At 69.1% G+C, this 105,457-nt stretch overlaps 8 protein-coding genes and 1 pseudogene across 16 annotated transcripts; 7 read left to right on the plus strand and 2 right to left on the minus strand.

Moving 5' to 3' along the window:
• Window positions 1-479: 479 nt before the first annotated feature.
• On the plus strand, window positions 480-15,089 carry EPPK1 (epiplakin 1). The gene is made up of 2 exons (XM_062187899.1): window positions 480-509; window positions 4,463-15,089. The coding sequence occupies exon 2, from the start codon at window positions 4,508-4,510 to the stop codon at window positions 14,852-14,854; it is 10,347 nt and encodes a 3,448-aa protein (XP_062043883.1). The 5' UTR covers window positions 480-509; window positions 4,463-4,507; the 3' UTR covers window positions 14,855-15,089.
• A 2,877-nt stretch (window positions 15,090-17,966) lies between these two features.
• On the plus strand, window positions 17,967-23,416 carry NRBP2 (nuclear receptor binding protein 2). Its single transcript, XM_062187900.1, has 18 exons — window positions 17,967-18,156; window positions 18,395-18,517; window positions 18,588-18,689; window positions 18,768-18,857; window positions 18,962-19,002; window positions 19,088-19,182; window positions 19,273-19,296; window positions 19,367-19,450; window positions 19,533-19,588; window positions 19,660-19,755; window positions 20,424-20,556; window positions 20,650-20,752; window positions 20,830-20,880; window positions 20,956-21,091; window positions 21,533-21,586; window positions 21,951-22,014; window positions 22,104-22,159; window positions 22,243-23,416. Exons 1-18 carry the CDS (start codon window positions 18,034-18,036, stop codon window positions 22,303-22,305), a joined length of 1,494 nt encoding a protein of 497 aa, XP_062043884.1. The 5' UTR covers window positions 17,967-18,033; the 3' UTR covers window positions 22,306-23,416.
• A 6,930-nt stretch (window positions 23,417-30,346) lies between these two features.
• PUF60 (poly(U) binding splicing factor 60) lies at window positions 30,347-41,124 on the plus strand. Of its 4 annotated transcripts, none has more exons than XM_062187902.1 (12): window positions 30,347-30,433; window positions 34,695-34,778; window positions 36,304-36,399; window positions 36,499-36,588; window positions 37,275-37,325; window positions 39,127-39,288; window positions 39,362-39,454; window positions 39,536-39,749; window positions 39,827-40,017; window positions 40,141-40,276; window positions 40,373-40,608; window positions 40,696-41,124. In XM_062187902.1, the coding sequence occupies exons 1-12, from the start codon at window positions 30,410-30,412 to the stop codon at window positions 40,993-40,995; spliced, it is 1,677 nt and encodes a 558-aa protein (XP_062043886.1). In that variant the 5' UTR covers window positions 30,347-30,409; the 3' UTR covers window positions 40,996-41,124. The 4 variants fall into 4 exon arrangements, with proteins under 4 accessions (XP_062043886.1, XP_062043888.1, XP_062043887.1 ...); XM_062187903.1 differs by having other exon boundaries at window positions 30,371-30,433; window positions 34,698-34,778; XM_062187904.1 differs by lacking the exon at window positions 37,275-37,325.
• Window positions 41,125-41,797: 673 nt separating this feature from the next.
• SCRIB (scribble planar cell polarity protein) lies at window positions 41,798-57,584 on the plus strand. 4 transcript variants are annotated; one of them, XM_062187906.1, is made up of 35 exons: window positions 41,798-41,987; window positions 42,614-42,731; window positions 42,814-42,892; window positions 42,975-43,064; window positions 43,139-43,195; window positions 43,267-43,330; window positions 43,428-43,502; window positions 43,568-43,712; window positions 44,024-44,142; window positions 45,045-45,244; window positions 45,314-45,480; window positions 45,563-45,693; window positions 45,784-45,891; window positions 46,337-46,477; window positions 46,587-47,027; window positions 47,364-47,426; window positions 47,544-47,633; window positions 47,818-47,895; window positions 48,265-48,570; window positions 48,654-48,734; window positions 48,830-49,024; window positions 49,137-49,247; window positions 49,335-49,628; window positions 49,807-49,995; window positions 54,346-54,450; window positions 54,525-54,581; window positions 55,293-55,355; window positions 55,586-55,666; window positions 55,808-55,906; window positions 56,007-56,166; window positions 56,238-56,397; window positions 56,484-56,824; window positions 56,905-56,942; window positions 57,075-57,149; window positions 57,289-57,584. In XM_062187906.1, exons 1-35 carry the CDS (start codon window positions 41,829-41,831, stop codon window positions 57,484-57,486), a joined length of 4,878 nt encoding a protein of 1,625 aa, XP_062043890.1. In that variant the 5' UTR covers window positions 41,798-41,828; the 3' UTR covers window positions 57,487-57,584. The 4 variants fall into 4 exon arrangements, with proteins under 4 accessions (XP_062043890.1, XP_062043891.1, XP_062043892.1 ...); XM_062187907.1 differs by having other exon boundaries at window positions 48,654-48,713; XM_062187908.1 differs by lacking the exon at window positions 57,075-57,149.
• IQANK1 (IQ motif and ankyrin repeat containing 1) lies at window positions 57,575-66,428 on the minus strand. The gene is made up of 13 exons (XM_062189399.1): window positions 65,779-66,428; window positions 65,514-65,663; window positions 63,107-63,386; window positions 62,537-62,701; window positions 61,832-62,023; window positions 61,643-61,768; window positions 58,900-59,039; window positions 58,774-58,828; window positions 58,611-58,703; window positions 58,409-58,517; window positions 58,225-58,318; window positions 58,020-58,154; window positions 57,575-57,941 (listed from the first exon to the last, which is right to left on the minus strand). Exons 1-13 carry the CDS (start codon window positions 66,426-66,428, stop codon window positions 57,575-57,577), a joined length of 2,556 nt encoding a protein of 851 aa, XP_062045383.1.
• Window positions 66,429-77,802: 11,374 nt separating this feature from the next.
• Window positions 77,803-85,558, plus strand: FAM83H (family with sequence similarity 83 member H). 3 transcript variants are annotated; one of them, XM_062187910.1, is made up of 6 exons: window positions 78,044-78,169; window positions 79,655-79,875; window positions 80,899-81,360; window positions 81,686-81,850; window positions 81,961-82,085; window positions 82,188-85,558. In XM_062187910.1, the coding sequence occupies exons 2-6, from the start codon at window positions 79,840-79,842 to the stop codon at window positions 85,027-85,029; spliced, it is 3,630 nt and encodes a 1,209-aa protein (XP_062043894.1). In that variant the 5' UTR covers window positions 78,044-78,169; window positions 79,655-79,839; the 3' UTR covers window positions 85,030-85,558. The 3 variants fall into 3 exon arrangements, with proteins under 3 accessions (XP_062043896.1, XP_062043894.1, XP_062043895.1); XM_062187912.1 differs by lacking the exons at window positions 78,044-78,169; window positions 79,655-79,875 and adding an exon at window positions 77,803-77,844; XM_062187911.1 differs by lacking the exon at window positions 79,655-79,875.
• Window positions 85,559-86,102: 544 nt separating this feature from the next.
• On the plus strand, window positions 86,103-86,175 carry LOC133758906 (U4 spliceosomal RNA; annotated as a pseudogene).
• Window positions 86,176-87,721: 1,546 nt separating this feature from the next.
• MAPK15 (mitogen-activated protein kinase 15) lies at window positions 87,722-91,602 on the minus strand. Its single transcript, XM_062189428.1, has 14 exons — window positions 91,534-91,602; window positions 91,214-91,312; window positions 91,032-91,061; window positions 90,832-90,922; window positions 90,346-90,476; window positions 90,105-90,268; window positions 89,882-90,021; window positions 89,302-89,359; window positions 88,874-89,011; window positions 88,670-88,775; window positions 88,450-88,567; window positions 88,232-88,371; window positions 88,054-88,171; window positions 87,722-87,987 (listed from the first exon to the last, which is right to left on the minus strand). The coding sequence occupies exons 1-14, from the start codon at window positions 91,600-91,602 to the stop codon at window positions 87,737-87,739; spliced, it is 1,653 nt and encodes a 550-aa protein (XP_062045412.1). The 3' UTR covers window positions 87,722-87,736.
• A 5,200-nt stretch (window positions 91,603-96,802) lies between these two features.
• On the plus strand, window positions 96,803-98,316 carry CCDC166 (coiled-coil domain containing 166). Its single transcript, XM_062189400.1, has 2 exons — window positions 96,803-97,240; window positions 97,330-98,316. Exons 1-2 carry the CDS (start codon window positions 96,803-96,805, stop codon window positions 98,314-98,316), a joined length of 1,425 nt encoding a protein of 474 aa, XP_062045384.1.
• The last annotated feature ends 7,141 nt before the right edge of the window (window positions 98,317-105,457 follow it).

Below are 105,457 nucleotides of genomic sequence, written 5' to 3' on the forward strand. Positions count from 1 at the left end.
CTGAACAGGGTGGGGTGGGGGCCAGGAACCTTCTGTGGCCGGCCATTAGCCCACCCCCCACTTGCCAGCTGCTGGCTTTTGGAAGGCCAAGCTGCCAGGACACCGGCCCCAGGGACCCTGCAGGCAGCAGAGAGCAGGGGCCACGCACAGGGATCTGCGAGCCAGCCCACAGGCGGGAAGTCCCTGCTCCACGGCCCTTCACAGCAGGTGACCGCCCCCGCCCCCACCCCAGCGCCTGCCGCGTTCCTTCGCGGTGACTCTGCGGGTGGGGGGCGAGGGGAGGGGCCCTGGCGCTCGGCAGCCCCTCCTAGCCCGGGGGTGCTCACGGTCGCCGGCCCGCCCGAGTTCCCGGTACCTGCCCGCCACACCCCGCGGGCGGCCTCGACCTGGCGGCCCCAGACGGAAGGCGGAGCCGCCGGGGAGGGGCCTGCTCGGAGTTAAAGGCGGGCGGCGCGGGCGCGGAGCCACTGCGGACTGAGGAGCGTTCGGGCAGGTGCGCAAAGGTGCAGGTGCGGACGCGGGCCGGGGGCGGGGCGGCCACCGGGCGAAACCGAAACACCTGCGCGCCGGCGGGTGCGGGGCGCAGCCGGCCCCGAGCTCGGGCCCCCGCGCGGAGCCCCTGCGCCCGGCGCGAGAGAGGAGGCTGAGGCCCGGCGGGGATCTCGCTGACCCAGCTTTCCGGGTGGGATGAGTGAGGGGGGCAGGGCAGGGTGGGGGCGCTGCAGGAAGGGGGCGGGGCGGACCCATCCGGAGCACTGGCGCGGCCCGCGGCGCCACGCCACGCAGGGTGCGCTCCAGGCCTTCTGAGGCAGAGGCGGGGGCGCCCTGTTTCTGGTCCCTACCTGCCGTCCTGCCTCACGCTCTGGTCTGCCTGCAGGGCCAGGGAGCAGGTGGGTGGGGTTCTGGGCCCGCTGCCCAGCCTCCTGGTTCCCTTTGGACCTGGCCACGTGGGCCCGCACAAATGCCTGCTCCTTGTCCCAGACCGTGCAGCCCACGCCCCCTCCCCAGCCCCCTGCGGCACTTGCTCCCCCAACCCTGCCCTGAGTGCTGGCCTTCTCCAGAGCCCTGGACCCCTTCCTGGCCACCGCGGCCCTGCATGGCTGCAGTGCCTGTGCTGGGCGGGAGACTCTCGCCCTCTCCCCCACCGCATCCTGGCCAGAGATCAAGGGGCAGCCCTGTCCCCGGCTCATGCCTCAGCCCTGCACAGTGTCCGGTGTGAGTCACACAGGCTCGCCGGGAGGGGCAGGCCCTGTGCAGTGGGCAGCCACGCGCCCAGGCTGGGTTCTCGGAGCAGAGTGTGAGACCGTGGCCCCCACCGCGGGGAGGGAGGAGGTGCGGTGGGCAAGGCGGGTGCTGGCCCGTCGTGCCCCCTGGTCCCTGAGGGCTGGTCTGGGCCTGTGCCCACCAGCGCCACAGCCACAGCCCTGCACCAGCCTCCGGGGGCTGCTGCAGGCACCCACTGTCCCTGCTGTCACCAGTCCACCATAGTCCCCCTCTGCACACCTGGGGGCGGCTCCCCGGGACCTGTCCTGGCCCTCCTCCCTGAAGGTCCCTCCCAGGCCAGTGGAGCTACAGGCACTGGGAGGTCAGGTACTGCTCGTCCACCGGGGCCCACGCCCACCCCGAACATGGCGTCCATGCCTTCCCCTAGCGGTCAGCTTGGACCCCCACAGTGACCCTGTCTGCCTCTCGTCCCTGGTGAAAGTGGCCAGAGGCCCTTGGCTCCATGGGGCTGGCCGTGTCCCTGGCACAGCGCTGCGGATCGCCGGGGGTGTTGGGCGGTCACTGCTGGTCACCCCAGACCCCCATTCCTGCACCCATGTGGCCCTTCTGGGAAAAGCCGTGGCCTCTAGGGTGCCCCCTGGGAGCTGGGCCTTGTGGGTCACCCGTGAGGCCAGCAGCCTCTGGGCGGCACACGCGCTGTGGCCAGTGGCCCGCGGGGAGCTGCACGGCTCAGCTCCTGGCTTTCCTCACCGGGCCGCGCTTCTGCTAAGGCCAGGGAACTCTCAAGGACACCGCCCACCCCACATAGACACTTAAGGTCCAGGGAGGAGGCTACAGAGTGGTCCCACGGCCCCACTGTGAGCCGGCCTGGCCCAGGGCCCCGGGGGGCCTCCAGGCGCTCCGCCACGCGGTCCCTGCTCCTGTGGCCACACTCCATGGCAGCGGGGGAGAGGGTCCTTCTTGGTGTCTGCTCTGGACTGGGGGCCAGGCTGGGGGACCTTGGCCTGAGAACCGTGTCCGTGCCTCTTGCTCAGGTCGGGTCATCCTCACGGCCACCCCTGCTTCGTCTGGCAGCTGTTCCCAGAACCCTCTGTGGCGGCTGGGGGTCCCTGCCACAGCTGCCGGTCACCTCGCATCTGCTGGGTCCCTCCCGTGGTGGCCGTCCCAAACCCTGGGCTTCAGGCTCCCGGTGCTGGGCTCCCACAGCCCTTCCGGGTTGGGGGTCCCAGGCTGGGTTCTGGCAGCAGACCCCTCAGGGCAGGTGCTGTAGAGGGGGGGCTGGCCCGAGGTGGGGAACTCCAACAGGGGCAGGGATTTGGGGGTACATGGAGCCAGGTGTCGGGGTGCCCCCAGTGCCACTGGGGGCCCTGCCTTTGGTGAGGCCCCCACCCTGGCCTACTCCTGCATCTCTCTAGCCAGCCAGGGTTTGCATCCCGAGTATGCCCCCCTTGGGAGAGCAGAACCACAGGGCCACGCCCTCCAGGTGACCACGGACCCCGGCCACGCTGAGGAGGCTGCTGGGTCCTAGCACCAACGTCCAGGACTCTGAGCAGCAGGGCAGGACGCCTGGGGAGGGCTCAGGACCAGATCTGTGCTAGGGAGGGGGCGAGATCTTGCCGGGAAGGGGTGGGCTGCAGGTGTGGCCATTGGCTGCCCAGGAGGGGGGTGTCCTGGGGCTGCAGGGCGGCACTGGCCATGGCTCTCCTGAGCTGGGGCTGAGACCTGCAGCCCCAGAGGACGTCTGGCAGGCTGTCCACCCCCGGGTCCAGGTGACATCAGGCCCTGGCTTGTCCCTGTGCCACCAAACCCCCTGCCCTGGCCATCACCCTGAGCACATTCCAGACTGGTGTGTTGCTGGGAGGGCAGAGGGCAGTGGGGTGGCTGGGTAGGAGCCGGCCCAGGCACGCAGGAGCAAGAAGGCAGGAGTGGGTCGCCTGGCGTGGAGCTGCGGTGGCCCTCGTGGGGCCAGGGAGGGAGGCCAGGCTGGCCCCTGTGTCAGTCTGCGAGGGTGTGGGACCCCTGAGATCGCCCAGAGGGCGCCTGTGTCCAGCTAGATGCCTGGTTCTGAGCTCAAGCTGCAGATTCTGGGGGCTGAAAGCTGGTGGGGGGGTCTCTCTGCTTTGACAGACTGCCTGCTGAGCTGGAGGCAGGAGTTGGGGTGCTGTGGGGAGGCGGGGTCCGCGTCGCCCGAGACCCTGGGAGCTGAGGGGCAAGGCCCCTGGGTGGGTGCAGGCAGGCTCCCGGGTGGACGGAAGCTTCCAGCAGGACTGGATGTGGGCCGAGAGGGGTCCAGATGGGGTTCCGAGGGGCGGAGGCAGGCGCAAAGAGCCAGCGAGCCCAGGAAGGGGGCCGCAGAGACGCGGAATGGGCGTGAAGGCCCCGGGAACGGATGCCAGGCCACACGTCTGAAACACAGGTGCGGGTGGGGCCGGGGCAGGATCCTGCCTGCCGCGCGGCTGCCCCTGGCCCTGGGCGTCCCTGGTGCCTGCGTCAGCCGCCCACTCTGCCTGCATCCTCCCAGGGCCGTGTTACAGGCTGTGACCTCACCTCGCTTAGGTCAGCAGGGATCCTGTTTCCAAATAAGGCTGCGTTCGCAGGAGCTGTCTCGTGTAGCCCGCTGGAAAGGGGCAGGTGGGGAGGCTGACGGAGCAGCCTCCGCTAGGACCAGGGCCCTCCAGGGCACGCGTGGGTGAGGGCAGGCGGAGGAGGGGCCCAGGGGCGGGGCTGTCAGGGAGATGGGTCCCAGGCAGAGGCCTCCTACAGAGTGGCGGCCACGTGGGGAAGGTGGAAGGAGGCAGGCGCTGCTGACCCGTGAGACCACCTAGGGGAGGGCAGGAGGCGGGCGCTGAGGCTGAGGGGCAGGGCAAGGCGCTCAGCAGGGCGGGGGCAGAGGGGGACCCAGGACGGCGTGGGCACACAGGCCCCTGCTTCCCCCGGGACAGAGACAGCCCCTGACCCGGCCCCTGTGCTCACGTCCTCTGGGCCCCCTGAGGACCCCTCGCTGCCCGCACAGGGGTCTGTAGGGCTGGGGAGCACCCACTGAGTGGGGGCTCGTGCCCCAGGAGGGGAGCTGTTCCCGTGAGCAGACGTAGCCGCCCAGGACCCCTCCACCCTGGGCATTTGGAGGTGGTCCCAGGGCTCATCCTGCACGGAGGGGCGGGGATTAACCCTGGGACAGTGTCCCCTCCCAGCCATCCCGGCCACCCAGGGTCTCTGACCGAGGCTTCTGTCCCCGCAGGACACGAGTGCGGCTCGGTGAGCTCTGCAGGACCAGGCACCGGCAATGAACGGCCTCGCCTCTCCTCTTGACATCCCTGCCAGTGGAGGCATCGAGCTGGCCGGCGTCCCCAGGACCATGAAGCCCGGGCCAGAGCCCGGCACCGGCTCTGCAGAGGCCAGGAGCATCGCCGGGGTGTATGTGGAGGCCTCGGGCCAGGTGCAGAGCGTCTACGCTGCCATGAAGCAGGGCCTGCTGGCTGCTGGGCTTGGGCTAGCTCTGCTGGAGGCACAGGCGGCCACAGGGGGCCTGGTGGACCCCAGCAGGGGCCAGCTGCTCCCCGTGTCCGAAGCCCTCCGGCAGGGCCTGGTGGGGCTGGAGCTGAAGGAGAGGCTGCTGGCCGCGGAGCGCGCGGTCACCGGCTATCCTGACCCCTACGGGGGCGGGAAGCTGGCCCTCTTCCAGGCCATTGGGAAGGAGGTTGTAGACAGGGCCCTGGGGTGGAGCTGGCTGGATGCCCAGCTGGCCACAGGGGGCCTCGTAGACCCTGCTCGGGGCGTCCGAGTGGCCCCAGACCTAGCCTGCCAGCAGGGCCTCCTGGACCAGGAGACGTGGCGGGGCCTGGTGGAGCCAGAGCCGGAGCCGGAGCCGGGCACCGGCGCCCCAGGCTTCCTGGACCCCAACACCCTGGAGCGGCTGCCATACGGCACACTGCTGAGCAGGTGTGTGCAGGCCGCTGGCTCGGGGCTGGCGCTGCTGCCCCTGAAGATCACCTTCCACACGCTGGGCAGGGCAGTGAGTGCCAGCGAGCTGCTGGAGGCGGGGATCCTGGACCAGGAGGCGGTCCAGGGCCTGCAGGAGGGCAGGCTGGCCGTGGGGGAGGTGGGCGCCCGGCCCGAGGTGAGGCGATACCTGGAGGGCACCGGCGGTGTGGCGGGGGTCGTCCTGCTGCCCGCAGGCCACAAGAAGGGCTTCTTCCAGGCTGCCTCCGAGCACCTGCTCCCACTGGGCGCTGTGCTCCCACTCCTGGAGGCGCAGGCCGCCACCCGCACCCTGGTGGACCCCGCCACGGGCCGCCAGCTGTGGGTGGAGGAGGCGGTCAGGGCAGGCCTGGTCGGCCCGGAGCTCCACCACCGGCTCCTGGCAGCAGAGCAGGCGGTGACCGGCTACCACGACCCCTTCAGCGGCTCCCGAGTCTCTCTCTTCCAGGCCATGCAGAAGGGGCTGGTGGACAGGCCGCTGGCTCTGCGCCTGCTGGACGCCCAGCTGGCCACGGGTGGGCTGGTGTGTCCGGCCCGCAGACTCCGGCTGCCCCTGGAGGCCGCCCTGCGCTGCGGCTGCCTGGACGAGGAGACGCGGTGGCGCCTCCCGCAGGCCGCTGGCTTCTCAGACCCCTGCACACACGACAGCCTGAGCTACGGGCAGCTGCTGGCCCGCTGCGTCACTGACCCCGAGACGGGACTGGCCTTCCTGCCCCTCTCGGGGGAGCCCCGTGGAGAAGAGCCCCCCGCCCGCCCGTTTCTCGAGCACCGCACGCGGCAGGCCCTGAGCACGGCCAGCACCGAGGTGTCCGCGGGGAAGCTCCGGGGCCGGCCCGTGTCCCTCTGGGAGCTGCTCTTCTCCGAGGCCGTCTCCACAGAGCAGAGGCTGTCGCTGGCCCAGCAGTACCAAGCAGGGGCCCTCTCCACGGAGGAGCTGGCGGCTGAGCTGAAGGCGGGTGCCGAGCAGGCCGCCGCCAGGGTCACCTTCGCCGGGCTGCGGGACGCCGTGACCCCGGGGGACCTGCTGACGGCCGAGATCATCAGCCGGGACCTGTATGAGCAGCTGCAGCGAGGGCAGACCACGGCCCAGGCGGTGGGCAGCCTGGACTCGGTGCGGAGGTACCTGCAGGGCACCGGCTGCATCGCTGGCCTGCTGCTGCCCGGCACCCAGGAGCGGCTCAGCATCTACGAGGCCCGCGGCAGGGGGCTCCTCAGGCCGGGCACCGCCCTCGTCCTCCTGGAGGCACAGGCGGCCACCGGCTTCGTCATCGAGCCGAAAGAAAACAAGAGGTACTCCGTGGAGGAGGCGCTGAGGGCCGGCGTCATCGGGCCCGACGTGTTTGCCAAGCTGCTGTCGGCTGAGCGCGCCGTCACCGGCTACACCGACCCCTACACGGGCGAGCAGATCTCGCTCTTCCAGGCCATGCAGAAGGACCTGATCGTGCGCGACCACGGCATCCGGCTGCTGGAGGCGCAGATCGCCACGGGCGGCGTCATCGACCCGGTGCACAGCCACCGCCTGCCGGTGGGCGTGGCCTACGAGCGCGGCTACTTCGACGAGGAGATGAACTCTGTCCTGCTGGACCCCGACGACGACACCAAGGGCTTCTTCGACCCCAACACGCACGAGAACCTCACCTACCTGCAGCTGCTGGAGCGCTGCGTGGAGGACCCCGAGACGGGCCTGCGCCTGCTGCCGCTGAGCGGCCGGCAGCCCCAGCTGGTGGACGGGGCCACCCGGCAGGCCCTCCAGAGCCTGCTGCTGCCCATGAAGTACGGGCGCTTCCGGGGGCAGGCAGTGTCTGCCTGGGAGCTCGTCAACTCGGAGCTCTTCAGTGAGGCCCGGCGGCGGCAGCTGCTGCGGCAGTACCGGCTGCGCAGGCTCACGCTGGAGCAGGTGGCACGGCTGCTGGAGACCGAGGCGCGGCGCTGGGCGGGCGTCACTCTGCCTGCACTGCGGGGCCGGGTCCCCGCCCACCAGCTGCTGGAGGCCGGCGTCATCGACCAGGAGCTCCTGGACCAGGTGCTGGAGGGGGCGGTCAGCCCCGAGGCCCTGCTCCGTGTGGACAGTGTGCGCAGGTGCCTGCAGGGCTCGGGCGTCGTGGGGGGCGTGCTGCTGCAGCCCTCTGGCCGGCACCTCAGCCTGTACCAGGCCATGGAGCAGAAGCTCCTGGCGCCCAGTGTGGCCCTGCCCTTGCTGGAGGCCCAGGCGGCCATCGGGGCCGTCAGGGACCCCTGCAGCCGGGAGAGCCTGTCGGTGGACGAGGCTGTGCGCAGGGGGGTGGTGGGGCCTGAGCTGTACGGCAGGCTGAGGTGGGCCGAGGACGCCGTCGCCGGCTTCAGGGACCCCTTCTCTGGCAAGCGGGTGTCCCTGTTCCAGGCCATGAAGAAGGGCCTCGTCCCCGTGGAGCAGGCCACCCGCCTCCTGGAGGCCCAGGTGGCCACGGGGGGCGTCGTGGACCCCAGAGGCCACCACCACCTACCCCTGCCCGTGGCCGTCCAGCGCGGCTGCATCGATGAGGAGACCGGCACGGCCCTGTCTGGCTCTCCCGAGACCTTCCCCACCGCAGACGGCCAGGGCCGGACCAGCTACGCCCAGCTGCTGGGACAGTGCCTGCCGGACGAGGCCTCCGGCCTGCACCTGCTGCCGCTGCTGGAAGGTGCACCCGCCCTCCCCAGTGACGCGCAGCTGCAGGAGACCCTGCGGGCCACGCCAGGGACAGAGGACGGCCGCTCCCTCTGGGACCTCCTGAGCTCGTGCCACTTCACCGAGGAGCAGCGCAGGGCCCTGCTGGAGGACGTGCGGGTGGGGCGGACCCCCGTGCCGCAGCTGCAGGCCACCGTGCGCAGCTGGGTGCAGGGGGCAGAGCTCCTGGCCCACACCCACGTCGCGCTGCCTGGCCCACGGGGTGAGGTCCCTGCCGCCTGGCTGCGGGACGCCGAGGTCATCACCCAGGAGACCCTGGAGGCGCTGGCACAGGGCACACAGTCACCCTCGGAGGTGGCCGAGCAGCCTGCCGTGCGGGCCTGCCTGTGGGGCACAGGCTGTGTGGCCGGCGTGCGGCTGCAGCCCTCAGGGGCCAAGTCCAGCATCGCCCAGGCCGTGAGGGACGGGCTCCTGCCCCCGGGCCTGGGCCAGAGGCTGCTGGAGGCCCAGGTGGCATCCGGCTCCCTCGTGGACCCCGGGACTAACCAGAGACTGTCGGTGGACAATGCAGTGAGGGCCGGCCTCGTGGACAGGGAGATGAGCGAGCGGCTCAGGCAGGCCGAGCAGGCTGTGGCTGGGTACGCGGACCCCTACTCCGGGGGCACCCTGTCCCTGTGGCAGGCCATGGAGAAGGGGCTCGTGCCCCAGAGCGAGGGCCTCCCACTCCTGCAGGTGCAGCTGGCCACGGGGGGCGTGATGGACACCGTCCACGGGGTGCACCTGCCCCTGGCAGGGGCCTGCAAACTGGGCCTCCTGGATGAGCAGACGAACCGAGAACTGACTGCCACGGACGAGGGCAGCAAGTTCTTCTTTGACCCCAACACCCGGGCCGAGGTGACATACCAGCAGCTCAAGGAGCGGTGCGAGCTGGATGCTGACACCGGCCTGTGGCTGCTGCCACTCCCCCAGGCCACCACCCTGGAGGTGGACGAGCACACCGCTGTGGCACTGAGGGCCATGAAGGTAGCCGTCAGCCTGGGGAGGTTCCAGGGGCACAGCGTCTCGCTCTGGGACCTGCTGCACTCTGAGTACGTGGGCCCCGACAGGCGGCGGGAGCTGGCCGCCCTCTGTCGGTCCGGACGGGCGGCAGCCCTGCGGCAGGTGGTCAGTGCTGTCACGGCCCTGGTGGAGGCCGCGGAGAAGCAGCCCCAGGAGGCCGCCTTCAGGGGGCTCCGGAAGCAGGTGTCGGCCAGGGACCTGTTCAGGTCCCAGCTGATCGATAAGAAGACCCTGGACGAGCTGAAGGAGGGGAAGAAGACGGTGCAGGAGGTGACCCAGATGCGCAGTGTGCGGCAGTCCCTGGAAGGCGGCAACTTCATTGCCGGGGTCCTCATCCAGAGCACCCGGGAGAAGCTGAGCATCCCCGAGGCCCTGAGGCGGCACATCCTGCGGCCCGGCACGGCCCTGGTGCTGCTGGAGGCGCAGGCGGCCACCGGCTTCATCATCGACCCCGTGGAGAACCGAAAGCTGACCGTGGAGCAGGCCTTCGAGGCGGGGATGTTCGGCAGGGAAACCTACATGAAGCTGCTGTCGGCCGAGCGCGCCGTCACCGGCTACACCGACCCCTACACGGGCGAGCAGATCTCGCTCTTCCAGGCCATGCAGAAGGACCTGATCGTGCGCGACCACGGCATCCGGCTGCTGGAGGCGCAGATCGCCACGGGCGGCATCATCGACCCGGTGCACAGCCACCGCCTGCCCGTGGGCGTGGCCTACGAGCGCGGCTACTTCGACGAGGAGATGAACCGCGTGCTGCAGGACCCGAGCGACGACACCAAGGGCTTCTTCGACCCCAACACGCACGAGAACCTCACCTACCTGCAGCTGCTGGAGCGCTGCGTGCCCGACCCCGAGACCGGGCTGCACCTGCTACAGATCGTGAAGAAGGGAGAAACCTACTCCTACATCGACGAGGCCACCAGGCGGGCTCTGCTGTCCCGAACCCTGCCGGTGCGCGTGGGCAGGTTTGCCGGCCAGACGCTGTCCTTCTGGGACCTGCTGTCCTCTGTGTACTTCTCCGAGGAGAGGAAGCAGGAGCTTGTGCAGCAGTACAAGGCCCAGAGCCTGAGCCTGGAGCAGTTGCTGGAGATCATCACCGCCGTCATAGAGGAGACGGAGACACAGAGCCAAGGCATCACGGTGACAGCCCCGGGCGGGGAGGTGACGGCGGCAGAATTATTCAACGCCGGCATCATCGACAAAAAGACCCTGGACACACTTCGCAGTGGGGAGAGCGGCGAGCAGGCCGTCAGCAGCCTGGAGGGGGTGAAGAGCTTTCTGGAGGGCCGCGGCTGCATTGCCGGGGTCACCGTCCCCAGCACCCAGGCCGTCCTGAGCTTCCATGACGCCAGCAGGAAAGAGCTCATCCCTGCAGGCATCGCGGCTCAGCTGCTGGAGGCCCAGGTCGCCACCGGGTTCCTGCTGGACCCCTGCACCCACCAGAGGCTCTCCGTGGACGAGGCCCTGGCTGCCGGCCTGGTAGCACAAGAATTGCGGGCGAGTCTCCTGAACGCCGAGCAGGCCGCCAAAGGCTACGTGGACCCGGACACCGGGGACACCATCCCGCTGTTCCAGGCCATGAAGAAGCAGCTGGTGCAGAAGGAGGAGGCCCTGAGGCTGCTGGAGGTGCAACTGGCCACAGGGGGTGTCCTGGACCCTCTGCACCACCACCGGCTCCCGCTGGACACAGCCTACAGGCGCGGCTGCCTGCAAGAGGACGTGTACCCGCTGGTGGCCGACCAGAAGCGCATGAAGAAGAGGTTTGTGGACCCCAACACGCAGGAGAAAGTCACATACCAGGAGCTGCAGGAGCGGTGCCGGACCCAGCAGGAGACGGGCTGGGCGCTGTTCCCTCTGGTCCAGGGCCCAGAGCACGCTGAGTACGTGGACGAGGCAACCAGGAGGGCTCTGCAGGAGGAGCAGCTGGACATCACGGTGGGAAGGTACAGAGGCCAGAGGCGCTCCGTGTGGGAGCTGCTGAACTCCGAGTACGTGACCGAGGAGAGGAAGCAGGAGCTGGTGCGGCTGTACAGGACGCACACCGCGGAGGCGCTGGGCAGGGTCAGGGACGCCGTGCTGCAGCTGATCCACGAGCAGGAGGCGGCCGGCCAGCAGCTGTGGTTCACAGGCATCAGGAGGCAGGTCACCGCCGCGGAGCTGCTGGAGGCAGCCGTCATCACCCAGGAGACGCTGCGGGAGCTGCAGGCCGGCACACGCACCGTGCAGCAGCTGCAGGACAGCGAGGCCCTGCGGCGCTACCTGCAGGGCACCGGCTGCATCGCGGGCGTCCTGCTGCCGCCGTCCGGGGCCCGGCCCGGCGCCCCGCAGAAGATGAGCATCTACCAGGCCATGCGCCAGGGCGTGCTGCGGCCCGGCACGGCCCTGGTGCTGCTGGAGGCGCAGGCGGCCACCGGCTTCGTCGTGGACCCGGCGCGCGGCCGCAGGCTGTCGGTGGAGGAGGCGGTGGCCGAGGGCGTGGTGGGCGGCGAGCTGCGGGAGAAGCTGCTGTCGGCCGAGCGCGCCGTCACCGGCTACACCGACCCCTACACGGGCGAGCAGATCTCGCTCTTCCAGGCCATGCAGAAGGACCTGATCGTGCGCGACCACGGCATCCGGCTGCTGGAGGCGCAGATCGCCACCGGCGGCATCATCGACCCGGTGCACAGCCACCGCCTGCCCGTGGGCGTGGCCTACGAGCGCGGCTACTTCGACGAGGAGCTGAGCCGCGTGCTGGGGGACCCGGACGACGACACCAAGGGCTTCTTCGACCCCAACACGCACGAGAACCTCACCTACCTGCAGCTGCTGCGCCGCTGCGTGCCCGACCCCGACACCGGGCTGTACATGCTGCAGCTGGCCGCCCGGGGCTCGGCCGTGCACCAGCTGAGCGAGGAGCTGCGCGGCGCCCTGCGCGACGCGCGCGTGACGCCCGCCGGGGGCGCCCTGCGCGGCCAGAGCCTGTCCGTGTGGGAGCTCCTGTTCTACCGCGAGGTGCCCGAGAGCCTGCGGCAGGACCTGCTGCGCAGGTACCAGGCGGGCGCGCTCACGGCGCAGGAGGTGGGCTCGGCGCTCAGCTCTCTGCCGGCCGGGCCCGACGCCGGGGGCCCCGGCTCGGACCCTCGTGGCGCCCTGCGAGCGGCCACCATGGAGGTGAAGGTGGGCCGCCTGCGGGGGCCCGCGGTGCCCGTGCTGGACGTGTTGGAGTCCAGCTACGTGAGCGCGGCCGTGCGTGAGCACCTGATGGCCCAGTTCGGCTCGGGGGCGCTGGCCTTGCCCGCGCTGACCCGCAGGCTGACCACCATCATCGAGGAGGCCGAGGAGGAGCCGGTGGGCGGCGGCGAGGGCGGCGAGCGCGGCGAGGGCGGCGAGCGCGGCGAGGGCGGCGAGCGCGGCTCGGGGCCTCCGGCCTCGCCCCCCAGCCGCAGCGACCAGGAACAGACCCTGCGCGCCGCCACCATGGAGCTGCAGCGCGGGCAGTTCCGGGGCCGGCAGGTGTCCGTGTGGGAGGTGCTGTTCTCCGCCTACGTGAGCGAGGCCCGGCGGCGGGAGCTGCTGGCGCAGCACGCGGCCGGCACCCTGGGCCTGCCCGACCTGGTGGCCGCGCTGGTGCGGGCGGTGGAGGAGGCGGAGGAGCGGCTCAGCAAGGTGTCCTTCCGCGGGCTGCGGCGCCAGGTGTCCGCCGCCGAGCTGCGCGCCTCCGGCATCCTGGGCCCCGACACGCTGCGGGAGCTGGCGCAGGGCACCAAGACCCCGCAGGAGGTGACGCAGATGGACTCGGTCAGGCGCTACCTGCAGGGCACCGGCTGCATCGCGGGCGTCCTGCTGCCGCCGTCCGGGGCCCGGCCCGGCGCCCCGCAGAAGATGAGCATCTACCAGGCCATGCGCCAGGGCGTGCTGCGGCCCGGCACGGCCCTGGTGCTGCTGGAGGCGCAGGCGGCCACCGGCTTCGTCGTGGACCCGGCGCGCGGCCGCAGGCTGTCGGTGGAGGAGGCGGTGGCCGAGGGCGTGGTGGGCGGCGAGCTGCGGGAGAAGCTGCTGTCGGCCGAGCGCGCCGTCACCGGCTACACCGACCCCTACACGGGCGAGCAGATCTCGCTCTTCCAGGCCATGCAGAAGGACCTGATCGTGCGCGACCACGGCATCCGGCTGCTGGAGGCGCAGATCGCCACCGGCGGCATCATCGACCCGGTGCACAGCCACCGCCTGCCCGTGGGCGTGGCCTACGAGCGCGGCTACTTCGACGAGGAGCTGAGCCGCGTGCTGGGGGACCCGGACGACGACACCAAGGGCTTCTTCGACCCCAACACGCACGAGAACCTCACCTACCTGCAGCTGCTGCGCCGCTGCGTGCCCGACCCCGACACCGGGCTGTACATGCTGCAGCTGGCCGCCCGGGGCTCGGCCGTGCACCAGCTGAGCGAGGAGCTGCGCGGCGCCCTGCGCGACGCGCGCGTGACGCCCGCCGGGGGCGCCCTGCGCGGCCAGAGCCTGTCCGTGTGGGAGCTCCTGTTCTACCGCGAGGTGCCCGAGAGCCTGCGGCAGGACCTGCTGCGCAGGTACCAGGCGGGCGCGCTCACGGCGCAGGAGGTGGGCTCGGCGCTCAGCTCTCTGCCGGCCGGGCCCGACGCCGGGGGCCCCGGCTCGGACCCTCGTGGCGCCCTGCGAGCGGCCACCATGGAGGTGAAGGTGGGCCGCCTGCGGGGGCCCGCGGTGCCCGTGCTGGACGTGTTGGAGTCCAGCTACGTGAGCGCGGCCGTGCGTGAGCACCTGATGGCCCAGTTCGGCTCGGGGGCGCTGGCCTTGCCCGCGCTGACCCGCAGGCTGACCACCATCATCGAGGAGGCCGAGGAGGAGCCGGTGGGCGGCGGCGAGGGCGGCGAGCGCGGCGAGGGCGGCGAGCGCGGCGAGGGCGGCGAGCGCGGCGAGGGCGGCGAGCGCGGCTCGGGGCCTCCGGCCTCGCCCCCCAGCCGCAGCGACCAGGAACAGACCCTGCGCGCCGCCACCATGGAGCTGCAGCGCGGGCAGTTCCGGGGCCGGCAGGTGTCCGTGTGGGAGGTGCTGTTCTCCGCCTACGTGAGCGAGGCCCGGCGGCGGGAGCTGCTGGCGCAGCACGCGGCCGGCACCCTGGGCCTGCCCGACCTGGTGGCCGCGCTGGTGCGGGCGGTGGAGGAGGCGGAGGAGCGGCTCAGCAAGGTGTCCTTCCGCGGGCTGCGGCGCCAGGTGTCCGCCGCCGAGCTGCGCGCCTCCGGCATCCTGGGCCCCGACACGCTGCGGGAGCTGGCGCAGGGCACCAAGACCCCGCAGGAGGTGACGCAGATGGACTCGGTCAGGCGCTACCTGCAGGGCACCGGCTGCATCGCGGGCGTCCTGCTGCCGCCGTCCGGGGCCCGGCCCGGCGCCCCGCAGAAGATGAGCATCTACCAGGCCATGCGCCAGGGCGTGCTGCGGCCCGGCACGGCCCTGGTGCTGCTGGAGGCGCAGGCGGCCACCGGCTTCGTCGTGGACCCGGCGCGCGGCCGCAGGCTGTCGGTGGAGGAGGCGGTGGCCGAGGGCGTGGTGGGCGGCGAGCTGCGGGAGAAGCTGCTGTCGGCCGAGCGCGCCGTCACCGGCTACACCGACCCCTACACGGGCGAGCAGATCTCGCTCTTCCAGGCCATGCAGAAGGACCTGATCGTGCGCGACCACGGCATCCGGCTGCTGGAGGCGCAGATCGCCACGGGCGGCGTCATCGACCCGGTGCACAGCCACCGCCTGCCGGTGGGCGTGGCCTACGAGCGCGGCTACTTCGACGAGGAGATGAACCGCGTGCTGCAGGACCCGAGCGACGACACCAAGGGCTTCTTCGACCCCAACACGCACGAGAACCTCACCTACCTGCAGCTGCTGGAGCGCTGCGTGCCCGACCCCGACACCGGGCTGCTGTTTCTGGCCCTGGCCCTGGCGTGAGTGCGCGTGGGTTCCCTCACCACCTGCTTCGGCTTTCTCCTCATTTTGCCTCGGTGTCCCTGCCGTCTTGTGTGTCTTTTTTTCCCTTGTACCTTTTCCGTAGTTTGCCTGTTTTCATTTCTCCTATAGTGTCCTGGCTCCCTTGGCCTGTTTGGAGCTCTGTTTTGTCCTGGCTGGCCTCATCTTCATTTGGAGCATTTTGCAAAACGACGTTCGTGCATACAATAAAGTTTGTTTTCAGGGGTTTGAAAGCTCATCCCCCAAACCTTTACATCCTTAATGTAGAGATTAAAGCTGGAAAGTTAGCATCATGGCATCCCGTCCTGAGAGCCTGCCCGTGGTGGGGTGACACGCACTCTGCTCTCCCTACCAGGTTTCGAGCCTCCGGGCCCTGGCCGGGCGGACAGGCGGTGCAGGCTCGGGTCTGTGTGGTCCGCTCCCGGCACTCAGCGCGCGGCTGCCGCCGTTGGCGTGGGCTCCGTCCTGTTGGTAGGATGGAGCGCTCGCGCCCAGATGTGAGCACGTTTTCAGGTGACTGTCTAAGGCCCTGCCTGCTGTGCTGAGCCCTGGCGCCCCCGCAGGCAGGAGCCCTGCTGGCTGGTGTTTGAGTCCGGCTGGGAACCCCGAGCCTGCCTCCACGGCCCTCACTCTCCTGCCAGCTGAGCCATCTCTCTGGGTCGCTTTTCCCCTCCCCGACGCCCCTGGGGCCCCCACTTTGCTGCTGAGACAGTGGGTTTTATTATTTCAAGCACTGTGTTTTCCTGGCATTTCATGTGGCTCTGAGAATGTCTGTCTGCCCATGGTGTTAGGCCACGCTCTCTAACTGCCACCAGTCGCCTTTGGTAAAGAAAACAGGTTTACTGTGCAGCTCAAAGTCCGGGCTGCGTCCCCTCGTGGCCAGTGGTCCCTCTGCAGGGAGCCACCTCCTCCAGATCCCAGCACAGGCAGGCTCATGGAGGGCCCCCCCACCGTCCTTGACCCCACCGCCGCCCGCTCTGATGTCCTCCTGCTCGCACTGCCCCGGCTGCTCCCCTCAGACCTGGGCAGACTTCCAGTCCTGGATGCTGAGTCATTTGGGGTTTACCTTGGATGTTACAAACAACAGAATGTCCGACTCTGGGTCCTGCTAACCCCCTGCTGAGAGGAGGGGCCCTGGGTTGTGGCCAGCACCTGCCTTGGCCAGGTCCAGGCCTGGAGCTGTGCCGGGCCCTCTGGGGGCAGTGGTCTCACGGTCAGTTCCATTTGCACAGCTTTTGCTGGTCCGTGTGGTTTCCTAGCCTGCTGCTGGGCGCCAGGTCAGCCTGCCGCTCGAGAGGCCCTCACACGGCATGGGCAGCCCTTTGTCCAGCGCTGCCCCTCCGGGATCTCCCCCACAAGGCCCTTCTCCCGGTCCTCCCCTCTGAGAGCGGCGAGTCTCACGCAACCTGGCAATCCCACACCCCCGGCCAGAGAAGTCGGGAGAGGGCACCCGGGACCCCACGCACATACCACAGTGCCCACTCCTCTGTCTGCAAGGGTGGGGTGCCAGCGGCACTGCCGGCACAGGACAGGCCTGGGTCTGGGCTGGCACGGGAGCTTGCCAAGGGCAGGGCGGATCTCCTCCGGGGCTCCGTTCTCTGTTTAGGGTGAGCACCACTCTCCGCAGGGAAAGCCCCAGACACAGCTGCACACCGACACCCTCCCCCCAACCTCGGGGTGGGGGGGAGGTACCTCTGCTCTCCAGGACATGGCTCCTGGCGAGATGGGTGGGCCAGGTCTCCGGTGACAAGCACCCAACTCCGGAGTGCACCCTCAGCCACCAGGCCTGTGCCAGCCACACAGTGCCCTGGCTGGACCTGCCAGCCTCCTCGGGTCTGGCTGAGCCTGCAATGGGCAGAGCAGTCCAGCAGGGGCTCAGCTGCTGAGGCCCAGGGAGGCTGGTGTGGGCTCTCCGAGAGCAGGCAGGAGCAGTGGGGGTGGGGGTGGCAGGACTGACGGCCCGGCCCTCCCGGTTGGGAGAGAGGAGACCAGCAGGAGGCCCCAGACCACCCTGGCCTTCCACGAGTCAGCCGACTCTCAGAACTCAGAGCCGTTACACTCCAAGGGGTACCTCACCGTGGCCGGGGACACAGGGCAGAGTGAGCAGGAGAGCCCCCACAGGTGCCATCCGGCACGGCCGTGCGGACAGATGAGGCTTGGTCCCCTGAGGCCTGGGCTGCGGCCAGCCGGGCAGGCTCCACGGGCCTCGTGTCCAGGGCTTCTACGGGGACAGGTTCTCAATGCAGGGCCCCAGGCCCGGGGGAAACGCAGACACGCCGAGAGGTATCCCTGGGAGCCGGTCAGGGCCGGTTCTTTGGGAGGTGCGGGGCACAGGCTGGTCAGAACGGTGACAGCAGTGGACGTGGGAAAGGGTCAGACGCCAGGGTTCGGGGAGCCCAGCAGCTCAGCTGGTTTCAGCCGGAGAGGAAGCAGGCACCTCAGCCCCCAGGGAGGGAGTCGGCAGGTGCGGGGTGGGAGCCATGTTGAGACGAGTTTTTCTTTTTTTTAAAGACATTTTATCTGAAAGGCAGAGTGACACACAGGGACACACACACACACACACACTTCCATCCTCTGGTTCACAACCCAAATGGCCACAACTGCCAGGTCTGGGTCAGGCAGAGACCAGGAGCCAGGAGCTCCATCCGGGTCTCCCATGTGGTGCAGGCCTGGGGACCACCGGGCCTCGCCACCGCAGCGGAGTGTGCTCCCACTGGACATGGCCGTGGCGGCGTAGGGAAGCAGAGCTGTAAGGCAGGCGTGGGCGGTTCCCGACGCGCTGCGCCCCAGGGAAGCCCCGGCCTCGGAGGCTCAAGCTGGCGCTGGGGTCTCTCCTGCCCACAGCCGGAGCGCCCGGGGGCCCAGGGCAGCCGAACGAGGCCTCGGGCGGTTAGGGGCCAGGCTCTGACGGAGCGGCCAGCGATGGGGCAGCCTTGGGTGGGGCGGAGCCGCAGAGTGGGCCGGGCGCGGGCGCTGCCCTCCGGCTCCTCCCCCCGGCCCGCCGCGCGCCCGTGTCTCCGGATTCCCGAGCGCGGGTGGGGGCTTCAGGCGGCGGCGGCGGCTCGGCTCGGCTCGGCTGGGGCGGGCGCGGGGCTGGGCGGGGGCCGGGGCGCGGGACGCGGGGCCGGGGCGTGAGAAGGGCCGTGTCTGCCCGCCCAGCCATGGCGGCCCCGGAGCCGACGCCGAGGAGGGGCCGTGAGAGGGAGCGAGAGGACGAGAGCGAGGACGAGAGCGAGATCCTGGAGGAGAGCCCGTGCGGCCGCTGGCAGAAGCGGCGGGAGCAGGTGGGCGCAGGCGGGCGACGCTGGCGGCCTCGGACGCCGCGGGCCCGACGCGCGCGCCCTGGAGAGAAGCCCCGGGCCTCCGAGGACCGGTCTTCTCCCTGGACCACCGTGCGTCCCCGGAACCCGGCCCTGGCATGCGGCCCACCGCTCCTGGGGGACCCACCCATGAGCGCGCAGGGCTGCGGGACGGGCGCGCGCAGGGCCCGGTCCCACCCGCGGCGCGCGCTGCCCCGCCCAGGTGAACCAGGGGAACATGCCCGGGATCCAGAGCACGTTCCTGGCCATGGACGCGGAGGAGGGGGTGGAGGTGGTGTGGAACGAGCTGCACTTCGGCGACAGGAAGGCCTTCGCGGCCCACGAGGTGAGACCCGGCCCCGCCGCGCCGCGCCCCGGGCCGCGCCTCGCTGCTCCTGACCGCGCCCCCTGCCCAGGAGAAGATCCTGACCATGTTCGAGCAGCTGGCGCTCGTCGACCACCCTAACATCGTGAAGCTGCACCGCTACTGGCTGGACGCCTCGGAGACCCGCGCGCGGGTGAGCCGCGGTGGGGTGCAGTGGGGTGCGGGCGAGGCGCGGGCCGTGGAACCCGCCGCGAGCCGGCCCGCCACGCAGGTGGTCTTCATCACCGAGTACGTGTCGTCGGGCAGCCTCAAGCAGTTCCTGAAAAAGACCAAGAAGAATCACAAGGCCATGAACGCCCGGGTATGGGGGAGGGGCGGGCCAGGGGTCAGGGGGGGAGGGGGGGGCGGGCTGCGCAGGCCCGGCCGCCCCCCAGCCCACCCGATGGCGTCGTGCGTCGCCGCTAGGCCTGGAAGCGCTGGTGCACGCAGATCCTGTCGGCGCTCAGGTGAGCCTGCGCCTGCGCGCGCGTGCCCCACGCCGGCCGGGCCGCACGCCTGACCACGCGGCCTCTCCCTGCCCCGCGCCCGCAGCTTCCTGCACGCCTGCAGCCCCCCGATCATCCACGGCAACCTGACCAGCGACACCATCTTCATCCAACACAACGGCCTGGTCAAGATCGGCTCCGGTGCGGGGGCGGCGGGGGCAGGGCCGGGCGGGGCCGTGGACACCGCGGCCTCGCGCTGACGCCTCTCTCTCCCCGCCGGTGCCGGTGCAGTGTGGTACCGCATCTTCTCCAACGGTGCGTGGGGCTCGGGGTAGCCTTGGCTGCGGCCAGGTTGGGTCCGCTCAGCGCCCGCCCTCCCCCGCAGCCCTCCCGGACGATCTCCGCAGCCCGGTCCTGGCGGAGCGCGAGGAGCTTCGGAACCTGCACTTCTTCCCTCCGGAGTACGGAGGTGGGTCCTGGGGGCTCGGTGGCGCGCCTCGCGGGCCCTGCCCGGCCCTGCCCGGCTGCCCAGCCTCGCGTCTCCCTTCCAGAGGTGGCCGAAGGCACCGCCGTGGACATCTTCTCCTTCGGGATGTGCGCGCTGGAGGTACTGGCCCTGGGCTCCCCGCCCCTCCGCGCCGGGCCGCCTCCACCTCACCGCTGTCCTCTCCACGCCAGATGGCTGTGCTGGAGATCCAAGCCAACGGGGACGCCCGGGTCACCGAGGAAGCGGTGGCTCGGGCCCGGCATTCCCTGAGCGACCCCAACATGCGGGTGAGCAGCCTGCCCGGGCTCTGGGCCTGCGGCTGCCACCGAGGGGTGTGCCCAGCCACTTGCACAAAGCCCACCAGCAAGGAGGACCTTGCTAGGGCCCCAGGCGGGGTTCGGGGCCGAGGACCCTAGGGGATCAGCGCTGCGAAGCCAAGGGCACTAGAGACAGCCTCGGCACGCGGCGCACTGGACCCACCCCGCCCCCCAGACCCGAGGCTGGCCCAGAGAGGGAGCGGCAGCGTTCACGCCGTCTGCCCAGCCCCGAGACCTCCCAGCTTCTGGACCCGGGGCTCCAGGGTGATGGGGGCAGAGTGGGCAAAGCAAGTGTAGGTAGGGTGCATGCCTTCGGGTCGGAGGCCAAGGGTTAGCTCTGCGGCCCCGGGGGCTCCTGGGGAGCTGGGGTGGCTGTGGGGGGCGCTGGGGCCCAGTCCGTGCAGCCCCTGAGGCTGACCCCGAGCAGGGCCAGGCTGTGGGTAGGGCCCGCCTATGTGCCCGGAGAACAGCAGTCACTGCCCACGGTGTCCTCCGGTTCAGAGTCAGAGGCTGGCCTGGCTGCCCTCGGGGTGCCGCACCCTGGGGTATTCCCGCCCAGGGCTCCCGCTGGGACTCTGAGGCGAGAGGGGCTGCACCCTGGGGTGTGGGTTTCAGGAGGCCTCCTCCCGCGCCCTCAGGAGTTCATCCTGTCCTGCCTGGCCCGGGACCCCGCCCGCCGGCCCTCGGCCCACAGCCTGCTGTTCCACCGGGTGCTGTTTGAGGTGCACTCACTGAAGCTCCTGGCGGCCCACTGCTTCATCCAGCACCAGTGTGAGTGGCCGGCCAGCCGGGCCTGGCGTCCCGGTGCGGCAGCGTCCCCCAGGACCGGGGGCTCAGCGTGCCCGTGTATCCTGCGGCCCGCAGACCTCATGCCGGAGAACGTGGTGGAGGACAAGACCAAGGCGCTGGATCTGCACGCCGTCTTGGCGGAGGTCCCCCGGCCCCCCCGGCCCCCCGTGCAGTGGCGGTGAGCGGCGGCGGCCAGGGAGGCTCTCTGGAGAGCCCTGGACGGTCACCGCTTACGCACCTCCCTCCGCGTGCCAGGTACTCAGAGGTGTCCTTCTTGGAGCTGGACAAATTCCTGGAAGATGTCAGGTGAGGGCGCTGGCTTGAGGCCGGGAGCAGGTGGCCGTCGGGCCCGAGCCCCAGCTACCACCCGCTGTACCCCAGGAACGGGATCTACCCGCTGATGAACTTCGCGGCCGCTCGGCCCCTGGGGCTGCCCCGGGCGCTGGCCCCACAGCCCGAGGAGGCCCAGAAGGCCAAGACCCCAACGCCAGAACCCTTCGACTCAGAGACCAGAAAGGTGAGTCCCGCTGCTGCAGTGACCCCGTTTTCCCTGGGGCCCCCGCAGCCCAGTCCCCAGGCTGCCACAGGCCAGGGCCAGCCCCCGTGGAGGCGGAGCCTTGGAGGCACCCCTGAAGACCCTTCCCCCACCTTGCTCCAAGCAGCCTCCTCTGTCCCCCCTTCACCGCCACGCCCGCAGGGCTGCAGAGGCCCGGCCACCTCCCTTTCCCTCCGCCCAGCTTTCGGACCAGCCAGGGCCGCTGGCATCTGCTGACAGCACCACTGTCCACCCGCCCCGCCCCCACGCCGCCAGCACCGGCATCGGCTCCGGCAGAGAGCAGGGGCAAGGGCGCCCCGTTCCCCTGGCAAACAGCCCCGTTTCCGGTCTCTGCCGCCCCTCTGGGCCCTCGGCAGCGTCAGCCCGTCCTGCTGGCCTCTGAGTTCGGCCTCCCGCCTGCAGGTGATCCAGATGCAGTGTAACCTGGAGAGGAGCGAGGACAAGGCGCGCTGGCATGTGAGCGGGGGCGGGGCCTGGGCGGGGCCTGGGCGGGGCTGGCGCTTGACGGGAGGAGCCCCGATGGTAGGGGCGGGGCGGGGGGCGAGGGGCGGGGCCCGGGGGAGGAGCCCGATGGTAAGGGAGAGGCCTGGGAGGGGTGGGCCGGCGAGGGGCGGGGCCTGGGTGGTGAGGGGTCAGGCCCGATGGTAGGGAAGGGGCAGAGGCGAGGCCTGGGAGGAGGGGGGGCCTGGGGAAGGGCTGGAGCTTGATGGGAAGAGCGGAGCCTGGGAGGGGAGGGACTGACGAGGGGCGGGGCCTGACGGTAGGGGCCGGCGGGGGCGGGGCCCCAGTCCGCCGCGCTGACCGCAGCTCCCGCCCGCAGCTCACGCTGCTCCTGGTGCTGGAGGACCGGCTGCACCGGCAGCTGACCTATGACCTGCTCCCAAGTAGGCTGCGCGGAGACTCCGGGGCGTCGGGCGGGCGGGCGGGCGGGCGCGGCCGCGACCTCACGCCGGGGTCCCTGCCTGTCCCGCAGCCGACAAAGCCCAGGACCTGGCCGCCGAGCTCGTGCACTACGGCTTCGTCCGCGAGGTGCGCAGGGCGGGCGGCGGGCGCAGGGCGGGCGGCGCAGGGCGGGCCTGCCGGGGTGCCCGCCAAGCCTCCCTCCCTCGCAGGATGACCGGGCGAAGCTGGCCGCCTTCCTGGAGAGCACGCTCCGCAAGCATCGCGGAGCCTAGGGCCGAGCCCCTGGCCTGGGCGCGCGCCCCGTGGGCACTGCCGAAGGCAGCCCTGTGGGCCCCGGGTGGGGTGGGGGTGGCGGGGCCCCTCGCGCCTCCACGGTCACCCTGCTATGTCCGCGGGTCTTCTGGCCGGGAGGCCCTCGGGAGGACACCCGGCCCGTGACTGGGCACTGGGCCTGCACAGCGGAAGGCGGGACACGCACACCCCTCCCCCCTCCCAACCCTGCAGGTGTCAGGCAGGGCGCTGGGCAGTGGGCAGGGCCGGACCTGGAGGGAGAAGCAGCGGGGAGAGCCCAGAGTCCAAGCTTCAGTGCCCGAAGCCTAGGTCCCCTCCAGCCCACACCCACCCAGAGTCCACCACCTGCTGCCCCGGCAGCCCCGCCATCGGGCGGAGCTCATGCCCTCCTCCCTGGGCAGCCGGGAGCCGCCAGGAAAGGGTGCCTGGCTCCGGTCTATGTCACCCAAGTGCTGGGTCAGCCTCGCACAGTCCGGTGCTGGCCCGGAGACGCCTCCCCAACGCCTGCCTGGATCGCTTCCCAGGCCTGTCCACTGCACGAGGAAGGCTGACCACTGTGCCTGTCGGTGCCGCCGTGAGGCCGCATGTACTGGCCCGAGACGGCAGCCTTTGCTACTGACCCGTAGGTGGGCGGGCTGACCCGGGCTGACCACCACAGCCGGGGTGGGTTGAGCTCACGGCCCTGCCGTGGTGGGCGCTTCCTGCTGGCTACAAGCGGGGCGGCCCTCCCCCCGCCCTCGAGGCCAGCGCCAGGAGCTTGAGTCTGCCCCCAGCCCCCCCTCCTGTGCCGCGGGGAGGTGCTCCTGCCTCCCACGGCGGCTGTGCCGGGCCCAGGACAACGGCCCTCTCGGTCCTCGCTGTCGGTCACCTTGTGCCCAGTCAGCCGAGGGCTAGGGGCTGACCCCAGATGAAGGCCAGCCCTGAGAACAAAGACGTCTCGAGTCTCCGTGCCTTACGGTGCCCGCGGTGTACACATTCCAGTACTGCTCACGACACGGCCGCCAGGTCTCACAGCACGCACACGGCCCAGGTCCCGGCTGAGCGAGCCCGCGACAGCGCACTGTGATTAAACGGAATTTTCCCAGCGTCCGAGCCATCGCCTCTGCTGAGCGTTGCATTTTCAGTTTTGTCTGCTCAGGGTGACACACGTGCCGTGTTGGAAGCGGAACCGGTTCTTGAGGCAAATAGCCGTTTACCGCGCAGCCCCCCACAGCCATTTACCGCGCAGCCCCCCACAGCCGTGTACCGCGCAGCCCCCCACAGCCATTTACCGCGCAGCCCCCCACAGCCGTGTACCGCGCAGCCCCCCACAGCCATTTACCGCGCAGCCCCCTGCATTTATCATGTGCCCCCCCCCCAGCTCAGCTTCTTACCGTTTCTTCAGGCACTTGCAACCCGCCTTCCTCAAAACCACAGCGCACTGGTAGTCTGCTGCCTGGCTGCTTTCTCTTAAAAAGATTGACTTATTTTTTGAAAGGCAGAGGGAGAGGTCTTCCATCCACTGGTTCACTCCCCAAATGGCTACAATGACCAGAGCTGGGCCAGGTGGAAGCCAGGAGCTTCCTCGGGTCTCCCACGGGTGCAGGGGCCCAGGGACCTGGGCCATCTTGCACTGCTTTCCCAGGCCATGAGCAGGGAGCAGCATCGAAGTGGGGCAGCTGGGACGCGAACCGGTGCTCAGATGGGGTGCGGGCGCTGCAGGTGGTGGCCTTCCCTGTGGCACCACACCGGCCTGGTTTTTCTGTATCCTGTGTCCCCAGGCGGCGTCCTCTGCAGGGGGTGGCGGGCCCTGTCCCAGCTGCTCCGGCGGTGGCTCCTCCACCACAGGTCCCTCCAGGGAACTCGGCGTCCTGGACTTTGTCAGCGCCTGTGTCCACCAGTCAGCGGTCAGGTGCCCTGAAGTGGTGGACCTGGCCGTGGGGGTCCCCTGGCCGCCAGCCCTCGCCCTCTGTTGGAGCAGGAACTCCCTCCAGGTGTGCCCAGGAAGCACGCCCTGGCTGGTCAGGGCGGCCTGCTGGCCTCATTCGACCCTCAGCCGAGCGGCCAGGCAGCGTGGCTGGTTGGGACCACGTCTTCCCCGGGATCTGAGTGCCGTGCTGTTTCCTTCCGCGTCCCAACCCTTTGCACAGGGCTCCTCTCCTAGGGGGTCCCGATTTCCCGCCTCGTCCATTGCTCAGAACCTCAGAATGGCTGTAGAAGATTTTCCTGAATTCTTTCCTTGTCGACTCCACTTCCCTTATTTCTGGACACTACTGAAATGTAGAACTTAAAATTTTTTTTAATTTATTTATTTGAGAGGCAGGGTTAGAGAGAGAGAGAGAGACAGAGAGAGAGATCTTCCATCCGCTGGGTCACTGCCCAGATGGCTGCAGTGCCCGGGGCTGGAGCAGGCGCTGAGACGCAATGCAGCCTCCCGCGTCCAGGGCGGCGGTCACTGCTGCTGCCCAGGGTCTGCGGGCAGCTGGAGCCTGGTGCCGCGTGTGCTTCCTCACCTGTGGATTCAGGCTCGGGTGCCCACCGAGCGGCTACTGTAAGGGTCACTGGAGGTGACCAGCCCCACCACGGCCAGCAGAGGGTGGCGCTGGAGTGGATGCCCGGTGAGGAGGACCAGCCGGGGTTGCTGTGTTCCGGAAGATTCCAGCTGTGTGTGGAGGTGTTCACGTCGTGCTGAAGGTCATTGCACTGCGGCTCTGGGGCCTCGTCCCACCTGCACTGCCGCTGCCTCCGAGCCCTGCGGCCCTGGCTGTGCAGCTGCCTGGACTTGGGGTTCCCAGTGGCGGGGGGCCTCTTGGCCGGTCGGCCTGCGGCTACTCCAGAGAACACCAGCTCTGCTTTTTTTTTTTTTGTAAAGGTTTATTTATTTATTTATTTGAAAGGCAGAGTTAGAGAGAGAGAGAGAAATCTGGAGCCAGGAGCTTTCTCCAGGTCTCCCACACAGGTGCAGGGGCCCAAGCACTTGGGCCATCTTCCACTGCTTTCCCAGGCCACAGCAGAGAGCTGGATCAGGGATGGAGCAGTGGGACTTGGATGGGCACCCATATGGGATGCCGGCACTGCAGATGGACGCTTAACCTTCTGTGCCACAGTGCCGGCCCCGCTTTGTTAATTTTACATAAGGTAGGGGCCGGCACCGTGGCACAGTGGGTTAACGCCCTGGCCTGAAGCGCCGGCATCCCATATGGGCGCTGGTTGAGACCCCGCTGCTCCACTTCCAATCCAGCTCTCGGCTGTGGCCTGGGAAAGCAGCAGAAGATGGCCCAAGTCCTTGGGCCCCTGCACCTACATGGGAGACCCGGAAGAAGCTCCTGGCTCCTGGCTTTGGATTGGCGCAACTCCGGCCATTGCAGCCAATTGGGAAGTGAACCAGAGGATGGAAGATCTCTCTCTCTCTCTCTCTCTCTCCCTCTCTCTCTCTCTCTCTCTGCCTCTCCTCTCTCTGTGTAACTCTGACTTTCAAATAAATAAATAAATCTTTTTAAAAAATTTACCTAAGGTGTAGGAGTTTCTTGTATTTCCTATATACAGGTCCAGGAACATAGTGACATCCCCACCCCACCCTCCATCCCACCCAGCTCCCACCCTTCCTCCTCCTCCCTCTCCCATTCCCACTCTGAATTTTTACCAAGATCCGTATTCAGTTTGCTTTATACTCATAAGGTTAACCCTACACTCAGTAGAGTTCAACAAGTGATATGGAGACAAAAGCCCTGTTCCTCACCAGTCGAGACAAGGGCTGCAAACAATCATGGAGTCTCAGAATGTCCGTTTCTCTCCGACACATTGCATGTCAGGCTCTGTTAGTTACCACAGATGGGGAAACACACAGCGTCTGTCCTCCTGGGCCTGGCGTATTTCACTTCCAGTCGCAGCCATTTCCTTGCAAAGGCAGGGTTACTTCTTCTTCTTTTTTTACCTGAGTGGCACTCCTGACTTCCTTATCCAGCCATCAGCTGGCAGACTTCCGGGTGAGCTGAGCTGCAGTGGGCGTGGGGACTCAGGTCTCTTTCATATGCTGATTCCATTTCTCCGGGTAGATTCCCAGGAGGGCGGTTGCCGGTCTCTTCCACAAACCGTGCTGGGGAGACCGATCTCCACAAGCAGACACATGAAGCCTGACCCCACCTTCCGCCTCACACAAAAACCCACTCAGCAAGCTCAGAGGTCTAAATCTACAACCCCCACCATCAGATGACCGGGGAACACTGGGGAAGCCCGCAAGACTTTGCTAGAGGCAGGGTTCTCGGGAAACACCCCAGAGGCACAGACAAAGCCAAAATTGACAAATGGGATTGTTAGGTAGGAAGTCAGTTAGGAGCTTACGTGTGTGTGACATAAAGGCCTGAAGAGAAGACATCCATGTCCAGCATGTGCTGCATCTCAGAGTCGTCCTGATAATGTTTCAGGGGCAGCCCAGTGTTCCCATACTGCCCTGCCCCTTCTACCCGATAACCCGCCAGGTGGGGGTCCCCGCCCCTTCTGCCTGACAAATCCTCCACAATCTCCCAGATGCAGCCCAGTGTCTGCATCTCAAACACCCAGCTCCAGCTCCGGATCCCCATTCTCTAGGGGGTCCTGCTCACCCTTCCTCTGAACCCAGGATGGAGCCAGCTAGGCTTCCTCCTGTCTGACACCTTCAGGGGAAAACTCAGATAGGAGTGTCTTAATACTTACATCCATAAAATCCTTTGTCTCAGGAGGAGATGTGTGAAGACAGACCCATCTCCTTACCACCCCCCACCCCCACCCCTCCCCATCCTGCACCTCAGCCAGACTGCGCGCTCAGCCCTCTGCCTCTCTGCTGAGCCGCCCGCCTGCCTGCCCAGGTGTACTCCCCACTCAACCATGGAACCCCGCTCCCCCCCACCCCTGTCCGAGCGACGGCACTGTCTCCCGGGTCCTGTCTGGAGAGGTGCCCCTCCGTCCTTGCGGATGCCCCTGCCCTGATAAACCTTGCTGTTTTGCCTCCCTCTACTCTGTCTCACGCCGGAATTCTTTCTTGGCGAAGACAAGAACCCTGCCATTCTCCGCTGACAGGATTATGTCAAGCCAAGGAGCTTCCGCTCAGAAACTGGAAAAACAAAAACAAAAACGGACAGAATTGGAGAAATTATCTGCAAACTCTGCAACTGATAGGATTAACAACAACAATCAACTTAAGAAATGGGCAAAGGGGGCCGGTGCTGTGGCGTAGCGGGTAAAGCCGCCGCCTGCAGCGCCGGCTTCCCATATGGGTGCTGGCTCGAGTCCCAGCTGCTCCACTTCTGATCCCGCTCTCTGCTGTGGCCTGGAAAGCAGTGGAAGCTGGCAGGAAGCTGGCCCAAGTGCTTGGGCCCTGCACCTGTGTGGGACTCAGAGGTGGCTCCTGGCTTCGGATCAGCACAGCTCCAGCCGTTGAGGCCATCTGGGGAGTGAACCAGAGGATGAAAGACCTCTCTCTCTTCCTCTCTCCCTCTCTTTCTCTCTGTGTGTAACTCCTTTCAAGTATATAAATAAATCTTTTTTTAAAAATGGGCAAAGTGTTACCGGAGAAATGGCAGGGTTCTTGTCTTCACGCAAGAAAGAATTCCGGCGTGAGACAGAGTAGAGGGAGGTAAAGTAGCAAGGTTTATTAGGGCAGGGACATCCGCAAGGACGGAGGGGCACCTCTCCAGACAGGACCTGGGAGACAGTGCCCGGTCTACATTTAGGCCGGGGGTTTTTAAGGAGATGGGTCTCTCTTCACACATCTCCTCCTGAGACAAAGGATTTTATGGATGTAAGTATTAAGACGCTCCTATCTGAGTTTTCCCCTGAAGGTATCAGACAGGAGGAAGCCTAGCTGGCCCATCCTGGGTTCAGAGGAAGGGTGAGCAGGACCCCCTAGAGAATGGGGATCTGGAGCTGGAGCTGGGTGTTTGAGATGCAGATACTGGGCTGCACCTGGGAGATTGTGGAGGATTTGTCAGGCAGAAGGGGCGGGGACCCCCACCTGGCAGGTTATCGGGTAGAAGGGGGCAGGGCAGGGCAGGATGGGGACACTGGGCTGCCCCTGATGACTCTGAGATGCAGCATATGCTGGACATAGATGTCTTCTCTTCAGGCCTTTGTGTCACACACCCGTAAGCTCATATCTGACTTCCTACCTAACAAAAGGACTTGGATAGGAATTTTTCCTTTTTCTTTTTTTTGTAAGATTTATTTTATTTATTTGAAAGAGAGTTACAGAGAGAGGTCTCCCAACCTCTGGTTCACTCCTCAAATGGCCACAACAGCCGGAGCTGCGCCAATCCAAAGCCAGGAGCCAGGAGCTTCTTCTGGGTCTCCCACATGGGTGCAGGGGCCCAAGGACCTGGGCCATCTTCTACTGCATTCCCATAGCAGGGAGCTGGATTGGAAGAGGAGCAGCCAGGACTCAAACCAGCGTCTATATGCGATGCTGGTGCTGCAGGCAGATCTTTAACCTGTTAGGCCAACAGATACCTGATAAAACGCTCAGGATCACTGGCCATCAGGGAAATGCCAATCAGAACCACAGTAGGGGTTCACCTCACCCCAGAATGGCTTCTACAGAAACGAACACACAGATGCTGGCCAGGATGTGGGGAGAAAGGTCCCCTAGTCCACGGCTGGTGGGGATGCACACTGGTGTAGTCACTGTGGAAGGCCTCAGAGTGCAGACGACCATGTGACCCAGCCTCCTCTCTCCAGCTGGGAGCTGGGCAGAGGATCCTGCTCCTCCGAGCAGTCCAGATCGCTCGGTCAGAGGCCTGGCTGTGGGGCTGGGGCTGGGTGCAGGGTGCAGGGGCCTGGCTGTGGGGCTGGGTGCAGGGTGCAGGGGCCTGATTATGGGGCTGGGTGCAGGGTGCAGGGGCCTGGCTGTGGAGCCGGGTGCAGGGGCCTGGCTGTGGGGCTGGGTGCAGGGTGCAGGGGCCTGGCTGTGGGCTGGGTGCAGGGTATAGGGGGCCTGGCTGTGGGGCTGGGTGCAGGGTGCAGGGGGCCTGGCTGTGGGCTGGGTGCAGGGTGCAGGGTATAGGGGGCCTGGCTGTGGGCTGGGTGCAGGGTGCAGGGGCCTGGCTGTGGGGCTGGGTGCAGGGGGCAGGGGCCTGGCTGTGGGGCCGGGTGCAGGGTGCCTGGCTGTGGGGCCGGGTGCAGGGTGCAGGGGGCCTGGCTGTGGGGCCGGGTGCAGGGTGCAGGGGGCCTGGCTGTGGGGCTGGGTGCAGGGTATAGGGGGCCTGGCTGTGGGGCCGGGTGCAGGGGGCAGGGGCCTGGCTGTGGGGCTGGGTGCAGGGTGCCTGGCTGTGGGGCAGGGTGCAGGGTGCAGGGGCCTGGCTGTGGGCTGGGTGCAGGGTGCATGGGGCCTGGCTGTGGGGCCGGGTGCAGGGTGCAGGGGGCCTGGCTGTGGGGCTGGGTGCAGGGTATAGGGGGCCTGGCTGTGGAGCCGGGGTTCAGGGCCGCCCTCTCTGGGAGCTCAACCGGCCACGCGCTGGCAGGAGCTGGATGCCAGGAAGACCTGCCTTGTCCGGGACCCCTGCTGCACAACCCTCACACTGACCGGTGTGGGCCCGGGCACGGCGCCCACCGCGGGGCCCTCCCGGCTCTTTTCAACAAAGCGTTTCCTTCCATTTCGGGATGTCGGGGGGTGGGGGCGGCCGGCCGGAGGGGTCTTCTCCCCCAGCGAGGGGCAGGGGACGCTGTAAAAGGCATGGCCACTCTGGGGGTCCCTGGGAAGCAGGACAGCGGCGCAAACACGTCCCCAAATCCGAGCCTCTGTCCCGTGAGCCTGCTCCGAGAGGCCGTGTGGACACGCCCGCGGCCAGAAGGGAAACGGCCCAGCGGCCAGAGGCCGAGAGGGGCCACGGCCGCGCGCCCCCGCCCCGGCGCGCGCTCCCGGCCCAGGCCCCGCCTCGCGCGCTCCCGCCTGGGCCCCGCCCCCTCCAGGGGGCGTCGCCTCTCTCGCCCCGCCCCGGAAGCGCGGTCCCTCTCCTTCCACGTCGGTCGCTCAGGGCTCTGTTATCGCGAGAGCGCCGCGCGCCGGCGCCCAGATCGCGCGAGACTGCGGAGGCAGCAGCACCGTGTGGCGCGCGCGGCGGCCGCGACGGACGCAAGATGGCGACGGCGACCATAGCTCTCGTAAGTGAGCCCGCGAGAGGGCAGGCGGCCCTCGGTCGGCGGGAGCAGGTCGCCGGCTCGGCCCGGGCGCGGACGGCCTGCCGGGGTGCGGCGGGCCTCACGGCCCTCCCAGGGGCCCCCGCGGCCTAGAGTCGTGCGGGGCGGGGGCGGGGCAGGCGCGCGCCGGCGGCCGGGCCGCGGCCACCGCTTCCGGCCGCGGCCGGCGGCTTCCGGCCTCCGGACGGGGCGGGGACCCGGGGCGCGCCGGCGGGGGGCGGGCGTCCGCGCGCCTGGGGGCGGCGGAGCTGTCGCCCCGCGCGGGCGGGCGGACGTGCCGTGGGCGCCCTCGCTTTGTCCCGGCCGCCGCGCCCGGGGGCTGCCTCCGCTCGCAGCGCCGTCTGCGCCGCAGCCCCTGCCGTCCGCCCGCTCGCCCCGGCCCGCCCCGCCCCGCGGGAGCTTGCGCTGTGAGCGGGAAGCCCGAGCGGGGGGCGCCCCGGGGCCCGGCGCTGCCGTCGGGGGGCGCCCCGCCCCGCCTGGGCTGTGGTCGGCTGTCAAGGCTCGGGCGGGCCAGCTCTGCGCCGGCTTCGGGAATCCTCCACTGCACTCCCTGGCCACAGCAGAGAGCTGGCCTGGAAGAGGGGCAGCCAGGATAGAATCTGGTGCCCTGACCGGGGCTAGAACCCGGTGTGCTGGCGACGCAAGGCGGAGGATTAGCCTATTGAGCCGCGGCGCCGGCCTAATTTTAACTTTCAAACACATAAATTAAATTTTTTTTTAAATGCCCACATTGCACTGGGCTCCTGCTGAGGGAGCGTGCCGCCGGGGGGCGGGTTTGCCTGGCGCTGGTCTTGGGGCCAATGCAGGGGGTTGCAGAAAGCGTCCTCTTTGGGTGCGCTTCCGGCATGGTGCTGCAGCCCCCTCCCAGTGAGCAGGGTCCCGGCACCTGCACCCAGTCCCCTCCCAGCGGGCAGGGTCCCTGGCACCTGCACCCAGCCCCCTCGCAACGGGGCAGGGTCCCTGGCACCTGCACCCAGTCCCCTCCCAGCGGGCAGGGTCCCCGGCACCTGCAGCCCCTCCCAGCGGGGCAGTGTCCCCGGCACCTGCAGCCCCCTCCCAGCGGGCAGGGTCCCCGGCACCTGCAGCCCCCTCCCAGCAGGCAGGGTCCCCGGCACCTGCAGCCCCTCCCAGCGGGCAGGGTCCCTGGCACCTGCACCCAGCCCCCTCGCAACGGGGCAGGGTCCCTGGCACCTGCACCCAGCCCCCTCCCAACGGGGCAGGGTCCCTGGCACCTGCACCCAGTCCCCTCCCAGCGGGCAGGGTCCCCGGCACCTGCACCCAGCCCCCTCCCAACGGGGCAGGGTCCCTGGCACCTGCACCCAGTCCCCTCCCAGCGGGCAGGGTCCCCGGCACCTGCACCCAGTCCTCTCGCAACGGGCAGGGTCCCTGGCACCTGCACCCAGTCCCCTCCCAGCGGGCAGGGTCCCTGGCACCTGCACCCAGTCCTCTCACAGCGGGCAGGGTCCCTGGCACCTGCACCCAGTCCCCTCCCAGCGGGCAGGGTCCCTGGCACCTGCAGCCCCCTGCCAGCGGGGCAGGGTCCCTGGCACCTGCAGCCCCCTCCCAGCGGACAGGGTCCCTGGCACCTGCACCCAGTCCCCTCCCAGCGGGCAGGGTCCCTGGCACCTGCACCCAGTCCCCTCCCAGAGGGCAGGGTCCCCGGCACCTGCAGCCCCCTCCCAGCGGGCAGGGTCCCCGGCACCTGCAGCCCCCTCCCAGCGGACAGGGTCCCTGGCACCTGCACCCAGTCCCCTCCCAGCGGGCAGGGTCCCCGGCACCTGCACCCAGTCCCCTCCCAGCGGGCAGGGTCCCCGGCACCTGCAGCCCCCTCCCAGCGGACAGGGTCCCTGGCACCTGCACCCAGTCCCCTCCCAGCGGGCAGGGTCCCCGGCACCTGCAGCCCCTCCCAGCGGGCAGGGTCCCTGGCAGCTGTGTCCTTGGCTCCCTGCTCTGAGCTTTGCTGGTCTGACTGCCTGACCTGTTTCCAGTTGGGGCCGTTGACCTTGGGTTCCTTCTTGGGCACAATTTTATCCTCTCTTCTTGGAGACTTGGGAGACCCAGCCCGCTTGGTGCCTCCCAGAGGAGAGCCCCCGGCTGTGGCCTGGCGCGGGGCCACGTGCTTCCTGTCCATGGCTGTCCCCCCTTCTTGGGGTTCGTTAGCCTGGGCAGTCAGCTTAGGTGCAACCGGCTTTGTCTGCCAGCAATTGGCCAGGGGGCTCCTGAGAGAGGTGTTCCTGCTGCTGTGTGTGCAGAGCTGGCCGTGGGCGCTCTGGCACAGGACGGGGAGGCAGCCTGCGCCCTGGGGTCCAACTCTGAGGGCTCCACATTGCCGATCCGAGGGTTTGCGCAGGACGCACTGCCTGAGGGGTGGGCACCTCAAGAAATTGCTTGAAAGTGAAGTTCAAATTAAAAGGTAAGGTGTTTTGGTACAGAAAATTTCTGAAATCCTTTGTACGAGGTTTTTTATTTTTTTAATATTTATGAAAATGCGTATCAGGAAAACCCTATGCATGGATTTCAGGATTTTTTCTACCAAAATAAACCTTTTGTTTTTATTTGCGGGGCAGACAGACAGAGCTCTTCTCCTTTGATCCTTCCTCAAGTGCCCGGAACAGCCTGGGCCGCACCAAGGCGGAGCTGAACGCTGGGGCTGAATCCCAGGTCGCCCGTGGAGGGGACGGGCTGACTGCTGTACCTGCCCGGGACGCCTCTCAGGCCGTCTGTGTTAGCAGGAAGCTGGAACTGGGAGCCAGGGCCCAGAGTCCAGTCCGGGCACTCTGGGATGGGGTGTAGAGGTCTCCCCCCCGCCCAAGATTTATTGTATTTATTTTAAAAACAGGGTTACGGAGAGAGAGAGAGGTCTTCCATTTGCTGGGTCACTCCCCAAATGGCCACAGCAGCCAGAGCTGGGCTGATTCGAAGCCAGGAGCGTCTTCAGGGTCTCCCACGTGGGTGCAGGGGCCCAGGCACCTGGGCCATCTTCCGTTACTTTCCCAGGCCACAGCTGAGAGCTGGGTGGGTAGTGGCGCCGCCGGCACTGCAGGCCGCTGCTTTAACCCGCTGTGCCACAACACGGACCCCTGGACGTGGGTGTCTTAGCCAGTACTCCAAACGCCTGCCGCTGCGCTCACTTAGCTCCAGTTTCTGTGAGCCCCGGGGGTGAGGCGCTCAGTCAGGCAGCCGGAGCCTGAGGCCTGGACACCAGTCCCCGGGCTGCCCTGCGTCTCGGAGGGGCCCCTGCCCAGTACTGACGCGTTGTGGCTGTGATGATGACCACTCTGAGGGAGCGGTTAGCCCACGCCCTGCTCACCGGGGCCGAGAGGACTCCTTCTGTCGTGGGTGTCCTGGGCCGTGCGTTTGGAGGGCAGGAAGGCGGGACAGGACGGTGCCTCACGGTCACTTCCCTGAAACCATGTCTTCCGTGGGCGTTGAGCCTGCGTCCCCGCTCTGGGGAGGCCCTCTCTCTCGGGGCTGTTCCCAGGCATCCATGGGGCTGATGGCTCCTGTAGCACCCCCTTGCCGGCAGCATTCAGAACAGTGCCAGGCGCAGCGCCCGGCTCGCTCCGTCCCAGGGTCCATGGCCGTCCCAGGCAGGCTGGGTCCCCCAGTGCAGCCCGTGCCAAGTCAGCTGCAAGGGTGGCAGCTGAGAGTGGGTGAGAACACCACGCTGTGCTGTCCTGCCGAGCCTCCCGCACGCCGCTGCTCTGTGCTGCCTGGGCCTGGCGGGAGCTGCACTCCGGGGACTTAGGCAGCCCTCGGCAGTGTGGCTGCGGAGAGGGAGGCCTTGCGCTGTTGGGGGGGGGTCTCTTCAGCTCAGGCCTGAGCCTGGCCAGAACCTGTGGAAGCAGCGGGACTGATGCCGAGCTGTAGTCCAGCCCTGCCGCCTGGGGAGGGCGTGGGGGAGACAGCTGGGCACCTGCCGCTGCCCGGAGACGGGGGTGGGAGCGCACGCTGTTCCCGTCTTCCTCGTCGCTGCCAGCGCAGGCCTGTCCCAGATGCCGCTTGGGCCAGGGCCTGGGCTGCTGTGGGTGTGAGGAGTGGGCAGTGTGGGGTGGAGGTAGTGCTGAGGTTAGCTCAGGGATCGGCCCAGAGCTGATCTCTTCCTATGTCCCCGCCTGGCCTCCTTCGTCCACGGGGAGCTCAGCCATTAGTGTGGGCAGAGGAGGGGGCTGGGCTGGGTGGGGCCGTGTGACCGTCCATGACAACGTGTCCTTCCTGCCTGCAGCAGGTCAATGGCCAGCAAGCAGGGGGGTCCGAGCCGGCGGCGGCGGCAGTGGTGGCAGCGGGAGACAAATGGAAACCTCCGCAGGTACTGACCTTGAGTGTCCTCTCCCTGGGGCCCACCCGTCTGCCTGCCGGCTGGCCGGCCTACACACCCTGCACACCCTAAACCAGAGAGCCGAGGTGGGGAGTGGGTCAGGAGCCCCGGGGGCGCGGCTTTGCCATCTGCCTGTGGGACTGTGGGCCGTGTCCTGAGCCTTGCTGCCCTGGTCCTGCCCAGCTCCAGCCTGCTTCTGCCGGCTCAGTGGTCTGGCTGGGGGGGGCCCCTGGGACTGGCCAGCAGGGCTGTCTTGCTGTGTGGAAGGTGTAGAATGCGAGTGAGAAGCGCAAGCCTCATTGTAGCGCTTTGTGAGTTTACAAAAGGAACACAAGATAGGGTACCAGAGAAAGGACAGGTCTGGCTGGGACGACACGCCCCACCCCCCGCCTGGGCCCCTCGCGCTCCAGGGTGGGTGCAGGTGGGCCTTGGGAGCAGAGCTCGGCCCTGCAGCTGGGTGATTGGTTCTTTGTGCGTCCCCATCCCGAAGGCCCCAGCAGCCTCTTGAGGTGGCCCCTTGGAGCTAGGCTCTCCCGCCCCCAAGGCGCTGGGGGTGTGGTATGCAGCCTTTCCCCCAGCCGGCCATTGGTTGGTGGGAGAAGGGCCTTTTGTTTATCAAGACAAAGAGGAGATTGAGGAGTTTCTAGGGGGCCGAGAGGGCTGGCATTGATTACCATGGTGACAGCCTGCTCTGCCCTCTCCCACTAAGGAGGCATGGGCTTGGGGCCAGCTGGGAGAGCGGCCAGGACAGGCCAGTGTGAACCAGACTGGAGCCGACCTCTGATAGGCCTTGGGGCCCACCAGGATGGGGTTCTGGGGGTCTGGGTCGGGCAGCCCAGCCTGGATCCCTGCTTTGCACTCGCCCCCGTCCCTCCTGTGGACCCTCCCCCTGTGGAGTCTGTGGTTTGGAGCTGTGGACAGGCAGACGTGCCCTGTGCTCCCTGTGCGCGCTTCACCATGACCCTGCTGGACGCCCACGGTCTTCCCTTGCCAAGGGCCGGGAAACACGATGCTCATGGCTTCCACTGGGGTCTGCAGCCCAGCCCAGCCGCCCTGTCCCCGGGCAGTGTCCACCCTGCTCCTGGTGCCTCCCAGTGGCAGGCATGGCCTGTGCAGGTGCTTGGCACCTCTGGGGCTCTTGGGGCAGAGGGAGGGGCTGGGATGGGGAGCACTTTGCCTGCACTGTTCCTCGGTTGGCCTTGGAAGCCAAGTTCATGTCCATTTCGGGGAGTCTGACAAGGCTGAGAAGCCTGGGTGCCAGGCAGCCCGGGAGCCAGCAGTTCTGGGATGTTCAGAGCCTGACCCCTTTCCCCGGGGGCAGGGGGACTGGCAGCAAGGGGCTCCCCCTCTCCTACTCCTGCTGCCTGGACCCACCCTGGTCCTGGGTTGGCCTGGAACCCCTGGGGGAGACCCGCATCCCCGCCAGGCAGGGGACAGCAGGTGCTGGGCCTGGCCCTGGAGGGGTGGGGGCCGTGAGGAGCCTCAGGCTGCTGCTGAACCAGTCCCCGCCCTCCAGGGCACAGAAGCCATCAAGATGGAGAACGGGCAGAGCACAGCCGCCAAGCTGGGGCTGCCTCCCCTGACGCCCGAGCAGCAGGAGGCCCTCCAGAAGGTGAGCGTGTGTCTTCCTGGGGGGGCTCTGCCGGGGCGGGCGGGGCCGGCCCTCCCCGCGGGCCGGGCCCCCAGTGCTCCTCACCGCTGTCTCCCGCAGGCCAAGAAGTACGCCATGGAGCAGAGCATCAAGAGCGTGCTGGTGAAGCAGACCATCGCCCACCAGCAGCAGCAGCTCACCAACCTGCAGGTGAGCGCGCCCCGCCCGCACCCCGCCGCCCATGCCGCCTCCTCTTCGCTCTCTTCCTCCTCCCCAGAAGGTGTGAACGGTTCTCACATGCGCAAGGACTCTCGGGACCCTCGGGGTCCTCCTCTGTAGCTCCTCCTGTCCCCTCCACGGCCCCTCCCTGTCGCCGGGGGCTCCCCAGTGCTCCCCTCAGGCTGCACCGCTGCGGTGGTGGCGTGCGGGCTGTGCACCCTCCTGCCCCTGCAGCCTTGGATCAGGCGGTCAGGCTCCCACCCCTGCAGCGAGTCCAGACTACCGGGGCTAGGGCCCGGGACCAAGGGACGGTCTGGGGGTGCCTCCCGGACCCTGCCCTAAGCGTACGGCCAGAGGCTTCGCAGTCAGAGGCCAGCGGGTTCCTGGGCCTCGTGCCTCCCACCCCCACCCCGCCCTCAGACGCGCACGCTGCCGGGAAGCCCGGCTGTTCACTGCTATCCGTGCGTCCCTCTCCTCCGGCGAGGCTGCGGGCAGGGCTCCGGGGCCCGGACGCCCCCGTGGGCAGGCGCCGGCGGCCAGCTAGGCGGCGGCAGCATGGGAAGGCAGGTGGGCCTCCCAGGCAGGGGGACTGGGCCTGCGGCCGCCTGCGTGAGGTGCTGACGAGAGCGGGCCTGCTCGGCTCCAACAGACTGAACTCTGTGTTTACTGTCTTTCAGATGGCAGCAGTGACAATGGGCTTTGGAGATCCTCTCTCACCTTTGCAATCGGTCAATAGACTTGCTCACTTCTGCCGGGGCTCTGTCCTTAGTCAGGCTAGGGGGGGCAGTGCGGCCCGCGCGCTGGGGACCTTGCGCCCTAGCCGGCCCTGCCCGCCAGCTCAGGACGAGCGCAGCAGAGCGCCAGGCGCGGCGGGCCAGTGTGTGGGCGCCCACCCCGGGACCGCCCCCAGGGGAGGCCTCCGTCTGCTCTGAGGGCCCGCCTTAAAACTAACCGGCCAGGTAACTGCGGAGCGGAGGGCAGCTGCCGGCGCCAGGCCCGTCCACCGTGCCGCCAGCTCCGTCAGTATCCAGGCTGCCCGGGCTCTTGGGTTGGGGTCAGGCCCCTGAGGAGAGAGGGGTCCTAACCCATGGCCCCATCATGGAGGGAGGACGGATGGAGGGCGGAGTTGGGGGGGCCCCAGCAAGCGAGTGAGGGAAGGGCAGAGGCCGGGGACTGGAGCCTAGGGCCTGGCTCTCAACGAGGCGCAGAGGCCACGAGGCCGGGGGGAGGAGGAGGCAGAGGCCGTGGCCAGGCCTGCGGGGGGAATGGGGAAGGAGACGCCCCCTCCTTTTCTCGGAGGCTGAGGCGGCGGCCAGGCCCCCCTCGAGGGAGGGCAAGGGTGCAGCTTGGTCCCGACCCTGGGCTGTGTGCAGGGCTCTCTGCGAGGCCTCTCTGAGAGCCCAGGTGGGGGAGGCGTGGCAGGAGACAGCAGCGTGCCCTCCATGGCTGGGGAACCCCACAGGGAAGAGGAGATGAGACCCTGTCTTGGGCGGCTCTGACCTGAGGGGAGACCGGGAGTCCGCTGGGAGGGGCGTGGCTGCACCGTCAGGTCCTTGGTCCGAGCAGGAGCCTGAGGCCCGGTCAGAGGGCAGCAGCCCCGTTTTCAGGGACTTCCTAGTTTGAGGGAAGGCCCCATCTGAGGGAGGGGAGGCGCTGGCCGACCTCTGGCCCCACTGGCCCCTTTGTGAGGGTGAGAGGGAGCTTGCTGCTGGACGGGGCGGGCTCTGGCTGCCCTGACCTCTGGTTTGCAGCCCGCTGCCTCTGGCGCCCCTGCCTGGCACGCCCACGTGAGGTGGGAGGTCCCTCGGCACAGCCCAGCTCACAGCCACAGGCCTGTGTCCTCCCCAGCAACAGAGATCCCAGGGCTTTTCCGTTGGGGCCTGCTGTCCATGCTGCTCCCAGGGGCCACGCCAGCAGCCTTGCTGTGGCCGGCTCCCGTGGCTGTCGCACGGGCTGTAGGCGGCTCTTTCCTGTGGGGGGGAGGGAGTGTGCGTGTAGAGCATCGAGGCCCTCCCAGAGTCAGCCCCGCACAGGCTGCTGCCCCTCCTGTCTCTCCAGGGAGCCCCTGTCCGGGCCTCTGACCTCTGACCTCCCCCAGGCCTCTTCTGGGCAGCGCTGCCCTGTCTTGTCTTCTGCCCTCCAGACAGTGGGTCCCGCCACCTCGCACTCCTCCTCTGCCTGCTTGGCCGGGGCAGCGGGAGGCCCTCCCAGCTCAGCCTGGGCTCCCTGGCCCCCAGACTGGAGGGTGGGCTGGGTGGGAGGGCGCACAGCCCCGTCCCCACCCACCTGCCGTCTGCTGGGGTGGGCGAGCTGGGAGGCACCATGGCCACCGCTGGGCCTGCTCTTCCTTCCTGGGGGTGGGGTCCTCCTGACCCCCTCGCCCTGACTACAGGGGCCGAGCCTGCACCTCGCTGTCGTGTGGGCAGCCCTCCCCACAGTAGTGCCGGGGGGTGGGCCAGGAGGGGAGTGGGCCGCCAGGCCTCCTGCACCCCTGACCAGCCGGTGGCTGTCTCCCCTGTCCTGCTGCAGATGGCGGCTCAGCGGCAGCGGGCGCTGGCCATCATGTGTCGGGTCTACGTGGGCTCCATCTACTACGAGCTGGGGGAGGACACGATTCGCCAGGCCTTCGCCCCGTTTGGCCCCATCAAGAGCATCGACATGTCCTGGGACTCTGTCACCATGAAGCACAAGGTGACAAGCTCAGCCCGCCCCCGCCCACCGCCGTCCCCGGGCCCCGAGCCTCACGCGTGTCCCCTGTGCCCAGGGCTTTGCCTTTGTGGAGTACGAGGTCCCCGAAGCCGCACAGCTGGCCTTGGAGCAGATGAACTCAGTGATGCTCGGGGGCAGGAACATCAAGGTGAGGGCAGGGGCCGGGCCCCCATGGGAGCAGAGCAGCCCCCGCTCCCGGTCAGCGGGCTGACCCTGCCCCTCTCCCCAGGTGGGCAGGCCCAGCAACATCGGGCAGGCCCAGCCCATCATCGACCAGCTGGCTGAGGAGGCGCGCGCCTTCAACCGCATCTACGTGGCCTCGGTGCACCAGGACCTGTCGGACGACGACATCAAGAGCGTGTTTGAGGCCTTCGGCAAGATCAAGTCCTGCACGCTGGCCCGGGACCCCACCACGGGCAAGCACAAGGGCTACGGCTTCATTGGTGAGCTGGGGCGGCGGCGGGGGCGGGGCGGCCGCCCTGGGCCGAGGCCGCCCCCTCACGGCGCCCCTGCCCTGCAGAGTACGAGAAGGCGCAGTCGTCCCAGGACGCCGTGTCCTCCATGAACCTCTTTGATCTGGGCGGCCAGTACTTGCGGGTGGGCAAGGCCGTCACCCCCCCCATGCCCCTGCTGACACCTGCCACACCTGGAGGTCTCCCTCCTGCTGCTGCTGTGGCCGCGGCTGCAGCCACGGCCAAGATCACAGCTCAGGTAGGGACCTGCGGGGACCCGGGCGGGGCAGTGCCCCCACCGCACGCAGCTGCTTCGGGTCTGGCCTGTAGGGGTGCTGCGTGGAGGTGACAGGGCTGAGTGTGGTGGCCTTTTGGGTTGCAGGAAGCCGTGGCTGGAGCGGCAGTGCTGGGTACCTTGGCAACACCTGGACTGGTGTCCCCAGCCCTGACGCTGGCCCAGCCCCTGGGGGCTTTGCCACAGGCTGTCATGGCTGCACAGGCGCCTGGAGTCATCACAGGTGCGTCGGCTCGGGGCAGGGCTCCCCTCCCGCGGCCCTGGCTGGCGCGCGCTCTGGGGGAGGGGTGACTGCTGGACCCGGCTGGTTTTGCTGCAGGTGTGACCCCGGCGCGTCCTCCCATTCCTGTCACCATCCCCTCCGTGGGGGTGGTGAACCCGATCCTGGCCAGCCCTCCCACCCTGGGGCTCCTGGAGCCCAAGAAGGAGAAGGAGGAGGAGGAGCTGTTCCCCGAGTCCGAGCGGCCCGAGATGCTGAGCGAGCAGGAGCACATGAGCATCTCTGGCAGCAGCGCCCGGCACATGGTGATGCAGAAGCTGCTGCGCAAGCAGGAGGTGGGCGCGGGGGCGGCCGGGCGAGGGCGGGGCGCGGGCCCGAGGGCGGGGCTGGCCCCCCACAGCTCAGCGCTCTGCCCCCCACAGTCCACGGTGATGGTTCTGCGGAACATGGTGGACCCCAAGGACATCGACGACGACCTGGAGGGGGAGGTGACGGAGGAGTGCGGCAAGTTCGGGGCCGTCAACCGCGTGATCATCTACCAGGAGAAGCAGGGCGAGGAGGACGACGCGGAGATCATCGTCAAGATCTTCGTGGAGTTCTCCGTGGCCTCCGAGACTCACAAGGCCATCCAGGCCCTCAACGGCCGCTGGTTCGCCGGCCGCAAGGTGGTGGCCGAGGTGTACGACCAGGAGCGCTTCGACAACAGCGACCTCTCGGCCTGACCGCGGCCCCTCCCCGGACTCGCTCTGCCTCCCTGTCTGGGTTTTCTGTGACAGTCGTGTCCCCGGGCCGGGGGCGCTGCCCGCCCCGTCTGTAGTGTGGATAAAGGAGCAGGAGCTGCTGGCTCTCCACGTGCCTGTGTCCCGCATCGTTCCGGGGGCCGGCGCTGGTGCGCGCGCGTGCGGACGTGCGTGCAGGGAGCCACGCCGGCCGAGGGTCTGCAGCCACACGGGGTGGGCGCAGGGGGCCTGGGGCTGAGGAGGAGGGGGGCGGCCGGGAGTGGGCGCGCGTCGGTCTAGCCGTGCTGTGGCCCTGGGGGCAGCGGCGGGGGCTCGCGGAAGGCCTGGGGGGCGGGGCGGGGCGCTGCGTGGCTCCGGGCTCCCCGGGGCCTCCGCGTTCGGGCTGGAGCCGGCTTCCCGACAGGCTGTGCGCGAGGTCCTCGGAGGCGGCGCGGTGCCTTCTGGGGGTTGTAGTTCGGGCGGCGAGGGCGGGACTCGGCTTCCCGGCGGGCCGCGCGACGGCGGGGCAGTCGGCGGGCAGCAGCGGCGGCGGCGGTGGTTCCGGCGGCGGGCGGACGAGCGGGCGGGCCGAGCCGAGCTGTGCTGAGCGGGCGGGCGGGCGGGCGGGATGCGGAGCCGCCGGCGCTCCCTGGCCGCCTGAGAGTCGAGTCCCGGCCGCCTCCGCGCCGGCCCCGCGGCCCGAGAGCCGGGAGCGCCGGCCGGGCCCAGAGCCGCCCCGGCCGGACCCCAGCGCCGGCCCGCCCCCCGCCCGGCGCCCATGCGGGCCGGGCCCCGCCCCCCGCGCCGAGCCCGCCGCGCGCCGCCGAGCCCGCACCATGCTCAAGTGCATCCCGCTGTGGCGCTGCAACCGGCACGTGGAGTCGGTGGACAAGCGGCACTGCTCGCTGCAGGCCGTGCCCGAGGAGATCTACCGCTACAGCCGCAGCCTGGAGGAGCTGCTGCTCGACGCCAACCAGCTGCGCGAGCTGCCCAAGGTGAGCCCGCACCTGCGCCGGCCGGTGGCGGCAGGTGCCTGCGCCGCGGGCGAGGCGGCGGGAGGCCTGGCCGGGGGCGCCGCCGCTGCCCCCCCCGGCGCGGGGACGGCCCGGGGGCCCTCCCGAGGGCCCGGCCGGGCGCTCCCGTTCTTCCGGTCGGCTTGTTTTCCCTCTCCCGGGCCGCTCCGGCGGAGCCGGAGGAAGCAGGTTATGAGGGATTTCCTTCCCAGGGGCTGGGTGCTGAGCGCCGGGGACTGGTGCCACTGAGGGTGTGGCTGTGCCGGGGAGCCTGGCGTGACAGCCCTGCCTCCTCGGGCGTCTGTGCGCGCCCGGGGTCCCCCTGCGGGCCCGCGCGTGCGTGTGCGTGCGTGTGTGGCCTCTGCCCGGTTCTCAGCGTGGATCTGCTGAGGTGTGGCTTGAGGGTCACAGAGGACCCCCGAGGGCTGGTCTCCAGGCTGGGGTCCCCACGCGCACGGAGGTGGGGGACGGGCCGTCCAGTGGGCAGCAGGCAGCTCTGAGCTGGTGGGAGGCGTGGCGCAGCCCCGGAGGAGTCTGTGGGCGGGCCTGTGGGCGCTCTCCTCCCCCGCGTCCAGAGCCCATCCCCCAGCCACACCCCCTGCCCACAGCCCTTCTTCCGGCTGCTGAACCTGCGCAAGCTGGGCCTGAGCGACAACGAGATCCAGCGGCTGCCCCCTGAGGTGGCCAACTTCATGCAGCTGGTGGAGCTGGACGTGTCCCGCAACGGTGGGGCCGGGGGCGGCGGGGGCGGGCGCGGCCGGGGCAGGGGGCGGGGCGGAGCCGGGGCAACTGTCGGGGCCTCTCGCAGACATCCCCGAGATCCCCGAGAGCATCAAGTTCTGCAAGGCCCTGGAGATCGCCGACTTCAGCGGGAACCCCCTGTCCAGGTGGGCCGCGGGGCGGGCGGCGGGCAGGGGCCGGGGCGGCTGGCGACCCGCGCCCTGCGTCTGAGGCCCTGCGCCCCCCTAGGCTCCCCGAGGGCTTCACGCAGCTGCGCAGCCTGGCTCACCTGGCGCTGAATGACGTGTCCCTGCAGGCGCTGCCCGGGGACGTGGGCAGGTGAGTGGCCGCCCCCGGGGGCCCGCCTCTGCCTGCCTCACCCTCCTCACTCCCGCCCCTGGCTTCTCGCGCAGCCTGGCCAACCTGGTGACCCTGGAGCTCCGGGAGAACCTGCTGAAGTCCCTGCCGGCGTGAGTGAGCCGCCCCGGGCTGGGCGGGGCCGGCCCGGCGGGCAGCGCGCTCAGCTGCGTCTCCCCCGCAGGTCGCTGTCTTTCCTGGTCAAGCTGGAGCAGCTGGATCTGGGAGGCAACGACCTGGAAGTGCTGGTGCGGGCGGGGCCTGAGGAGGGGCCCTGGGGGGCAGGGGCGGAGCCGGGGGGCGGGCCCGAGCCTTCCTCTCCTCCCCTCCGGTCTCTTCCCGCAGCCGGACACACTAGGGGCGCTGCCCAACTTGCGGGAGCTGTGGCTGGACCGGAACCAGCTGTCGGCGCTGCCCCCGGTGAGTGAGGGCGGCACCCCGCGCCCCGCCTCTCTGCCTGCTCTCTAACCGGCGCCCCCCCCCAGGAGCTGGGGAACCTGCGGCGCCTGGTGTGCCTGGACGTGTCGGAGAACCGGCTGGAGGAGCTGCCTGTGGAGCTGGGGGGCCTGGCGCTGCTCACCGACCTGCTGCTCTCCCAGAACCTGCTGCAACGGCTTCCGGACGGCATCGGTCAGTGCCGGCCCGGGTGGCGCTGGGGGGAGGGCTGGGCCTCGCCCTGGTAGCAGGGAGGGCCCGAGGAGAACCTACGCCCAGATCCGGTATAGGTCCTGCACAGCCTGGCGCGTGCCCTCCGAGGAGGCGTGGTCAGGCCAGTCTTGGGTTGGGCAAGCAGGACGGGGACCCAGGCATCTTGGGAGCGGGTCCGTGGCCCTCGGCAGCCCTCGGAGGAGTGGGGGTCTCGTGTGTCTCGCACAGTGGGGTGGGTGCCCAGGGTTGGCCTCGGCCCCCCCCCAGCCCCCTCTCCATCCCCCTCACGCCAGGCCAGCTGAAGCAGCTGTCCATCCTGAAGGTGGACCAGAACCGGCTGTGCGAAGTGACCGAGGCCATCGGAGACTGCGAGAACCTGTCCGAGCTGATCCTCACCGAGAACCTCCTAACGGTAGGCCCGGTGCCGGGCCCGGCCGGCTGCTGCTCCCAGGGCGTTGCTTTCGAGGCTGGGAACTGTGGGGTGCTCGGCACCCCGGTGTGGGCCCACGTGGCAGGCTGAGCTGGCTTGGCTCGAGCTGCAAGGGAGGGAGGCGTTAGGATCTGAAGAGGAAGCTTCCCTGGCTGGGACAGGGGTGGGGGCCTTGGGGCAGGGGTGGGGGCCACACAGTAGGGGTGGGAGGAAGGCAGGAATGAGGGGGCAGGGGCGAGGGGCAGAGCAGACTGGGGCCTCTGCCACGCTGTGGTCTCATCTCCTGTGGCCCCAGGAAAGGGGGAGGCACCTCCTGTGCAGAACAGGGAGTGGCCAGGCCGTGGGGACAGAGGGCGACCCTGTGGGGGACAGGGAGCTCTGGGTCTGCGGGGCCTTGGGGAGGGTGGAGCTGGGAGCCCTTCAGGTCCTGGGTTGCAGGCAGCCTGGCTGGGTGTCGGCAGTAGGCGGTTTTGTCCTGGTTTCAGAGGTTTATCCGGAAGAGTGACGGGGAGGTGGGAATGCAGGGCTTCTGTCTGCTGGTTCACTCCCCAAGTGGCTATCATGGCCAGGGTCTGGCCAGGCTGAAGCCAGGTGCTCCATCTGGGTCTCCCATGCAGGTGCCGGGGCCCAAGCCCTCGGGCCATCGTCCACTGCTCTCCCAGGCCATAGCAGGGAGCTGGGTGGAGACAGAGCAGCCGGCACGGAGCTGGCGCTCGAGCCGAGGGTAGCAGCTTGCCCACTGCGCAGCGCCGGCCCCGCGGTGGTGGTGGGTCTCTGCCTGCTGGCCGTGGGCAGGGGCTGGGCTCTCTGTCCTCCTTCGTCTGCCCTGAGGGGCTCTCCGCCCCCTCGGCTCCTGCAACCGCTGGCCTCCCTTGTCCCCCCAGGCTCTGCCCCGCTCTCTGGGGAGGCTGACCAAGCTGACCAACCTCAACGTGGACCGGAACCACCTGGAGGCGCTGCCACCTGAGATCGGGGGCTGCGTGGCACTCAGCGTCCTCTCCCTGAGGGACAACCGCCTGGCCGCCCTGCCGCCCGAGCTGGCCCACACTGCCGAGCTGCACGTGCTGGACGTGGCCGGGAACCGGTGGGTGCCGCCCGCCCCGCCCCGCCCCGCCCCGCCCCACCGGCCGCTAACTGTGCCTGCCGCCCCCAGGCTGCGGAGTCTGCCGCTGGCGCTCACCCACCTCAACCTCAAGGCCCTGTGGCTGGCCGAGAACCAGGCACAGCCCATGCTGCGCTTCCAGACCGAGGACGACGCCCAGACCGGCGAGAAGGTGCTCACCTGCTACCTGCTCCCGCAGCAGCCGCTGCCCGGCCTCGGTAGGTCGCCGGGGGCCCGGCCTCCGCCCGGCGCGGGCATGGCCTCGGGGGGAGCCGGGGACCTGACCCCTGCCTCCCTCAGAGGACCCCGGGCAGCAGGGCAGCCCCTCCGAGAGCTGGAGCGACGTCCCCCCGAGCCGTGCCAGCGTCATCCAGTTCCTGGACAGCCCCGCGGGCGGCGAGGACGCCGAGGAGGCCGCTGCTGAAAAGCGGGTACGGGGGGGGGGGCGCCCCGGACACCGCGCGCCCGCCCCGCCACCTGCCCGCCGCCCTGCCTCCCTCCCTCACCCCGTCCTCCTGCAGGGCCTGCAGCGCCGGGCCACGCCCCACCCCAGCGAGCTGAAGGTGATGAAGAGGGGCATGGAGGAGCGCCGGGCCGAGGCGCCCTGCCGGCCTGAGCCCCCGGAAGAGGTGGGAGGGGCAGCAGCTGGCACCACGCTGCGGGGGCAAGGGGCCTGCAGGGCAAGGGTGCGGTGTACAGAGGGTGTGGGGTGGGCCCCGGGTGCAGGAGGAGGCATGGGGTGGACCCTGGTGCAGGAGGGGGTGTGGGGTGGACCCCGGTGTGGGAGGGGCTTTGGGGTGCACCCCGGTGCAGGAGGGGCATGGGGTGGACCCCGGTGCGGGAGGGGTGTGGGGTGGACCCCGGTGCAGGAGGGGGTGTGGGGTGGACCCCGGTGTGGGAGGGGCTTTGGGGTGCACCCCGGTGCAGGAGGGGCATGGGGTGGACCCCAGTGCGGGAGGGGGTGTGGGGTGGACCCTGGTGCGGGAGGGGCATGGGGTGGACCCCGGTGTGGGAGGGGCATGGGCGGACCCCGGTGCGGGAGGCCAATCCCCACGCCCGCCCTGCCCCCCGCAGGAGAAGAGGTTGAGCAGCGAGTCAGGGCGTAGTGAGGACTCCGGCGCGGCCGCCAGCACGGCCTCCGCAGGAGAGTCCGGGGACCCGCCGACCGTGCAGGGCCCGAGCCCCCAGGAGGACCTGGAGGAGGAGTACGAAGAGGTGAGGGCGGGGCCCCAGCCGAGGGGGCGTGTCTCCTGCGGGCTGCCCGTCACACTGCCGCCCGGGGGTGGGGCCAGGCCAGGCGCCCCTCACCCTGCTGCCCACACAGCCCACAGTACACTTCGCCGAGGACACGCTGCTGCCGGCCGAGGGCGCCGACAGCCCGGAGGGGCAGCTGGAGGCGCCCTGGCCCCTGCCGGGCGGGCGGCAGCGGCTCATCCGCAAAGACACGCCCCACTACAAGAAGCACTTCAAGATCTGCAAGCTGCCCCAGCCGGAGGCCGTGGTGGCCCTGCTGCGGGGGGCACAGCCGGACGGCCAGGGCCCCGCCTTGCCTGGGGACTGGCACAACGGCCCCCACGCGCCCCGGGCTCCTCGGGCCCAGGGGGAGGAGGAGGAGGAGGAGGAGGAAGAGGAGAACGGGGCCGAGGAGGAGGAGGAGGAGGAGGAGGAGGCCGAAGCAGAGGAGGAGGGCGGGGCCGCCAGCGAGGAGGAGGAGGAGGAGGAGGAGGACAAGGAGGAGGCGGGGCCCTGCGTGCCCTCTGTGAAGGTGGGTCCCGGCCCCAGCCCGTTCCCAGGGCTCGCGCCGGCGCAGACCTCGGGACACACGCAGCATCTGCCTGACCCTGTCACGGGCTGTGGGCCGGGGGCCCGCTCTCCCCGACCCCGAGGGCCACACTCCAGGATCCTCCCTGTGCTGGTGCTGCCCAGCGGGGACCCTAGACCCCCTCCCCTGAGCCCACAGCTGGGAGTCCTGGAGTGTCACTCGGGGCGGGGCCGGCCTGGGCTGTGGGGCTTGGTGCGCGCTCGCGGCTGGGGCCGGGTGAGGTGGTGGTGGCCCTGGCGGTGGCTGACCCGCTCTGCCTTGCTGGTGCCGTCCTGACAGGGCGTGTCGTTCGACCAGGCCAATAACCTGCTGATAGAGCCCGCCCGCATTGAGGAGGAGGAGGTCTGTACCCCGCTCCGCTGGCCTCGCCTCCTGGGCTGCGGGCTCTCGCCTCGCCCTCGCGCACCCCGGGGTTCCGAGGGGCTCCTGCCGCCCCCTGAGCCGGCCCTCTGCTTGCAGCTCACTCTCACCATCGTGCGGCAGACCGGGGGCCTGGGCATCAGCATCGCGGGGGGCAAGGGCTCCACTCCCTACAAGGGAGACGACGAGGTGAGCCGGCCCGCCCCCCGCTGCCGTGTGGCCAGAGGTGCTGGCCGGGGGAGGCGGTGCGCCCAGGCCCGCAGCAAGCTCAGAGCCGAGCGCCCCGCGGCCGGCCTGGTCCCCTGCAGGCCCTCCTCAGCGGCCGGGGCCGGGGTGAGGAAGGCGGGCGAGCACCCACCTACCTGTCCCACAGGGCATCTTCATCTCACGGGTGTCTGAGGAGGGGCCCGCGGCCAGGGCCGGAGTCCGAGTGGGCGACAAGCTCCTCGAGGTGAGCCGTGGACGGAGAGACTTGGGCCCGCGACTGTCTGGGTGGGTGGTGTGGGGCACGGCAGCCCCAGGGCTGGCTTGGAGGGGGTCAGGCCCGAGCAGGTGTAGGGGTTTGGTTCCCGCGTGGGCGCCCGGAGCCCCGCCCTGAGCACGTGGGCGCCCAGCAGCTCAGGAGAGACCTCGGGCCTTTGTGCGGGGAAGCAGGTGGGGACAGAGCTGGGCGGTGTGGGGACCCGGCCCGGCTGCCTCCCGGCTTTGCCCTGGAGCTCGCCGTGTCTTCCAGGGCCGCTGGCAGGGACCGTCCAGGAGGGGGGCTAGGGCCTCGGCGCACCCAGCCGTGGCTGCAGTGGCTCTGTCCCCACCCCCGCAGGTGAACGGCGTGGCCCTGCAGGACGCCGAGCACCACGAGGCCGTGGAGGCACTGCGGGGGGCGGGCACCACCGTGCAGATGCGGGTGTGGCGGGAGTGCATGGTGGAGCCCGAGAACGCGGTGACCGTCACGCCCCTGCGGCCGGAGGACGACTACAGCCCCCGGGAGCGGCGGCGCGGGGGCTCGCGGGAGGCCGCCGGGACCCTGCGCCAGCGCCATGCGGCCTGCCTGGTCCGCAGCCAGAAGGGGCTGGGCTTCAGCATCGCCGGGGGCAAGGGCTCCACGCCGTACCGCGCCGGCGATGGGGTGAGGCTCCCGGCGGAGCCACGGGTGGGGCAGGCGCTGCGCTGGTGTCCGAGCCGCCTCATGAGGCCCCCTGCTCCCCACAGGGCATCTTCATCTCCCGCATCGCCGAGGGGGGTGCTGCCCAGCGCGCGGGCACCCTGCAGGTCGGTGACCGCGTCCTCTCGGTGAGTGGGGCGCCTGGGAAGGCTGGGGGCAGCCCAGTCGGTGCCCCTCGTCCTGTCCCCTTGGGGGCCCACGTGACCCCAGTGCCATCACGCAGATCAACGGAGTGGACATGACGGAGGCCAGGCACGACCACGCGGTCTCCCTGCTGACCGCCGCCTCCCCCACCATTGCCCTGCTGCTGGAGCGGGAGGCTGGGGGCCCCCTGCCTCCCACCCCCACGGCCACCCCTGGGGAGCTTGGGCAGCCAAGGCTGGCCCCGAGCCTGCTGGAAGGACCGTACCCCGTGGAGGTGAGCCGTGCGTCCCGGGGGCGTGGGCCCTGAGTTCCGACCCCTCAGGCTTGGATGCAGCCCCGTGGAGGCCCCCTCCCCGCGCCCTTACCAAGGCCCCCCGTGTCCCCAGGAGGTCCGCCTTCCACGAGCCGGGGGCCCGCTGGGGCTCAGCATCGTAGGGGGCTCTGACCACTCGAGCCACCCGTTTGGCGTCCAGGAGCCTGGCGTGTTCATCTCCAAGGTAGGGTTCAGGGTAGGCGGGACCCACAGTGGGCGTGGGGGGTGGCTGGCGCAGCCCAGCCCAGCGGACGAGGCCGTCCCCCCACAGGTGCTCCCGCGGGGCCTGGCTGCGCGCAGTGGCCTGCGGGTCGGGGACCGCATCTTGGCGGTGAACGGCCAGGACGTGCGGGAAGCCACGCATCAGGAGGCGGTGAGCGCGCTGCTGCGGCCCTGCCTGGAGCTGTGCCTGCTGGTGCGCAGGGACCCGCCGCCGCCCGGCATGCGGGAGCTGTGCATCCACAAGGCCCCCGGGGAGAAGCTGGGCATCAGCATCCGCGGGGGCGCCAAGGGCCACGCGGGCAACCCCTGTGACCCCACGGACGAGGGCATCTTCATATCCAAGGTGAGGCCCGGCCGGCCCGAGCCCCCCGCCCCCATGCCCTGGCCTGCCCGAGCCCCCACCCCGTGCCCCGGCCAGGACCTCAGTGCTCCCCTGAGCTCCGGCCAGCCCTGAGCACCCCCCTGAGCCCCCCCACCGTGCCCCTGCCGGCGCCAGGCCTCCCATGTTGGTCTCCCCGCAGGTGAGCCCCACGGGGGCGGCCGGACGCGACGGGCGGCTGTGTGTAGGGCTGCGGCTGCTGGAGGTGGACCAGCAGAGCCTGCTGGGCCTGACGCACGCCGAGGCCGTGCAGCTGCTGCGAGGCGTGGGGGACACCCTCACCGTGCTCGTCTGTGACGGCTTCCACGCCAGCTCCGCCGCGGCCCTGGAGGTCAGTGCTGTCCCCACAGCCTCAAGCTCTGGGGACTTGGGCGCAAGTGTGCGAGGGGCTGCCTCCTGCTCCCCCAGCGCGTCCTCCCAGCAGCCCTCGGCCAGCAGCTCACTCCTCCTGGTGTCGGCTGACCCCTCACACAAGCCTAGAGCATTAGCTGAGCCAGGGGGGCGAGAGGGGCCCCGGGGAGGAGGGGCGGCGGCAGCCCGCCCGGAGCTGCCTCAGGGAGCTCACTGGTCCCAGGGCACGTGGCCGTGCACGGCTTCCCCTCCTCACAGCGGCTCTGCGGTGGTGTGTCCACCTCAGCTGGCTCTCGTGGGTCCTGGCGGGTGACTGCTGGACACCAGCCAGAGACACCTGGGGCCTCACTGTCGGAGCACAGGGGCTGTGTTCTGCTTGCTAAGGCTCCATGCACCACGCAGTGCCCTGCACTCGGGCCACAGGCTGGCCCTCGCCCCCCCGCCGTCCAGGGGGTGCGGGAGGGGCCTGGCCTGCCGCCCTGCCCCCAGGCGTGTGTTCAGAACGTCCGGTCCCCACAGCTCCACGTTCTGGCTCTTTACGGGGTCTGGCCCCTTGGGGAGCAGGCGCTGCTGTGCCCATGCCTGGCTGGGCATGTCCGTGCTCTGGTGTGGGCGGGGCTCCCACAGGCAGGGGACCGGCGCCGGGAGCTGCCCTCGCGTTTCTGATGGGCCTGGACCAGGGGGACCCAGAGCCTCGGGTGTGTGCAGGTCTCGTGAACTTGGGGTGCGCCCGCCTCTCACACTCGCCTTGTCTGCCTCCACGCTGCCCGCGAGTGGAGCCTTGGCCCTGGCTCCGGCACTAGGGAGGCCTTCCCTCTGGCCACGTTACGTGGTCCCGGGGCCAGGAGCCATGGGTGCTCGGGGCTCTGCACGCCTGCGTCCAGGCTTTGTTTCTGGACCGGGCTGACTACGGGCGCCGTGGGCCCCGGGCCAGGCGACAGCGCCCTCTCGGTGTGTGGTGTCCTCGGCCTTGGTGGCTTTGCCGGGACGAGAAGGGCGGCTTTCCTCCCGCACGGCTTGTTCCGCTCTGCGGCGTCTCCAGCGGAAGGGGCCGGCTCCACTAGGTTTGTTCGTTTACTCAAAGTGGGGGGCTCCGTCCGCTGGTTCACTCCCCAGATGGCCACACCAGCCGGGGCTGGGCCAGGCCAGAGCCAGGAGCTTCCTCTGGGTCTCCCACGTGGTGCAGGGTCCGAGCTGGATCAGAAACGGAGCAGCTGGGAGTCGAACCAGGTGTTCTGAAACGGGGCGCCGGCGTCCCCCGTGCCGGCTGTGCCACACGCCCAGCCCGAGACGGGGGTCTTCTCTATCCTGACGAGTGTTTACCTGGCCGTCACGTGCCACGGCCCTGCCCCGCCTGGCCCCGCATCGGGGCGGTGTGGCCTTGGCCGCCCCGTGGCTGTCTCGGGCTTCTCCGAGCGGCTCGCCGTGACGGTCTCAGCCTTCTGGGTGCTATGCCGTGTCCTCGCGTCCACTCAGCCTTCCTCTTTGGCTCCTTAACGACCGCAGGGGCGGCGCTGGCCCGTCCCTGGCACCCGCGCCGAGCACGGAGGGACATTGTGGGTCCCCGTCGTGCCCTCTGCCACGCACAGCTGTGAGGGGCCGTCACGCACTCCTGGGGTCAGCATGACGGCGTTGCCCGCGAGGAACCTGCCTCGCTCTGCCTCCCCTGACGGGCTGCTGCTTGTCCCCTTTGGATAAATATGAGCAGATGCATAAAGTAGACTTTTTAAAAGATTTATGTATTGGAAAGGCAGTTACAGAGGGGGCGGAGGGGGAGAGAGAGGAGAGACGATCTTCTCTCTGCTGGCTCACTCCCCAAATGGCCACAATGGCCGGGGCTGGGCCAGGCCAAAGCCAGGAGCCAGGAGCTTCCTCCAGCTCTCCCACGTGGGTGCAGGGGCCTAAGCCCTTGGCCATCTTCTGCCTCCCCAGCCATTAGGGAGCTGGATTGGAAGGAGCAGCCAGGACTCGGACCGGCGCCCATGTGGGATGCTGGGGCCACAGGCAGAGGCTTAGCCCACAGTGCCCCTGTGACGGCCCCTCCGCCGGGTTCTGGCTCCGTGACAGCTGGTCCCCGTCACCAGGCGTGCCGTATTCCTGCTGCCTCATTCTGGCCCCCGGGAGGGGCTGGACCGGGACCCAGCTTTGCTGAGCACCCCAACCTGGTCGTGGAAGTGGCCGCTTCTGGGAGCACGGGCACTGCTAGGTGTCCGGAGGTCCGGCCTGGGTGTGTGCACTGCTGCTGGCCAGGGGCGGGGCCTAGGGGCCTCGTGGTGGCCAGAGCTGCAGGGGAGCCAGCACGGTATGCTTCCTGCCACTCGCCCCTGCCGTGCTGGGGTTTGAGCTGTCGGCTCGCGTTCCTGGTGCTCTTTGCTCTCTCTGCTCGGCTGCCCGCTTGTCCGTCCCTACGGCGTGCTGTGCCGCCTCGGCTGTGGCCTGCCAATGCCACAGACCTTCAGCCCCGTCTCGTCTGCTCCGCGGGACTCCCCCGCCTTCAGTGTGGGCACATGGAGTCGCTTGGCCGTGCCCTTATCCATCATCTCGATCCTGTCTGTATCCCGCCTTCAGCGTGGGCACATGGAGTCACTTGGCCGGCCCTTCTCCATCATCTCGATCCTGTCTGTACCCCGCCTTCAGCGTGGGCACATGGAGTCGCTTGGCCGGCCCTTCTCCATCATCTCGATCCTGTCTGTATCCCGCCTTCAGCGTGGGCACATGGAGTCACTTGGCCAGCCCTTCTCCATCATCTCGATCCTGTCTGTATCCCGCCTTCAGCGTGGGCACATGGAGTCGCTTGGCCGGCCCTTCTCCATCATCTCGATCCTGTCTGTATCCCGCCTTCAGCGTGGGCACATGGAGTCGCTTGGCCGGCCCTTCTCCATCATCTCGATCCTGTCTGTACCCCGCCTTCAGCGTGGGCACATGGAGTCGCTTGGCCGGCCCTTCTCCATCATCTCGATCCTGTCTGTACCCCGCCTTCAGCGTGGGCACATGGAGTCGCTTGGCCGGCCCTTCTCCATCATCTCGATCCTGTCTGTACCCCGCCTTCAGCGTGGGCACATGGAGTCGCTTGGCCGGCCCTTCTCCATCATCTCGATCCTGTCTGTACCCCGCCTTCAGCGTGGGCACATGGAGTCGCTTGGCCGGCCCTTCTCCATCATCTCGATCCTGTCTGTACCCCGCCTTCAGCGTGGGCACATGGAGTCGCTTGGCCGGCCCTTCTCCATCATCTCGATCCTGTCTGTATTTTCACTTGTTTTGAAAGGCAGAGGTCATCCATCTGCAGGGTCAGTCCCTCTGCCCACAGCGGCCGGGTCAGGGCCAGGGGTCAGTCCTGGTCTTCCGTGTGGGTGGCTGGGACCCAGCCTCGGCCTGCTGCCTCCCAGGGTGCACACCTGCAGGAAGCTGGAATCAGAAGTAGATCTTGCTGGCACTGTGGCTCAACAGGCTAATCCTCCGCCTGCGGCGCCGGCACCCCGGGTTCTAGTCCCAGTTGGGGCACCGGATTCTGTCCCAGTTGCCCCTCTTCCAGGCCAGCTCTCTGCTGTGGCCCGGGAGTGCAGTGGAGGATGGCCTAAGTGCTTGGGCCCTGCACCCCATGGGAGAGCAGGAGAAGCACCTGGCTCCTGGCTTCGGATGGGCGCAGCGCCGGCTGTAGCAGCCATTTGGGGGGGTGAACCAATGGAAGGAAGGCCTTTCTCTCTGTCTCTATCTCTCACTAATTCTGCCTGTCAAAAAAAAAAAAAAAGTGGATCTGAGGCTCGACCCCACCCCCTGCTGGGGGCCGTGGGTGTCCACTGCTGGGCCGAGCGTGTGCCTTCTTAGCAAGGACACGTGGCCGACTGCTCCAGCCCACGCTGCTCGTGCCCCTGCTGGGCCTGGCTCGTGCCCGGCCACGAAAGCCGTCCGCGGCGCCTGGCTAGTACCCCGGGGGGCTGTGTGGCTCCTGGCTATAACCTGGCCCAGGCCTGAGTGAACCAGCTGATGCGAGCTCTCTCTCCCCCTCTCTGCCTTTCAAATACACAAACACGTCTTTGAAAAAGACAACACCAGTGCCCGTGCATGGTGAGGACAGGTGCTGCCCCAGCCCCGCTGAGCCTGCCCTGTGGGGTGGGCGTGGTCCCTGGTCCTCCCGGCCGCCGTCCTGCCTCTCGCCGGGCAGTGGGCAGCTGGGCAGGCCTTCCCTTGGGGCCCATGCCGCAGACGTGGTCCAGCCTGCACGGCGGGGGACTGCGGTGCAGTGTCCTGTCCCGCTGAAGGCCCAGTCCCGAGTCTGCTCTGGAGGTGGGACCCGGCGGCCGCCATGCCCACCTCGGCCCTCCGTCCTCAGGTGTCCCCAGGGGTCATTGCCAACCCCTTTGCGGCCGGCATGGGCCACCGGAACAGCCTGGAGAGCATCTCGTCCATCGACCGGGAGCTGAGCCCCGAGGGCAAGGTCAGGACGCCTGCTGCGGCAGCTGGGGGCCGGGCCCTGCGGCTGCCGGTGCCAACCCTGTGTGCTCTGTGCAGGAGAAGGAGCTGCCTGCGCCCAGCCCGCCATGGGGGCCCGAGGCCTCGCAGGCCGCCGTGAGTGTCCCCTCCCTCCTGCCCCACACGGGCCCTGGCTCTGCGCTGGCCCATCTGTTGGGGCACGGCCCATGGGGTAGTGGTCTGCCGGGCCCCAGGCCCCCACCGCCAGGACCGGTGCCTGGACAGGGCCCCTGCCCGCGTCCTCACCCAGCAGCCGTGGACATGGGGCCCGGGCCCAGCCTCTATGGGCAGAGGAGCAGCTGCGAGGGGCCTGGGGGGAGGCCGAGGCAGGGGCGGGGCTGGCTCCGGCAGCTGGGCTGGGTGTGGGGGCTCTCCTCCCCCAAGAGGCATAAATAGCCTTCCCTGAGGCTCGCCCAGCTGGCCACCACCGGGGGACCCTGCGGGAGTGGGAGTGCCCCGGGGCTGTGGGGGGTGGCTGGCATCTCCGGCCAGGACAGGCAAAGCTTGGGTGACCGGTGTGGGTCACCTCGGTGCAGGGGGAGGCGGCTGAGCCAGGAGGCCCTGCAGACAGCCCCCTCCTAGGCAGCTGGCGCAGGCGCGGGGCAGCAGCTGTTTCCCGACACACATCTCGTCCTGGCTCCCTCTGCCTGGGCCTCCGACCTCCTGAGCCGAGTCAGGACCCCAGACCCCGCCTTTGGCCTGAGCCCTTTCTGGTCACCCAGTCCGTTTGGGGACGGTCAGCTGGCGCCTGAGGGGCGGCTTCGGTGCCACCCGGCCCTCACCACACACTGCCCCTCGCCCCTGCAGGTACTGTCCAGCACGACGGGAGGGAAGATGGCCGAGGCCGCCTGCTCTCCCAGCAGCCAGCAGGTGAGTGTCCCCAGTCCCGGGGCCCACTGGGTGCGGCTCCTGGGGAGGTAGTGTTGGGAGACTGGGCCCTGCTCCCCGCTGCCTGTCTGAGGACAAGGCCGGTGGACACCTTCCTGGCCAGAGCTGGGGGGGGGGTGGCCCTGGCTGCCCACGCCCTCCCCTCTGCTGGCTCAGCACTGCCCCCAGCCGCCTCCCGCCTCTTCCTGTCTCCTTCGCACTGCCCTCCGCAGACTGAGCCGGGGGTCATCCAGCCGTTGGCTCGGGCCTGGCCCAGGGGCTCCGCAGCCCAGAGGGGCAGCAGTCCCAGCTCTGTGAGTGCCCCGTCCCACTTGGCGTGGGGGTGGCAGGGTGGCGGGTGGGGTCAGAGGCAGTTGGCAGGGACAGCTGGCGGCGGGGAGGTGGCTGCGGCTGGGACAGCTGCCCCCCCCACAGTTAAAACCGACCCCGCGCAGCCCCCCTCCCCCGACGAGCTGCCTGCCAACGTGAAGCAAGCCTACAGGGCCTTCGCCGCGGTGCCCAGCCCGCACCCGCCCGCGGACGGCCCCGCCCAGGTATGCCGGGAGCCCTTCCCCTGCGCGGCCCCCCGGCGGGGGGGGGGGGGGGCGGGCGTGCCGGCGTGCCGGCTCCAAGGCCGTGCTCTGGCTCCCGCAGCCCCCCGCGCCCGGGACCTGGGCCTCGCCCGAGCAGCTGTCTTTCCGCGAGCGGCAGAAATACTTCGAGCTGGAGGTGCGCCTGCCCCAGGCTGAAGGCCCCCCCAAGCGCGTGTCCCTGGTGGGGGCCGACGACCTGCGGAAGATGCAGGAGGAGGAAGGTGAGGCGGGGGCGGGGCGGGGCGGGGGTCTGGGCTGGCCCCGCCCGGTCTGACAGCCCCGCCCCCGCCAGCCCGCAAGCTGCAGCGGAAGAGAGCGCAGATGCTGCGGGAGGAGGCCGCGGCCACGGAGGCCGCTGCGGGGCTCGCCCTGGACGCCGAGGCCCCGGAGGAGGAGGAGGAGCCGGAGCCGGAAGACGAACCCCCCTGGGCCGGCCCGGGCCCCACTGGAGGGTGAGGACCTCCCGCCTGTCCCCGGCCGGAGGGCTCGAGGCCCGCACGCGCCCCGCGCCCTCACCGCACCCCATCCCCTCTGGCAGGCCCAGCCCGACCAGCCCCGCTGCCCTGGGAGGCAGCGGCGCCCCAGTGCGGACAGCCAAAGCCGAGCGCCGCCAGCAGGAGCGGCTGCGCATGCAGAGCCCGGAGCTGGGGGAACCGCCGGCGCCCGAGCGCGCCCTGTCCCCGGCCGAGCGCCGCGCCCTGGAGGCGGAGAAGCGGGCGCTGTGGCGGGCGGCCAGGATGAAGTCGCTGGAGCAGGACGCCCTGCGCGCACAGATGGTCCTCAGCCGGTCCCAGGACGGCCGCGGCAAGCGGGGGCCCCTGGAGCGGCTGGCCGAGGCCCCGTCCCCCGCGCCCACACCGTCTCCCACCCCACCGGAAGGTCCGTGTGCCCGGGGGTGGGGGAGCCGGGGGCCCGGCCCGCCGCGGGGACGGCTCCCAACGCCCGCCTCTCGCCCGCAGACCTCGGCCCCCAGCGCAGCACGGCCCCCGGACGTCTGGTGAGGAGCCCGCAGCCGCCACCCTCGCCCGCGCCGCTCCGGCCTGGGGGTGGGGGTGCGGCCCCCGCCCCGCGGCCCTCGCCTCCTGCGCGTACTCTCTCTGCCTCTCCCCCCTCGCGCTGTCCTCTCCAGCCCCTGTCTGGAAAGAAGTTTGACTACAGGGCGTTCGCAGCCCTGCCTTCTTCCAGACCTGTCTATGCGCTCCAGGTACCGCGGCCGCGCGGCGCGCCCCGCCCCGCAGCCCCGCGCGCGCGCTCGCCCGGCTTGGCTCCCTGCGCGCCGCCCCCGCGCGTGCCGGCGGCTTCCCGCAGCTCCCGCGCTGCCCTGACCGCCCTCTCCCCCGCAGTCGCCCGGCCTGGAGGAGCTGAGCTGCCTGGAGCCGTGCCCCAGCCCCAGCCCCAGCCCCAGCCCGCAGGAGGAGGACGGAGAGGTGGCCCTGGTGCTGCTGGGCAGGGCCCCGGCCGGCGCCGACGACACGACGCCGTGCGGTGGCCGCCGCCCGCTGCGGCCGGGGCGCCGGGGCCTAGGCCCCGTGCCTTCGTAGGGGCGCGCGCCGCGCCCGGCCACACTGTAACTAGTGACGTTTGTACAACCAAAGACTCTATTTTGTGGTTTAAGGAGAATAAAGTTGACTACGTTTTAGCCCCCGCGCGTCCGTCGGCCGCTCTGCAGGGCGGGGCTGGCGGGGCTCGGGCGCGGTCGAGGCCCCGGGGCGGCTGCACGCGCACCGGGAGCAGCGCCTGCAGCTGCTCGGCCGGCGGCCAGCGGGCGCGCGTGACGAAGAGGAGGCGGAAGCGGTGCAGGCGCGCCTCCTGGAAGCGCGCGGGGTCGTACTCGGGGCCGTCGGCGGGGCGCCGCAGCGACAGGTAGCGCTCCTGCTGCAGCAGCCCGCGGCTCAGCAGCGCCTGCGCCAGGCCCGGCTGCACCGCGTCCAGCTGCCGCAGTACGGCCGCAAACAGGTCCAGCTCGCGCAGGTCGAAGACCAGCGGCTTCCCGTACCTGCGGGGCCGGGCAGGGTGGTGGGCAGGGCCGCCCCCCCACCCCGGGCGCCGCGCCCCGCCCGGCCCCGCGCCTCACCTGAGCGCCCCCAACAGCGCCAGGCGGACCCTCTCCGGGCGCAGGTGCTCAGGGTTCACCGTGTCCAGGTAGTTGGTGTCCTGGTAGCGCAGGAAGGTGGCCGCCTGGCCCGAGGGGTCGATGACGAGAGGCCACCTGGGGGCGACGACCGGCTCAGCGGCGCTGTCCTCGCGGGCTCACCAGCCCCCGGCCCCGCAGCACTGACCGGCCATCGGCGCGGATGCGGTCGCCCACGTCTTTCAGCAGCACGTCGTGCAGCTCGGTGACCTGGCACCGCAGCCCGGGCGCCGCGGCCTCGTCTGGGGGGGTCGGGGACAGCTAACGGCGCCCGCGCCAAGCCCGCCCCGGGCCTCGCCTCGCCTCCCCGCGGCCAGGGCTGACCCGCCCACCCTCCTGGGCCTGCTCCCGAAGCTCCAGCCTGGCCAGGGCCAGCGTCTCCTCGGCCTCCTGAGCCTGCTGCCGCAGCCTGTCCACGCGCGCCTCGGCGTCCTTGACGGCCTGGAGGGGGCGCCACGGCCGGCTCGGCTCGGAGCAGCCAGGCCAAAGCCGCGCCCCCCCACCCCGGGAGGGACCGGCTCCCCGGGGGCGCACCTGTGCCCAGGGCTCCGTGCTGGCCGCGCGCCGGCGTTCGCACGCGTCGTGCTCGGCGATCCTCCGGCCGAGTTCGCAGTAGGCCTGCTGCAGCTGGGGGCGCCCCGTGAGCCCCGCCGCCCCTCCCCGCCGCGCCCCTCCCCGGGGGCCGCCGCCCGCTCACCTCCTTGTGACAGCGCTGCTGCTCCTGGGCCAGCCGCTGCAGCTGGCGGGCCATGCTGGGGGGAGGGACAGGCAGGGTCACAGGGCTCCCCGTGGGCACCGCGCCCCCGCCCGAGCGTGCCCGCACCGCGTGGCCTCCGCCTGCTGCTGCGTCTGGGTCTCGCGCGCCCGGCGCTGGTGCTCGGCTTCCATGTTCTGCAGCATGGCTTCCGTGAGGCTCAGATCCCAGGAGCGCAGCACGCCGGCCACGGCCTCCAGAGAGGCCACCTGCAGACAGCGCGCCCGTGTGGCCGGGGTGCTTGGTCCCATGCCTCCCCCGCCTCGGGGGCGCGCACGCCGCCGCAGGGCCCCCACGCAGCGGCCCCAAAGCTGAGACCTTAGGGTCCCCCGGCCCTAGTCCGTCCGTGCAGCCACCAGCTGCCATGGCAGGGCCTCCAGGGGTTCACCTCCCCCAGGCCCCTGCCCACGGCCGGAATCCAGAGCTGCCCCCACCCCGCCCCCGCAGCTGTGGCAGCCAGCAGGGCCAGCAGTCAGGGGAGGCTGACTCTCCGAGGTCGCCCACACCAGGCCCACACACAGGACACCAGAGCCCGGCCCCGGCCTGGTGCTGGGGGGAGGGGAGCAGAGGGTCTCAACACTCCCTCCAAGGGGACGCCTGCTGGGGCCCGGACCCAGCTCCCAGGGTCTCCTCGGCCAGGCCACCCAGCCGCACGTTTCCTGTGCTGGGAGTTCCATTCTACCAAAGAAAACAAAGATGTCCGGGGGCAGGCGCCCGGGCTCCCTGCGGCGCACCTGGGAGGCCACAGTGATGGCCGTGCACCCACGTGGGAGGCCTGGATGGAGCTCTGGCCCAGCCCAGCTGTTGCGGCCATGGGAGCAGGAACCAGTGCATGGAAGATGTGTCTCTGGCCACTCCTGCACCTTGCACACGTGCCTCTGCCTTGCTGGACATGGGTGCTCCTGCATTTGTTCCGGGTTACGTGCCTGGGAAAGCTTTAGCCCTTGGGTTTTGAGGTTAGGCCGGGCCAGAGCAGACGGAGGCCCCCGGGTGGCCAGGTCCCCGCGTGGGAGCTGCCGGGGCTCAGCCCAGCACCCTCCCCCATCTGCGTGGCTCTGGAGTGTCTGTCCCTGGCCTCCGGGCACTGCCCAGCTCTGCCCGGGGCCCCGGCACGGAGCCCAGCCCAGCGCTCAGCCTGCGGAGCTGGGAGTCACGGGGCCTCTCCGTTTACATCTGGCTTCTTGGGGTCATTTGTGATTTTTTTTTTTGCCTGATGTCTGTATCCTCTTTAAGATTGATTTTATTTATCTGAAAGGCAGGGTTGGAGATGGGTCAATCTTCATCCAGTGCTCACCAAACGGCTGCCGTGGCCGGGCCTGGGCCGGGCTGAGGAGCCTGGAGCTCCATCTGGTCTCCCATGTAGGCGCAGGGGCCCAAGCACAGGCCAGCAGCTCTCGGGACGCCAGTGTGGCAGGTGGCCCAGCCCCCGTGCCCAGACGCGGGTCCCACGTCGCCGCTGCTCCTGGTTCCGCCTGGGCCCTGAGGGTTCCTGACATCTCCCCTCCGTGTTTCTGGAGAGCTCCTGCTGCTCCGTGGTCAGCCTAACACGTCTTGGGTCTGATCGGCTCTGCCGCCGAGCCGGCCCCCGGGGAAGGCGCCAGGCTGCGCCCAGACGAGCTGCCGTGGGTGCCTGTGACACGTCTTGTGCACATGGCTTCGTCTTCCTGGGGTAAGTGCCCAGGAGTGACGCAGGGCCGCACAGCACCACTGCTGCTGCCCCAGCCTTCCCAGAGCAGTGGGCCCCCCCCCGGGGGGGGGGGCGGCAGGGAGCCAGTGTCCCAGGCCAGGCGTGAGCCTGGCTCAGCAGCCCCCTCCTGTGTTCGTCTGCTGCCATTACAGCCTCTGCAGCCCCCTTGGCGGTGGGGTGGCCCGCACAGCCTCAGATCTGTCACCTGCCGGCCTTTCTCTTGCCCGTGGCTTGGCTTCTGTGCTTCTTATCGTGGTATTGATTTAAAGATTTACTTATTTGAAAGGCAGAGAAAGAGAGATCTTCCATCCAGTGGTTCACCCCGCCAGCGGCCACAGTGGCCAGGGCGGGGCCAGGCTGAAGCCAGGAGCTCCATCGGGGTCTCCCATGGGGTGCAGGGGCCAAGCACTCGGGCCATCCTCCACTGCTTTCCCAGGCCACAGCAGAGAGCTGGACTGGAAGAGGAGCAGCCGGGACTCCAACTGGCACTCAAATGGGATGCCGGCGCCGCAGGCAGGGGCTTCCCCTGCGGCTCTACAGCGCTGGTCCCAGGCCAGTTATTTAAACGAACACATCTTCATCTTATTTGAAGGGCAGAGAGCGAGCGAGAGAGAGAGGTCGTCCCCCGAGTCCCCTCCCCAGACGTCCTCAGCACCCAGGCTGGGCCAGCTAGAGGCCAGGAGCCGGAGCCTCACTCCAGGTCTCCCACATGGGGACGGCAAGCACTTGGGGCCCTTACAGCCCCCGGGCGGGAGCCAGTGCACAGACGTCGCCACCTCCCCTCTCGGTGTCCCTCCCCCTTTCCAGTAAGTCAAGCCGGGGTTAAAAATCACTTTCTTTTGCGGGGAAGTTTGGCCACTGATGAGGCCCAGCCTAGCGGGGTTTGTGACTGGGGTCTTCTCCCGCGTGTCCTAAGTGTCCTGGGCTCCCGGCTCCCCACCCCGTGCCCCACTCGGGCCGACTTCACGAGAGCCTGCCAGGCAGGACAAGGCTCGCTGCTCTGTGGGGCCCCGGCCTCCGTCCTCCCCGCGTGCCAGCCCGAGCGGGCCCAGACGGGCTTGGGAGTTCGTGGAGAACCGGGCTCTCAGGCGGCTCAAAGGAGACGAGGGTCAGGGGGCCCCGCACCTGCTCGGGGGTGCTGCCGTCGTCCGCGTGCACCCGCGGGTCTGCTCCGAGCCTCAGCAGCAGCTGCACGGCCTCCAGGTGCCCCCCGAAGGCCGCCCGGTACAGCGGCGTCCGGCCGAAGGCGCCCTGCGGGAATGGCTCGTGAGCAAGGCCCCGGCGGCGCGGCCCGGCCCGGCTCCCCGCACGCACCTTGCTGTTGGGGTTGGCGCCCAGCTCAGCCAGCAGCTGGATGGCCCGCGGCTGCCCGCCCGCGGCCGCCTCGGACAGCGGCGTGTTCCCGTGGCGGTCCTCGCACTCCACGAGCGCCACGCGCCGCTGCAGCCGCCGCGCCGCGCCCTCCTCGTCGTGGCCCACGCCCTCGCGAGTCAGCAGCTGCTCCACCTGCGCCGGCGGCCGCTCTCACCTGCGCGCCCCGCCCGCCTCCTCCAGCCCCGCCCCGCCCGCGCGCCCCGCCCACCTGAGCGCCCCGCCCACCTCCTCCAGCACCGCCCCGCCCACCTCCTCCAGCACCGCTCCGACCGCCCGCGCGCCCTGCCCACCTCCTCCAACACCGCCCCGCCCGCCCGCGCGCCCCGCCCACCTGAGCGCCCCGCCCACCTCCTCCAGCACCGCCCCGCCCGCGCGCCCCGCCCACCTCCTCCAGCACCGCCCCGCCCACCTCCTCCAGCACCGCTCCGCCCGCCCGCGCGCCCCGCCCACCTCCTCCAGCACCGCCCCGCCCGCCCGCGCGCCCCGCCCACCTCCTCCAGCACCGCCCCGCCCACCTCCTCCAGCACCGCCCCGCCCACCTCCTCCAGCACCGCCCCGCCCACCTCCTCCAGCACCGCCCCGCCCGCCCGCGCGCCCCGCCCACCTCCTCCAGCACCGCCCAGCCCGCCCGCGCGCCCCGCCCACCTCCTCCAGCACCGCGCGCATCTCCCCCACGTCCCCGTCGAAGGCGGCGTCCAGCAGGCGGCCGCGGCGTTGCAGCTCCTCCCGCCGCTCGCGCTGCTCCGCTTCCTCCTGCTCGCGCCGCCGCCGAGCCGCCGCCTGCTCCCGCAGCACCGCCGCAACGAAGGCCTGCGGGGCACCGCCCGGGTGGCCGAGCCCAGGCCTGGGGTCCCGCCCGCAGCCCCGGTCCCGCCCACAGCCCCGGGTCCCCGCCCACAGCCCCGAGTCCCTCCCACCGTCCCCAGCCCTGGGTCCCGGCCCCCAGCCCCAGGTCCCTCCCACCGTTCCAGCCCCCAGCCCCAGGTCCCCGCCCACAGACCGGAGTCCCCGCCCCCAGCCCCGGTCCCCGCCCCCAGCCCCGGGTCCCGCCCACCGTCCCAGCCCCCGGCCCCAGGTCCCCGCCCACAGACCGGAGTCCCCGCCCCCAGCCCCGGTCCCCGCCCACCACTCACAGCCCTGGGTCCCCGCCCCCAGCCCCGGGTCCCGCCCACCGTCCCAGCCCCCTGCCCCGGAGTGGGGCCCCGGCCCGCTCACCTCCCTCTGCAGCTTCTCCATCCGCTCCTCGTACTCCTGGCGCTGCTGCTTGCGCCGGGCCAGCTCCCTCCTCGCCAGGTGCTGCCGCAGGGCGCCCTGGATGACCCTGGCCGCGCGGTCCTCGGCGGTGGGCTCTGGGGGTGAGAGGGCGCGTGTGGACGGCCCCGCTGTGCTGACCCCCAGGCTCCAGCCTTCCTGCCCGGCCAGGCCCAGCCGCTGGGCCTGAAAACGCCGGCCGGGGCCGGGAGGGGTGGGGGGCACACGCCGGGCTGGGGCGGAGCTGCCCGGCCAGGGCGGGTCGCTCCGCAGTCCCCGTGGTCGAGCCGAGGCCCAGGCTGCCGGGGTCACTGCCTGCACGCTGCGCCTGGGACCTGAGAGACCCGCACCAGCTAGAACGGACCTGGCGCGCGGGGCTCCCAACGCCCCTGGACCCCTGAACCCGCGCTGGCACCGGCTGAGCAGCCGGGGATATCTCCAGGGAGACCCGCCGGGAGCTCCTGGTTCCATCTCGCCCAGCCCTGGCCGCGTCGCCATTTTAAAAAATCTATTTGAGAGGCAGAGAGAGACAGAGGCCCCTCCACGGCTCACTCCCCGAAGGGCAGCAGCAGCCAGGCCTCCGCTGGGGTGCAGGGGCCTCCAGCCCTCACTGCTGCCTCCCTGGTGGGCAGGAGCAGCCTAGCCCAGGCCCTCTGGCTGGGACCTGTGCATAACCAGTGCCCCCCGGACACCGACTTTACGCTGTGGTGTAGCAGGTAAAGCCGCCACCTGCAGTGCCAGCATCCTATACGGGCACTGATTCGTGTCCCAGCTGCTCCACTTCTGATCCAGCTCTCTGCTGTGACCCGGGAGGGCAGTGGAGGATGGCCCGAGTGCTTGGGCCCTGCACCCGTGTGGGAGACCCAGAGGAAGCTCCTGGCTCCTGGCTTTGGATCGGCGCAGCTCTGGCCATTGCAGTCAATTGGGGAGTGAACCAGAGGATGGAAGATCTCTCTCTCTCTCTCTCTCTCTCTCTCTCTCTGCCTCTCCTTCTCTCTCTGTGTAACTCTGACTTTCAAATAAATAAATATATATATATTTTTAAAAAAAGGCACATATGCAGCGAGCTGGATCAGAAGTGGAACAGCCAGGACTTGAACCGGCGCCATACAGGATGTCGGTGCTGCAGACGGAGGCTCAGCCCACTACGACACAGTGCCAGCCCCTAAATGAGGGCTCTCTGAGTTGCTATGTTTGTGCTAATTTGTCCTGAAGCAAGAAATACCCAACTGCCAACCACATTAAAAAGCAGAATAATAAAAATATTTTAATAAGTCAAAAATGTATAAGAAAGGAACCCCAAGTAGGCAGAGAAGTATAAGGCAAATACCAACAAAGTATTTTGTTGTATTCAAAACACAAATAATTGACTGCATTACATGTAATGGAAAAGAATTCCGAGTGAAAGACAAGGATTTGAAAAACTGTTGGGGTGGCTGTGTCAGCAGTCCTTACGCTGCTGCTTCCAATGCGCACATCCCACGTCAGGGCCCTGGGTTCCTGTCCCACCAGGGCTTCAAGTACTGGGACCCCTGCCAGCCACCGGGAGACCCGGGCAGAGTTCTGGGCTCCTGGCTTCAGCCTGGCCAAGCCCTGGCTGTTGCAGCCATCTGGGGAGTGAACCAGTGGATGGAAGACCTCTCTCTCTCTCTCTCTCTCTCTCTACCTCTACCTCTACCTCTACCTCTACCTCTCCTCTCTGTGTGACGCTGCTGGATAGGTAGAGAGAGAGAGAGAGAGAGAGAGAGAGAGGTCTTCCATCCGCTGGTTCACTCCCCAGTTGGCCACAAGGGTCGGAGCTGCACTGATCCGAAGCCAGGAGCCAGGAGCCTTTTCCGGGTCTCCCACGCGGCTGCAGGGGCCCAGGGACTTGGGCATCTCCCACTGCTTTCCCAGGCCGCAGCAGAGAGCGGGATCGGAAGAGGAGCAGCCGGGACTGGAAAAGCAGGCACCAGCTTAACCTGCAGCACCACACTGCTGGTACCCAAGTCATTTTTTAAAGTAAAAATAGGGAGGGGTCGGCCCTGTGGCGCAGCAGGTCAAGCCACCGCCTGCAGTGCCAGCGTCCCATGTGGGCCCTTCTGGCTCTCGGCCCTGGGATGAGACCTCCATACACACCATATGGGATGCGGCGGTTTGGGAAGCGAACCCCCGGGTGGAAGATCTGTCTCTCTCTCTCCTGTCTGAAACGCTGTCAAATAAATCTTCAGACAAGTCAGCAGGAACCTGTACCACGTCTTCAGACTCAGATCCTGGCTGCCGACGGCGGGAGACCGGCCCGGGAGGCGCCCACAGGACACAGGCCCGGGAGGCGCCCACAGGACACAGGCCCGGGAGGCGCCCACAGGACACAGGCCCGGGAGGCGCTCACAGGACACAGGCCCGGGAAGCCAGGAAGACGCCTTCCCAGGGGCCAGGCGGGAGCATCAGGGTGACCATCACAACCCCAAGGTGCAGCCTCGCTGGGGGCCCAGGACAAATCAGCAGGAACCTGTACCACGTCTTCAGACTCAGATCCTGGCTGCCGACGGCGGGAGACCGGCCCGGGAGGCGCCCACAGGACACAGGCCCGGGAGGCGCCCACAGGACACAGGCCCGGGAGGCGCCCACAGGACACAGGCCCGGGAGGCGCTCACAGGACACAGGCCCGGGAAGCCAGGAAGACGCCTTCCCAGGGGCCAGGCGGGAGCATCAGGGTGACCATCACAACCCCAAGGTGCAGCCTCGCTGGGGGCCCAGGACAAATCAGCAGGAACCTGTACCACGTCTTCAGACTCAGATCCTGGCTGCCGACGGCGGGAGACCGGCCCGGGAGGCGCCCACAGGACACAGGCCCGGGAGGCGCCCACAGGACACAGGCCCGGGAGGCGCCCACAGGACACAGGCCCGGGAGGCGCCCACAGGACACAGGCCCGGGAGGCGCCCACAGGACACAGGCCCGGGAGGCCGGGAAGACGCCTTTCCAGGGGCCAGGCGGGAGCGTCAGGGTGACCATCACAACCCCAAGGTGCAGCCTCGCTGGGGGCCCAGGACAAATCAGCAGGAACCTGTACCACGTCTTCAGACTCAGATCCTGGCTGCCGACGGCGGGAGACCGGCCCGGGAGGTGCCCACAGGACACAGGCCCGGGAGGCGCCCACAGGACACAGGCCCGGGAGGCGCCCACAGGACACAGGCCCGGGAGGCGCTCACAGGACACAGGCCCGGGAGGCGCCCACAGGACACAGGCCCGGGAGGCCGGGAAGACGCCTTCCCAGGGGCCAGGCGGGAGCATCAGGGTGACCATCACAACCCCAAGGTGCAGCCTCGCTGGGGGCCCAGGACAAATCAGCAGGACCCTGTACCACGTCTTCAGACTCAGATCCTGGCTGCCGACAGCGGGAGACCGGCCCGGGAGGCGCCCACAGGACACAGGCCCGGGAGGCGCTCACAGGACACAGGCCCGGGAAGCTGGGAAGACGCCTTCCCAGGGGCCAGGCGGGAGCATCAGGGTGACCATCACAACCCCAAGGTGCAGCCTCGCTGGGGGCCCAGGACCCCAGAGGCAGTGCACCTGCAGTCCGGACAATGGGGGAAATGGACTCGGCCCTGGGGCCAGCCCTGGAGGAGCCTCAGAAGGGGAGGAGGGAGAGAAAGGGGCAGAGAGAGGCCAACAAATCGTGGCGGGAAACCTCCCCAAACGGGAGCTGAGTGTGCGGGCAACTGCACACGCCCCGCACGTGCACGGCGGGACATCTGCGGGAATCCTGAGAGCCACAGAGGGGCAGGGGCCGAGGGGCGTGGGGCAGGGCGGCTCGCCCAGAGCCCTCTCCTCCTTGGGCCACCTTTGGCCTGGCCCAGCTTCGGCCTCTGCAGGTTTTGGGGGATGAACCGGTGGATGGGAGATATCGCCCCCCTTTCAAATAAATAAATTAATAAAAAAAAGAAAAATAGAAAAAAAACCCTGGCAACCAAAAATTCTATGTGCAGCAGAACTGTCGTGCAAAACGTGGAACAGATCGAGGCGTTCTCAGGGACTGGGAAGCTGAGGGCCGGCGGGGGATGGGAACAGGGCGCGCAGCCACCGCTCGGCCACCCCAGCCGCCTTCTGTCCCCCACGGCGGCGGGGGCCAGCCTGACCCATGGTGCCACCTGACTTCCGCAAGGCTCCGTGCCCTCAGCCACCGACAGCCACGGCGACCACAGAGAAAACCGCTGGGGTTACACAGAGAAGGGGACAAGAAAGACACTCAAACGTGACCATGAGGGACACAGAAGACCACCGCAACGTGGGATGCGCAGGACCAAACGCAAACGCCCGGCAAAGGCAGAGGCCGGCAGGACAGCCATGCACAGCCACGAACGCCTGCACGGCCCCACATGGCCACACACAGCCACGAACACCCCACATGGCCCCACATGGCCACGAATGCCCGCAAGGCCCCGCACAGCCACACACAGCCACGAACGCCCCGTATGGCCACGCACACCCCAGCACAGCCCCGCACGGCCACGCATCCCCCAGCACGGCCCAGCACAGCCCCGCACGGCCACGCACACCCCACACATCCTGCACCCCCCCAGCACGGCCCAGCACAGCCCCGCACGGCCACGCATCCCCCAGCACGGCCCCGCACGGCCACGCACCCCCCAGCACGGCCCAGCAAGCCGACCGCAGGCCGTCTGCGGAGACCCAGTCAGCCGCAGACGGAGGTCGGGATGGCTGCATGTGACCAAGGTGGGCACCTGGCGAAGTGCCCCGCGACCACAGGACAGTGCGAGACGTGGCAGGGACAGGAAGCTGAGAGCCCGCAGACGCGGCGGTGGGAAACCCCTCACCCCCAGGCGGCCCGGGGCAGCGGAGATGCGCAGCTCCAGAAAGATCTCCAGCCCACAGAAGCAGAGGAAGCAGAAACAGAACCGGCGCCGCAGGGAAGTGACTGAGCCCAGGGAGCGTGCGGGAGGCGGCGGGAGGGAGGGAGAACCCACCTCAGAGACCGCGAGGCTGCCAGGACTGCAGCGGCGGGAGAAACACCCGGTGTGGCCGAGGAGCCAGGACCCAAACCCAGGCTCTCCCAAGAGGGGAGCCACGTAACCACCGTGCCAAACGCCTGCCCCGGGCTGCATGGTTTGACACGCAGACACCCTGAAGATTCCACCAAAAATTGTCATCATAAATTAATGAAGAGGGGCCGGCGCTGTGGCGCAGCGGGTTAAGCCACTGACTGCAGTGCCGGCATCCCATATGGGCGCCGGTTCAAGTCCTGGCTGCTCCACTTCCAATCCAGCTCTCTGCTGTGGCCTGGGAGAGCAGCAGATGCCCCAAGTGCTTGGGTCCCTGCACCTGCATGGGGACCAGGATGGAGCTCCAGGTTCCTGACTTTGGCCTGGCCCAGCCCCAGCTGTTGGGGCCATTTGGGGAGTGAACCCGTGGATGGAAGACCTCTCTCTCTCTCTCTCTTTTTCCTGTAACTCTGCCTTTCAAATAAATAAAATAAATATTTTTTTAAAGTGAGTAAATAAAAACTGTTATATGGGGCCAGCGCTGTGGCACATGTCCTGGAGGGCACCAGCACCCCAGATGGGCGCCGGCTCATGTCTAGGCCGCTCCGCTTCCCATCCAGCTCCCTGCAATGGCCTGGGAGGGCAGCAGAAGGCCCAAGTGTTGTGGCCCCTGCACCCGTGTCGGAGACCTGGATGGAGCTCCTGGCTGTGGCCTGGGCCAGGCCAGCTGCTGTGGCCATTTGGTGAGTGAACCTGCGGATGAAGATCGGTTTCTTTCTTTCTGTCTTACTCTCTCTCTGTCACTATGGCTTTCAAATAAAATAGATCATTTTTAAAAAACTGTTATACTAAGAAATGAATTCAGCCAAGTGGCAGGACCATCGCGGTCCTCGGCCCTCAGAGTGGAGGCCATGAGGTGGACAGCACTGTGGCCAGGTCCACTTCCAGTGGGTCCACTCTGTCCCTGGTTGCCGACAGAGCTCACACAGCTCCCTGGACCGCGCAGCGAGGGCCCTCCTCCATGAAGACGGCCAGCCGTCCGGAGAGGTGCCGGAGAACAGTGGGAGCGGGGGTCCCCCCTCAGCGGGAGACACGGGAACCACGTGGGCCAGGCAGGGCCACAGGCAACCAGAGCAGGCGGCCCAAGCAAGGACGTGCAGGGGCCTCTGCCCTGGCCTCGTCACCGCCCACTGCCCAGCGGCTGTCGGGACGACCCAAAGCAGCCCACCCTCGCCAGGCAGGAACCACAGCACCCCTGCTGCACAGCTGGGGTGGCCACACCTCCTCTCCTGTCCTGGGAGAGATGGGAAGGCAGAGGAGGCCCCAGGGCCGTCCACATCCGGTCCCTGGGCAGAGGGGCTAAGGGCGCTGACCACAGGGCCCTCCCCAGTGCAGGCGGGCGGAGGGAGGACGGAGGTTCTGGGTCCTGCTCGGCGGCAGCCGTGACAGCCACGGGAGCCCCGCGTGGGAGAAGGCTCTGAACGTTTCACTACAGAGAAGGGACGTTCAAAAGGCAGACGGCCACCCCGGCTCGAACAGGACCCCGGGGGCCCCATAAACGGGAACAGTCCTCCCGCAGTCCACAGCGAGAAGGGCTGGGGGCTCCCCGGAGGCGTCCACCCCACCCCCGAGGCCAGCGCTGCAGAAACAGGCACTCAGACCCCAGCACGGCCGCAGGGACGGCTCCTGGAGGGACAGCCTGAGCACCTGGCCCTGGGCCTGGCCGCGGCTCGGCCCCCCGCTCTCGCCCACGCCCCTGCCCTGACCAGCAACGGGCACAGGCCTTCCCGGCCCAGCCTCTCCCCGGGCAGGGGTCCCGCTCCTTATCCCGGCCCCTGGGGGGAGGGCGCACGGGCGGCTGCGCTGCGGGGGCTTCCAATGCCCACCCGCGGCACACACGCTGCACTGACCCCCACCAGGTCCGCGAAGGAAGCGAGAGGGCGGGGCCGGGCCGGGCGGGGGCGGGGCCTGGCGAGGGCCGCCAGGCTGGCCGGAGTTTGTGGCCAGCCGGGCCGGGTTCCAGGCGGGGAGGATCGAGCTAGACACAGGTCCCAGCATCAGGGGCCGCAGGGCCCAGGAGGCCGCGGAGCCGAAGCCCGCCCCCCTCTGCCCTGCGGCCGCTCCCTTTCCTGCCACCAGAGGGCAGCAGCCCCGGCCACCGCAGGGGAAGGGACAGCGACCCCCGTGGGTGACGGGACGCGGAGCGCAGGGAGGGAGCCACTCGCAAGTCTTTGCCGTGACTCGCTGCTCCCAGGCTCTCCTCGCATGCCAGGGAGCCGCGCGGGCCCCAGACCCCCGCCCGAGAGCGAGGCCCGCACAGACGGTCAGAAAGTGGCCAAAGGTCACCTCGGCTTGGCGCACCCCAGGAGCTCAAGCCTTATCAGGGTGAAGCACCCCGTGCCCGGCACACGCGCGAGCACCTCCCCTCTGCCTGGGCCCCCCTAAAACAGACACCTGCTTCCCGCGCCCGCCCACGCCCTGTGCTCTCCTCGGTCCTCGGCTTTGTGGGACAGCTCCCCGGCTGCACCCCTCAATTCTCCGAGAGTGGACCCGCAGCAACGGGGGAACCGCGGCTCCCTGCGTGCCACAGGCCTGCTCTGCAAGCACACGTGCACACGCACACACGTGCACCACGGCCACATGTGTGCACGCAAGGCACGTGCGTGTGCATAAATACATGCACACACAGGGCACAGACATGCAGGAACACACAGGGCATGAACACGCATGTGTGTGCACACATGGTACACAGGTACACGTGGGCACTAACCCACACAGGAGTACACACGTGTGCACACAGGGCACGTGCATGGGCATGCATAAATACATGCACACACAGGGCACACATATGCAGGAACACACACACCAGTGCACACATGCATACGTATGCACGCGTGGGCATGAACACACACCCACACTGGAGTACATTTATGTGCACCCAGGGCACACATGTGTGGGCACACGCACACACGCCTGAGTACATGTGTGGGCATGAACACACATGCCTGAGTGCATGTGTGGGTGCACACACGCACCTGTGTACATGTGTGACACATGCACATACCTGTGCACATGTGTGGGCACACGCACACACATGCCTGAGTACATGTGTGGCACACGCACACACATGCCTGAGTGCATGTATGGACACATGCACGCACACACACACCTGAGTACATGTGTGGGCACACACCCGCCTGAGTACATGTGTGGGCACATGCCACAACGCCTGCGTACATGTGTGGCACACCATGTCCTCGGCCAGGGCGGCCCCTCCCGCTGGCTGGCCCTCCTGGGGGCTGTGTCCTCACCTGCAGGGGCCGGGGGCCTCTCGCCGGGCACAGGCTCCCTCACCTGCCGACTTGTCTTCCTGGGCTGCCTGGGGAGGGGCGAGACAGTCAGGGTGGCCGGGCTGGGAGACCTCCCACCCGACGACCTCAGGAAGTATTTATGGGGCCCCCGCCTCCAATGCGTGGCCGGGCCGCGTCCTCCCACAGGCCCTGTGGGTGAGGGAGACAGCGGGTGTGTCGCAGCCCCAGGCTGGGGGGCCCTGCTGGTCAGCCCCATTCACACCCTGCCCCCTGCCCAGCACCCGTGCCACCCCCACCCCAGGTGCCTCCTGCTTCTGCGTGTCCAACTCAGTTCTGTCCTGGGAGGCGCCTGTCCACCTTCTGAGGCCTCTGGGGCAAGGTCTGGGCAGGAGGGGGTGTGCGCTGGGCAGGGCTGGGCCAGGCGAACCCGTCCAGCCAGTGTGGCAGAGCTGGCGGCTGGGCAGGACCCTGGGCGTCGCTATGAGTCAGCGCCGAGCCGCAGGCTGGGGAAACGCTCGGGAGGGGGCCTTTGGAGTCTGCCTTCCTGACAGGAAGCCTGAGGGGGGGAGGGCTGGCCTGCACCCCCAGCCCCCGGGACCCCCACCCAGGATGGTCATAGGAGGCCCCCTGGCCCGGCCCCCATCCTGCCTTCCTGCGCCATGCCGGACGGCGGGAGGCTGTGGGGCCTGTCTCCATTTTTCGGCACTGCCGCCAGGCCCTCACCACAGGCCACCACGCTGGGGGCCAGGGCCCTTCCTCTCAAGTCCCCCACAAGCTCGAGCCCTGTGGGGCTCCTCGGAGTGTCCACCTGGGCTCGGTCCACACAGGCTCGGGGCAAGCCGGGCTGGAGCCTCCCACGGCCAGTGGATGGGCTAGGCTGTGGCCAGGGAGAGTCTGAGGGGCCCATGGTTCGTGGGACTAGGACACAGTTTGAGTTTCCCGCGACCAGGGGTGGGGCAGGGGAGCCGGTGGGGCGGGGTGGGGGCCTCGACGCCGCCCAGGGCAGGCCCGGGCACGGCGTGGCTGTGCACCACCGTCTGGCTGCGAGAGCCGCCTCCAGTCTGTCTCCCTCCCAGGCTGGCCAGCGAGGCCTGTGGCCCGAGAACCCCCGGGCCCTGTGTCAGCACGTTAGTCAGCCTTCTCGGCGGGTGAGCCACCGCGCCGCCGAGTCCCCATAAACTTGCTGGCGTGGCCCGGCCCTGCCGAGTGGGGCCCGTGAGGGCCACAGGCAGAGCCAGGGCCCAGAGCCGCCGGGCTGCGGGCACGACCGAGGGGCAAGGCGGGGCGCGCGGGGACTACAGGAGCCTGGCACGGGAGCCAGCAGCCCTCTGGGGCCTTCCGCAGGTGCCCGCTGAGCGGGCCGACGGAGGCACACAGCCGCCGAGCCGGGGGCCCTGGGAGCAGACACCTGGCGGAAGGGCCATGTCTGGCAAACGAGGCCGGGCCTCGCAAATCCCGAGCCAGGAGGGCGGGCAGGGCCCAGCGGGCGGCAGGGCAGCAGGGCACGGAGGCCAAGCTCCCGCCCCCCTGCCACAGAGGGCCCTCAGGGTGAGACGGGGCTGGCCCCTCCAGGGCACGTGACCAGCATCCAGCCGGCTCCCCAAGGATACCCCAGGGCAGCCGGGCCAGAGCAGCCCCAGGCAGCCGTGAGGCCGGAGCAGGCCGCCGCCCTGGGGTCCGAGTGGGTGCCAGTCCCGGCTGAGCCAATGGAGGGCTGTGGAGGCGGGGGGCCCCTTGCCGCCCCTGGGCCCCGAGCTGCTGCGGCTCCACGAGGTCCAGCTGTGCCTGGCCCAGGAGCAGCTGCTGCTGGAGGAGAGGAGGCGGCAGGTGCAGCTGCAGAGCCAGCTGTGGCAAGAGGAGCTATGGCTGCAGCAGCTGCAGGAGGAGCAGGCCTGGGTGCACGCGGAGGGGCTGCCGCTGGCCGTGGCCCTGGAGCAGCTGCGCAGTGCCGGCCTGGAGGTGCTGCAGACCCAGAGCCAGGTAAGGCCTGGCGGGAGGGCGGGGGGGCTCCGGCCGGGGACGCCCACGGCCTGTCAGCACGCTTGGCAACGGAGGCTGTGCCGTCACAAGGCAGCGCAGACCAAGGCTTGGTGGGTGGAGGACGCTGAGCCGGGGAGCGCGGTGCCCCTGCTGAGGACCCGGCTGTGGGGGCCCGGGGAGGGGGCAGGGCAGGCCCGGCCGGAGACTGTGAGTGTTTCCTGGTCCGCCTGCCCTGCCTGTTTTATTGCTGCTCACAGGGCTTGGGGTGGCGGAAGCAGCACGCGGCACCTGCACTCATTACCTCATTCCAGGAGGGGAGGCCTCAGACGCCGCTGGGGCTATTTTGGGGAGCTGGGACCTAGCCCTGCCCGAGGTGAGGCACCGTTGCCACCAGACCCTGGGACTTCTGGGAGCTCTCTAGGGGCCAGGGCTCAAGCCAGGCCCACGGCATGAGGGGCTGCATCTGGGGAGAGCCCAGGGCAGGCCCGAGCAGTAGAGGCCGGGAGCCGTCGCCTGGACAATGCACGCGACAAAGCTGGGCTCCTCCGAGCACTGCCCAGGCCTACCCCACCCCGGGGTCTGTCATGGTCAACCCAACTCGGACACCCACTGAGGCCACGTTCCAGGAAGGGGCTCCCCAGACAAGGTGCCGTGGGGGAGATGTCCAGGAGGTCTCCCAGGCCAGTGCCTGGTGGCTGTGCCCTGGAGGTCAGAGGCCACACTCACCAGCAGTGGCTCTCGGCTCAGGCCCAGGCAGGAGTGTCTGCCACGTCCCCGGCGCAGCCACGGCCCCTCCCTTCTTACCGTTCATTCTCCTGGAGTGGGAAGGGAAGGCCAGGGAGGGAGTGCTCAGCGTGACCGAGGTCGGGGCAGGGGGACAGGTCCCCACCATGGCTTCCCAGCCAGCTTCCCAGGGGGTGCCCACAGCTGGGCAAGGCCTAGGGTAACAGCTCGTCCCCCTCAGCCCCAGAAGTTCGCTCCCACACTCTGGGCTTAGCCAACCACGCTGGCTTCCGGGGTCTCTGCCCAGTACAGGTCTCCCTGCTCCAGACCACAGGGGCCACCACGGCACCAGGCTGACCCAACCCTGGCCCCAGCTCCAAGCCCCAGCTCCCCCCCGCACTCCTCGCACACTGGCCCCAGCTCCAAGCCCCAGCTCCCCCCGCACTCCTCCCACACTGGCCCCAGCTCCCCCCCACCCCTCGCACCCTGGCCCCAGCAAGCATCCCAGCTCTACCCCCAGACCCCTCCCCCTCCCCTGGCCCCAGCTCCAAGCCCCAGCTCCCAACCCACCCCTCCCACCCTGTCCCAGCTCTCCCCCAGACCCCTCCCACCCTGTCCCAGCTCTCCCCCCCAGACCCCTCCCACCCTGTCCCAGCTCTCCCCCCCAGACCTCCCCCACCCTGTCCCCAGCTCTCCCCCCAGACCCCTCCCACCCTGGCCAGCTCTCCCCTCCAGACCCCTCCCACCCTGTCCCAGCTCTCCCCCCCAGACCCCCCCAACCCTGTCCCAGCTCTCCCCCAGACCCCTCCCACCCTGGCCCAGCTCTCCCCCCAGACCCCTCCCACCCTGGCCCAGCTCTCCCCCCAGACCCCTCCCACCCTGGCCCAGCTCTCCCCCCCAGACCCCTCCCACCCTGGCCCAGGTCTCCCCACCTCAGGCCTCTCCCACCCTGGCTCCAGTTACATGCCCAAGCTCTACCCCCTAAGACCCACTCTGGCTCCAGCACTCCCCCCGCCCCTTCCCACCCTGGCTCCAGCTCTCTCCCCTAGGCCCCTCCCACCCTGGCTCCAGCTCCATGTCCCAGCTCCCCCACCCAAACCCCTTCGTACCCTGGCTCTAGCTGCACACTCCAGCTCTCCCCCCCAGACCCCTCCCATCCTGGCTCTAGCTGCACACCCCAGCTCTCCCCCCCGGACCCCTCCCACACTGGCTCTAGCTGCACACCCCAGCTCTCCCCCCGGACCCCTCCCACCCTGGCTCTAGCTGCACACCCCAGCTCTCCCCCCCCGGACCCCTCCCACCCTGGCTCCAGCTCCATGTCCCAGCTGCCCCACCCAAACCCCTTCGTACCCTGGCTCTAGCTGCACACTCCAGCTCTCCCCCCCAGACCCCCTCCCATCCTGGCTCTAGCTGCACACCCCAGCTCTCCCCCCAGACCCCTCTCACCCTGTCCCCCAGCTCTCCCCCCCAGACCCCTCCCACCCTGGCCCAGCTCTCCCCTCCAGACCTCCCCACCCTGTCCCAGCTCTCCCCCAGACCCCTCCCACCCTGGCTCTAGCTGCACACCCCAGCTCTCCCCCCGGACCCCTCCCACCCTGCTCTAGCTGCATACCCCAGCTCTCCCCCCGGACCCCTCCCACCCTGGCTCCAGCTGCACACCCCAGCTCTCCCCCCGGACCCCTCCCACCCTGGCTCTAGCTGCACACCCCAGCTCTCCCCCCGGACCCCTCCCACCCTGGCTCCAGCTGCACACCCCAGCTCTCCCCCCGGACCCCTCCCACCCTGGCTCCAGCTGCACACCCCAGCTCTCCCCCCGGACCCCTCCCACCTGGCTCTAGCTGCACACCCCAGCTCTCCCCCCAGACCCCTCCCACCCTGGCTCTAGCTGCACACCCCAGCCTCTCCCCCCGGACCCCTCCCACCCTGGCTCTAGCTGCACACCCCAGCTCTCCCCCCGGACCCCCTCCCACCCTGGCTCTACCTGCACACCCCAGCTCTCCCCCCGGACCCCTCCCACCCTGGCTCCAGCTGCACACCCCAGCTCCCCCCCCCGGACCCCCTCCCACCCTGGCTCTAGCTGCACACCCCAGCTCTCCCCCCCGGACCCCTCCCACCCTGGCTCCAGCTGCACACCCCAGCTCTCCCCCCGGACCCCTCCCACCCTGGCTCTAGCTGCACACCCCAGCTCTCCCCCCGGACCCCTCCCACCCTGGCTCTACCTGCACACCCCAGCTCTCCCCCCGGACCCCTCCCACCCTGGCTCCAGCTGCACACCCCAGCTCCCCCCCCCCGGACCCCCTCCCACCCTGGCTCTAGCTGCACACCCCAGCTCTCCCCCCGGACCCCTCCCACCCTGGCTCCAGCTGCACACCCCAGCTCTCCCCCCCGGACCCCTCCCACCCTGGCTCTAGCTGCACACCCCAGCTCTCCCCCCCGGACCTCCCCCACCCTGGCTCTAGCTGCACACCCCAGCTCTCCCCCCTGGACCCCTCCCACCCTGGCTCTAGCTGCACACCCCAGCTCTCCCCCCAGACCCCTCCCACCCTGGCTCCAGCGCCAGCCTCAGCTCCCCCCCCAGACCCCTCCCACCCTGGCTCTAGCTGCACACCCCAGACCCCTCCCACCCTGGCTCTAGCTGCACACCCCAGCTCTCCCCCCGGATCCCTCCCACCCTGTCCCAGCTCTCCCCCCAGACCCCTCCCACCCTGGCTCTAGCTGCACACCCCAGCTCTCCCCCCCGGACCCCTCCCACCCTGGCTCCAGCGCCAGGCCTCAGCTCCCCCCCCCCACTCCAGAGCCCTGCAGGAGGAACCCCCTGCAGCACCACTGCCCAGTACTGGTCTGGCCCAGCCTGGGTTCCTGTGGTGTTCGCTCTGGGGAAGGAACTGGTGAGACTGGAGATGACCGTGAAAGCAGACTTGGGGAGGTCAGGGACCCTAAGTTTTGCAGCTGGTGGGGCGTGTGGGGACAGGAGGTCAAGAGGTGGCTCAAGTCTGGCAGACAGGTTCAGGCAGGTGGTGTGGACAGGAGGCTGGGGACCTGGAGCAGCCGAGGGCTCCCAGCGCCAGCTGGGGGTGGGTGTCCGGGGGTGGGGATCAGCGTGTGTGCAGGGGTCCCCCCGCGGGGGTCCGGGCTTGCATACAGGTAGGTCGCGCCCCTATGTGAGGTCTTCCAGGGATCTCCGTGGTGTCAAGTGGGCGTGTCAGCGTGACGAGCAGGCTTGGGCTTGGCGTGGGGGATGGGGATGGGTGTGAGGTCATCGGAACCCACAGTCACGGGGGTCGCGGCGCCAATGTGCAGGGGTCGGCGTCGCCCTCCCCGTGTGCCACGTCCTGCGTGTCTGTGGGGAGCGTGGGGCGGACTGCGCGGGACCGAGGCGAGCGCAGGGTCTCAGCCACCTGTGCGCCACAGGGGTGGCGTCTGGGGCCTGTGCGCGTCACTGCGGGGAGACCGAGGCGTGCGGCGACCCCGGTGCCCGGGGAGCCCTCGGGCCCGGCGCCGCCCCGCGGCCTCACCTGCCTCACCTGCCCCCACGGAGCGCCGCGGCGGCCGCAGGCTCCGCCCCCGACTCGGGCTGGGCGTTCCCTAGCGACCGAGCCGGAACTTCCGAGTCGCCCCGACTTCCGGGGCGAGGGTCAGGGGTCAGTGATAGGGACTTTGAGCCCTCGGTGAAGACCTGGTCCCCGCGGGCGTGGGGTCCTTGAAGTAGGGGCGGCGGGGGTCTCGGGCGGCGCTGGCCCGGGGGTCCCCGGGCGGGCGGGGTTGGGGGTCGCGGACGCGGGCCGGGGCGGGGCCGGGGGCGCGGGCGTCGGGTGCAGGAATGCGGGCGCGTCGCGGGTGGGGCCGCCCCGCCCCCAGGTGCTGCCCGGGCAGGCAGGAGGCAGGAGCGGCGGGCGGGGCGGGGGCGGGCGCGTGAATCAGGCCGGGCGGGCCGCGCAGGGAGTGGCTGCCGGACCGACCGGACCGCGAGGCCGCTGGGCGGCGGTCGGCTCCTGCTGCCCCTGTGCCGAGACCCCGCACACCTGGCCAGGTAGGGCCCCCTCCCTCGGCTCGAGCGGGCGGGGCGGGAGGCCGCAGCCCCCCGGCTGCCTCACCTGACCCCTGCCGGGGCGGGGCGGGGACGGCGGCCTGCGCCCGCGTGCGCGGGGCAGAGGGGCCGGCGGGGCGGGGGCGGCCGCGGCCTCTCGTCCTCAGACGCCGGCCCAGGAAGCGCGGAGTGGGAAGGGGTGGGGGTCGGCACGGGGCCTGCCCGCGCCCGCCCTGTGGCCCAGCGGAGTCCAGGGAGGGTGCGGGCTGCTCGGGACACGGCGCGTGGGCCGCAGCGAGAGCATTGGCCCCGGATCCCTTGATTAGCGTGGGTGGACACCTGGCCTGGGCCACCACCTCCAGTCCTGGGGTGCGCTCGTCCACTTCCGGCCTGTGAGTCCTGGCCGCCCGACCCCACCTCCTGGCGGCTGACGTCCACGTCCTCCTGCCCTCCCAGGGTACTGCGGCGGGGGTCACCCCGCTTTGTGTAAGAGCTCCGGTGCCTTCCTGTAGGATCCTCCTTCCGGTGGCTTGGAGGCGCACTTCCTGCCCAGATGGCGAGGACCCGGGTCCTTCAAGTCCACAGTTAGGGCCCTGGGGAGGATCCGGGTCCTTCAGTCCACAGTTAGGGCCCTGGGGAGGATCCGGGTCCTTCAGTCCACAGTTAGGGCCCTGGGGAGGATCCGGGTCCTTCAGTCCACAGTTAGGGCCCTGGGGAGGATCCGGGTCCTTCAAGTCCACAGTTAGGGCCCTGGGGAGGATCCGGGTCCTTCAGTCCACAGTTAGGGCCCTGGGGAGGATCCAGGTCCTTCAGTCCACAGTTAGGGCCCTGGGGAGGATCCGGGTCCTTCAGTCCACAGTTAGGGCCCTGGGGAGGATCCGGGTCCTTCAGTCCACAGTTAGGGCCCTGGGGAGGATCCGGGTCCTTCAGTCCACAGTTAGGGCCCTGGGGAGGATCCGGGTCCTTCAAGTCCACAGTTAGGGCCCTGGGGAGGATCCAGGTCCTTCAGTCCACAGTTAGGGCCCTGGGGAGGATCCGGGTCCTTCAGTCCACAGTTAGGGCCCTGGGGAGGATCCGGGTCCTTCAAGTCCACAGTTAGGGCCCTGGAGACTGCCTGACCTCGGGTCAGAGGGCAGCAGCCAGGGGCGCTCCCGCTGAGTCAGTGGTCTGGCGACGCTGCCCCTCCCTCCTTCAGTGCAGGCAGCCCGGTGCCGGCTGGGCAGTGGCCACGGCCAGCCCCCGGCCCAGGGAGGGGAGCAGGTGCAGTCACTGGGGGTGGATGTGCGGTGTGTGCGGGCCTGGTCAGCGGCCCACATGGGGACACTCGACCACGGTGACCCCGCACGGCCTCACAGCTGTGTGGTTCTGTGGGACAAGAGTGTCTCCCCCAGTCCCGAGTGGTCAGACACTGCCCTGCCAGATACAGCGAGGCCCAGGGACAGTCGGACACCCTGGGACACCCCCCCACACCTCATGCTTCTGCCACAGCTGGGACCCTGCCTCACCCTCGTCCCAAGGGCACCACCAGGCAAAGCCAGGACAGCTTTTCCTGGGGTATCTGGGCCAGGTAGCCTCCGGGGCTGGCGGACTCCGGGGTACACAGGAGCACACCCCAGCACCCATCGCCACGCCGTGCCCAGCGGTCGGGGAAGCCGGGCAGGACAGCTGGCAGGATGGTGCCCAGTCCTGAGCCTGCCGTCCCCAGGCAAGTGCGTGCCTGCAGCTCTAGTGCCGTCCGGCCAGCCAGCGCCCGCCCCGGCCACATGGCCTGGGTCCCCAGAGCCCCGTCCCCAGCCAGGACCAGTAGTCTAGCACCTGTCTGGGCCCCGCACCTGAGGGGATGGGGGTGCAGTCCCTGGGCCAGCAGTCTGTCCAGGCAGTCAGATGAAGACCAGCCCGGAAGTCCACCACAGGGCCCCACCCAGGACTGCCCAGCGCCCTCTGGGGAGCAGGCTGGGCGGGGGGCATGGCAGTGCAGGGCTCAGGACGGACACCGAGGCCATGGCCAAGGCTCCGGCTTCCTCCTGAGTGGAGCAGGGTGGTGACGGGTTGAGAAAGTGCCTGCTGCCACAGGGCCTGGCCACGCCTGGTGGGGACAGGGCTGTGGGCAGGGCAGCTCAATCACGGACGTGGGGAGGGCCAGTGCCAAAGGAGAGAGCAGCGACAGTGCTTACTGGTGGGCGGGGACAGCGGCTAGCGGTCAGGGCGCGGAGGGCTGGGAGGCCAGCGCGAAGCCCTGAGGATGAGGAAGAAGTGTGGCCAGGGGCTGTGGGAGGGGATTAAGGTTGTCATTCCGGGCTGAAGGCTGTCCCAGCCCTGTGTCACGTCAGTCCCGGGCAGCGCTGCCCAGCGCAGGTGGCAGCCAGGGGCGCGGTGGCCTGCCCAGGGTCCAGGGCGGGGGGTGGGGCAGAGACGCAGTGGCCTGCTGAGGGCGCCCACGGCAGCCCGGGCAGCACGGGTGAACGTGCTTTTAGGAGGAAAACGAATATGGTGACGGCAACTCTGGCCTGGCTTCTAATTTTGTCTTTGAACCACAGTCACGAAATAGTTAAGTCCATACAGAGCGAGGGGCCCCAGCTCCTGGCCTGGGAGCAGAGGAGAGGGGCTGGAGTACCTGTGCCCAGCACCCCAGGCCTGGGCTGGCAGCCCCTCCCCCAACCTATGCCACGTGGGAGGGGTGGGGGTGGGCCCTGCGCCCCTGCCCTTACTAACGTGTGTCCCCGCCCTTCCAGGCCCCTGGCCCCAACATGGCCCGTCGCTCGCAGAGCTCCTCGCAGGGGGACAACCCGCTGGCGCCCGGGTACCTGCCCCCCCATTACAAGGAGTACTACCGCCTGGCAGTGGACGCGCTGGCCGAGGGCGGGCCAGAGGCCTACAGCCGCTTCCTGGCGTCCGAGGGGGCCCCGGACTTCCTGTGCCCCGAGGAGCTGGAGCACGTGAGCCGTCACCTGCGGCCCCCCCAGCATGCTGCCCGGGAGCCCCCCGAGGGCACCCCTCCCGACGTGGACATGGACGGCTCCTCAGGCACCTACTGGCCTGTGAACTCGGACCAGGCTGTGCCCGAGCTCGACCTGGGCTGGCCCCTAACCTTCGGCTTCCAGGGCACCGAGGTGACCACGCTGGTGCAGCCGCCGCCGCCGGACAGCCCCAGCATCAAGGACGAGGCCCGCAGGATGATCCGCTCCGCCCAGCAGGTGCCGGGGGGACGCCGGGCCGCGGGGGAGGGCGGCCGTGGAGGGAGCCTGAAGCGGGAGGCGGTGGGCAGTGAGGGCAAAGTGCACGTGTGACCACACGGAGGCGGGCTGAGGCCAGACCGGCTGCCCCTGCCGCGCCCCCGAAAGGGTTGGTCACTGCCAGCCGCACAGGGCTCAGGCTGGTTCTGGGACGGCCGCCCCGCTCCCATCTGGGTTTTAGGCCTTGGGGCTGGCAGGACTGCAGGTCCAGGGGCGCGGGGCCTCTCTCCTGGGTGACGCCGCCCCCAGAGTAGGAACAGCACTCGGCCCTGCCGCACCCCTGCAGGTGGTGGCCGTGGTGATGGACATGTTCACAGACGTGGACCTGCTGGCTGAGGTGCTAGAGGCCGCGGCGCGCCGCGTGCCCGTCTACATCCTGCTGGACGAGATGAACGCACACCACTTCCTGGACATGGCGGACAAGTGCCGGGTCAACCTGCACCACGTGGATGTGAGTGACACGGCGGGGGGGCGCCCCGCGAGGATGCGAGTGGCGGGGTGGGGGGGCCGCCCCGCCTGGAAAAGCCCCTGCAACCCCCTGGCTCCCCTTCCCCGCCGCAGTTCCTGCGCGTGCGCACAGTGGCAGGCCCCACCTACTACTGCCGCACCGGGAAGTCCTTCAAAGGCCACGTGAAGGAGAAGTTCCTGCTGGTAGACTGCGCCGTGGTGATGAGCGGCAGCTACAGGTGCGCACGCGCGGCCCCCCTGCCGCAGCCCCTCCCCACGCCCCGGCCCCGGCCCCGGCCCCGGCCTGGCTTCCTCTGACCACGTCCCTGGCCCTCTCGCAGCTTCATGTGGTCCTTCGAGAAGATCCACCGCAGCCTGGCGCACGTGTTCCAGGGCGAGCTGGTCTCCAGCTTCGACGAGGAGTTCCGCATCCTCTTCGCGCAGTCGGAGCCGCTGGTGCCCTCGGCCGGGGCCCTGGCCCGCATGGACGCCTACGCCCTGGCCCCCTATGCTGGGGCCGGGCCGCTCATGGGGGTCCCTGGAGTCGGGGCACCGACCCCCTTCTCCTTCCCCAAACGCGCGCACCTCCTGTTCCCGCCGCCCCGGGAGGAGGGCCTGGGCTTCCCCTCCTTCCTGGACCCCGACCGGCATTTCCTGTCGCCCTTCCGCCGCGAGGAGCCGCCGCGGATGCCCGGGGGCGCGCTGGAGCCGCACTCGGGCCTGCGGCCGGGCGCCGAGCTGGGGGGCACGCGGGGCTTCTTCCAGGCGCGGCACCTGGAGGTGGACGCCTTCAAGCGGCACAGCTTCGCGGCGGCTGACGGCGCGGGCGCCGTGGAGAACTTCGCGGCGGCGCGGCAGGTGTCGCGGCACACGTTCCTCCACGGTGACGACTTCCGCTTCCAGACCAGCCACTTCCACCGCGACCAGCTCTACCAGCAGCACTACCAGTGGGACCCGCAGTGCGCGCCCACGCGCCCGCAGGGCCTGTTCGAGAAGCTGCGCGCTGGCCGCCCGGGCTTCCCCGACCACGAGGACCTGGCCCTGGGCGCGGGGCCGCGCTTCCCGGAGCTCGGCCCCGACGGGCACCAGCGGCTGGAGTACGTGCCGTCCAGCGCCTCGCGAGAAGTGCGCCACGGCTCCGACCCCGCCTTCGGGCCAGGGCCCCGCGGCCTGGAACCCGGCGGGGCCCCGCGCCCCAACCTGAGCCAGCGCTTCCCGTGCCAGTCCGCTGCGAAGCAGGGCCTGGACACCAGCACGGAGCCGGAGCCGGAGCGCAGGGGCGGGCCCGAGGGGCGCGCCGGGTTGCGGCATTGGCGCCTGGCGTCATACCTGAGCGGCTGCCACAGTGACAGCGCCGGCGACGAGGGCCTGCCCACGCCCATGGACGCCGAGGACTACGACGATGACGTGCTGGCGCCCGGCGGCCGAGACCCGCTCCCGGTGGCCTTCCGCGCCCCGGCGGCCGTGGCATCCAGGGGCCCAGCGCCAGGTTCTGGCGGCGGCGGCGGCGACAGTTCCCAGCGCGAGGGCGCCGAGGAGGCGGCCCTGGCCATGCAGGACTCCTTCCGCTCCCGCCTCAACCCGCTCATCCAGCGCAGCTCGAGGCTGCGGTCCTCGCTGATCTTTGCGTCGCAGGCCGAGGGCGCAGGGGGCACAGCCGCGGCCACCACGGAGAAAGTGCAGGTGGTGCACAAGGAGCAGACGGTCAGCGAGACCCTGGGGCCCGGCGGCGAGGCCGTGCGCTCCGCCGCCTCCGCCAAGGTCGCCGAGCTGCTGGAGAAGTACAAGGGCCCAGCGCGCGACGCTGGCGGCGGCGTCACCGTGGCCAGCCACAGCAAGGCTGTGGTGTCCCAGGCGTGGCGGGAAGAGGTGGCCGGGGGCGAGCGCCGCAGCCTTGAGAGCTGTCTGCTTGACCTGCGCGACTCGTTCGCTCAGCAGCTGCACCAGGAGGCCGAGCGGCAGCCGGGCTCCGCGGCGGTCACGGCCACTCAGCTGCTGGACACGCTGGGCCGCGGCGGCGCGGACCGCCTGCCCTCCCGCTTCCTCTCTGCCCACGGCCGCTCCACCTCCCCGCAGGGGCGTGGCAGCCCCCCACCAGAGGGGCCAGGTGCACACCAGGCCCCCCATCCTGAGCCAAAAGGGAGCCCCACCGCTGCCTACCCAGAGCGGAAGGGCAGCCCCACCGCCGCCTACCCAGAGCGGAAGGGCAGCCCCACGGCCGCCTACCCAGAGCGGAAGGGCAGCCCCACCGCCGCCTACCCGGAGCAGAAGGGCAGCCCCACGGCCGTGGTTCCCGAGCGCAGGGGCAGCCCCGTACCCCTGGTGCCCGAGCGCAGGGGCAGCCCCGTGCCCCCGGTGCCCGAGCGCAGGGGCAGCCCCGTGCCCCCGGTGCCCGAGCGCAGGGGCAGCCCCGTGCCCCCGGTGCCCGAGCGCAGGGGCAGCCTCACCCTCGGCTTCTCTGGGGACGCTCCAAAGGCGGGGCCCCTGGAGGAGGCTGCGGGCGGCCCCATGGAAGTCCTGCGCAAGGGCTCCCTGCGCCTCAGGCAGCTGCTGAGCCCCAAGGGCGAGCGGCGGGCAGAGGACGAGGGCGGCTTCCCGGCGCCGGCGCCGCAGGAGAACGGGCAGCCCGAGAGCCCCCGGCGGCCGTCCCTGGGCCGGGGTGACAGCACAGAGGCTGCTGCGGGCGACGAGAAGGGCCCGCGGGCGCGCCTGGCCTCGGCCACGGCCAACGCCTTGTACAGCAGCAACCTACGGGACGACACCAAGGCCATCCTGGAGCAGATCAGCGCCCACGGCCAGAAGCACCGTGGCGGCCCGGCCCCGGGCCCAGGCGCAGCCCACAGCAGCCCCGAGCTCGGCCGCCGCCCGACCGCCGGCGGCCTGGCCCCCGACATGTCCGACAAGGACAAGTGCTCGGCCATCTTCCGCTCGGACAGCCTGGGCGCGCAGGGCCGGCTGAGCCGCACGCTGCCCGCCAGCGCGGAGGAGCGCGACCGGCTCCTGCGGCGCATGGAGAGCATGCGCAAGGAGAAGCGCGTGTACAGCCGCTTCGAGGTGTTCTGCAAGAAGGAGGAGGCGGGCGGCCTGGGGCCCGCGGAGAGCCCGGCGGAGGAGGATGCCAGGGACAGCAAGGTGGGCAAGTTCATGCCCAAGATCCTGGGCACGTTTAAAGGCAAGAAGTGAGCTTGCGGCGCCGGCCGGGGTGCAGGGAGCGCCCTGTCCTCGAGCCGGTGCCCGCCTGGCGCTCAGTGGGTGGCCTCTCCGCCTGGGGGCTTGGACCCCGCACTGCCTGGTGCCTTTCTCCCTGCAGCTTCTCTCCTGGGGCTGCCTCCAGCTCCCCTGGGGGCTCGTCCCTCCCGGGCCTCCGTCCTCAGGGACCTCTCCGTACCTCAGTCCCCCTCTCCGCGGGCTTGTGTTCTCAGGGCTCCCCTCTCACTGCCCCGGCTCTGTGCCCCCTCGCTGCCACTGCCCTCCTCGGCCCATCCTCAGGCCTCTTCTGTCGATTCCATTGGCTCCCCTGTCCCCTCGCTGCCCCCAGCGTCTTTCTGGGTGGCCCAGCCTCTTGCTGCGACCAAGGCTGCCCCTCTTGTGCTGGGTGCTGGGTGGGGTGGGCCACTGGGAAAAGAGGTGCTGGAGACCCCCAAGGGGCTGCCCACGGTGCCAGCAAAAGGAGCAGGTGCACTGGGCGTTGCGGCGCAATAAAACGTGATCTGGACAGACAACGGCGGCCCCAGCCTCGTGAAGTGTCCCAGGGGAGAGGCAGGGTGTGGGAGGCTCGTCCGCGGTGTGCAGCAGCCCCGCCCACACCCCGTCTCCCTGTCCGTTGTCAGCAGCACGCGGACCCTGGCAAGGTTCTGCTCCGCCCCTCCTGTGCCTTTTTCCTAAGCTCACGGTAACTTGACTTGATTTGGAATGACACATCTTGGCGCCAAATGCCTAGGCAGCGCCCCACGGTTACACAGTGCTAGCGTTGCAAGATCGCTTTCTGTATTGTACTTCTTTTCAACTTTTTAAAGTATAAGAAATTCCCAGGGGAAAAGTATGTGCACAAGCCCGGGCAGGTGTGCAGCTGAGTGGTTAACGTGAGCCGCAGGGGAGCCTGGGTTCAGCACCTGGCTCGGGTTCCTGACCAGGAAGGCAGCGGTGAGGGTCTGAGTGAGTGGTTCCTGCCACCCCTGTGGGAGACCCAGCCCGGTCTCCACCATCGCCAGCCTCTCCAACAAATGCAAAGTTTTTTTAAAAGAAAAAGGCCACCTAGCTTTGCACAGTGGCAGCATCGTAGCCAATGAGGTTTATCCGAGGCGTGATTATTGCTAATTAAAAGAAAAAGGCCACGAAATTAAGGCAGAATCCGGGCTCCAGCAGGGCGGGTGGTGGGCTTGGTATATGTGCTGCCGAAACAAGCAGCAGGTGGTGGGCTTGGGCAGTGGCTCCCTCTCACTGTGACACCAAAGCCCCCACCCAGGCACGGATGACAGCCACAGCTTTTGGCTGTGTGGAACAGGTCCTCCGGGAAGGTTCCTGGGCGACATGCCCGTGTGTCCTGTGCCAGCGTCCAGAGCAGACTGGGCATGGGCCCAAGGCGTGGAGAACCTCCTTTTGCCCAGCACCCTCCACACCTTGCTGAGCCCAGTCTGGCACCCACGAGTTCCCAGATGGTTCCCTGCCCGAGGCTGTAGGCAACCTGCAACCTTGTGGCCTTCCCAGGATCCTGTGGGAGCACCAGCCGCCCCTCCAACAGCTCCACTCGGCCTTCCAGCCCGGACAAAGCCTCCGCTGCCCCAGCCCTCCGGGGGGCACACACTTGCTGTCATCTGGTCCCAGAGCAAGAAGACCCCTGCCCAGCCCACCCCATTGCCGGCCGTTCCCTGGCCTATCACAGCCACAGCTGTGCTGTTGGGCCATCAGCTGGGGCTGTGCCTCAGGCAGCAAACTGCCCCCTCCCCCCCTTGCTGCTCCATCCCTGGCCCCTGGCTCTGCCCGCCTACTCCCTCCTAGCCTCACTCTGCCGTCCGAATCTCCAGCGGCCTCCGTGTGGCCAGCTCCCCTCGCTCCCCTCATTTCCTGACAGTGCCTGGAGGCCTTTAGGACAGAGCGGAGCTCTGGGCTCCCGGCCGCCTGGCCTGGCCACCACGTGGGCTGCAGCTCCTCTGGCCAGGGTGAGGTGAGGTTCAGGGACCCCCATAGGCACTGGGCCCCCACGCCCCAGCCAGAGCTCTGGCCAGGCCTCCTGCCTGGCAGTGGCCAGAGTTGGTGGCCTGGAGCCCCGTGAGGCCCGTCCAGGCAGTGCCGGGCACAGGCTGTGGGAAAGGCAGGGACAGCTGGAGATCGGAGGATGGGCTGGACGGGGTGGTCCCCTGGCGCCTTGCCTTTTCCTCCGGCTCAGGTGTCCCATAGGTCCCTGCCCTGGGGACAGCCTGGAACCCCAGTAGCTCCAGGTGGGGATGTGAAGGTGGCAGGGGCACCTTCGGACATCAGCCAGCCTTGGCGCCTTCACCCTGAGGGAAGCCCCGCGCTGGGTGCTGGGCAGACAGGGGCCACCGCTTCAGCGGGAGAGGGGAGGCCCCCAGGAGGGGCGCTGGGCGCTGGGCAGACAGGGGCCACAGCTTCAGCGGGAGAGGAGAGGCCCCCAGGAGGGGCGCTGGACGCTGGGTGCTGGGCAGACAGGGGCCACAGCTTCAGCAGGAGAGGGGAGGCCCCCAGGAGGGGCGCTGGGCGCTAGGCAGACAGGGGCCACAGCTTCAGCGGGAGAGGGGAGGCCCCCAGGAGGGGCGCTGGGCACTGAACGCTGGGTGCTGGGTGCTGGGCAGACAGGGGCCACAGCTTCAGCGGGAGAGGGGAGGCGCTGGGGTCCGGGGAAGGCAGAGGATGGTAGTCTGGGGACATGACTTTATTGGAGGGTGGCCGGGACTGGGTTGGGAAGAAGCGTGGAGCAGGCCCGGGAGTTCCCGCGCAGCGGCTCAGGTGCAGGGCGGGGAAGCAGGGGCAGGCGGGCCAGTGCCGAGCGGCAGACTGTGCCATAGGCCTGGGAGTAGCCCCCGAGCGCAGCCCTGGCGGCGCCCTGGGCACCCTGTAGCGCGGAGGTGCCCAGCATCCTGCGGCCCGGCCGAGGCCCCGGGGCATCCCTGGGAGGGGCCTGCGCTCGGGGCAGTGGTTGGGAGCGCAGCGGGGAGAGCAGAGGTGGAGCAGGAGGGCCTGGGCCCCGGCTCGCGCGGCGCGCACCAGCGGCCCGCAGCCCGCTGACCCGCGTCTGGTCGCTGCGGATCAGGGCCCGGTTGGCCGCCTGGGCCACAGCCTGCGCGGACAGGGAGGGCGCCGGCCTCCCCTGGGAAGGAGCAGCCACAGCGTCACCCAGGGCGCAATGGGAGGCGCCGCGCGCGCCCGCCGCACGACTTACCACCCCCGCTGGTGCCAAGGGGGCCTCCGCCGCCGGCCCAGGGGGCCGAGCCCGCCTCCCCGGGGGTGGAAGCTGGAGCAGGGGTGCGGGGCGCTGCCGGGAGACGCTCGTGGCGGCGTGGGGGGCCTCTGCGGGGCAGACAGAGCCGCTGTCAGGGCAGGGGCCGCGCAAGCCACTGGGGGCGTGGCGGGGACGGCAGCACGCACCGCGCTCGGGCGCGCGACCGCCGCTGCTCCGACGCCTGAGTCCCGGCTGCTGCGGGGCTGCTCCGGGTTCAGGGGCTGCGCCCCACAGGCCGCCGCTGCCCCTGCGCTCCAGCATCATCTGCAGGGAGGGGGGTGTCAGGGGCGCACGGTGTGCATGGGGGTCGCTGCGGGGGGCGGGAGCCTGGAGTGGATGGGACGATGGGGGTCGTGGGCGGAGCACCTGATAGAGCCGGTTGCGATACTCGGTCGCAGAGAGCTGGACCCCTGCAGGCACCGGGAGCTGAAAGGCCGCGTCCCGTGTCCACTCCTGGCCGGGGCAGTGGAACCTGCGTGGAGTGGGAGAGGCACGCCCGGGGGTCGGGGCGGGGGAACCATGGCCGCGGTCACGCCTCCTGCCCCCCCTACCCGGCTCACCCGGCCGCACCTCTGCACGTAGGGGTGCTGCAGGGCCTGCGCGGCGCTCAGGCGCTTATCTGGGGCGAACACCAGCAGTCGCCGGAGGAGATCGAGGGCCTGCGGCGGGGTGTCCGGTGGCAGCAGGGTGTCCAGCAGCTGCCGAGGCCTGTGGGTGGCCCCATGTGTCCTGTCCATGGCCCAACCCGCGGGCCCTCCCCAGATGCCCACCCCTGGCGACTGGGGAGGCCCCCAAACCTTGGCCACCCCCACTTTCCAGTCTGGGAGGACCCCTAAGCCCAAGCTGTGGGCAGCCTGGGAGTGTGGAGACCCCTGCCCACCTTCCCATCCCTCAGCTGGGCAGGGGCAGGGGTCTCCTCCCTGGCTAGCAGAGTTGCTGGGTTCGGGGCCCCCTCAGGACAGCAGGGCAGGACAAGGCAACCCAAGCGGGCCCCTCACCGGGACCCCAGATGGTGCAGGACCAAGGAGCTGTAGTTTGAGCCGAGAGCCAGGAGATCTGGAGGTGGGCGGCACAAAGCGGTGCGATCTGAGGCCCTGGCTGGGGGCGGGGGGTGGCTGAGGGGGTCTGGGGCCCTGGAGTGCAGCAGTGGCTGCCCTGTCTGGTGGGGCTCAGACCCCCAGGTGAGCCTGTGCCCGCCCGTGCGTGTACCCACCCCAGCACCCTCATAGCCCAACTCCCGGGAGCCTCACACCTGGGGCGCTCATGCTCCCACTCCACACATTGCCTCTTTGCTGTGTGGACCCCAGGAAGCAAGCGCGGGGCAAGATCAGGGCCCCCACCCCTTGCCACGCCCCCAGAGACCTGTAGAGCTGCCTAGCCCAGCCCTACCTTCCTCCTCAGCACAGCGGCTGCCCCACCCCCGACACCCCCACAACCCTCAGTGGGGCCCTGATGGCCCTGGGGCAGGCCCTCCCCAGCTGTCCCCAGCGGCTCCTCCCTGGGCCCTCCATCCTCAGGCTGGCCCTGTCCTCTGTCCTCCCGGGCCTCGGACAGTCCTGGCGAGCGGCCCACGCTCACCCTCCTCGGAGGGCAGGGGGACGGCCTCCAGGATCAGCTGCAGCTGGTGCAGTGTGGACGTGCCTGGGAACAGGGGCCGCCCTCGCAGCATCTCCCCCAGGATGCAGCCCAGGCTCCACATGTCCACCCCCGGGGTGTACCTGGGGCGGGAAAGGGAGAGGCTGAGGCGCGGTGGAGGCGCTGGCCAGGCAAGGCGGGCCCCGGGGAGGAGGCGGGGGGTTACCAGTGTGAGGACAGCAGCACCTCCGGCGCCCGGTACCAGCGTGTGGCCACGTACTCCGTCAGCGGCTGGGCCTCGGGCCCCTCGGGGACACTGCTCAGCGACCGGGCCAGGCCAAAGTCGCAGAGCTTCACCAGGCAGTTGGCGTCCAGCAGGACGTTGGATGGCTGCAGGGAGGAGGCGAGCCCGTGGGTGCGCACAAGGGCTGGGGGCCGCGGGGTGGGGAAGTCGCGTGGGGCCGCACCTTCTGGTCCCGGTGGACAACGTGGCCCGAGTGGAGGAACTGCGTGGCCCGCAGGAGCTGGTAGAAGATGTAGCGTTTGTGGACGTCTTTCAACAGCGTGCCCTTCTCAATGACCGCGTGCAGGTCCGTGTCTGGGGTGGGGGTGGGGGGGCGCAGGTCAGCTGTGGGCCAGCAGGGGCAGGTCTGTCCCCAGACCACGGCCCACAGCCTGCATCCCCAGGCCCCAGCGCCACCCTCAGGGCCGAGGCCTCAGCACTCCCGCAGCTGGGCATGGAGACAAAGCTGTGGGGCCATGTTAGTACTCCCTGTCCTGGTTTGCGGGGTGAGTAGAGAAAGGAATGCAGCGGTGGGCAGTGGACAAAGTGGGAGTTTGTGCAGGCGGGGGCCCTGCGGGCGGACACCTGCCAGCTGCCTGCTGTGCACAGGCGCCGAGCGCGAGGTAAGAGCGCCGGCCACTGGGGCCGTGGCTGACCAGGCCTCGCTCACCCATAGACTCAAACACCAGGTAGATGTCCCTGTCGTTCTCGGCTCGGATCACGTCCAGCAGGCGGATGATGTTGGGATGGCCCCCAAACTCCTGCGGAGAGGCCGCGGCTGTGCCCGGGGTCAAGGCCAGCTCCGCCCTGCCCCTTGTCTAGAGAGCTGCATCTGGGGGAGGTGGACAGGCAGGAGGCCGGGCCACCCACCTGCAGGAGCACGATCTCCCGGAAGGTCCTCTGAGGAGACAAACACAGGCGTGCGGGGAGATGGGCAAGGCAAGGAGCTGGCCACCTCCTGAAGGGCCCAGGTGCGCACTGGCCCAGAGACAGCAGGAGCCCCGGGCCGGCCCCGAGTCTGCCCTGGGCCTGCCCGAGTCCGGCTCGCCCACCTGGGCATCTGTCTGGTCTCTGAAGGCATCGAAGATCTTCTTGATGGCCACGACCTCGCCGGTGCTCCGGTCCACTGCCTTCCAAACAATGCCATAGGCCTGGGGGGGGGGGGCGCACGGCTGCCTGAGGGCAGAGCGCCCACGCGGCTCAGCCTCGGGGGAGTGGGAGGGCCCGGGAGGAGCTGCCCAGGACGGGCGGTGGCCAGCGGGGAGGCCCGCGGTAGGCAGGCCGGCCCGCCGGCAGCTCCTCCAGCGGCTGCTCGCGCCCTCCGCGCTCCGGGCCGCCGCGGGGACCCCCGCACCGGCCGGCAAGAGCTCACCCCCTTGCCCAGCCGCCGCTGCAGCCGGAATCTCCGCGCTACGTGAGCGTCCACCTCGGCGGCGCACATGGCGGCGCCGCTGTTGCGGTGCGTTGCCCGGCGACCCCGGCGCGCGGAGCCCGCGCTGCGCCTGCGCCCGCGCGGCCGGGCCCCTCCCCGGGCCGCCCGGGAGCCGCCGTGCGCCCTGGCCCCCGCGGCCGGGCCCCTCCCCGGGCCGCCCGGGAGCCGCCGTGCGCCCTGGCCCGCGCGGCCGGGCCCCTCCCCGGGCCGCCCGGGAGCCGCCGTGCGCCCTGGCCCGCGCGGCCGGGCCCCTCCCCGGGCCGCCCGGGAGCCGCCGTGCGCCCTGGCCCCCGCGGCCGGGCCCCTCCCCGGGCCGCCCGGGAGCCGCCGTGCGCCCTGGCCCCCGCGGCCGGGCCCCTCCCCGGGCCGCCCGGGAGCCGCCGTGCGCCCTGGCCCCCGCGGCCGGGCCCCTCCCCGGGCCGCCCGGGAGCCGCCGTGCGCCCTGGCCCGCGCGGCCGGGCCCCTCCCCGGGCCGCCCGGGAGCCGCCGTGCGCCCTGGCCCCCGCGGCCGGGCCCCTCCCCGGGCCGCCCGGGAGCCGCCGTGCGCCCTGGCCCGCGCGCGCCGCGCCCGGCCGCGCCGAGGCAGGCAGAGCCCTGGCAGGAGGCAAAGCAAGGGGAGGACGCGGAGGAAGAGCCTGCGGCCAGCGGGCACCCGGGGCCCCTGGGCGGCGGGCGCGCGCGGAACGGGTGCGAGGAAGAGGACTGGGCGAGCCCGGGCTCCCCGCCGGCCTTAGAGGGACAGGGCGACTCGGCGCCGGGACGTGGCAGGCTCCCGCCACCCGTCAGAGAGCCTCGGCTCGTGTTGGGGCGCTGGCCGGGGTCGCCAGGGACGCGTGGGGTACAGACTGAGGGCGACAGGGAAGTCCACGCAGCCAGGCCAAGCCGCAAGCCGTGATGTCACACCTTCACTTATTCAAACATAAGCATACAATCTCAGTTGTAACTGTGGCTTTATTTCTCCTTTAAGTTACATCAGGCTTTTTTATTTTTATTTGTTTATTTGAGAGAGAAGAGAAATCTTCCATCCGCTGGTTCACCCCCCCCCCAAGTGGGCACAATGGTGAGAGCTGGGCCAGGTCAAAGCCAGGAGCCTCTTCCGGGTCTCCCCCGTGGGTGCGGGGGCCCAAGCTCGTGGGCCATCTTCTGCTTTCCCGGGCGCATTAGCAGGGAGCTGGATCAGAAGAGGAGCAGCCGGGACTAGAACTGGCGCCGTATGGGATGCCGGTGCTGCAGGCGGAGGCTTAGCCTACTCCGCCACAGGGCCGGCCCATGTCTAAGATTTATTTTATCTGAAAGGCACAGTGACACAGAGAGAGGGAGAGACAGATCTTCCACCCATTGGTGTCCACCAAAATAAACCATATTCCTAGCACGGTAAAGCAAAGCTCTACAACTTTAAAAGAACAGAAATCACACAGATGATGTTCTCTGGCCCCACAGAATTGGGCTGAAAATAAGTCACGGGGTGGGCCCTGGTGTGCAGGCTGGGAGACCTGCGCCCCGTGGCACGGTGCCTGGCTCTGCTGCAGTCCAGCGCCCTGCTAACGCGCACCGGGGAGCCAACCAATGGCGGCTCAAGGACTTGGGCCCCTGCCACCCACGTGGGAGACCCGGACGGAGTGCCTGGCTGTTGGGGGCAGGTGGGGGGTGAGCCAGTGTTTGGGACGTCAGCCCATCTCTGCCTCTGCCTCTCAAGTAAACATGTGAGAAAGGCCGACCTACCAGAAGCTATTTAGAAACCCCCAGGGGTTTAGACATCAATACACCTTCTGCAGAGCCAGGGAGTCAGAGAAGGCGCCAGGCACACCAGATGCAGGTGCCGAGGCGCCGCGCGGAGTGCATGGGCGCTGTGGCCGCCCGCACCTTAGGAGCCAGAAAAGGAGAGAAAATTAAGCCCAACCTAGGCAGAAAGAAGGAAAGAGGTTCAGAGTAGGAATAATCGAAACAGAAAGACGTGAGGAAAAGCAGCTAAATGACAAGCTGGGTCTTTGAATAAATGGAACGCAATCTGGCCGGGCTGGCTGGAGCCCAGGGGCGTTACCGACGCGAGGACAGTGCTTCAGGCCAGGGCCACCGCGACAGCGCCTCCCGGTGCACCTGACACCCCCCCAGTGTGAGCGTACCCCACAAACACTCAACAGCAAACACAGGGCACAAAGAGCAGAGAGGCCGAGGGAGGCGCGCCAGCCGCGTGGACGTGCGTGGGGAGAGCCTAAGGCCAGGAGCTGGGCCGGGGCAGACAGGGAGAGCCGGCACACTTGACCTTGGACACTGCAGCCAGGCACACCGCAGTCCCTGCCACCTCGGGCAGCAGCTGCAAGTGGACAGCAGCGGCCTCGGTAGCCACGGAGCCCGTGGAGTTCGGGCTGCTGGGAGGCCTCCGATGAGGGCTGCCCTGGCCGGGGGCGACTAACAGCAAAGCCCCCAGTACCCCTGACCGCGGGAGAAGGCCGGAGTCACAGGGTGCTGTAGGCGCCCTCCCAGGAACCCCTGGCTCAGGCCTCATCCTGGCCCCGGAAGCCACACTGTGAAGCTGGGACCCTTGCTGTACCGGGCACGTCGTCTGAAGCAGGTGGCCGAGGTCTGGCACCCAGCCCAGCTGCCTGCTGGGGGTGAGGGTGGGAGTTGCGGTGAGGCAGGCCTGCAGGGGTGTGGAGAAGGGGAGAGGCTCAGGTCAGGCCCAGGGTGCAGAGAGCAACCAGGCTGGGACCTCCAGGGCTTGACCCCGACCACAGGACACGGCGAGTGGACGGGCTCTGCTGGACCTCCCTCCCTCACAGTCCTGCCATCGTCCCCTGTGCTCTGGGCTCTAAGTAGGGACGAGGTTAGGGTGGGGTTGGCACATTTCGTCACGTCGAGCCCCCCAGGGTCACTTCCTGTGGCCACTGGTCAGCGTCAGGCTGCCCTGTGGACCCGGCTCCTGCCCAGGACTGAGACAGGGACAGTGCCAGGTATCACCACGACCCACTCCCAGCTCTGCACACGGAGCCACGTGGGGGCCCCAGGTTGCCCACTCCCAGCTCTGCACACGGAGCCACGTGGGGGCCCCAGGTTGCCCACTCCCAGCTCTGCACACGGAGCCACGTGGGGGCCCCAGGTTGCCCACTCCCAGCTCTGCACACGGAGCCATGTGGGGGCCCCAGGTCGCCTTTGACCTTGTACCCTTGTCCCAGGGCACAGGCAGGGACAGGAGAAGACTGCAAGAGGCTAGGTGCAGAAGTGGGAGGAGCCCGCCAAGGCCCGCCCACGTCAGCCCCACTGTTCCCAGGCAGCCTTGAGCGTCGCTCTATGGCTCAGTTTCTCTGTGCAGTGGGAGGGGAGGAGCCTGAGAATGCTCACCCAGGGTCAGGCGCAGGGCCCAGCCCACACCCCAAGTCTGAGGCAGCGAATAGGGTGGGTGTTCAGGGCAGGAACACCTGGGGCCGCCTGGAATCCTGCAGAGCCAGTGGCCGCCAGGGTCTCGTGGGCAGTGCTCCAGCGGCAGGCCCAAAGCCACACCTTGCTGCAGCCCGCACGTGCAGGCGCCGGCACGGCCGGAGACGGCTTGGCCCTCCTCCCAGCTCAGCCCAGGAGGTGTGACCCCCAGACTCAGCAGGAAAGGGGAGGGCCGAGGGTGCACCTGGCTTCCAATCTGTGTGCCCTGTGGCTGCTGGGGCGTGGTGGGCATGGCACACAGCCCATCCTGACACACGGAGAGTCTGGGGCTGGGGGAGGCACCCCGGGTCTCCAGGCCAGGCAGAGGAGGTGGTTCTGGGTGGGTGCAGGCGTAGAAGTTCCGGGTGAGCAGACCCCAGGGGGCCGGGGCATGTGGACAGGGCAGGGGACAGGGCAGGGGCACCTGCTGATTGCTTTCCAGGCTGTGAGAAGTCGGCGCCACCTTCACGTTAAAACCCACATACGTGGCCGGCGCCGCGGCTCACTAGGCTAATCCTCTGCCTTGCGGCTCCGGCACACCGGGTTCTAGTCCCAGTCGGGGCGCTGGATTCTGTCCCGGTTGCCCCTCTTCCAGGCCAGCTCTCTGCTGTGGCCCGAGAGTGCAGTGGAGGATGGCCCAAGTGCTTGGGCCCTGCACCCCATGGGAGACCAGGAGAAGCACCTGGCTCCTGCCATCGGATCAGCGCAGTGCGCCGGCCGCAGCGCGCTACCGCGGTGGCCATTGGAGGGTGAACCAATGGCAAAGGAAGACCTTTCTCTCTGTCTCTCCCTCTCACTGTCCACTCTGCCTGTCAAAAAAAAAACAAAAAACAAAAAACAAAAACAAAATATGTGAACTCCTCCCGGTCTCCCGCGAGCCTGGCGGGCACCCAGCGACCTGAGCCTCCGCAGCCGGCTCCAGGGTGCACAGGAGCAGGGAGCTGGGGTTGGAAGTGGACCAGAAGCCAGGCGCCTGCCCCGGAAGTCCTCGCTATGACGTCGACGGAGTGAGAATCGACCATCTCCAAACATCGGCACAGGGGCTTTGAGAGGCCCAGCAACCTTCGGTCAGGCGCTCATCACGGCCAGTCCAGCAGAGGCTGTGAAACCAACGCTCGGACAGGGCTGAACGAACCTGCGCAGACCCAGGTGGACAGCCAACCAGGTGAGCCCACGCGGCGTCAGCCAGGTCCCCGAGGGCCGCTCACCCGCTCCGGCCACCCGGTCAGTGGGAGAAGCCGCGCGGGGGCACGGCCTGGCATGGGGTGGGGGGCGCCAGCGCTGCGTGAGGACCCCAGAGACAACCGCTCGGGAACCTCAATTCCTACGCGGGCAAAGCCAGGATCCCAGGGCCAGGGGACGCTCGGGGCCGTGCGCCATCCTGATACCGGCATCGCCCACGGGACCATGCGGACGAGCCCCGAGCGGGCCGGAGGGAGGCACGCGGAGAGTCCTGCGGAGGTGAGGGAGTCGTTGGCCGTTGGCCGAACCCCCGGGGTGGGGTGGGGGTGGGAAGGGGAAGGCGGCCGAGTTCCGTCTCCACGGAGACGTGCCGCAGGACGGCCGCGGTGCGAGGACGTCGGGCGCCCCGGGCCGGACGGGCAGCCAAGGTCGGACGCGGCCCCACGACCGAGGGTTGGCGACGTTGCCCCCGACCTCGATCCCTGCGGACCCTGGCTCTCGGAGACCCTGAGACGCATCCCAGCCCTGGCCCCGGGGCCCGGAACATCCGGGCTGCGGAGCGAGTGGGCGGCGACGGGGCTCCCACGACTCCTCGTGCCCCAGACCCCAGCCCATGGCGCCCAAGAAGCGCGGGCCGAGCGCGGGGCGCCGGCCGGGCGCGGCGGGCGAAGGCGGCGAGCAGCAGCTGTCGGAGCGCGCGCAGTACCTGCAGCGCGAGTACACGCAGCTCTCGGAGCAGCTGGAGGCCTGCGAGACGCGCGTGGACCGCGTGCTGCAGGAGAACGCCTTCCTGGACCGCGAGGCCCTGCGCCTGCGCGAGGAGAACCGGTTGTACGCTAGCTACGTGAGCGCGCGCGCGCAGCGCTGCGCCAACGCGATCGTGCGGCTGGAGGAGCAGCACCGCGCCGACCTGGCGCAGGTGCGCTGGCAGCGCGCCGAGCTGGCGTCGCTGTACCAGGGGCGCGAGGAGGGGGTGCGCGCGCAGCTGCAGGAGATGGAGGCGCGCGCGGCGCACATGGCACGGCAGGTGCAGGAGCTGCAGCCCTACAAGGCTAGTGCGCGCGCCCGCGGGCGGCGGGGCGGGGCGGGCGGCGGGGGCGCCCGCCGCACCCCCGCGCTGACCCGCTCGCGCCATCGCAGGAGCTGCAGCTGGAGCAGCTGGCGCGGATCCGGGCGTTGGAGCGCGAGCTCCTGCACATGCGCGTGGAGCACACGCAGGTGCTGCACCGCGTCAAGCGGCGCTTCCTGGAGGACAAGACGGGCTTCGAGCGCGAGGCGCGCCAGCGCGTGCAGTCCCTGGGCCGGCGCGCGGAGCGGGAGGCGGCGCGCGCGCTCGTGGCGCACACGCAGGCGCTCAAGGCGGACAACGGGCGCCTGCGGCAGGAGCTGCTGCGGCTGCTGCACCGCGCGCAGCTGCTGCACGACACGCGGCGCCAGCTGCTGGAGCAGCGCGAGCAGCTGCGGCGCGAGCACGAGGACACGCGGAACATGGCGAGCGTGCACGGCTGGCTGCGCCGGGGCTCCGGGGGCCCCCCGCTCTGGCAGCCGCCCTTGCAGCCCGCCTCGCGCCCCGGCTCGCCCCCCGCCCGACGAAGCGCGTCGCGTGCCGCCTCTCGGGCCCCGTCCTTGACCCCTTCGCGGCCCGAGGAGCCATCGGCGACGCCGGCGCGCGCGGCCTCGCGGGCCCCGTCCCTGAGCCGGCCCCGCGCGGCCTCGCGGGCCCCATCCCTGAGCCGGCCCCGCGTGGCCTCCCGGGCCCTGTCCCTCACGCCGCCGCGCACACGGACCCTGTTGCACACGGCCTCGCGGGCCCCGTCGCTGACGCCGTCCGGCGGGGCTCCCCAGGCCCTGCCCCAGAGGCGGTCCCGCGTGGCTTCACAATCCCCATCCGTGGTTCCCTCGCGCACCAGCTCCCACACAATGTCACCGACGCGGTCCCAGGAGGGCTCCCACCTGTCTTCTTGGTCCTCCATGCACACAGCCTATCCAGACCCTCTCCCCACAGTGGAGTCCAGACCCAGGCTCTCCGTGCGCCAGTCCGGGGACCCGGCTCTGCACACGTCATCGTCGGAGGGGACCCTGCACTCTGACGCCGGGGCCGGACCCCCTGCCCCAGGGGGCGTCTGAACTCCAGGGTGGCCAGCAGTCGGGACGCTGGAAGGTCGGCTGTTTAATAAAAGTGTGGCCCGCACCGCCGCGGCCTGTCTGCTCACTGCCCACTGCTCGCGTGTCCTGCCTCGAGCCGCACACCTTCCAGGGTCCACTGTACTCGCTCTTCCAGCCAGGGCCTTAGCCGGAGGTGGGGTCCCAGGAAGGGAACGGGCTTGGTTCTCTGCACCACACCAGTTTTGCTTTTCAACTTTTTAAAAGATTTATTTACTCTGAGTTCCAGAGAGAGATCTTCCATTCGCTGGTTCACTCCCCAAATGTCCACAATGGCCAGGGCTGGGCCAGATCAAAGCCAGGAGCCAGGAGCTCCATCCGGGCCTCCCACGTGGGTGCAGGGGCCCAAGCACTTGGGCCATCTTCCACTGCCTTCCCAGGCCATAGCAGAGAGCTGGGTGGGAAGTGGAGCAGCCAGAATTGGAACCAGTATCCATATAGGATGCTGGCATCCCAGGCTGTGGCTTAACCCACTGTGCTGCACTGCCAGCCCTGGTAATTTTAAATTTCGATGTGATTTTCACCTTAGAGGGAGTCTGCGAGTGGCGCCTCCCTTCGGATGCCAGGTGCACCCCTGTGTGTTCTGTGCGCGGCCGTCCCGCAGCTGCCTGGGCTCGGGCTGAAGCCGCAGGCCCATCCAGCCTGCTCACCAGGCCTTTGTTGGACACACAGACTCTCCTGCGTTTGTTCCAACACAGGACATTCGCCTCGAAGCAGCACTGCTTGCTTTCTCTCTTGTTAAGATTTGACTTACATAGACAGGGCTTCCATCCGCTGGTTCACTCCCCAAATGGCCACAAATGGCCAGGCCTGGGCCAGACCCGAGCCAGGAGCTTTATCTGGCTTGATGCAGGGGCCCAAGCACTTGGGCCGTCTTCCACTACCTCCCAGGCCATCAGCAAGGAGCTGGGCCGGGAGTGGAGCTGCCAGGACTCAAACCCACATGGGATGCGGGCACTGCAGGCGACACAGCACACATACAAGGCTGTCTCCGGTCCCAGGGTCCTCTGTGGCCGCCACCCTCTCCCTAGGGCCTGTCAGGTGTCACAGTGCATGGCCGGCTAACAGGTTGCCTCTCCGGAGCCTGACCCTCCAGAAGCTAGCGCTGCCAGGGCACTGAGTTCCAGGGCACTGAGCTTCAGTGTGGGTCGCCGCCCTGCAGGGCGAGCTCCCGAGGTGTCCCGTGGATGCTGCGCGGCTTCCGGTCATGGTCACGTTGTCTCGCTGTGAAGGGGTCAGCGGCTGCCGCGGGCCTGGGCCGGGCCTGGCACCACGTGCTGAGGGAGCGCGCTGGCTGGGGCCGCCCCCTCAGGGGAGTCGGTGAACGAAGGTCCCGCTGGAGGGGCCCCTGCGGACGCACTGTCTCTGATGCCGCCGAGGGGGGCCCGCGCGGGCGGCCACAGCTCCTCCGTCCCTGCGCTGACCCGCAGGCACCCGCGGGGCTGAGGGCCTCAGCCGACAGCCTCAGCTCCCCAGCGTCCGGGGAGTGACCCAGCTGATGGGCGCTCTCTGAGTGTGCCTTTCAGACAAGGTAACACTTCAGTGAACCAGGCTGGTCTGGGAAAGCTGCGTGAGCGTGACTTCGGGTTCCGCCCTGGCACACGGCAGGAGGCGGGGTGCAGCGGGGTGCAGAGGGGTGCAGAGGGGCCACACTTTGTGCTCAGCTTTCCAGTAACTGCTGTAAGTATGAAATCTCTTTCCTTTTTTTAAGATTTATTTTATTTATTTGAAAGACAGAGTTAGGGAGAGAGGTAGAGACAGAGAGAGAGAGGTCTTCCACCCGCTGGTTCACTCCCCAGTTGGCTGCAACAGCCGTAGCTGCGCCGATCCGAAGCCAGGAGCCTGGAGCTTCTTCCAGGTCTCCCACACAGGTGCAGGGGCCCAAGCACTTGTGCCATCTTCCACTGCTTTCCCATCCGCAGGAGGCCAAGTAGGAAGCAGAGCAGCCAGGACTCGAACCGCCTAACCTGCTGTGCCACAATGCCAGTCCCTATTAAAGATTTGCTATTTAGAGAGACAGAAAGGCCTTCCATCTGCTGGTTCACTCCCCAAATGGCCACAACACCCGGCGCTGGGCCAGGCCAAAGCCAGGAGCCAGGAGCTTCCTGGGCCATCTTTTGCCACTTTCCCAAGCCGAAGCATAGTGGCCGGACTCAGATCAGTGCCAGTATGGGATGCCATGCTGCAGAGGGTGGCTTTTCCTGCTGCGCCACCGTGCCGGCCCTCACAAAGGTGTCCAAAACAAAGCAAAACTGAGCAGGCTCCTAGCGCAGCGGTTAAGGCCTGGACGCCTGCATCGCCTATCAGAGGTCCTGGGATGGAGTCTCGCCTCCGGTCCGAGTTCAGCCCCTGCTCGTGCATCTGGGAAACCGCAGATGATGGCCCAGGTCCTTGGGTCCCAGCCACTGGCACGGAAGCCTGGACGGAGATCTTGGCTCCTGGCACCCGCCTGGGCTGTCTCAGGCCTTTGCGAAGTGAACCAGCAGATGGAATCTCTCCCACCCTCGCTCTGTCACTCTACTTCAAATAAAATTTTTTTAAAACGTGAAAGAACAGGAGTGAGGCGGGTGCACAGGCTGACTAGAAGTGGGTGAGGGCGCAGCAGCGTGCGACTTGGAGCAGGGCTGGTGAGCAGCCGTGTGTCCCAGGGAGGCCCAGGGCTCGTGAGGACCCCGTCGTCAGACACCATGCGCTTGGCTCTCTGGACACAGGTGCCCGGCTTACTGGGCAGGGAACCCGAGCTCCAATCCACCCCACTTTGCGCCACAGAGCAGACCCAGGGCGCTGACCAAGGGGCTCCAGAGGTGCCACGGGACAAGGCGGGGCAGTGGCAAAGATGAGGAAGAGCACACGCGTGGGTGTCCCGGGCTCCTCCGTCTGCCATGTGGGGTGGGCCCAGCACGGGGCGGTCCTGTGTAGGGGTGCTGGGGAGAGCCTGGCGAGGAGTCGAGGTCTGTGCAGGCTCCCCGGCTGCTTGGAGAGCTTTGGGGCCGGTGACCCAGCCACTCTGCCGTGGCACTGAACCACCCACGGGGAATGACCGCTCAACAGCAGTTCCCTTAACTGCCTAACACATGAGCAGCCCACCACTCACCTGCCTGGTGCACAGCAACTTGCTATCCCATAATAGTTGTCTGCCAAAAGCAGGCTGAGCTGTCTTTTTAGGGTCCCTGATAAAACTCAAACTGGCTACAGCCAGACCTGACAACAGCACGAGCAGACCGACTCAGACTGGCGGGAACGGGGCCTCTCACTGCCCGTCACCTGCTAGGACGCGTCCGCGGCCATCTGTGAGCGCGAGACGCACGTTAGGGCGTGCTTTGTTAATGGGCACGCCCAGAGGCCCAGGACCAGCCAATCAGAAGCTCCTAAAAACGCCAGCCAGGGACGCTGGTGCCCGTGACATCGGAAGAGCATTGCTGCAGGCTGACACAGGCTGTGCCGTCCCAGTGGGCACATGGGCAGGCGGGCACGTGCCTGGTGGCCCCTGCCGCCTGTCAGCTGCCCCATCCTGCCAACCCTCTCATTCTGAGCAGGTGGCCAGCGCGGGTGACAGGGAGGCTTCTCGGGCTCTCAGATGACACCGGTCAAGGCTTTCTGCGCCACTGTTCAAAGCCCACCCGATTTGTACTCCATTTGGTGGGCCCGCGCCTTCGAGCCTGAGGAGTCACATACTGGGCCCGCCTGCTCTGGAAGGAGCCACCCACACGCTGCTGGGCCTGCCAGCCCAGGCCACACAGGCCTGCCTTGAGGATGGCAGGTACAGCAAACCCCCAGAGCAGATGGCTCGAGGCCCTGTCACCAGAAAAGGACCCGGTATCTTTACTGAGCTGGCGTCTGCTCCCCATAGCCAATGGCGTGGCTCCAGAGTGCAGGGAGAGCCGGGCTGGCCTGTTGTGCTGTGCTCTGCTCTCCACAGAGCTGTGGGCCCTCCCCTCTGGGCCAGGGCACAGCCATCATGTGACCCTCCTAGAGCTGGGGCCCTCCCCTCTGGGCCAGGTCAGCCATCATGTGACCCTCCTAGAGCTGGGCCCCTCCCCTCTGGGCCAGGGCACAGCCATCATGTGACCCTCCCAGAGCTGGGGCCCTCCCCTCTGGGCCAGGTCACAGCCATCATGTGACCCTCCTAGAGCTGGGCCCCTCCCCTCTGGGCCAGGGCACAGCCATCATGTGACCCTCCTAGAGCTGGGGCCCTCCCCTCTGGGCCAGGGCACAGCCATCATGTGACCCTCCTAGAGCTGGGGCCCTCCCCTCTGGGCCAGGGCACAGCCATCATGTGACCCTCCTAGAGCTGGGGCCCTCCCCTCTGGGCCAGGTCAGCCATCATGTGACCCTCCTAGAGCTGGGGCCCTCCCCTCTGGGCCAGGTCACAGCCATCATGTGACCCTCCTAGAGCTGGGGCCCTCCCCTCTGGGCCAGGTCACAGCCATCATGTGACCCTCCTAGAGCTGGGGCCCTCCCCTCTGGGCCAGGTCACAGCCATCATGTGACCCTCCTAGAGCTGGGGCCCTCCCCTCTGGGCCAGGTCAGCCATCATGTGACTCCTAGAGCTGGGGCCCTCCCCTCTGGGCCAGGGCACAGCCATCATGTGACCCTCCTAGAGCTGGGGCCCTCCCCTCTGGGCCAGGTCAGCCATCATGTGACCCTCCTAGAGCTGGGGCCCTCCCCTCTGGGCCAGGTCAGAGCCATCATGTGACCCTCCTAGAGCTGGGGCCCTCCCCTCTGGGCCAGGGCACAGCCATCATGTGACCCTCCTAGAGCTGGGGCCCTCCCCTCTGGGCCAGGGCACAGCCATCATGTGACCCTCCTAGAGCTGGGGCCCTCCCCTCTGGGCCAGGGCACAGCCATCATGTGACCCTCCTAGAGCTGGGGCCCTCCCCTCTGGGCCAGGGCACAGCCATCATGTGACCCTCCTAGAGCTGGGGCCCTCCCCTCTGGGCCAGGTCAGCCATCATGTGACCCTCCTAGAGCTGGGGCCCTCCCCTCTGGGCCAGGTCAGAGCCATCATGTGACCCTCCTAGAGCTGGGGCCCTCCCCTCTGGGCCAGGGCACAGCCATCATGTGACCCTCCCAGAGCTGGGGCCCTCCCCTCTGGGCCAGGGCACAGCCATCATGTGACCCTCCCAGAGCTGGGGCCCTCCCCTCTGGGCCAGGGCACAGCCATCATGTGACCCTCCTAGAGCTGGGGCCCTCCCCTCTGGGCCAGGGCACAGCCATCATGTGACCCTCCCAGAGCTGGGGCCCTCCCCTCTGGGCCAGGGCACAGCCATCATGTGACCCTCCTAGAGCTGGGCCCTCCCCTCTGGGCCAGGTCACAGCCATCATGTGACCCTCCTAGAGCTGGGCCCCTCCCCTCTGGGCCAGGTCACAGCCATCATGTGACCCTCCTAGAGCTGGGGCCCTCCCCTCTGGGCCAGGGCACAGCCATCATGTGACCCTCCTAGAGCTGGGGCCCTCCCCTCTGGGCCAGGGCACAGCCATCATGTGACCCTCCTAGAGCTGGGGCCCTCCCCTCTGGGCCAGGGCACAGCCATCATGTGACCCTCCCAGAGCTGGGGCCCTCCCCTCTGGGCCAGGGCACAGCCATCATGTGACCCTCCTAGAGCTGGGGCCCTCCCCTCTGGGCCAGGGCACAGCCATCATGTGACTCGTGCTCCTGGGGCCCTCAGCTGCACCTGCCTGCTGCCTCCCTTTGTTGGGCCTCCCAGACCTGGTAGGAATGTGCTGAGCACAGATGCGCCAGCCAGCCCAGCACGCGGCCCCAGGACAGGGTGGATGCCAGGTCACAGGCATGGCTCCGTTTCCTGTTGGTCCCACGGAGACACCAACTATGCCTGCAAGGTGTCCTACCGTATTTTCTGCCACAGAAAAATGCAGGCCATGGGTGTCGGGAGAGCCACGGCTGCTGACCAGGCCCCCTGCCCTGAGGCCGCCGTCCGGGTGCCCTCCTGTCACTCCGCCTGGGACACGCTGCCGGCGCCAGCAGAGCAGACAGCTAAGATGCAGACCGCTCTGGGCCTGCTCCCTGTTCACTGCTCTGTGGCCGTTCTCTGCCGAGGGCTGTTTCGGGGCAGGATTTCCTCAAGTGACCAGGTCAGCAAAAACAGGAAGGAACGTGCGACTGTTAGAGGAAACCGTGTACGTGCACAACCTCGTCAGCCGAGCATTCGGTGTGCATCCAGTCCGCCCCGCCACTGCTCCCTGGAAGAAATGCCCAGGAGGAAAACCGCTGCACCCAGCTCCCCGCTAAGAGGGCAGAGAAGCCAGACGGCCCGGCAGCCCGGCTGCTGTGGGCATTCGGGAGGTGAACCATGGATGGCAGCTCACCCTCTCTGAAAATAAAACCCAAAAAATTCCAGACTTCGTGTCATCCTTGGTGCCCAAGCACCGGGCCCTGCCTATAGGAACAGCATCTTCCCTGCGGGGCCTTGGGAAAAGGACTGACCAGAGGGGCTTCCCGTGGACTGGACTGCACCCCCTAAATCGTGTTGAAGCCTGGACCCAGGGCCTTGGGGGACACTAGGTTTAGATGACATGATGGGCGTGCGGTCCCACAACAGACTTGCTGCCCCACCACCCTGGAAGCCACGTAGAGCCCTCGCCAGAAACAGAGCCTGCTGGCTGCCTGGTCACACGCCTCTGGCCACTCCAATTCCAGTGGAACCCGTCCTGGTGTGTCCCAGCAGCCAGTGCAGACGGAGGCCGCCTCACACCTCCAGAACCAGACGCTGTTCTGCAGCCTTCAGTATGGACTCGTGAGGTTGTGCAACAACGCTATAAAATGAGGAACACTAGGGAGATTTCAAACATACGCACCATCTAGCTTCGACAACCATTAAACATTTTGCCAATATCGTCTTTCTCCTTTATTAGAATGTAATGGCAAATCCTGACTCCCATGTCATTCCCCCATAGAGATGTCCAAACGCATCTTAATAAGGACTCTAAAACCTAGCCACCATGTCACCCCCAACCACTTCCTGAACACCGCCTGGTCCCAGTCCACACCCGTCTATCGCACCCGCCCACGGCACCCACTCCATGTTCCCACTTGCCAGGCGGGCTCAAGATGACCTCTCACCTTTAGTCTGCTCAGACCGGGGTC

This window comes from Lepus europaeus, chromosome 4 (assembly GCF_033115175.1).
Source record: "Lepus europaeus isolate LE1 chromosome 4, mLepTim1.pri, whole genome shotgun sequence".
Classification (NCBI taxonomy): domain Eukaryota; kingdom Metazoa; phylum Chordata; class Mammalia; order Lagomorpha; family Leporidae; genus Lepus; species Lepus europaeus.

Bases quoted from the DNA above. Each gene is read 5' to 3' on its own strand.
- EPPK1 (XM_062187899.1), top strand. From the start codon at position 4,508: ATGAACGGCCTCGCCTCTCCTCTTGACATCCCTGCCAGTGGAGGCATC.
- NRBP2 (XM_062187900.1), top strand. From the start codon at position 18,034: ATGGCGGCCCCGGAGCCGACGCCGAGGAGGGGCCGTGAGAGGGAGCGA. The intron at 19,756-20,423 runs GTGAGCAGCCTG...CCGCGCCCTCAG, and splicing joins TGAGCGACCCCAACATGCGG to GAGTTCATCCTGTCCTGCCT. The intron at 20,753-20,829 runs GTGAGCGGCGGC...TCCGCGTGCCAG, and splicing joins CGGCCCCCCGTGCAGTGGCG to GTACTCAGAGGTGTCCTTCT.
- PUF60 (XM_062187902.1), top strand. From the start codon at position 30,410: ATGGCGACGGCGACCATAGCTCTC. The intron at 36,400-36,498 runs GTGAGCGTGTGT...TGTCTCCCGCAG, and splicing joins AGCAGGAGGCCCTCCAGAAG to GCCAAGAAGTACGCCATGGA. The intron at 36,589-37,274 runs GTGAGCGCGCCC...ACTGTCTTTCAG, and splicing joins AGCAGCTCACCAACCTGCAG to ATGGCAGCAGTGACAATGGG.
- SCRIB (XM_062187906.1), top strand. From the start codon at position 41,829: ATGCTCAAGTGCATCCCGCTGTGGCGCTGCAACCGGCACGTGGAGTCG. The intron at 45,694-45,783 runs GTACGGGGGGGG...GTCCTCCTGCAG, and splicing joins AGGCCGCTGCTGAAAAGCGG to GGCCTGCAGCGCCGGGCCAC. The intron at 49,025-49,136 runs GTGAGCCGTGCG...CCGTGTCCCCAG, and splicing joins AAGGACCGTACCCCGTGGAG to GAGGTCCGCCTTCCACGAGC.
- IQANK1 (XM_062189399.1), bottom strand. From the start codon at position 66,428: ATGGTCACCCTGATGCTCCCGCCTGGCCCCTGGGAAGGCGTCTTCCCG. The intron at 61,769-61,831 runs GTGCGTGCGGGG...CCATTCCCGCAG, and splicing joins GCGCCAACCCCAACAGCAAG to GGCGCCTTCGGCCGGACGCC. The intron at 57,942-58,019 runs GTGAGGCGCGGG...CCGGCCCCGCAG, and splicing joins GCGCTGTTGGGGGCGCTCAG to GTACGGGAAGCCGCTGGTCT.
- FAM83H (XM_062187910.1), top strand. From the start codon at position 79,840: ATGGTGCCCAGTCCTGAGCCTGCCGTCCCCAGGCAA. The intron at 79,876-80,898 runs GTGCGTGCCTGC...CCGCCCTTCCAG, and splicing joins AGCCTGCCGTCCCCAGGCAA to GCCCCTGGCCCCAACATGGC. The intron at 82,086-82,187 runs GTGCGCACGCGC...GCCCTCTCGCAG, and splicing joins GTGATGAGCGGCAGCTACAG to CTTCATGTGGTCCTTCGAGA.
- MAPK15 (XM_062189428.1), bottom strand. From the start codon at position 91,602: ATGTGCGCCGCCGAGGTGGACGCTCACGTAGCGCGGAGATTCCGGCTG. The intron at 90,923-91,031 runs GTGGGTGGCCCG...GCCTCTCCGCAG, and splicing joins GGGAGATCGTGCTCCTGCAG to GAGTTTGGGGGCCATCCCAA. The intron at 90,477-90,831 runs GTGAGCGAGGCC...CCCCCACCCCAG, and splicing joins CCTGGTGTTTGAGTCTATGG to ACACGGACCTGCACGCGGTC.
- CCDC166 (XM_062189400.1), top strand. From the start codon at position 96,803: ATGGCGCCCAAGAAGCGCGGGCCGAGCGCGGGGCGCCGGCCGGGCGCG. The intron at 97,241-97,329 runs GCTAGTGCGCGC...GCGCCATCGCAG, and splicing joins AGGAGCTGCAGCCCTACAAG to GAGCTGCAGCTGGAGCAGCT.